The 144,179-nt window shown below is 40.1% G+C and overlaps 1 protein-coding gene across 3 annotated transcripts; it reads left to right on the top strand.

The window, feature by feature from the left end:
• The first annotated feature begins 25,048 nt into the window (after positions 1–25,048).
• Positions 25,049–116,213, top strand: LOC129717496 (uncharacterized). Of its 3 annotated transcripts, none has more exons than XM_055667439.1 (9): positions 25,049–25,523; positions 56,373–57,274; positions 86,477–86,683; positions 96,091–96,344; positions 96,894–97,057; positions 98,965–99,165; positions 99,958–100,120; positions 107,157–107,437; positions 114,658–116,213. In XM_055667439.1, the coding sequence occupies exons 2-9, from the start codon at positions 56,671–56,673 to the stop codon at positions 114,806–114,808; spliced, it is 2,025 nt and encodes a 674-aa protein (XP_055523414.1). In that variant the 5' UTR covers positions 25,049–25,523; positions 56,373–56,670; the 3' UTR covers positions 114,809–116,213. The 3 variants fall into 3 exon arrangements, with proteins under 3 accessions (XP_055523414.1, XP_055523413.1, XP_055523415.1); XM_055667438.1 differs by having other exon boundaries at positions 86,477–86,719; XM_055667440.1 differs by lacking the exon at positions 98,965–99,165 and having other exon boundaries at positions 86,477–86,719.
• The last annotated feature ends 27,966 nt before the right edge of the window (positions 116,214–144,179 follow it).

The following is a 144,179-nucleotide window of genomic DNA, read 5'->3' as shown; positions in this document are numbered from 1 at the left end:
GAGTGGAAGACATAAATGGGCTGTGGAGCAGTATCCACGGCGCCATCGAAACGACTGCGAGAGAGATGGTAGGTACGACGCGTGGAAGACAGCCTAATGGCTGGTTCGATGCAGAGTGCCAGAGAGCGACAGATGAGAAGAACCGTGCCAGGAGCCGCATGTTCACTGCGGCTATGCGTCAGAACAGAGATAGGTACAGGGTGGCAAGAGCTGCCGAAAATAGAACCCACCGTCGGAAGAAGCGCGAGTACGAGGAGCAGGTGCTCGCCAGCGCAGAGGACAGCTATACTCAAAACGACGTGCGGAGACTCTATAGAATTGTCAACAGAGTCAGAAGCAGGAATTTCCCTGTGCCGGTCATGTGTAATGGCAAAGACGGCAACCTGCTTATTGATAAACCGACGGTTGCAGCCAGGTGGAAGGAGCATTTTCAGGCTCTATTGAACGGTGAGGAGCCGGATTAGTAGAACAGGAACAGGATGACGATTATGAGTGACGAACAAGCTGTAAAGCCACCAACACAGGAGGAGGTGAAAAGGGCGATTAGTGAGCAGAAAAATGGCAAGGCCGCTGGGAAGGACGGTATCCCGGTACTATGCAATCCGCCAGATAATACTAAGGATCTGGGTGGATGAACAAATGTCGGACGACTGGTTGGAAGGCCTCATATGCCCTTTCTATAAGAAGGGCCATCGATTGGATTGTGGCAACTATCGAGGCATAACGTTGCTCAACTCCGCATATGAAGTGCTCTCCCGTATCCTGTTCTTCAGATTGAGACCGTTAACGGAATCCTTTGTTGACGAATACCAGGCTGGTTTTCGACAGGGGCGTTCCACGACGGATCAAATTTTCACCCTGCGACAGATCCTCGATAAGTTCCGGGAGTACAACTTACCGACCCACCATCTGTTTGTGGACTTCAGGGCGGCATACGACTCAGAGAAAAGAAACGAGCTGTGGCAGATCATGCTGGAACACGGTTTTCCTACGAAACTAATTAAGCTGAGTCGTACGACACTGGAGGGATCTAAATCGTGCGTGCGGATAGCTGGCGAGACATCTGCCGCGTTCGTAACGTTGGATGGACTGAAGCAGGAGGATGCGCTCTCCAACTTACTGTTTAACATCGCGCATCGGTATCAACCGTAAGGCCGTGGAGGAGGCCTTCGTACCTTTTAAGAGAGAAGCAGTGAGATTGGGACTAGTCATTAACTCTGCCAAAACGAAGTACATGGTAGCTGGCAGAGAGTGTGGGAGTTCCCGTGGTGTTGGTGCTGAGGTGGAGATAGATGGGGAACAATATGAAGTGGTTGACGAATTCGTTTATCTTGGTACGCTTGTGACATGTGACAACGATATGAGCCGTGAAGTGAAACGACGAGTTGCAGCTGCGAACAGGGTTTCTTTACGGACTGAGTAACCAGCTAAGGTCCCGTAGTTTGCAAACTCGCACAAAACTAGCGCTGTATAGGACGCTGATACTCCCGGTGGCCCTTTACGGACATGAAGCATGGACGCTGAAGGAAGCTAATCGACGAGTGCTCGGAGTTTTTGAGCGTAAAGTTCTGCGTTCGATACTTGGCGGTAAACTGGAAGATGGAGTGTGGCGCAGACGCATGAATCACGAGTTGTACCAGTTATACAAACATGCTGATATAGTGAAGGTAATACAGCGGCGCAGGCTTCAGTGTGCTGGACATGTTGCCAGGATGCCTGACGAGAGAGCCGCCAAAACTATCTTCAGTAGAAAACCAGGAAGAGGCCGTCGACTCCGTGGTAGGCCTCGCACGCGGTGGATGTGCGCGGTGGAAGAAGATGCACGATCTGCTGGTGTACGAGGAGACTGGAGAGCGGCTGCCCAATACAGAAGAAGCTGTACCGTTAGCCAACAAAGTAAAATTAAGTAGGATTTATGTTTGCTCAGGAAAAACTTCTAGAGTTAGATTTGTGCTGAAATATGAACCGGATTGAATGACCCGAGTGCCTGTTACTGATACAAATATTTTAAAATCCAAAACGGTTTGTTCGATCGGTATAGTGTCGGCAAAATTTTAGATAGTAATTTTATCATTCCAACAAATATAAACTTCAAAATATATTTGTAAATTTAATGTAAATTAAATTTAAAATTAAATTAAATGTAAATTATTTTAACACTTATTTTCAATAAATTTTTGGTTCACGTTAATGTAGGGGTCATTCCATTTCAAGTGTCCGAGAAAATGCATCGACCATTTCCGATTTCGACCAACATTTGTAAGTCGATGTATTTTGGGTCGGAACTTATCAGTACAAAGTTTTGTCCCGATTGGTGGACCCTTCGGCCAATGGGACTGCCTCTATTTTGCGAATTTAGCAAAACACCTTTTTTGATTGGCGGATATATCGGGACCCTGCAGAGCTACAGGTGATATTGACATATCATTTTAGAAGGTAGATTTAGAATCGAACTACGTGGTAAATTTTTCTCTGCAGTGTTGCAAACATTGCATTTTTTTCGATTTAAAACTTAATTTGCAATTTCCTCGAAAAACTCCCGCTTCGATTTTCATTTTGATCACGGCAATGTGTTTAGCACACGATTTTACATAGGAATCACTTATCAGCAAAAAAAAAAACAAAATGTAGCGTTCCAGAGATGCAGCATTTTCAAAATTTTGAAATTTACCTACGCACGAGAGCGCTTCTACATAAATTGCTACTATCTTATTGGTATCCTAGCAGGCGTTTGTGTAATAAAAGAAATGTTCCTTAGAGGAGTATCAGTGATATAACGCAAAAAATCCCGTTCTAGAATCATTTTCACGAAAGGTTACAGGAGAGTTTTGCCTACACTTTTCGTATTAAAATTCAAACTGTTTTTTTTGTTAAATGTACACTCTTGTTCGTCATTCAAGTTTCGAAACTAACTTGTGGCATTGTTAATGATGTGAAAAAATGCTGATTTCAGATTACATTCCATAATTTTGCATATTTACATTCAAGACCACATGTTCAAACAAATCGCATAAAAAATATTTTATCATAACCGAATATCATTCCGAGTCGAACAACCAAGCGCATCGGTTGTGTTTATCGGTCGTCTCGATATATTCGCAAAAAGTAATCGAACAAAAGGCATCCCTTGCCCGGTCCCGGTCTAACGAGTGCTGTGCAGTGCCAAATAATTCCGCTTTGAAGGTCATCCGCTATTGTTTGCTTTGTTGCTGCGTAGCTGAACCGCCGCTGCTGAACCGATCGTTTCGGTGTTTAGCTGTGTTGAAGACAACCAGAGCTACAAACAAAGAAGAAAGTGTAAATCCGCACAGCTGCCGGCTGCCGGCTGCTGCACCCAACGATTACGTGACCACATTGTCGAAGACAACTTGAGCATCGCTCGAAATCAAGAAAAGGTACGTGTTTCTTGTCGGTGTTAGGGCGCTAGCCTTAGCACAATGGAAGTCGATCCTCCGACACCGAACCCTCCTGACCCTGTCCCTCCTGCTCCTTCCCCCGCTGTTCACTCTTCAGTTCCCCCTCGTGCCAGGCTCTACCTTGACGAAACAGCAGGTTCACGTTTCGTTGTATATTTCCGGCCAAAAGCAGGACCTAAGTCGAAATCCCTGAACATATTACAAATTTCGAAAGACCTGACGTCACGCTTCAAGGCCGTGACTGAAATAATCAAGGTCAGACCAAACAAGCTCCGTGTTGTGGTCAATGACCTGAAACAGGCCAACGATATAGCTTGTTTCGAGCACTTTACTCGGGAGTATCGCGTATACATACCGGCCCGAGACGTGGAGATCGACGGCGTCGTGACCGATCCGAGTTTGTCCGTCGAGTGCCTCTTGAAGGATGCTGTAGGCTGTTTTAAAAACAGCAGCCTTCCTGAGGTTAAGGTATTAGAGGTTAAACAACTGCGATCTGTGTCGCTCGTCGGCGACAAAAAAGTATACACTCCGTCAGACTCGTTTCGTGTCACGTCCGCCGGGTCTGCATTGCCGAGCCACGTCTTGATCCACCGGGTTCGTCTTCCTGTGCGCTTATTTGTGCCCCGTTTAATGAACTGCACCAATTGCAAGCAGTTAGGTCACACAGCCGCCTACTGTTGCAATAAGGCACGGTGCGGTAAGTGTGGAGAGAACCATGCCGACGATTCCTGTACTGCGAATGCTGAAAAATGTATCCACTGCGGGGAGAATCAGCATGAGCTCTCCACATGCGCGGTGTACATGCAGCGCAAGGATAAATTGAAACGGTCTCTCAAAGAGCGTTCAAAGCGTTCTTACGCTGATATGCTCATAAAGACCACGACCACTTCTACCATAACAGCGAACCCCTTTGATCTGTTGTCTTCAGATGAAACCGACTCTGACGAACCACTAGAGGGAACTTCTTTTGCCAATCTTGGGGAGTCTAGAAAGAGGAAAAATCTTTCCTCCCCTAAGCTTCCCAGAAAAGTTCCTAAGATTTCCCAAAGTGGAAAGAACAGTACAACCAAAACTAAAGGTGCTACGGAAAAACCGAAGCAAACCCCTCCTGGGCTTGGCAATTTAAAGTCTCAGAAGAAGTTCCCAGCACTTCCTGGAACATCTAAAACCCCAGTTGCTCCTTTTGCACATCCAGTTGACAAAACAAATGCTAGATTGGTGAATTTTTCTAATATTGTGGACTGGATTTTCGAAAATTTCAATATACCTGATCCAATTAAAAACTTTCTTACAGCGCTCCTTCCAACAGTTAGATCATTTTTGAAGCAGTTGACTGCCCAATGGCCCCTCCTTGCAGCGATTGTATCCTTCGATGCCTAATTCAACTGCGTATATGAAGGATTCTATCTCTGTCTTACAGTGGAATTGTAGAAGTATTCTACAAAAAATTGATTCGTTTAAAGTTTTGATAAATAAAAACAAATGCGATGCATTTTCCCTTTGTGAAACTTGGCTTACTTCAAATATTGATCTCAACTTCCATGATTTTAATATTATTCGCCTTGATCGAGACACCCCATATGGAGGAGTACTTTTAGGGATTAAAAAGTGCTATTCTTTCTATCGTATTAACCTCCCCTCGATTCCAGGCATCGAAGTTGTCGCATGTCAAATGACAATACAAGGTAAAGAGCTTTGTATTGCCTCAATATATATTCCTCCCAGAGCACAGGTTGGGCAACGGCTGCTCTTTGATTTAATAGAACTTCTTCCCTCGCCACGTTTGATTTTGGGAGACTTCAACTCTAATGGCGTGGCTTGGGGTTCCCCTTACAATGATAACCGCTCCTCTTCAATCTATAACCTTTGCGATGACTTCGACATGACTATTTTAAACAACGGTGAAATGACACGTATCCCGAAACCTCCAGCGCGCCCAAGCGCTTTGGATCTATCCTTATGTTCGACGTCGCTACGGTTGGATTGCACATGGAAGGTAATCCTCGATCCTCACGGTAGCGACCATCTGCCTATTCTTATTTCAATTACAAACGGGTCAACTCGCATGCGACCAATTGACATTCCGTATGACCTCACACGGAATGTCGATTGGAAGTTATACGAGGAAATGATTTCAAAAGCGGTCGAGTCGATTCAACATCATCCACCACTTGAAGAATACAACCTCCTCGCGGGCTTGATTCTCGACGCCGCGTTGCAAGCCCAAACGAAGAAATATCCCGGCGTAACGATCAAAGAACGGCCTCCCACTCCGTGGTGGGACCAAGAGTGCTCCGATGTCTACACGCAAAGATCCGACGCGTTTTTGGCCTTCCAGAAGGGAGGTATACCCGACGACTATATACGGTATTCGGAGCTTAATACCAAGCTTAAAAGCCTGGCTAAAGCAAAGAAACGCGGATATTGGCGTCGGTTCGTGAACGAGACGTCGAGGGAGACATCGATGAGCACTCTTTGGAACACAGCCCGAAGAATGCGGAATCGCGTAACGGTCAACGAAAGCGAGGAGTCTTCAAGTCGGTGGATATTTGATTTTGCCAGGAAAGTATGTCCGGACTCTGTTCCTGAGCAAAACATTGTTCGCGATGCGTCTCCGGGCCACGACGCGATAGAATCACCTTTTACGATGGCAGAATTTTCAGTTGCCCTCCTGTCCTGTAACAATAACGCGCCTGGGTTAGATAGAATCAAATTCAACTTGTTGAAGAATCTACCCGGCAATGCCAAGAGGCGCTTGTTGAACTTGTTCAATAAGTTCCTGGAGCAAAACATTGTACCGCAGGATTGGAGGCAAGTGAAGGTGATCGCCATCCAAAAACCAGGAAAACCAGCTTCTGATCACAACTCTTATAGGCCGATTGCAATGCTATCCTGTATCCGGAAATTGATGGAGAAAATGATACTCCGTCGTTTAGACCATTGGGTCGAATCAAATGGTCTACTATCAGATACTCAATTTGGCTTCCGCCGTGCCAAAGGGACGAATGATTGTCTTGCGTTGCTTTCAACAGATATTCAGTTGGTGTATGCTCGCAAAGAACAAATGGCGTCTGCGTTCTTGGACATTAAGGGGGCTTTTGATTCCGTTTCTATTGACATTCTTTCGGGTAAACTTCACCGACAAGGATTTTCTCCAATTTTGAACAATTTTTTGCACAATTTGTTGTCCGAAAAGCACATGCATTTTACGCATGGCGATTTGGCAACTTTTCGCATTAGCTACATGGGTCTTCCCCAGGGCTCATGTTTAAGCCCCCTTCTTTACAACTTTTATGTAAATGACATCGACGAATGTCTGGCAAATTCATGCACGATAAGACAACTTGCAGACGACAGAGTAATCTCTGTTACAGGAGCCAAAGCTGCCGATTTGCAAGGACCATTGCAAGATACCTTGGACAATTTGTCTGCTTGGGCTTTACAGCTAGGTATCGAATTCTCTCCGGAGAAGACTGAGATAGTAGTTTTTTCTAGGAAGCATGAACCTGCTCAGCTTCAAACACAGTTAATGGGTAAAACGATTTCTCAGGTTTTAGTACACAAATATCTTGGTGTCTGGTTCGACTCTAAAGGCACCTGGGGTTGTCACGTGAGGTATCTGATGAAAAAATGTCAACAAAGAGTGAATTTTCTTCGTACAATAACCGGACAATAGTGGGGAGCCCACCCAGGAGACCTTATAAGGCTTTACCAAACAACGATATTGTCTGTAATTGAATACGGGTGTTTCTGCTTCCGCTTCGCAGCAAACACACATTTGATCAAACTGGAGCGAATACAATATCGTTGTTTGCGTATCGCTTTAGGATGCATGCAGTCGACCCATACGATGAGTCTGGAGGTCTTAGCTGGAGTTCTACCATTGAAAAACCGCTTTTGGAGCCTCTCTTCTCGTATTCTTATTAAATGTGAGGTCTTGAACCGTCCTGTGATTGATAATTTTGAAAGGTTAATCGAACTCAATTCTCAAACCCGTTTTATGACATTGTATTTCAATCACATGTCCCAAAATATTAACCCTTCTTCGAATATTCCAAATCGTGTCGACTTATCAAATACTTCTGATTCCACTGTGTTTTTCGATACATCCATGATAGAAGAAACTCGTGGAATCCCGGATCATTTACGCGTGCAGCAGATCCCCAAAAATTTTTCCAATAAATATCGAAACATCAACTGCGACAATATGTTCTACACTGACGGATCACTTCTGGATGGGTCCACTGGCTTCAGTATCTTCAATAATCATTTAGCCGTCTCCTATAAGCTCGATAATCCTGCTTCTGTTTACGTCGCAGAATTAGCTGCAATTCAGTACACCCTAGGGATTATCGAAAAAATGCCCACGGACCATTATTTCATCTTTACGGACAGTCTCAGTTCTATCGAGGCTCTCCGATCGATGAAAGATGTTAAGCACTCTCCGTATTTCCTGGGGAAAATACGGGAACATTTGAGTGCTTTATCCGAAAAATCGTTTCAGATTACCTTAGCGTGGGTCCCTTCTCACTGCTCGATACCGGGTAATGAGAAAGCGGACTCTTTGGCTAAGGTGGGTGCAATAAACGGCGATATTTATGAAAGACCAATTGCTTACAATGAATTTTTCGCATTTGTACGTCAGAATACGATCATCAGTTGGCAAAATTCATGGACTAAAGGGGAACTGGGAAGGTGGTTACATTCCATAATTCCCAAGGTATCGACGAACCCGTGGTTCAAGGGGTTGGATGTAGGTCGAGATTTCATTTGCGTGATGTCTCGGCTTATGTCCAACCACTATAGATTTGACGCGCATCTCCGTCGTATTGGGCTCGAAGAAAGCGGTATCTGTGCCTGTGGTGAAGGTTATCACGACATAGAGCACGTTGCTTGGTCATGCCCTGTTCACCGTGACGCCAGGTCTAAACTTGTAGCTTCCCTGCAGGCCGGAGGTAGACGGCCAGCTGTTCCTGTTCGTGATGTCTTGGCGAGCCGTGACCTACCCTACATGACCCTTATATACGTTTTCCTTAAATCCATCCATGCATCCCGTTCCCCTCCGTCTACACCCAACAAAACGACAAGAACACATTTGAACCTTAAGCACAAAACCAGCAACCAGACCCCGCACAATAGAACCAGGACCCAAGGACTACGAGCCTCTGTCCCAACTCACGACATCGTGGCTCAGCAGTACGAATCCATACATGCCATTCGACGATTATCAGACGACCATTGAACAACAAAACATAGATTGGAAATTCCATGCTAGTTTTAAGTTAGACTTAATTTCAGCTCGTAGTCGACAGCGAGGATAAAAAATTTGCTTTAGTTTTTAAGTCATCAGATATAATTGGCGCCGTTAAACATTAAATTGTATTTGTGCCGTGTCAAATAAATGTTATGTGAAGAAAAAAAAATAACCGAATATCTTAATTTGCTCATATTATGCACAACATAAAGCAAGTAAGCCTATCACAACACTCGTCTGCCTATGGTCTTCTTCTTCTTACCAAGATTAGAGCGGAGGTGGCTTTTTCTGTTCTGTTCATTTCATACAGGCTTCACAGCCAACTGTTTAGTGTACAGGACAATTGTGAGGCTAGTGCTATGATCCTACTGATGAAACAGTCTTCTCCCGAGCCGGGACTCGAACATGCAACGACTAGCAGTTTCGTGACGAAATTTGACGATGTGTAGGGTAGGGGGTCAAGCCAAGCTACTTAGCAAATATGAAAATTAACAATTTGGATTTATTCACGGTCAATTTTTAATTCCTTGTCTTGTCTTATTCATTTATGATACAATGTATGTTTTTGGTAATGAAATTTGCAAAAAAAGTCAATGGTGAAGGGGGGAAGGGGTGTTTGTGGTGGTCTGACTTTATGACGAAATGCTACGGTGGTGGGGGAAGGGAGGTAAAAAAACCTAAAAAGAAGCTACTTCATTTATGCATGCTCCCTCAGTAGCTAGTAAATCTCATCGCGCAAGCCATTCGCGAGATGAGAATTGCTGTAATAACCAAAACCGTTTTCCAGCGATACAAATTTGTTTTAAATAGAGGAACTGTTCCATTATTCATCTCAGCCCATATATTCATCTCATAAAACATAAAAACACAATTGAAAACAAAAAAACGCATATTTTCTTCTTTAAACAAATTTGCTAATCCATGGAATGAATTCTTCTTAGTTCACTTTAGATTCTTCATAAAGTATAATCCTCAAAAACTCACTTAAAAGCAATAAATTTAATATTATAGTCGGGTATCTGCACTTGAAAACTCATTTAATTCAATCACCTACCTCAGAAAACAAAATCCGCGCATTGTTCTATACGGTTACAACGGGACTCGTTCAGCAGCCAACCAAAGTTTTTTTCATCACTAGCGGACCACTTTTTATTTTAATCAATAAACAAAATCACTCACTACACTAAGAATACTTCAATCTTTGAAATGTCCACCTCAAATTTCCTAAAACAAGCTTGAATTAGCAGAAATATATGAGATGAATTTCTACAATACCTAAATTTCAACTGCATGTATTTTCATCTATTTTCACTGCGTTGAAGAAAATCAAAAGTTGCCAAATCAGTTTTTGTTAATACGAAAAAATCATACTGAAAATATTGAATTATTCCTACATAATTGACATAAATCTACAGCACTGTACAATTGACGGAGACGAGTTCGAGGTGATTGACGAATTTGTATACCTCGGATCTTTGGTAACGTCAGACAACAACTGCAGTAGAGAAATCCGCAGACGTATTGTAGCTGGAAGTCGTACCTACTACGGACTCGACAAGTCGTTGAGGTCTGAGCCAAAAACAATTCTTATTATGTCTAAGTTAGCAGGAAAAAGAGGAAGGCACTTTTTTTATTTCTCGCGGCCGACTACGAGCTAGTGGGGATTAAAGGTGAGAGGAGAGGAGTGCAATCTTGACTTAAAACTATTTTAACAACTGGTTTCAACTGGTAGAGCAGTAATGGTGATGTGGCGCAGTTTTGGTCTGAAGTGTTTGCGTAAACATAGATGTTGGTTCCGTTTTCGTGTCTCCAGCATAGTGGCATTCTGACAAGTAGACAAATAATTTTAAATTTGAACGTCGGCAATTTTCAAAAAACAGTATAACTGTGTCATGTACTGGAGATCACCGCTACCCAGCATGTCTCTAACGGGAACTTTCGGTTGTTTTCCTCGGGCCCGAAGGGAATCTATCAGCATGGACCTAGCACCAGAGAATTCGGTACACGACCAAACAACATGCTCAATGTCGTGGTAGCCATCGCCACAAATGCAGTGATTACTTTCCACAAGCCCTATACGAAAGAGATGCGTGTTTAACGTATAGTGATTGGACATAAGTCTGGACATCACGCGAATGAAGTCTCGACCTACATCCAACCCCTTGAACCATGCTTTCGTCGATACCTTAGGAGAAATGGGATGTAGCCACCGTCCCAGTTCATCCGTAACCCATGATAATTGCCAACTTTTGAGCGTCCTCTGACGCAAAATACTGAAAAATTCATCATAAGCAATTGGTCTATCATAAATAGCGCCATCAACCGCACCCACCTTAGCTAAAGCGTCAGCCTTTTCATTGCCCGGAATGGAACAATGAGAAGGGACCCACGCTAAGGTAACCCGGTAATTTTTGTCTGTTAAAGCACTTAAAAACCGCCGTATTTTCCTTAGGAAATACGGGGTGAGCTTTACAGTCTTCATCGATCGCAGAGCCTCAATGGCACTGATACTGTCTGTGAAGATGAAGTAGTGGTCAGCGGGTAGGGTTTCGATGATCCCAAGGGAGTACTGAATAGCAGCAAGTTCTGCGACGTACACGGAAGCAGGAGCATCGAGTTTGTAGGAGGCGGTAAAATTTTCGTGAAAAACACCGAAGCCAGTGGACTCATCTAGATTAGATCCGTCAGTGTAAAACATTTTATCACAACTAACATGTTTAAACTTATTGGAAAAAATCTTAGGGATCTCTTGCGGTCGCAATTGATCCGGGATACCATAAATGTCTTCTTTCATGGTGGTGTCGAAGAATATAGCATTATAAGAGGTATCTAAAAGTGCGACATTTAAAGGAACGTATGAAGAAGGATTAATATCTTGAGCCATATAGTCAAAATATAAAGTCATAAATCTGGATTGAGATTGAAGGTCGACCAACCTCTCGAAATTTTCAATTACTAATGGGTTCACAACTGTGCATCTAATTAGCAACCGGTAAGAGAGATTCCAAAAACGGTGTTTTAACGGAAGAATACCCGCTAGCACTTCAAGCCTCATCGTATGGGTCGACTGCAGCAGCATGCCGCCCAAGGCAATACGCAAACAACGATTTTGTATTCTTTCTAATTTTATAATGTGCGTGTTCGCGGCGGAGCGAAAGCAGAATCAACCGTATTCAAGAACTAACAATATCGTTGTTTGGTATAACCTTAGAAGGTCTCCTGGGTGAGAACCCTACCAAGTTCCGGTAATCGTACGAAGAAAATTAATCCTCTGTTGGCATTTTTGTGTCAGATACCTAATATGGCAAGCCCAGGTGCATTTAGAGTCGAACCAGACCCCGAGATATTTAGCGACTAAAACCTGAGTGATCGTTTTACCCGTTAATAGTAGCTGCAGCTGAGCTGGGTTATGCTTCCTAGAAAAAACGACCAACTCAGTTTTCTTCGGAGAAAATTCGATACCCAGCTTAAGAGCCCATGCAGACAAATTGTCTAAGGTATCTTGCAATGGTCCTTGCAAATCGTTAGTCTCGCTTCCAGTAATGGAAACTACACTATCGTCTGCAAGTTGCCTTAGCGTGCATGAATTTGCAAGACATTCATCGATGTCATTGACGTAAAAATCATATAAAAGGGGGCTTAAACATGAGCCCTGGGGAAGACCCATGTAACTAATTCGGGAAGTTGACGAATCGCCATGTGAGAAATACATATGCTTTTCTAACAACAAATTGAGCAAAAAGTTATTCAAATTTGGTGAAAGTCCCTGCGAATGAAGTTTCTCGCTTAAAACTTCTACAGAGACAGAGTCAAAAGCCCCTTAATATCCAAGAACGCAGAAGCCATTTGCTCTTTTCGAGCAAAGGCGAGTTGAATTTCAGTAGAAAGCAACGCTAGGCAATCGTTTGTTCCTTTGCCCCGGCGGAAGCCAAATTGAGTATCTGAAAGTAAACCATTTGTTTCGACCCATTTGTCTAACCGTAAGAGGATCATTTTCTCCATTAATTTCCGGAGGAAGAGAGCATAGCAATCGGCCTATTAGAATTGTGATCAGAGGCAGGTTTTCCGGGTTTTCGAATAGCAATGACTTTTACCTCCCTCCAGTCGTGCGGAACAATGTTTAGCTCAAATAATTTGTTGAACAAGTCCAACAAGCGTCTTTTTGCAGAGTCGGGTAGATTCTTCAACAGTTTGAATTTGATTCTATCCAACCCTGGAGCTTTATTGTTGCACGAAAGGAGGCCATTGAAAATTCCAACATCGAGAATGAAGGCTCTCCGTGGGTACTGAAAACGCGTCGCGAAAAGTTTTCTGTTCCGGTACAGAGTCCGGACAGACCTTTTTGGCAAAGTCGAATATCCAGCGGCCTGAATACTCCTCGCTTTCATTAGAAACGTTACGATTCCGCATGCGTCTGGCCGTGTCCCAAAGAGTGCTCATCGCTTTTTCCCTCGACAACGCGTTCACAAACCGACGCCAGTATCCGCGTTTTTTCGCTATTAAACTCGTCATCTGCCTATCCAGTACATTGTACTTTCGGAGCAGATCAAGAGTACCGTGTTTTCGGAAGGCCAAATACACCGAGGACCTTTGCGCGTACAGGTCAGAGCACTCTTTGTCCCACCACTTGTTTGGAGGACGCTGTCTAATCGTTACCCCGGGTATCGGTTTCGTCTGAGCTTGAGTCGCGGCGTCGATGATCAAGCCAGAAAGGAACGCGTATTCTTCCTCCGGAGGAAGTTCCTCGTAAGACTCGAAGGTATTCGCTATGATGGTCTCATAACGCTTTCAATCAATATTACGTGTGAGGTCGTATGAAATATTGATCGGATCTGAGGGGGTAGAACCATTAGCAATTGAAATTACGATTGGTAGATAATCACTACCGTGGGGATCATTGATTACTTTCCACCGGCAATCTAACGCTAGTGAGGTCGAGCAGAGGGATAGGTCAAGCACGCTTTCACGTGCTGGAGGATTAGGTACACGTGTCGCTTCCCTAGTATTTAAAAGCGTCATGTTGAAGTCGTCGATCAAGTTACAAATCACAGACGATCGGTTGTCGTCGTATAGCGACCCCCATTGCGAACAGTGAGAGTTGAAATCTCCCAAAATCAAAAAAGGTGCGGGAAGCAATTCTGCTATGTCAGAAAGTTGCCTCTGTTCAATCCGTACAGATGGAGGAATATATATCGAAGCAAGGCAAATGTTTTTTCCATTCATATTCGTTTGAATGGCAACGACTTCAATATTCGAGAGCAAGAGAGGTCGATTCTGAAAAAGGAATAGCACTTTTTGATCCCTAAAGGTATCCCTCCACCGTGTGAGTTTCGGTCTCGACGAATTATGTTATAATCGTAGAAATTGGGTTGGTCATTTGAATTAAGAAAAGTTTCACAGAGCGCAAACGCATCACAATTGCATGTGCTTATCAAATGTGAAAATAGATCGAATTTGGGGATGATACTTCTGCAATTCCACTGTAATACAGTGATAGAATTCCTAGCCGCTGTATGTATTAGTCATCTGATGTATTAGTCATCGAAAGATATGATAGCTGAAATGAGGGGCCAAGTTGCTGCTAGTTGCTTTATATAGGTTTTCACTGTAGGGAGAAGGGCAAGAAGAATGTTTTTAAGGGGATCTGTTATGTTGAATGTTTTGAATATCCAGTCCACAATATCAGAGAAATTTATGAACCCTGTTTCTTTTTTATCCTCTGATCGAAAAATGGGTGCACGAGGGGTTTTTGGTGCCCCGGGAAGCGGTGGATACTCCTGGTTTGATTTAAAATTTAAACCGGGAGGTACTTGCTTCGGCTTTTCTTCACCGCTTTCTTTGTATGTTGATTTATTGGTCATTCCGCTAGGAGTTATCTTACGACCTTTGCGTGAAAGATTAGGAGAGTTGAGCATTCTCCTCTTCCTAGATCCTTCTGGCAAAGCATAAGAACACCCTTCGCCGGGATCGTCGGATGTCCCCTCATCGGTTGGCAGAGAGGAAAATATGTTTCCTGATGAGGGTGGCTCAGCCCTCTCAAGCATTTCTGCAAAAGAGCGCTTTGATCGTTCCTTGAGGGAACGCTTAATTTTCTCCTCGCGCTGTTTATACCCGGGACATGCCGAAAGTTCATGCCGGGGGCCACCGCAATAAAGGCACTTTTCAGTGTCCTCACTGCAAGCGGTCTTGGCGTGATTCCCTCCGCATTTGCTGCAGCGTGCCTTGTTGCAGCAGTAGGTGACTGTATGACCCAACTGCTTGCAATTTTGGCAGTGCATAACCCGCGGCACAAACAGGCGTACAGGTAGACGAACCCTGTCCAAACGGATGCAGTTCGGCAGTGCGGATCCGGCAAATGTCACTCGATAGGAATCCGAAGGAAAGAATTTCTTCTTCCCTTCTTCGATGGATACTGAATGCAATTGCTTGCAATCCAGTACCTTTACACTTTGCATCAGGGGGTTCTTGAAACAGCCAACCCCGTAACGCAAAATGTCATCGACAGTGAGATTCCCTTCGGTAACCACACCGTCGATTTCTACATCCTTGGCAGGGATGTACACGCGATACTCTCTCGTGAAAAGCTCGTGGCAAGCAATTGCATTTGCTTGCTTCAAGCTATTCACGACAACTCGCAGTTTGTTCGGTCTCACTTTCGTAATTTCAGTGACGTCCGAAAAATCTTTTGCCAGGTCCTTGCCGATTCGCAAAATATTCAATGGCTTTTTATTAGGCCTGAAAAAAACAACGTAAGCGGCATCTGGGTAAGCTTCAACCCGTACCGGGACCTTCGGTACTGGACTAGGTACAGGGGAAGGTACAGGGGAAGGTAGAGGAGAACTGAGGGGGGAGATATCAATCTCTTTCCCATTTGGACCTACATCCAGGAATAATCCCACCTGCATGTTGTCCATATTTCGCGGGAGCGTTTTGCTCTACCGCGCGCAAGCGATAAATTACGTATATTGGGGGATCAAATAATGTATAACAAATTTTAAAACAATTTTCCAAAACAAAAGGGATCAAATAGAAAAAAAGACGATGGTATTTGAGATAAAAAAAATATACTAATAATAAAAGCGAATACTTCACCAGACTTCCTAAATTATTTATCTACGCGCCCTCCTGGTTGCGCGTTGGATCAATCCGATGATCCGATGATGAACGGCAGGCTGAACCGGCGCTAGAGGCTAACTAGCGCCCGGTGGCGCGGGGAACTTTTTTCGGCTGCTGGATGATATGGATGATGTGACACCGAAATCGAAATAAATCCCGTGGCCGTCTGTGCACAATACACAGTCTGCGACACTGCTGTAAACGGCAGGCGGTGGCGCGGGGAATTCACTCCGGCTGCTGGATGTACAAACTATCGCAACACCGGCACCGAAAATACAAGCAACACACGCGTCGTCGAACAATGCGTATTGTTCTAAATCGTACGATTCCTATTGCAACGAAAGCAGAGAAGCGAATGAAATATTAGATGTTTTTTTACTCTGTATGCCTGAAGGGCACTGGGTACTGAAATGCCACTGCGACATTCTTGCTGATTGTCTTTTGTGGCGGGCCCCGATTGCTGTGCACAGGTTACGGATTGTTCGTACTCATTGATGGAGTAGAACTGTTTTGTTGTAAACCTGTACCCCAATTAGGTACAACATAGTTGATGAAACTAATGACCTGCTTGGGATTGGAGCTCCATGCTTGGTATGGAGTTAAAAGGTAACTTCCTAAGAAGTTGTACCTAGAGGAAGCAAGAGCTTCGCAAGAGCAAAGCAAATGCTCTGAACTCTCTGGTTCAGATTTGCAGAATCGGCAGGTGTCGCTCAGCACTACGCCGATTTTCTTTAAATGATAAAAAGCGGGACAGTGTCCGGTGAGGAGTCCCGTGATTATCCGTAGGTCACTACGATTTAGACTAAGTAGCTTTCTGGCGGTTCCAGGGTTCGGATAGATAAACTGTTTGCCTTGTCTACAACCCTGTGCCTGTTGCCATTGGGATACTATTTCTAGCCTTTCCCAAGTTAATAGTTCGCTTTTGATAGCGGAAATGGACGTACCCAGAAACGGCTCGGGACCAATAAACCGCTGAGCTGATCCCTGTCTTGCTAGGTAGTCAGCGTGTTCATTACCCTCGACTCCGCAGTGTCCGGGCACCCAAAACAGAAAAACTGAATTCTGTCGGGAAAGTTCCCGTAGAGTTTCAATGCATTCCCAAACAAGTTTGGAAGCGCATTTGACGGACTTAAGTGCTAGTAGTGCTGCTTGACTGTCCGAGAATATACCGATTTTCGCATGTCTGTAGTTGCGTTGCAGACATATTTTTGCGCAGATATATATGGCATATACCTCTGCTTGAAAAACGGTGGGCCATTTTCCCAGGGAAAACGTTTCCCTGATACCGGGTCCGTATATACCAGATCCCGTTAGGGATCCCATTTTCGAGCCGTCCGTATAAAAATTGACGATGCCAGGTGGAAGATTAGGCCCTCCATTGTTCCACATAGAGCGGTTTGTTTCATTCACTCAATATGGAATATCCATGTTGGACCTAACGTCCATCCAGTCGGAGACTGTGGTTAATAGCGGAGTTAGTTTGAACTCCCTAAGTATGCGAAGGTGGCCGATTTGGTCCCCTTCAAGTATGGTTTTCCTCCTTTGCAACCTTAGAGCGCCAAGCTCTGCTTCCTTTTTCACATGAAGATGTAGAGGTAGTAGGCAAAGCATAGCTTCCATGGCTGCAGTTGGAGTTGTTCGCATAGCGCTGGTAACCGAAAGACATGCAAGTCTTTGAACTTTTTTGAGTTTGGCTTGCGCAGTCACTTCGTTCACCTTAGGCCACCACACTAGAGCAGCATAGGTGATTCTTGGTCGGGCAATGGTCTTGTAAGACCAGAGTGCCAAGTCTGGTTTCAGTCCCCAGGTCTTACCGAAGAGAGTTCTGCAGGCCCAGATCGCTGAGATCGCTTTCTTAGCGGCATGATCCAGTTGTGCAGACCAGTTCAGTTTCTTGTCCAGAATAATTCCGAGATATTTGACTTCATTGCTGAAGCCCAGTCTAACTCCACTCAGTATTGGAGGAGTGATGGAGATCGTCCTTCGTCTGCCGAATGGAATTAGGACTGTTTTTAAGGGGTTTATGTTTAGACCCTCCTGTAAACACCATGACATGGTGGTATTCAGAGCCGTTTGCATTCGGCTCGACAGAGTTGCGTCATCTTTACCTCTGACGATGAGGACGATGTCATCGGCGTATCCAATGACCTCGTAACCAAGCTGTGAAAGCTTGTTGAGAAGTGCGTCGACAACTAGTGACCATAACAAGGGCGAGAGAACTCCTCCTTGCGGACACCCCTTGATCACTGACATTGTTACAGACGAATCTCCCAAGGTTGCTGTGATCACTCTGCTAGAGAGCATTGCGTGTATCCAGTTCCTTGAAGTTTGGTCGATTCCCTTATAAGAAAGAGCCGTATCGATTGATGCAAAGGACGTGTTATCGAAGGCCCCTTCAATATCAAGAAAGGCACATAGCGCCGTCTCCTGATAACTTAGGGACTTTTCAATCAACGTCACTAAGCTGTGAAGAGCAGTTTCTGTTGACTTGCCGCTTTGATAGGCATGTTGGTTCCTGTTCAGCGGGGAGTCTTTAAGAAACTCATCACGGATATATTTATCCATTATTTTCTCCATCAACTTGAGAAGCGATGAAGTCAGACTTATGGGTCTGAAAGTTTTAGGTAGGGTTTTGTACTTTCTTCCAACTTTGGGGATAAACACTACCTTCACCTTCAGCCAGTTATCCGGAATATGGCCCAGGATAAAGCTGGCTCTGAAGAGGTTGATGAGTTCGGACATGATAACTGCGGCCGATTTTTGTAGAAAGATGGGTAGTATGCCGTCTGGGCCAGGAGACTTCATAGGGTCGAATGAGCTTAGAGCCCAACCTATTGAAGCTTCCGTGAACAGTCGACGGGCCAGCAGGATGGACTCCCGAGACGCCATATGTCTCGAATTGTCCTGCCGCGACCCATCACTATTCAGTTCTTCGGTCTCTGTCGATCCAGGAAAGTGGGTGTTTATAAGAACCTCCAGCGTTTCCTTGGTAGTGACAGTGAGGCATCCATCCTCTTTCCTCACCTGTCCTAAACCGTTAGTATGGTCTTTGGACATCGCCTTTTGGAGCCGCGTAGCTTCCGGCAGAGTTTGGATTCTTTCACAGAAACTAACTCTGGATTTCCGTTTAGCCTTGCGTAGCTCGGCGTTGTATTTAGTGAGGGACGCCCTGTAGTCGTCCCAGTTAGACGTGACTTTTGCCCTGTTGAACAACCGCCTAGTTTCCCGACGAAGGTCACTAAGTTGATCATTCCACCAGGGTACGTCACGGCATACTGACCGCTGTGTTAGTGGACAGTTAGCGTCGAAAGCATCCATGATTCTGTTTTGTAGATCATTTGCTGCCGAATTCAGGTCAACAGAATTTCGAATGTTGCTGTAACTGAAAGTTCGTGAATCGATCAGGCGTTCCTTAAAGGATTCCCAATCTGTATTCTTAGGATTTCTGAACAGCTCTCTTTTCAGAGGGTTAGCCTCTATATTAAAAACGATGTGTCTGTGGTCCGACAAACTAGTGTCATCGGAGACATGCCAATTTTTAATCCTTTCAGAAATAGAGGCGCTACACAGAGTGAGATCAAGGACCTCCTGTCTAATAGCGTTGATAAACGTGGGGTTATTCCCTACATTACATACATTGACATCGTTAGAAGTAAGGTATTCAAGTAGGTACTCACCCCTGGTGTTGGTGTCCGAGCTGCCCCAGATCGTGTGGTGAGCGTTGGCATTGCAGCCGATCAGAAACGGCTTGTTGATGGCCTTGCAGTACCGCACGAGCGCAGCAACTTCGGGTGGCGGTATATCACCTTGGTCGCCCGGGAAGTAGGCCGACGCGACAACCATTTCCTGCTTTCCTCTGGTTGTCGGTACTTCAACCGTGACGGCAACGACGTCGCGTTGGATAAATTCTGTAATAGGTAAAAATGTTAGTTCTCTATTTAGCAGAATTGCAGTCCTTGGTTTGGACTGCGTGTCACAGTAGATTAACCTACCGTTAGGAGCGTTAAGTCCGAGAACTTTGGATTCGTTGATCCACGGCTCCTGGATGAAAGCTGCCGCTAGCTGCTCTTTGGCGAATCTCCTGCAAAGAACACCCGAGGCGCCTTTTGCGTGATGGAGATTCGCTTGCACGCAGCGAAGGCTGCTCACTTTGCAGTGAAGTTGCCGTCTTTGTCCGGATCGGAAGATGATCCTGGTATTGGCTGACGGCTGCCAACAGCGGTTTGGCTGGTTGATGGAAGTTGCTCTTCCTCACTGTTCGGCTTCGGTTGCAGCAGTCGATTGGCAACAGAAGGTCGTCGCGCACACTGTGGCGGTTTTGACGTTGGACTAACGTCTATATCGAAGTTAGGCACCTGAATTTGAAGATCTAGTAATTCAACCGGGGAAAACCAGGGAAAAGTGGTCAGGTTTTGAGCGCTTATATATCAGTCATTTCTTTTCAGAATTTCGAGGTTTTGGCATCAACCGATCAGAAATTCTTTTACGGTTGAATTTATGTAACAAAAATAACCTATTGTTCGAGATACACTATTGAAAAATTGATAAATCACATCGATTGTCTAAATCATACCGAGCAACCAATCACCACCTCTCTTCACAAGCACAGTCGACACTAATGGATACAACCGATCTGACTTTGTAAACAGTCTCACAGCTTTCAACCAATAACGAGCTCGCTTTCGGTAGCTGCAACAGGTGTTTCAATACCGTTTTAAAATGCTTCTTTTATCTTTACCACTGAACAGATTCTAAACACCAATGGCTTGATTGATAGGGGAAATATTGCGCAAGATTGTCATATAATAATTTAAATATGTTTTCGATACTAAACTAGTTAAAAGTTGTGTTAAAAGTCGTGCACATTCAACCAATCACAAGCTCGCTTCTTGTTTGCTCGCGGATGGATTTTTGCTTTGGGCTATATAATAGCCTGTGTCGTCTCATAGCAGTCATCAGTTAACAAGTGAAAGGCCACCAGGCCGGTCTTATATAATCAGCAGCGGTGGCTGATTCCAGCGGCCAAACTGAGCTGCAGCAGAACCAGAGCGGTGGTATCAGGCAGCAGCGGCGGAGGTAGCGGGAAGCTGCATTTCTTCATTCAGTTCGGTGCTCCTTCGATCTGAGTTGGACCCCACCAGCGGTGATCCAATTCAGATATCGTTGGGTGAAAACGTTGGGTGTGTGTGCAGTGTGCACATATAGCGTGCATCTGTATAGCTATGACATTTGCGATGATGGGGATGGCGCTGTTGCGTGTGTATGGCTAGCTATAGCGTGTGTAAAACACTAACATGTGTAGCATATTATGGCTATTGCGTGTATATCTTCAGCGTGTGTACGGATAGTTATAGCTTGTGTGTGGATAGCTGCTGCGTGTGTAATGATTAATTATAGCGTATGTATGGATAGTAATAGCACATGGTTGAATAGCTTATGCGTGTGTATAGATAGTTGTATCGGATGTATGGAAAGGAATAGCGTGTGTATGGATAGCTATAGCTACAGCGTGTGTATGAATAGTTTTAACGCGTGTTTAGATAGTTATAGCATGTGTGTGAATAACTATAGCGGGTGTTTATCGAAGATTATTATTGTCATTGAAAATATTAAAATGTCTTAACGAACACAGTTGTGAATTTGATTTTACAGCAGCGATTTTAACTTCTTCAGCCAGTCTTTATTCATCGAGGAAAAATTACCACCTATGAATGATCAACACTTATTTACTAGAAATTTGATTTAGATCAAAACGGGTTCTTTTGAGTATCATAAGTTATTGGTAAAAAGAGTTGCAAGTTTTCTCAATGAGCATTCATTAAATTTTCGTTTTTGTTTCTCGGTGCGCGGTTTTGATTTTGTTTCTCGCACACAGAGAAAGAAACAAACTTGTCGCTATCGTGAAAAATAACAAAACAATTAGAAATGCTCTAAATCACAACTGAAGAAGTTAAGATATTTTCCTGTCACTCGCCCAAACCTTGATAACAACTACCGAAAAACGTGTGATTGAGCTCTTGCTATATTGAGTTATTGAACCAAACGTTTTTTTTTTTTCAAATACATGAAGTTATATGCTGGGCTGGAACTAACCTAGCATGAGTTTTATCGATTAAATGTCGAACAATTTTCAAATTTAAAATTTTCGGTTGAATCGTTCTGGGCTCCAATTTCAGATAGTTTCGTAAAGTTTGCTTTTTGCTTAGATAGGAAAATTTTACCAATTCGCTCAATTAAATGATTGTCTTGGTAGTGCAGCAAACAAAGGGTTGATTCGAATATGTATGAAATGACAGCGATTAAATAAAAGATATCCATTCTTTTAGTATATATTATTATTTATAACGTTTTAACGTCTCAGCATCCAGAAATGCACTGTTAGATAAAATTGCAGCAAATACTAGAGTTGCAATTCTCTCTATTATTTGTTTTAATGAAATATAAGAATACCGTAGTCCAACGTCATGCGGTCGAGTCTTGAATACCACCCTCCTACCTTTTTGACTCCGGGGGGTGCGACTTTTCGGTGGTTGATGCTTCACACTCTTGCGAGTCTTCGGCGGAACCGTCCGAGCAGCCGCGGGGTTGCGTTTTTTGGGTGGTGACAGGGCACTCACGGGGGAGCATCCTGCGCGTACCTTCTCAATCGCAGGGTTGCGTTTGGGTGGTTGTGGGGCACTCCCGGAGGAGTTTCCCACGCGAACCTTTAGCCCATTCGCAGGATCGTTTTGCCTGGGTGGTGGCAGAGTACTCCCGGAGGAGTTACCCGCACGTACCTTCCCTGACATTGCGACGGAGTCTTTCCCGCCTGTGACGTTCGGCCTTCCGCTTACCTTTCGGATGCGTGCTTTGCCGAAACCGTAGTGCAGTTCATGATTTCTACTCTCAACGAGTTTGGCCGATTCTTCGTCAATATCCAGAACTAGTTCGACCAAGGTCTTTACCAATTTGCGGTTACAGACTCGCCACATTTTGGTAGAGAGATGGTCGTTCTGATTTTGGAGTGAACGAAGAATCTTCTCGTCCGGAGAGTTCGCACTGTCCGCGAAGTAACCGACATACCGTCTGGCCTTCGGCAGATCCTTCATGTGGTATACACGAAGTTGTGCTCCCTCCCATGGTACGAGAGAAGGTACCTCCCTTTCCAACCACTGCACTGTGTCGTTGTCGGCACAGGCAAGTTGCAGGAAGCCATTTTTTAGATGGCAACCGTTAAACTTGGGCTTGGTGGTTGGATTTTCCTGGTCCGCAATGTGATCGAGGATGGAGGTCCGGACAGCCTGAAGCTGGTCCGTTGTGAGTAGGGAGCTGGGGTGGGTAGCAGAAGTAACCGCAAGGCTTATAGCTCCCACCATGTCCCTATATGTGGCCTTCGGGAGCGGCTTCGAACCCGATGACCCTAAACCAGTGCCGTTCCGCAGTTTTTTAGGCTGTGGACACTTAGTACTGGTGTTTGGTGACACCAAGTCGTCCGACCGCTGTCGCTTGACGGCAACTTGGTTCGATTGAGCAGGCTGCTCTGTTGGAAGGAGGGCCAGCTTCCTGGCTTCTTCGTACGAGAGACCGGAGCGAAGATTTTTGCTCAGTCGCCGCCTTTGCGCATTTGAAAGTCGCTTGACAAGGGGTGCCGATGATTCGGGTTTCCCTTCGTCATCGGGCCTTTTCTGTGGACCGGGAACTAAGTCCATTTGACTTTCGTCATTCCCTTGTGGAGAAAGTAGGATTAAGGATGAAGCCGAGGGTCCTCCGTCCAGCGATTCGCTGTCGAGGTTGAAATCATCCTCATGCTCCATCTCCTCCGTTCTGCCCGGTGCGTTTGTTTTTATTGGACTACGCTCCGATGAGTCCATGGGTTCCGGCAAAGAAAGGCTGCCGGTGGCCGAATTTTGTGAAGTTTTGTCGTTCATAAAATTCCCACGAGTCGCTGGGTAAAGAAGAGTCCGCTGCATCAGTGACCCGCGTGATGCAGTAAGGGCTAATTACTGTGAAGGGTGCCCTGGTACTCCACAGGCTCCGTTAGAGGCTGGATATTTCTTAAACCCCCCCCCCACCACGTCATCCATCGGCACGGGTCGCATAACACCTTAGCTTAGGGGTTTTAACCATTGGATATTAGATGTTAAAAAAGTGAATTTTTTGTGATAGAGTATCGAACGTCACTGGCAGTGGTTTTCTTCGGCAGCTTTTCTGCAGTAGTCTTATACAATAGCCTGTCGAAGACGTTCGATGCCGTGTTAATTTATAATATTCTTTTTGTGTTTTTTCTTAATTTGTTTTATCTAACTGTGTATATTTTTGTATAACTGTGTTAGTTTTGCCGAAGAAATTATGCCAATCAAATAAATGGCTTTACTTTTTTATGGTTTTAAAAGAATTTTCACTTTTTCTTGTATTTTTTCTTTAATCAGACAATTATCAATTTTTGGATACCTTTTGTAGTTTTTGCAATGAAAATGAAAATTTTAAAAAATTTGCTTTTTTCGCGGTGTATACTACTTTCGAAAAGATAAAATTATTACGAACCGTTCAGGCTCCTAAAATGTTCATAATCGAAAATGCTCTTTCTACATAAACCCTGTTCATAAATTAGTCGTGATTCATTTGTTTATTTGGTTTTTTCTTGTAATGAATATAATTTGCAGTTGGCGACCTATCTCTAACCATATAGCCAACAAGCCCCATTTACCTTACCTACTTCGTAGTTCTTCGCTGTGAAATGAAATTTGCGCACTTACTAAAAGAGCTGTTACTTTTGATTTAAACAGAAAATACATACCAAACAAAACGGACGTTTCACGATGTCTTCTTTAAATCTTATAATATCAAGTAATGTTCTCGATCTCACTATACAACACATTCCTTTTTATAACACTAATTTCACACAAAGAGTGTGTTGGTTAAGGTGGGTAATTGGTAGCCATCTAATCCCACTTAAGTTATTTAAAAAATACCCGTTGAATCATCAACAAACTGCAATTTTCTACATTCATCTGATAATATCTATTTGAACAAGCGACGAACCCGAATCTCCCGTATAATTTTACGCACATACGCTGTTATCATCATAATGCATCTTTCTCTTACCTTCTCATTCTGTAACTCACATGATCTTCGGGCAAACAGTATCTTTCTCCAAATAAAAATTACTCTCTTACTCGCTAAATTTTTTTACCGCTGACGAAGAATTACTCGAGCCGCGCGATAACTCCAAAATATGATAAAACACCCAATCCCTGTTGGAATCCGTTTCAGTCTTGCAGCAACAGTTCGCGACGTAGGACGTTTGCTATTTCTACGGTCTTTCAGCTACCGTGGGTCTTACGCTACTCTCACGAGACGTACCAAAATATCTCCCACACACGTGTGCCAGCCAGACAAGCTTCGCGCAGCTGGGCTCGCTCTCCAGTGAATATATATTTGTATCGGTTGTGAGAAGAAGGAACAAAACTTTCACTACTTTCTCAAAGACTACTCCGGTCGAAAGACGGAATCGGCGACCGGTTTAAATTTTCCTGCCAGTGAATCCACACGGAAAGGCGAGGAGTTCCAACGGTCGGCCAGACTCCCCCGGTCGCAGTGTTGAATGGTGTTAACAGTGTAGTGGTACTCATTAACGCGTCCAGCGGACGTGACTTTGAAAAGTGCAACTTAGTGAGCGGTACGGCACGCAACAGGGGCAGATTCGACCGGAACCGAACCACCACAAATCGGAAGGACGGCGAACCCAAATCAAAAAGGTGAACAAATCAACCTCGCTCGAAAGCGTGTTTTGTTTTTTTTTTTTGCCTGTTTAGTAGCATACCGCGTGGCATCCAAGTGAAACAAATTGTGACGCCATCTTCTCCCCACGTAGTCGCGTGCGTGAGTACATTCACCGCTATATAGCATGAAGCAGTTTTACGAAACGGCAACGTTATCAGCGAGCAAAACCGAAAATACGGAAAATGACAGACCGAGCGTGAACTTGATGCGTCTGACCGATATTTGCGGGGTTCACGCTGCTCGCTTGGTTCATTGGGTGAAACGGATGCTCGTTTTTGGGGGAATTATTTAATTGTATGGTAGAAAATTGGAAACAAATGAAAGCGTCATAACGGAGTTGGCGAAATTGTGAAGATTGGGCGACACACGATAATATTCTGCCATTGTTTTGATCAATTGATATTGCCTAGTGAAACCGGTACACAAAATGTTTTGCGTGTTGTGTTCTCAAATGGCACACGAATTTTACAGTACTTTTGAATGATCCATAGCTTTGGCTTGCAGAAAGATTTCTCTTTTCATGTTTCATAGTGAAGTGTTAATCAACAATGTGTATTTGATGTAATATCGCATATGTGGTGTCAACATAGAGTGAAATGAAGCCATTCAAATTTACTTTTATCACCAGATGATGCTAAATTTGATTGCAACGGAAAATGTTTGCAACTTTAAGAATATTTGGCTAGCAGTTAGGAAAAATTCGCATTCCTAAGAAAGATTTGGACTTGGTCAAATATTGCGAGAGTACTATTTTGTCAAGTCGAATAACTGGCTGACAATATTTTTCACTGTTCATTTTTTTATAAGCTTTTTATCAGGTGCTTATTGTGCATACTGCGTAAGGATGTATTTCAACGAGGATTGATCACTAACTTTGGCTCTCTCGTCGAGTTACAACTACTCATCAAGAGAAGGCGCGCAAAAAAAAGGGACGCAACAAATTGACTGGCAAATTGACCAAATGTTTATATATGTACCCGTGTGTGTCATACACACATATATACATACATACAAACAAGTCACTATCTGTATCTGCGTATACTCAGCCACAGTTGCGCTTCTAACCGCGCTTGAATCTCAATTTGCAGGGTTTCCACGTTTTCCTTATTCCTCGATTATATAGGGTATCGGCTCTATTGTCGTCAGGTTTATCGTCCGGGGGGTTAATGAAGTCAGATAACTAATCTTTTGCAGGAAAAAGTTCTGCATTATGAAGAACCATCATACAAGTTATTAACGCTCTAGGACATCATTTACCCCACTGACGATAATAGAGCCGATACCCTATATTCGAGTTAGTTTTAAGATACTTTTGATTACAATATGGATTTGAGCTTGAGCTTTAGCTTTTCAGTAGCTTCTGCTTTCTAAAAATCGATTACGGCCCCGGTCACGTCCTTACGGTCGTTAGGGAAGGAAAGAAAGAAGTGTTACAACCGTTGTTCCCAGAGACCGAATTTACCTCTGCATAAATAAAATAAATAAATAAATAAACTCGATCTCTGGCAACAATGATTGTATCACTTCTGTTTTTTCTGCCCTAACCGACAGCTAGGACGTAGCCGGCGTCGTTATCGATTACAAAGCGGGAGTTACTGAATTGTTGTATAAGTATTAATGATAGTGAATTTATTCTAAATTAGCGGACGTGGAGGAGACCTTATGGAGGTTTGTGCAACTTTACAAGCTCAGATCCATCACGGAGGAGCAACTACGAAATTCAAATAATATTTTTGATAGTTTCGCACAATCTAAATTTTAGTTGTAGAACAAAGTTGAACCGTGAAATAAATTAAGATATTCATAGTCAAAATTTATTCTAACCTCGAAATTTCAATGGACTATATCCATATTTTATTGGGGTAAAATAACTTTACAGCGCAGATTTCTCTCTCAACAAATCCAACAAGTCCAGCAGAATTAAAAGTGACTGACCCATATACGGCGCCTGCCATTGTGTTCCGCGACACCAAAAACAAATTTATGTAAGCAGATGACATTTGTAGTCTGCGGTATTTTCATAACGCAGCCCTCGTGACCGACTATTAAATGCGGCAAAGAAAAGCTAAAAATATGTGTTGCTACCGGGTATAGCGAGTCCATGGAACTGCCGCAACTGAGAGCACCCGGTAGATAATGTTTCTTCAAAAGAAACAGAGGGAAGAATTCATAAAACGTCGTCCATCTGTGTGAGTCTATATCCATCATGCAACCAACCGACCCAAGAAAGATCGAACAGAGCGTTACTGAGGAAACTTGACTGCTTCTGATATATTTTAACTAGCCCGACAAACCGGCAAACGCGTTTCCAATCGAAAAATGCAAAGAACCTGAATCCTTCCCGTTATAAATAATAGTTTACTGATATGTCGGCTTCCACGTCATATCATTCTTTACATTCCTCTTTATTTTTACCGAGTTACTCTCATCAGCTCAACTACCAATCAGAATATACAATTAAAATTTGTAAACAACAGCTAGATTAATGTCAGACATATCCTCAGACATAAATTCAAATAAATTACCATTCGTAGATAAAATATTTCGATTAACACAACAAGATTGCGCGCGTGAGTGACTGCATTGCGTTACCTTCCAGATTTAACAAACATTACGCCAAGCACCGGTAACGGGTGAAGAACTCCACTTTCCGCTCTTCTTTTTTCGGGTATCCCGGGATATCGATTGCGTTACGTGTCTGGGGAGGTAAATCCCGTTGATGCTATCGTTGTCAGTGGCAGGAATCGGCACGGTGGATCTTTAAGCCATTAGATTGGCGGATGAGGCGAAAGCGTTCTGCTGCAATCCAACCGTTGCACCCGACGGATAATCGATTACAGTTTTGGGAGCGAAATTACGTTGCGGGTGATACGCCGTAATGAAATTTGCATTTGCGTTTAGCGCGGAGGGTGTGCGGATATTACATAATTATTGTAGCACACTAATAATTATGAATTTTTCTAGGTCAATTGCACATTGCTGTACTCTATTTTGTTCGAACGTCAAACATTTTATCCACCTCATTCTGATCAATTTTTCAATTTGTCGAATTGCTAACCGCTGATCACCTCTTTGTGTTTTGTTTCTCAAGTGCCGAGTTTTCTCTAATTTGTTTGTTATTGTCAATTTTATGGTAAGATAATAACAATGCTAAACTTCTACTGGGTTGCCCTATCGTTTACGTTTTAAACTGGATTATCCGGGTCATTGTGTGTTACAAAGACGCACTTAACGAACGAAAAATGCTATGTAAAAAGAAAATTAGTCCAATTGCATTCTACGTATCCTTGTTTTTAGCCTCAATATAATTTTCATCATCCACGTCATAACGACTATGTTTTGTGAATGATCGTTTAACATTCTGAAGGAATTGAACTTTGATTCTGTGAGCTTCTGTCCTGATGTTTTGGATGAAACCCAGTGAAGCATAAAACTCCCCTCTTCTGAATCATGCTCTACACCGTATTCAATAAATTCGGATACAATTTCAAAGTCCTATAATGATATGTTAATATCACACATTTAATTTCGGAGCATTTTTTTGGAGAATACTTTTCATAGTGAACACCAAAGCAGATGTTCTGGAATAACCCCTTCTTTTGTTAGCTTCACCAACTTGAAACGCTTTTTGAACCTGTCGCATGCGGCACACACGGATTCCATCGGCATTTCATCCCAGATTTTCTGAATAACCGTCTTAAACTATTCTCAATTGGAGATCTTGTAATCAGTAAGTAGGATCAGACGAATAGTCCATTGGGTTCACATCTGACGAACTTGACGGCTCTTCATTTTTATCCAGGAACACCGTCTTACTGGAAAACATAGTGATCAACTCCGAAGAGTTTTCGAAGACTCGAGGCAACATTTTTTTCCCAAAACTTTCGCTTCATAATAAACAGCACTGAATTAGACGCCTTTGTCGAAGGAAACCAGTGGAAGCTTATCTCGCTTGCAAACTGCCCTCCAAACCATCCCTGAGGCTACATTCTGGAATCTATGAATACTCCTTCGATAGGCCTTACATCCAATGCCAGTTGCCAGAATATTTTGAACAAATCCAAAACGTTGTAAATTTTAAATATAAAAAAAATTGCCATTTTTTTATGTCTTCGGTTTAATTGCAATTAACAAGAAGACATAAAATTTTAAGCTAACCAAAAATTTTATTTCTCAAAACATATAAATGACTAGGAGAAGATAAGGAGGCTAACGCCCTCACAACCAACCCAACTGGTCTAGGTTCAACCCTAGCCGACACCGGAAGGGGGTGACATAAAATGAAAATAAAATTTGTAACGGACTAATTGCTTTCACTTCCAATAACAAAACTAAACGGTAAATCAAAAAAAATCTATCATCTTCTCCTGAACTTCCAAAAGTAGGTTATTTTTTGTGTGCAATGAGCTTCAGGGTGTTTGCATGTCGCAGCCCCCAGAGCATTTGATCTTTAGTTTTTTTTTCTCAATGTTAAGGTTCTGCGTTCCTTTGCAGTAGGGTTGAAATGCTTCGTCTCCTCGAAAAAAGATCCCATGCAAAATTTCGGCTCAATGGAACTTCGGGATGTGTAGCCTCAAAGCGGTCAAAGTTTCACTTATATGATCGACAAAATAATGTCGACATGAAATCATCGAAACCGAACTTTTTTTTTTATGAAACCAAAATCTTAGCAATGCATGAAACTTCGAGATCTGGTGTAGATTCAAAAAAAAAATTAAAAAAAATGACCTGTCTTCCAGTTCGAAAACCTACTAACTCGACGATCCATCTATTTCTAAGATATTTAGCAATGGGAGCTCCGTAGCCGCAAGGTTACAGAGTCCGCTTTGGTAAGCGGGTGGTCGTGGGTTCGAATCTTAGTAGAATCAGGCCATTCGGTTGTCAAAGGACTTAAGCATGGGTTTATTCTCAGGCTCTCCACCCCGTACTCTTCCTTCAATCTGAATTCTACAGTACCCCTGTTGACTCTCGCTCAGCCCTAATTGAAAGATAATGTTATTTATAGCATTTTTGTAGAACATTTCGACTTTGGGAACATACCTAAATGACGTAGCAATTTTTTATGACTTTCAAACCCTCCGTCCCCTCTCGTAGCATTTGGTCACAAAACTTCAACCCCCTCCTGAAGAAACGTAGCATTTGATTAACCACCCCTCCCCCCTTCCGTCCGGTTCTAAGAAAAACGCACAAAAATACAAGGGGTAACTGAACACAAAAAAAAATACTTGCAAAAAAACCTCCATGTCCAATTCAATTTATTTATCACTCATACAGTTGTGACAGCGTTTAGTATGATGTTAACTTCGCTCTGGATTAATGTCTTCAGCTTCGAAGAGTTTGTGTTTTGGTACAAGAAGGAAAGATGTTCATACAACTTCGCGTGAATGTCCACGGTCCATACAAAATTTTTAGAATTTATATGGGCAGTTGTCAACGGGTGAGGGGGGGGGGTGTTCAAATCGTTGAAAATCTGTCACGTGGTATGTGGATGGCATCTTAGTGTATTTTTAGTATACATTTTTCCTGTAAAAAATCGATCTTTTTAAACAAATGCTACGTCCATTTCAATCCAATCCCCCTTCCCCTTGTCTCAGCTTGTTACAAAACGATGATATCCCCCTCCCCCATAAATGCTACGTCATTTCTAAAAAATTGCCCTTTCTAAAAAACTGTTTTCAGGTTGCCCAAACGTGATTTATTAAAAAATGACTTTTTTAAGCTGCAAACCCATTCTATTGCCCTTTTATCAATTCTGTTCGATTCCTTAATTTTTCCATCATTTTTTTTTTATTTTTGTGGGGTTGTTTTTGAATATATTGCATGGTTCAGTTCAGCATTGCATTTAGTTTTTTGACTCCCAGAACCCAATAAACATCACAGAAAAATTAATTTTTCTGATAATTTTTTTATTAAACCCTTCAAAACACAAATTTAAAAAAAAATTTGATCAATAACTGAAATTTTCATTGAAAAGCGGGATTTATGACAAAAAAATACATGAAAAAAGTTACTTGATATCTTATCGGGGAGCTGAGATATTGGCATATGTGATGGAAAACTATGCATTTTAACAAATATGTTTAATAACTGTTTTATTTTGGGAGATAAAACATAAGAATGTTCAGGAAACAAATGCGTTTTTGGATGGCTGATAATTTAGTAGAAGGTTTGAAAATTCGGTAAAATTTGCGAAAAAAGTTAGAACGAAAATCGTGATTTTTAGTGCCTTCTAATAGAAAACTCAATGTTGCACGTAATATGTAAGAGATAGAAACATGATGTCTTCGGTAAGGTTTCTTATTTTAAGATAACCTAAAACTTTGTCAAAAATACCTTGCGTCTATCTTATTCTGATTGAAAAGTTAATTTTTTATCTTACTCATTGGTGGATTGATCACCCATCTTTCTACATTGAAAGATGCATTTTTGAATTTCCTGAAACTTCTCCGAACATATCTTATGGCTATAATCAACATATGAATCACTATTTAGTAAATTATACGCACAAACGGCAAAATAAAACACTGTGCAATGGAGATATTGAGCTTCAATGGCATTTTTGACAAAATGCATAGTTTTCCATCACATGTAAAAACGTCAATATCTCAGCCATCGAATAAGATATCAAGGATCTTTTTCATGTAAATTTTCGTCTTGAAACCCGCTTAGCAGTGAAAATTTCAGTTCTTGATGAAAATTTTTTTATATGTATTTTGAAGGCTTTAAACTAAAAATTATGAGAAAAATTCACTTTTTTGTGATGTTTAATGGTGTCTGTGAGTCAAATAACTGAATGCGGTGCTGAACCAAACCATGCAAAGTATTAAAAAACAACCCCACAAAAATAAAAAAATATATGGAAAAATGTAGGAATCGAACTGATTTAAAAAAAAAAGCAAAAGGGTGGTTCTGTACCTTGAAAAAGTCATTGTTTCATAAATCACGTTTTGGCAACCTGAAAACAAATTTTAGAAAGTCGAAATGTTTTACAAAAATGCTATAAATAACATTATTTTTCCATTCAAGGCTGAGCACCTTGACTTTTTCAACATCGATTTTTTTGGGACACCCTACTACAGAGTTAATCATTCTTTTCAGTTTTTGGTTATGTTTGCCGTCAACGAGGTCTTGCACAATAAGTGTGAAGTTAGCTCAATTTTGCTAGTTCCGTTGTAAAGTCGAGAAATCTTCGTAATCAATAACATCTTTAAAACGTCAAATTCAAGAGAAAAAGAAGCACTTCGAAAAGGAACAATTCTCTCTTAAATCTATACCTATAAAAATGCAGTCCGGTCTGTCTGTCTGTCTGTCTGTCTGTCTGTCTGATCCATATAGGCTCGGAAACTACCAAACCGATCGACGTGAAAATTTGTATGTAGGGGTTTTAGGGGCAGAGAAAGGTCCTATAATGGTTTTAAACCCCTCCCTCTTCAGAAAGGGAGGGGTCCAATACAAACGAAATACAAATTTCTGCAAATCTCAAAAACTAACCAAGCAAATGAAACCAAATCCGGCATGTTGATGTTTTTAGGAGTAACAAATATGTCCATATTGGTTCGACACCCCTCCCTCTTCTGGAAGGGAGAGGTTCCATACAAATGAAACACAAATTCCTCCACATCTCGAGAACTAACCAAGCAAATAAAACCAAATTTGGTAGGTGGATATTTTTAGAGGTAACAAATATATCCATAATGGTTTGACACCCCTCCCTCTTCTACAAGGGAGGGGTCCCATACAAATGAAACACGAATTTCGCACAGCTCGAGAACCAATCAACCAAATACAACCAAATTTGGTATGTGAATGTTTTTAGAGGTAACAAATATTCATAATGGTTTGACTCCCCTCCCTCTTCTGTGAGGGAGGGGTTCCATACAAATGAAACACAAATTTCTGCTTATCTCGAGAACTAACCAACTAAATGGAACAAAATTTGGCAGGTAAATGTTTTCAGGGGTAACAAATATATCCGTAATGGTTTGACACCCCTCCCTGTTCTATAAGGGAGGGGTCCCATACAAATGAAACTCAAATTTCGCACAGCTCGAGAGCCAATCAAGCAAATATAACCAAATTTGGCAAGTGAATGTTTTTAGGTGTAACAAACATGTCCATAATGTTTCGACACCCTTCCTTCTTCTGGCATATCTCCAAATACCATTTCGAAATCTAAGATGGCGACTTCCGGTTTCTGAAAAACAGCGGCAAATGACCAAATACCACCCAATATGTGTATTTACGGAATTGTTATGATGCACTGAAGCCACAAATCGACCTATCGACCTCAGACAGCATTTTTAATTGTAAGATGGCGACTTCCGGTGTCTGGAAAACAGCCGAAAATGACCAAATACCACCCAATATGAGCGTTTTTTTAACCAGATTGACGTACGGAGGCCAGAAATTGTTCCCAAATGTCATTTAGAAATCCAAGATGGCGACTTAAGGTTTCCGAAAAACAACGGCAAATGACCAAATACCACCCAATATGTGTATCACCGGAACCAGAATGATGCAAGGAGCTGAAAATTGACCTCAGACACCAGTTTGAATTGTAAAATGGCAACTTCTGGGAAACAGCCGCAAATAACCGAATACTACTACATATGGATATTTCCGTAATCGAAATGATGTATAGAAGCCAAGCATTGACCCTGGACACCATTTTGAATTCGAAGATGACCACTTTCAGTTTCTAAAAAACAACGAAAATAACTGAAATGCATTCAATATATTTCCGGAATAGAGGTGATGTACAAAAGCCAAAATTCGAGGACGTTGTCATCCCGATAAATCCAATCATTTCAAATGATATAAACAAATCGCAAGGAATCAATGAATTTGAAATGTTTAAAGTTAATAATTTAAACACTAAAATAGGCGAGACGAAGTTTGCCGGGTCAGCTAGTGTGTGATAAACATGGGTTTTGTTGTTGACCATATTAAGCATTGAAGTCTACTCTACAAGTTGTTCTTTGACACCATGCATCGAACTTTTTAGTTTAGCTGTTGTTTTACTTTAAAAGCAATAAGCTGTGCCTTCATTTAGTGTTGTAAGATCAATTTTCTGCAATCTGTATGTTGTTCAACATAAAAGCATACCTTTCAAAACAATAACAATGTGCGTTGAACGGTTTGTTTTTCACTTATTGGAAAGGTGTGATCCGCATCCTCATAAAAACCAGAAAATCTTTTTGAATCAGAATTTTCTTTTTAAATCAGTATAATCAGTAGATATCCGCGTGAAAATGTCGAAAAAAATTCTGTATAACTGCAGATAAATCTGAATATGTGGCATCACAGGCTGTTTGCGTTGCGTTGCGAGTAGAAAAATAGCAGAGAAAAGGAACCAAGTAAGGACCATATATATTTTTGAGAATTCATTTAAACACCGATCTCAATGGCGTGGACGTGTTTCTTAAGACATATTACGCACGTTCAGACATGTCCCGGTATTCATATACAAGCGCTACATGCATTCAACACTGATACCGTTCATTAGGGTGGTAATGACTTGTATGGAAAAAAATTGTTCTTCGTCGCATTTAGAAGTTCGTTCAGTCGAAAAGTGGAACTTTAACCGATCGATTTTTTGATTTTTTTTTTTTGAAACACCAATTCTCGATGTTTTATGAATTTTCAAGACATTTGGCATCAGAATTTTTTGATATTCACAAATTTATGAACTACCTGTGCATTTTTTCATTGGTTACAAAATAATGCTTTCGTGTTCCCGAAGTCAGATTAAGCTGAAGTTTAGTATGGCAACTTTTTTCGAAGACGAAACTATTGAGCCCTACTTCTAAACAAAACTCGAAAAGTCGATTTCTATTGCCACCCTACTGTTCATGTGCGAGACATATTGCGGCTATCTCCGCATTTTTAGTTTTGAAACAAAACCCATTGAGCGGCACTGAAAATTAGCTCCTAAATTATTTCAGAAGGAGTCAGATGAAGTGCAAAAACCAAAAAAAAAATAATACTATAGTTGTTCGTTTGTCAAATCCGATAATAATTGCCCCAAACAGCACACAGAGAAAGGCACAATGTGTGGTGTCACACATATTGGCAAATGCACAAAGCGTACTCAGTCGCATTTTTTCGGTGCGAAAGAAATGCAAAAGAGCGAATGGGGAGAAGAGAACACAAACGAAATATCGGGAGTGGCACGCACGGTTTGATGGAAAATGTGTTGTGTACAAATTTGTGTGGTGCTGTCTGCATTGAGGTGAATTCCAGCCCTGCCATTGAGTAAACACGGCATTGATATTGAATGATCATTGTTGGAAATAACATTTTTTGAGCTTTTATCAAACTTTACTCACTCTTCCAAATTTAACGTATTTAACCCTCAACTAAGATTACTTTAAGTAAATTCAATACATTTTCTTGTTATTTGGAAACATGTTTGATCAAATTTGACTGAGTTTTGACTGAGTTAAAAGAATTTTTCGAAAATGTGAAAAATTGCACCGAGCATGCAAGGGTTAACTTTCACAGGTATGTGAATCATGCAAAAGTTGCGTTTATGGACACGTTAAAATTACCTAGTGTTGTGAGAGCAATATCTTTTGATTGGAATTTTTTATCACGAGTTTTTAGGTGATCAATTCAAATTTTATACTTCAATTACAACATCAATATTTTAGAACCCAAAGAGTGAATATTCCTTTATTGGATTGGAGCGTTCATGTAAATCAATTTTTACAAATAATAAGTTTTAATGAGAAAGACTGGGTCTGACCGTTAGGTGGATTAATTTAGGTTTTTTATAGGAGGAGGTGTTTTATGATGAATTAATTAGTTACTAATATTTATTCAGAATTTATATTGTGTGTTCTGCCACAAACGGTGACATATCAACACTATTACATAGATTCCAGTGTTAACTTTCGCATTCGAAAAGTATGCGGTGCTAATTTCGTATGACGCAATGGAGGGTAGAGAAAACTTATACTTTGTGTCAGTCATTTCGTCAATTGAAACAATCATCAGGTTCATTTGAAATGAACCGATGAACACTAGACGGCAAGGAAACCCGTATCACATTCGTTGTTTTGCTTTCGTCTCGATTAGACGCAAATTGTTTATCTCCGTGTGATTCGCAAAATAACAATACACGAGTTATCGTACGGGTGTTTTTTTTTCGATCATTTCTTGTGCTGTGCGATAACAATAGTCTGCAATATATCGGCTGAAACATCTTCTGCACACTGGTAGGGGCAGGCTACCCCGCCAGTGATCTGATACGCAGCTGATATATCAGCAAGAACAATTCTCCCGCACCGCTGTTACCCCGCTAGCAGCACGGACCACCATACGATCGAGCGAGTGGAAGTCAACTACAAGTGGCATCTACAAGGTCGCGTGTAAGATACGGCCACTGTGTCACAACACGAAGCTGGATCGTCATTGTTTGTTCTGCGGAGACACTCGATTGATCCTACTATCAGCCGTGAGGTCGTGACTTAGACGTTCGGTGAAGTATTCACTCTAGATTTTTTATCATTATTATTAATATATTACTATCAATATTATTATTATTAATATTGTTATTATTGTTATTATTATTATAATTATTATTATTATTATTATTATTAATATTATTACTATTGTTATTAGTATTAGTATTACTGTCTTTTTTTTTTATTTTGATACATTGTAGTATGAAAAATTGTTTTTAAAATTTAATATCAACTACTTGATCCCCCCCCCCCTACATTCGAATATTTTTCGTTTGTGTGCGGTAGAGCGTAACGCTCCCGCAAAATGGACGACATGGTGCAACTTTTCCTGGATGTGGAAACAAATGGGGAAGAAATTGAAATTTCCCCCAGCAGTTCTCCCTTACCTTTCCCTGTACCACCCCGCTACCTAGCCCCGTACCAAGGGTACCGGAAATACGGGTAAAAGCTTACCCAGATGCCGCTAGCGGTCCCTACGTTGTTTACTTCCGGCCCATAAAAAAACCTTTGAATATAATTCAAATAGGCAAAGACCTGGCAAAACAGTTTTCGGCCGTAACCGAGATTACGAAGGTGAGGCCGAACAGACTGCGAGTTGTCGTGAGTAGCTTGAAGCAAGCAAACGAAATTGCTAGCTACGAGCTCTTGACAAGGGAGTACCACGTGTACATCCCTGCCAAGGACGTGGAGATCGACGGTGTGGTTACCGAAGGAAGCCTCACGGTCGATGACATTTTGCGTCACGGGGTTGGCTGCCTCAAGAACCCCCTGATTCAAGATGTAAAGATACTGGATGTCAAGCAATTGCATTCAGTATCCATCGAAGAAGGGAAGAAGAAATTCCTCCCTTCGGACTCCTTCCGTGTAACATTCACCGGATCCGCACTGCCGAACTACACCTCTTTGGACAGGGTTCGTCTGCCTGTACGCCTGTTCGTACCGCGGGTCATGCATTGCCAAAACTGCAAGCAGTTAGGTCATACAGCCACCTACTGCTGCAACAAGGCACGCTGCAGCAAGTGCAGAGGCAATCTTGCCGAGACCGCTTGCAGTGAGGATACTGAAAAGTGTCTTTACTGCGAGGGAACTCGGCATGACCTTTCGCCGTGTCCCGCGTACAAACAGGGCGAGGAGAAAATTAAGCGTTCCCTTAAGGAACGATCAAAGCGCTCTTTTGCAGAAATGCTTAAGAGGGCTGAGCCACCCTCGACAGGAAACATCTTTTCCTTTTTGCCAACCGATGAGGGTACATCTGACGATCCCGTCGAAGGGTGTTCTTATGCCTTGCCAGAGGGATCTAGGAAGAGAAGAATGCTCAACTCTCCTAATCTTTCTCGCAAAGGTCGTAAGATAACCCCTAGCGGAATGACCAATAAGACAACACAAAAAGGAAGCGGTGAAGAAAAACGGAAGCAAGTACCACCCGGTTTTAATTTCAAATCAAACCAGGAGTACCCACCGCTTCCTGGGGCACCAAAAACCCCTCGTGCACCCATTTCTCGATCAGAAGACATAAAAGAAACAGGGTTCATAAAATTCTCTGATATTATGGACTGGATATTTAAAACTTTCAACATGCCAGATCCCCTTCAAAACATTCTTCTTGCCCTTCTCCCTACAGTGAAAACCTTTTTGAAGCAACTCACAGCCACATTTCAGCTCATTTCAGCTATCGTATCTTTCGATGACTAATACGGCGAAAGAGGTTAGGAATTTTTTCACTGTATTACAGTGGAATTGCAGATATATAATTTTTTTTTCGATTTATTTTCTCATTTGATGAATACATACAATTGTGACGCATTCGCGCTCTGTGAAACCTTTCTCAATTCGAACGATCAACTCAATTTCCACGATTTTAACATTATTCGTCGAGATCGAGACTCACACGGTGGAGGGGTACTTTTAGGGATCAAAAAGTGCTATTCTTTTTTCAGAATCGACCTCCCCTCGATCTCGAATATTGAAGTTGTTGCCATTCAAACGAATATGAATGGAAAAGACCTTTGCCTTGTTTCGTTATATATTCCCCCATCCGCGCGGATTGAACAGAAGCAACTCCTTGATATAGCAGAATTGCTTCCCGCACCTTTTTTGATTTTGGGAGATTTCAACTCTCACTGTTCGCTATGGGGGTCGCTGTACGACGACAACCGATCTTCTTTAATCTGTAACTTGATCGACGACTTCAGTATGACAGTTTTGAATACTGGGGAAGCGACACGTGTACCTAATCCTCCAGCACGTGAAAGCGTGCTTGACCTATCCCTCTGCTAGCGTTAGATTGCCAGTGGAAAGTAATCAACGATCCCCACGGTAGTGATCATCTTCCAATCGTTATATCAATTGCTAATGGTTCAACTCCCCCGAACCCAGTCAATATTTCCTACGACCTTACAGGTAATATTGATTGGAAGCATTATGAGTCTATTATAGCGGAATCTATCGAGACTCACGAGGAACTTCCTCCGGAGGAAGAATACGCGTTCTTAGCTGGCTTGATAGTCGACGCCGCGACTCAAGCTCAGACGAAACCGATACCCGGGGTAACGATTAGACAGCGCCCTCCCAACAAATGGTGGGACAAAGAGTGCTCTGAGCTGTACGCGCGAAGGTCCGCGGCGTATAAGGACTACCGCGAGTACGGCACTGTCAACCTACTTCGAAAGTACGAGGCACTGGGCAGGCAGATGAAGAGCTTAGTAAAGGCGAAAAAACGGGGATACTGGCGCCGGTTCGTAAACGCGTTGTCGAGGGAAACAGCGATGAGCACTCTTTGGGATACCGCCAGGCGCATGCGGAACCGCGACGTTTCGAATGAGAGTGAGGAGTATTCAGATCGCTGGATACTCGATTTTGCCAAAAAGGTCTGTCCGGACTCTGTACCGGAACAGAAAACCTTTCGCGACGCGTTTTTAGTAACTACGGAAGAGCCTCCATTTTCGATGTTGGAATTTTCAATGGCTCTCCTGTCGTGCAACAATAAGGCTCCAGGGTTAGATAGAATCAAATTCAACCTGTTGAAGAATCTACCCGACTCTGCAAAAAGACGCTTGTTGAATTTGTTCAACAAGTTTCTTGAGTTAAATATCGTTCCGCATGACTGGAGGGCGGTAAAAGTCATTGCTATTCGAAAACCCAGGAAACCTGCCTCTGATCACAATTCATATAGGCCGATTGCGATGCTCTCTTGCCTCCGGAAATTAATGTAGAAAATGATCCTCTTACGGTTAGACAAAGGGTTGAAACAAACGGTTTACTTTCAGATACTCAATTTGGCTTTCGCCGGGGCAAAGAGACGAACGATTGCCTAGCGTTGCTTTCTACTGAAATTCAACTCGCATTTGCTCGAAAAGAGCAAATGGCTTCTGCGTTCTTGGATATTAAGGGCGCTTTTGACTCTGTCTCTGTAGAAGTTTTAAGCGCGAAACTTCATTCGCAGGGACTTTCACCAAATTTGAATAACTCTTTGCTCAATTTGTTGTCAGAAAAGCATATGTATTTCTCACATGGCGATTCGACAACTTCCCGAATTAGTTACATGGGCCTTCCCCAGGGCTCATGTTTAAGCCCTCTCTTATATAATTTTTACGTCAATGACATCGATAAATGTCTTGCAAATTCATGCACGCTACGGCAACTTGCAGACGATAGCGTTGTATCCATTACTGGAAGCGTGGCTAACGATCTGCAAGGACCATTGCAAGATACCTTAGACAACTTGTCTGAATGGGCTCTTAAGCTGGGTATCGAATTCTCTCCGGAAAAAACTGAGCTGGTCGTTTTTTCTAGGAAGCATAACCCAGCTCAGCTGCAGCTCCTACTAACGGGTAAAACAATCACTCAGGTTTTAGTCGCTAAATATCTCGGGGTCTGGTTCGACTCTAAATGCACCTGGGCTTGCCATATTAGGTATCTGACACGAAAATGCCAACAGAGGATTAATTTTCTTCGTACGATTACCGGAACCTGGTGGGGAGCCCACCCAGGAGACCTTGTAAGGCTTTTTTTTTCTGTTCATCTATAATTTATTTGACACGGCACAAATACAATTTAATGTTTAACGGCGCCAATTATATCTGGTAGCTTACTTTCTAAAGTATCTTAATAACTAAAAGCAAATTTTTTATCCTCGCTGCCGACTACGAGCTGAAACTAAATGTAACTTAAAGCTATAATATTTTGCATTAAAAGCACAGGTTTGCTGTTTGATGGTTTTCATTGCCATAGGTAAGCAGCATATTAAATTTGTTCCGCTGCTGGGCCAAGATATTACGGACTGGCATATTGGGTTGTTTCCATCGGGCCTTGAGAGTATCGTGCGGGTCTGATTGCTGTTTCCGGATCCGGGGTCTTAACGTGTTCTTGTCGTTAGGCTGGATGCAGGCGGAAGGGGGTAGGACTAAACTGGGGCGTGGATGGATTTCAGGAAAACGTATATAAGGGACATGTAGGATAGGTCACGGCTCGCCAAGACATCACGAACAGGAACAGCCGGCTGCCTACCTTCGGCCTGCAGGGAAGCTATTAACCTAGACCTGGCGTCACGGTGTACAGGGCATGACCAAACAACGTGCTCTATGTCTTGATAACCTTCACCACAGGCACAGATACCACTCTCCCCGAGCCCAACACGACGGAGATGCGCGTCAAATCTATAGTGATTGGACATAAGCCGGGACATCACGCAAATGAAATCCCGACCTACATCCAACCCCTTGAACCACGGGTTCGTCGACACCTTGGGGATTATGGAATGTAACCACCTTCCCAGTTCCCCTCTGGTCCAAGCATTTTGCCAACTGATGATCGTATTCTGACGTACAAATGAGAAAAATTCATTAAAGGCAATTGGTCTTTCATAAATTCCACCGTTTGTTGCGCCCACCTTAGCCAAAGAGTCCGCTTTCTCATTGCCCGGTATCGAGCAGTGAGAAGGGACCCACGCTAAGGTAATCTGATACGATTTTTCGGATAAAGCACTCAGATGTTCCCGTATTTTCCCCAGGAAATACGGAGAGTGCTTAACATCTTTCATCGATCGGAGAGCCTCAATGGAACTGAGACTGTCCGTAAAGATGAAATAATGGTCCGTGGGCATTTTTTCGATAATCCCTAGGGTGTACTTAATTGCAGCCAATTCTGCGACGTAAACAGAAGCAGGATTATCAAGCTTATGGGAGACGGTTAAATTGTTATTGAAAATACCGAAGCCAGTGGACCCATCAAGAAGTGATCCGTCAGTGTAGAACATATTGTCGCAGTTGATGTTTCGATATTTATTGGAAAAAATTTTGGGGATCTGCTGCACGCGTAAATGATCCGGGATTCCACGAGTTTCTTCTATCATGGATGTATCGAAAAACACAGTAGAATCAGAAGTATTTGATAAGTCGACACGATTTGGAATATTCGAAGAAGGGCTAATATTATGGGACATGTGATTGAAATACAATGTCATAAAACGGGTTTAAGAATTCAGTTCGATTAACCTTTCAAAATTTTCAATCACAGGACGGTTCAAGACCTCACATTTGATAAGAATGCGAGAAGACAGGCTCCAGAAGCGGTTTTTCAATGGTAGTACTCCAGCTAAGACCTCCAAACTCATCGTATGGGTCGACTGCATGCAACCCAAGGCGATACGCAAACAACGATATTGTATTCGCTCCAGTTTGATCAAATGTGTGTTTGCTGCGGAGCGGAAGCAGAAACACCCGTACTCAATAACAGACAGTATCGTTGTTTGGTAAAGCCTTATAAGGTCTCCTGGGTGGGCTCCCCACCATTGTCCGGTTATTGTACGAAGAAAATTCACTCTTTGTTGACATTTTTTCATCAGATACCTCACGTGACAACCCCATGTGCCTTTAGAGTCGAACCAGACACCAAGATATTTGTGTACCAAAACCTGAGAAATCGTTTTACCCATTAATTGTGTTTGAAGCTGAGCAGGTTCATGCTTCCTAGAAAAAAGTACTATCTCAGTCTTCTCCGGAGAGAATTCGATACCTAGCTGTAAAGCCCAAGCAGACAAATTGTCCAAGGTATCTTGCAATGGTCCTTGCAAATCGGCAGCTTTGGCTCCTGTAACAGAGATTACACTGTCGTCTGCAAGTTGTCTTATCGTGCATGAATTTGCCAGACATTCGTCGATGTCATTTACATAAAAGTTGTAAAGAAGGGGGCTTAAACATGAGCCCTGGGGAAGACCCATGCAGCTAATGCGAAAAGTTGCCAAATCGCCATGCGTAAAATGCATGTGCTTTTCGGACAGCAAGTTGTGCAAAAAATTGGCGCGGCGGAAGCCAAATTGAGTATCTGATAGTAGACCATTTGGTTCGACCCAATGGTCTAAACGACGGAGTATCATTTTTTCCATCAATTTCCGGATACAGGATAGCATTGCAATTGGCCTATAAGAGTTGTGATCAGAAGCTGGTTTTCCTGGTTTTTGGATGGCGATCACCTTCACTTGCCTCCAATCCTGCGGTACAATGTTTTGCTCCAGGAACTTATTGAACAAGTTCAACAAGCGCCTCTTGGCATTGCCGGGTAGATTCTTCAACAAGTTGAATTTGATTCTATCTAACCCAGGTGCGTTATTGTTACAGAACAGGAGGGCAACTGAAAATTCTGCCATCGTAAAAGGTGATTCTATCGCGTCGTGACACGGAGACGTATCGCGAACAAAGTTTTGCGCAGGAACAGAGTCCGGACATACTTTCCTGGCTAAATCAAATATCCACCGATTTGAAGACTCCTCGCTTTCGTTGACCGTTACGCGATTCCGCATTCTTCGGGCTGTGTTCCAAAGAGTGCTCATCGATGTCTCCCTCGACGTCTCGTTCACGAACCGACGCGTTTCTTTGCTTTAGCCAGGCTTTTAAGCTTGGTATTAAGCTCCGAATACCGTATATAGTCGTCGGGTATACCTCCCTTCTGGAAGGCCAAAAACGCGTCGGATCTTTGCGTGTAGACATCGGAGCACTCTTTGTCCCACCACGGAGTTGGAGGCCGCTCTTTGATCGTTACGCCGAGATATTTCTTCGTTTGGGCTTGCAACGCGGCGTCGAGAATCAAGCCCGCGAGGAGGTTGTATTCTTCAAGTGGTGGGTGATGTTGAATCGACACGACCGCTTTTGAAATCATTTCCTCGTATAACTTCCAATCGACATTCCGTGTGAGGTCATACGGAATGTCAATTGGTCGCATGCGAGTTGAACCGTTAGTAATTGAAATAAGAATAGGCAGATGGTCGCTACCGTGAGGATCGAGGATTACCTTCCATGTGCAATCCAACCGTAGCGACGTCGAACATAAGGATAGATCCAAAGCGCTTGGGCGCGCTGGAGGTTTCGGGATACGTGTCATTTCACCGTTGTTCAAAATAGTCATGTCGAAGTCATCGCAAAGGTTATAGATTAAAGAGGAGCGGTTATCATTGTAGGGGGAACCCCAAGCCACACCATGAGAGTTGAAGTCTCCCAAAATCAAACGTGGCGAGGGAAGAAGTTCTATTAAATCAAAGAGCAACCGTTGCCCAACCTGTGCTCTGGGAGGAATATATATTGAGGCAATACAAAGCTCTTTACCTTGTATTGTCATTTGACATGCGACAACTTCTATGCCTGGAATCGAGGGGAGGTTAATACGATAGAAAGAATAGCACTTTTTAATCCCTAAAAGTACTCCTCCATATGGGGTGTCTCGATCAAGGCGAATAATATTAAAATCATGGTAGTTGAGATCAATATTTGAAGTAAGCCAAGTTTCACAAAGGGAAAATGCATCGCATTTGTTTTTATTTATCAAAACTTTAAACGAATCAATTTTTGGTAAAATACTTCTACAATTCCACTGTAAGACAGAGATAGAATCCTTCGTATACGCAGATGAATTAGGCATCGAAGGATACAATCGCTGCAAGGAGGGGCCATTGGGCAGTCAACTGCTTCAGAAATGATCTAACTGTTGGGAGGAATGCTGTAAGAAAAATTTTAATTGGATCGGGTACATTGAAAGTTTCAAAAATCCAGTCCACAATGTCAGAAAATTTCACTAATCCAGAGTTTGTTTCATCAACTGGGAGTGCAAAAGGAACAACTGGGGTTTTAGATGTTCCTGGCAGTGCTGGGAACTCCTTCTGGGACTTTAAATTTGCAAGCCCAGGAGGAGTTTGCTTCGGTTTTTCCGTAGCACTGTTTGGTTTGTTTGTAACTTTCATTTCACTTTGGGAAATCTTAGGACCTTTTCGGGGAAGTTTAGGAGAGGAAATATTTTTCCTCTTTCTAGACGCCCCAGGATTGGCATAAGTTGTTCCCGCTGGTGAATCGTCAGAATCGGTTTCATCAGAGGACAACAGATCAAAGGGGTTCGATGTTATGGTAGAAGTGGTCACGGTCTTCTTCAGCATCTCAGCGTAAGATCGCTTTGAACGCTCCTTAAGTGACCGCTTGATTTTATCTCTGCGCTGCATGTACACCGGGCATGTGGAGAGCTCATGCTGATTTTCCCCGCAGTGAATACATTTTTCAGCATTTACACTGCAAGAATCGTCCGCATGAGTTTCTCCACACTTGCTACATCGTGCCTTATTGCAGCAGTAGGCGGCTGTGTGGCCTAGCTGCTTGCAATTGGTGCAATTCATAACACGGGGTACATACAATCGCACAGGCAGACGAACCCGATCGATCGAGACGTGGCTAGGGAGAGCAGATCCGGCAAACGTAACACGAAACGAGTCTGGAGTGTACACTTTTGTGCCGTTGACAAGAGACACAGACCGCAATTGCTTGCAATCTATGATCTTTACTTTTACGTCGTGACACAAAGCATTTTTGAAGCAGCCAAAACCGCTTGCCAAGATACACTCGACCGACAGACTCAAATCGGTTATGACACCGTCGATCTCCACATCTCGTGCGGGTATATAAACGCGATACTCGCGTGTGAAAACGACACGGAGCTTGTTGGGTCTGACCTTGGAGATTTCGGTCACGGCCTTGCCGTCAGGTCTTTCGAAATCTGCAGGATGTTTAACGGTTTCGATTTCGGTCCTGCTTTTGGCCGAAAGAAAACAGTAAAGCTGCCCTGAGATCCGTCCGGGTAAAGCCTGTGGCGAGGGGGGACTGGAGAATTAACAGAGGAAGGGTTGGCAGGAGGGACAGGGTCGGAGGGGTTCGGGGATGGTGGCACGGGAGGTGAGGGATCTACATCCATCGCGCTAAATCTAGCGCACTAGCGCCGACAGAACACGTACCTCTTTACTTCTCCTTTCAGCAGGGTTGGTCGTCCGAACGGTCGAAGCTGCAGCCGTTACAGCCAGCAGCACCAATACAGCAGCTCCAAACAGCCACCAGCAGCGAGCCGGGTGTGTGATCACTCAGCACAGCGACACAACTCGCTGTCAACTGTTGGCTTCTTCTTTTCCTCCTTTGTGTTGAGATTCTCGTCCACTGCTGTAGCACAAATCACTTAGCAGCCAAATCGGCTTACGCACCAGCAAACAGCCACGATGCGAAACAGTTGCACAAAGGCGGGCGACCTTGAACCTTCACTCGACCAGGCAAACAATGCCAAAACTTGCTCGCGCGTCTTTTGTTTTATATTCTATCGGAGCGATCACCAAACACATCCGATACTGATGCGTGTTCTGCACAGAATGTTTCTAAGGCTTTACCAAACAACGATTTTTTTTTTTTTTTACTCTCGCTTATTTACCGTCGGTCTAGTTCCGCCACTGTTGTGGCCAATCACCGACGCCCAGGGAGACGACTCCACACCCAGGACCCTTACTCACGACCCGTTTATTAACGGACCGGCGCCAACGGCTTTACTTCCTCATGCGATGGAAGGCGTGATCCCAGAGATTTTTCGCCTCAGAAAATCTCCCGGTGTCGGCTAGGATTGAATCTAGACCAGTTGGGTTGGTTGTGAGTGGATCACGCCACCTCACAACCATCGACACCTATGTCGGCGGTGGGATTCGAACTCAGGCGTCGAGCGTGGTTGGCGGAGACGTTACCAACCACACTAGGCCCCCGCTCGACCAAACAACGATATTGTCTGTAATTGAGTACGGGTGTTTCTGCTTCCGCTCCGCAGCAAACACACATTTGATCAAACTGGAACGAATACAATATCGTTGTTTGCGTATTGCCTTAGGTGGCATGCAGTCGACCCATACGATGAGTCTTGAAGTGCTAGCGGGTATTCTTCCGTTGAAACATCGTTTTTGGAATCTCTCTTACCGGTTGCTAATTCGATGCACAGTTATGAACCCATTAGTAATTGAAAATTTCGAGAGGTTGGTCGACCTTCAATCTCAATCCAGATTTATGACTTTATATTTTGACTATATGGCTCAAGATATTAATCCTTCTTCATACGATTCCTCCAATGTCGCACTTTTAGATACTTCTAATAATGCTATATTCTTCGACACCACCATGAAACAAGACATTTCTGGTATTCCGGATCAATTGCGACCCCAAGAGATCCCTAAAAAATTTTCCAATAAGTTTAAACATGTAAGTTACGATAAAAGGTTTTACACTGACGGGTCTAATCTAGATGAGTCCACTGGCTTCGGTGTTTTCCACGAAAATTTTACCGCCTCCTACAAACTCGATACTCCTGCTTCCGTGTATGTCGCAGCACCTGCTGCCATTCAGTACTCTCTTGGGATCATCGAAACCCTGCCCATAGACCACTACTTCTTCATCTACATCTTCACAGACAGTCTCAGTGTCATTGAGGCTCTGCGATCGATGAAGACTGTGAAGCACACCCCGTATTTCCTGGGGAAAATACGGCGGTTTTTAAGTGCTTTAACAGATAAAAATTACCGGGTTACCTTAGCGTGGGTCCCTTCTCATTGTTCCATTCCGGGCAATGAAAAGGCTGACGCTTTAGCTAAGGTGGGTGCTATTGATGGCGATATTTATGTAAGACCAATTGCTTATGATGAATTTTATAGCATTTTGCGTCAGAGAACACTCAACAGTTGGCAATTATCATGGAACTCGGATGAACTGGGACGGTGGCTACATTCCATTTTTCCTAAGGTATCGACGGAAGCATGGTTCAAGAAGTTGGATGTAGGTCGGGACTTCATTCGCGTGATGTCCAGACTTATGTCCAATCACTGTACGTTAAACACGCATCTCTTTCGTATAGGGCTTGTAGACAGTAATCACTGCGTTTGTGGCGATGGCTACCATGACATCGAGCATGTTGTTTGGTCGTGTACCGAATACTGTGGTGTTAGGTCTGAGCTTATAGATTCCCTTCGGGCCCGAGGAAAACAACCAAACGTACCCGTTAGAGACATTCTGGGAAGCGGTGATCTCCAGTACATGACACAGCTATACGGGTTTATAAAAAATGCTGGCATCGAAATTTGATTTTTTTTATCTATTTGCTAGAATACAATTTCTGTCACAAACTGAAAGAGAATGATACACCCGGCTGGAGACACTAAAACGAAGACTCGGTATCTCAATGTTTACGCAGACACCTCAGACCAAAACTGCTCAAACAGAACATCACTGGTTAGCCACGTACAAATGAATACATTCTGTAATATAAAATAGTTAAAAACAAAATTGTAACACCCCTCCTCTCACCTTAAATCCCCACTAGCTCGTAGTCGGCCGCGAGGATAAAATAAGGCCTCCCTCTTTTCCCTGCTAATTTAGAATTAAAAAAAATGTACTTGGCTCAGTTAAACATAAATTGTATCGTGCCGTGTCAAATAAACTATTTAAAAACAAAGGAAACCCGTAACAAAACTCGTTTGACAGCAAAAATTTTCATTGAGAGTCGACGACAGTAACTAGAACAAATAAAATGAAAATTAAACAGTTCAAATCGAAAAATGCGCGAAATATTTAGCTTAATTTTTATGCTTTGGTAATGTCACAATAGCGTCAAACTTAGAAAATTTTGGTACTCGAAAATCATCTTAATGGGTAATTTAAAGATGAAAGAGATGGAATTTGATAACGGATCAGGCATATTTCATTGCAAAACATACAGTCCTGTAATATTTTTTTCGGGATATCACGACGTATAAACGTTTCATGCATCTTCAAGCCATTTGACCTTATTTTTTGTGCTCGAAAAATAATTGATTACATATTAATTTGTTGTAATCCACTTCCATTTCTTGAATAATCTTCAAGTTTAAAAAAAATTAAGCTTTGACGGCAGATTAAAAGTTATAGTATAGCCATTTCTATTGGCACCTAAATATTCATACAGCAACTAAACCAAATCGAAATAGATTTTTTTTTTGTATGTAAAGTACATACATAATAAATGCTCATTTTTATCAAATTTTAGTAGTTCAGCCCGAATAACGAATAACGATTAACGGTGTTCCAATTTAAAATTTGATTTTTCTAGTTCATCATGACCATAATCACCTCTCGTAAGCTAACCCAAAATGAATTGGCGCAGATCAGATGTAATGATCGATCAAAACATCAAGCGCATAGCAATATCACAATTATCAGTTAGCGATATACAGGGCTACCAACATTGTTTCGATTTGAGGTTGGTCAAATCTGCCGGAAACTAATACTTACAGATTCCACATGAACGAATTCATTGTAAACACATTTCTACATAGTTGTGAAAGCAACTGGTAAAACAAATAGGGGAGAACCGTACAAGACGCACCAGTTGGGTAAGATGGCCCATGCTATTAATTCCCCAAAATACTTACACATGTGGCTTTTTATGACGAAATTCTTCGCTTTTCTCATAAAAACCCAGCTTCTCTACAGTTCTCATATAAAAAAGTGTGCCATAATGACTAAAATACTCAAAAAACTGTGCAATTGGCTGTGGCCCTGTCCAACATGTTATCATTCATATATTTTATTTAAGCTTTTATGATTAACTGACTAGTAAATAATACAAAAAACTATGGTTCCCCTAACCTATACACTTTTTGAGTTTATAATACTATGAGTATTTCAAATTATTTCACTAACTTTCGTCAACTTTTACCTAAAAACAATCAAAATTAAAACTGGGGCAGAATGCGCTATGAAGAGCTTGCAGGAGATTGCTTGACAACTTAAAGCATGTTCCATTATTTTTTATTTTACTTGCGCGACTTCAAGCGCTTCTCACTTTGCGTGCTGATTTCTGCTAGTGGCATATTAGCCTTCTGCTTTGGAGCATACTGACCTTTGTTGTGGTGCGTATTGGTCACGGGCTTGTTTGGTGGCAGGGGTAATTTTTACCAAAAAAGACATTGAAATCGAGTATTTTATGATAAACTTCATCATAAACATACAATAAATAGATCCTACAATCATCCTACATGTTCAATGTTGCTTTGAAATGATTTGAAGCGCTGTAAATCGCGAAAATGCTTAACTGGTGCGTTTTGTACAATCCTCCCCTACATTTAATTCCCCGACCGATGCAAACCCGAAAAAGAAAGCACATAAAGGAGGAGTACTATGAAAAGTCCTAGCTTGTCTAACCCAAATAAAGAGTGCTCAAAAGTTTATTGCACGCACCGAGCATGATTAATTACCGGCATCTATTGCCCAGACAGATAAAACATGGACGCATTACACTGGTGATGGTTGCTCGCAAATTGCATATCAAACAACAGCAGCGGTCTTGATCATTGGACCGAGATCTCGATTTGTAGACTAATCAGATTCTGTTTATTGCACTAGCCTAGTGATAGCCGCAACCAACACGAGATGAAAGATTGCAACCGATTTCCTGAAAGTGTGATGTTGCAATCACGCTGGGTGATTTCAGTAATCACATTGAACAACGTTTGCCGGGAAAGACTTTCTTCTTTGGCAGTTTTGATGCGCTGATGCCCGCGTAGTTCAATTACGGAAGTGCATTACGAGTAATGTGAAAACCTGTGTATTTAAAGGTCTGCTGCGTTTGTGATTTGTGAAATGCATTCGCAACATGGGCAGTAGCCTGATTTCGCATAAAGACCGATAGTGAAAAATCTACATCACACGTTAGTTAGTAACTCGCCACCCAGGGCCGACAGTAGATTAAATCTCACACATTTCCTGACGATGTCAAACTCTAATGATTCGCACCCGTGATGGAATTCATCAGTTGCGGTAAAAAACAAACGAAATATTTCTCTTCCAATTCGGCGATTCGTCAACTTTCTTCGTTTGCTTTGAATGGCAGGCGTTTGCAGTTAATGTGATGGTGTCTACGGTGGAAATAGTATGCGGCACATTCACAGTTTCCGCTCAAAACGTTGTGTGCGTTTACTTTTTTTTTTTTTTGAAAACAAGTTTGGGTGACGTACAGGTGAAATCGACAGTTTACGTTATTTAGTTTATTGATCGCGCGACATGGAAATCGTACGATATTGTCGGTGTAAGTGGAATCATCTCTTTTGAAAGTTTACTCATAATAACAACAGAAGTTAGTTCGATTTGACATAAGTAACGAGCGTTATCACATAACCTGTTTGTCACTTTCAGTATCGTATTTATTATTTACATTCTTCTTCAACAAAAGCCGTTGACTATCGAGTAGTTATCCGGAGAGATTTTCAGGCAGTAACTCAAAGTATTAATAGTCTTAAGTGCACTGACCACTGAATGATGTAACGGGAAGCTACAAAGAGAAATATAGAATGGGTTCGATTTCGGAAACCAAAACACATAGGCTTGTACAACAAGAATGATTATTGGAAAGAAGCGTGATCATAACACAATTTCGGAACCGAATCCGAAGTAATTGTGCAACGCAAATCGAAATAATGTGCCGGAGAATTGATGCTCTTTCGATGATTGGCACGCTCGCTGCTGTATAACTCGGTCACCATCAATCTTGTACGATGATCAGGCAATGCCCGGTGCGGTATCTGCCCAGTCATGGGCGCACTTTATTTGTAGATTGTTATCCTATTGACACATTTCTCCAGACTCCCGTCTTGAAGAAATGCTACAGCCTACAGTTATACAATTTCCTCGTGTTCTTGTTGAGCTTGTAGGTTTGTTATTATTGCTACTCAGGGTTATTGACTAAATCATTCAGCATTTCAGTTCAACCTATTCCCATCGCATGTGCATATATTTATTCAAGCTCTGTCTGGTTAGGGTAAAATATATGGCTCATCTTCTCCTACCGATTTTGTCTCGTTGTTTACATTTTACATCGCGACTAGTTGTTCGTCTTATTATGGCGAAAAGGTTCATGGCATCATTTGCCTATTGTTTGTTTTAAAAACGATAGAATAATATGTTTCAAGTGATTCAAGTCCCATGCCATAATTGCTCCAAACCAATAAAAAATATCTGCCAGAATAAGGAATACCGTAAAACGGGGTATCAGTGATCAGCGGGGTAACATTGATCAGTTTTACTTTTACCCTTCTCATGAACAGTTGAAATAAAACTGCTCCGTGATAACTTTTGCTAAATTTAAGTATAACATCTTAGTCTTGTGTTATTCGAGGTCTGAACAATATTGTATTGGTTGAATTTTTTTATTGTTTTGATGACCAAATTTTAAAATCAATATGACCGTTATATTTCTTACTCTCAGTAAGTGCCAAAAAAGCACGTTGACTCGAATCATCTGTCGACTAGCGGTAACCTTTCACCAACTTTTAATTTATCAGCAAACAAAATAACCAGCAGCGTCTTCTTCCACGGCGCACTACTAATGCGTTTATCAACTTAAAATGTTTATTCATGTATTCAATCTTTTACAGTTACCGATCGCGGCGGTGCTTTCGGTAGCACTCCATTCCTACCTTCGTCAAGGCAGAAAGCAGTTTGACCATGAATATTTACAATCGGTGAGCTTCTCTGTCTAACGTGAGTTGCTTCCCCACTGATGCGCCCCAAAGATTGGGCAATTTTTTGGCCAAGAGTGTACTATCAAGAGAAAACATACAGTGCCATTCGGTGAACAAAAATTTAAATTCCGGATCTAAGACAAACGGTTCCAAAGTTAAAGCCACTGATCAATTCGGTAAGGTGATATATTGACGATTGCATTTAAATGAAAGTAAAACTTTCTACGGCATTAAGCATTTGTCGGTGGGTAATAAAACTTAGAGGGGCTTGGCATGACAGCATGGACGCGAGTCAACAACCCAAAAATTGAACGCACAAATCCCCCAAGTATGAAAAACGGTCAAGCTTAAATTGGTTCGATCATGGACAAACCATTGATTTGGATGAAAGTGAAACTGCGGTCCGTCCGCTCATGTAAATAATTAAACTTAACGGCATTTGAGTTGTCCATCTAACTACTAACACTAGTTATCGAAGAATAGGGGAAAGATATGATATATTATACAAGCGATTGAAATTATGATCCTAACGTCCAAGACGGTTTTTAAAAATGGCGTACACTGGATTCTCTTTTTATGCGATTGTTGCGTGCGCGCAAAAAAAAAAGAATCGCGTAAAAAAATCGCGTAATTTTGGACAAATCGCGTAAAAAAATCGCGAAATTTGGAGCAAATCGCGTAAAAAAAGATCGCGTCGTTACAAAATCTTTCGCTATGGGGTAAGTATGTGTGTGTATGTGAGTATGTATGTGTATGTATGTGTATATGTGTGTACGTTTGTGTGTGTGTTACATCTTGGCTCATAAACAATATTTCCCATGTCACATATCGCGTAATGTCGAGGAAATCGCGTAAAAACAAATCGCGTAATTTCGAGAAAATCGCGTAAAAAAACGTGTAAAATAAAATCACGTAAAAAAAAGTCGCGTAAAAACAGAACTCAGTGTATTTTGAAAATAGAAATGCTTGTGACATTTCACCAACAAAAGATAATCACGACACTTTAACGTGAAAAGTTGCGTCTTTTAAAAGTCTAAACCTTTCTTGGTCAGCATTGCTGAAAAATTTGAACTAACAAAAATAGAGCGGAAAAACTGTTTTTGGGCACCACCCTAAAAATTGGTAAAATGTCTCTAAATCGCTCAAATTCAGAGATACAAAAAAACTTTTTTAGCAAAGTTGCTTAAAATTTCTCCTGCTACAACTTTGTCAAATAATGCGTATGATTATTTCTTTAAATGAAAAAGTTAGTTTCCATTTGAGTTTCGTTAATTTTAGGACCACCTATTTTACGTTGATACCAAAATATGGTCCTTACTATGATAATACTCTAAAACCTCAAAGTTGCATCGTAAAGCTCATGTCCGCCTAAATTGTCTTTCTGGACGCAAAGCACGAAAATTTTCGAAGTCTAAGAAAAATCGAATTTTTCAAAAAAAATTCTTCGGGATACCACCAGATCTAGACGTTTATGCATTTCTAAAACATTTGGTTTAAAAAAAAAATCCATATCGACAATTTGAAGAAAAAAAAATTGCCACGTGTTTCCAAAAAAAAGACGGAACTTTTGAACACTACTTCCAAGCAATATTCGGAAGTTAATTTTTTCATTGAACTCATTGTCACCCTAGTCTAAAGTGCCGAACAAAACTTGACATTAAAAAATCACTAAACAGCCAAGAAAATCCCAGGCTCTATATTTGTTAACATGGTGACCCTGTACATTTTCCGGTCTCTGGAACTTGCATCACACCACAGAATAGATATGCAACTAAAGAACCAGAAATGAGACCATATCTCTTTATTTTTAGTAACGACATTTAACGGGTCTAACGGAAGGGACGCATTTTACACTCAAAATTTAATTACACCTATACAATCGGGTTTTTTAACGCGGGTTGCTTTTTGCAACAACTTAAAAACTGTTCAAGATATCGACCTAATTCCTATCACGTTTCCGTTTTAAAACAAAGTGTTCATGAATCAGCCTTTTTTAAATCACAATATTTGGTGGCTACGGACCCGAATAGCGACCAGTTAAAATATAAAATGAAAAATAAAAAATAGTAATAATCGTAAGAATAATAACAGCAACAAATTTGGTGTAAATACTGAAAATTTATAATATTACATTTTGACCTTTAGGCTGACCACTATCATTTTCAGTCAAAATTCTAACGTTTTGGGTCAACTCAATTTTGTCTTTTTTTACGCGGATTCAAACAATTTTGGAACGTATCACCCGCGTAAAAAAATCTGACTGTACTATTCATACTGCTTGTGTTGAAAATTTATTTCGGTCTTTTTGTCCTCATACAAAACTAAAAAGCAAATAGACTGTGCGGGCTCTCGTCGCTCTTTCGTTGAGAGAATTCTTCGTTCTCTCCGGTACTGGCAAAGCGAGAGTGCCTTTTCATAATAATCGCACAATACCACCCGCATACGTGCAACGTTTATTTATGTACATTCTTTCTTTTTTTTTTTTTTTTTTTGATGAATTTAATTGTTGCTTGAGTTGACAACCGAATATCTTGGTATGTATGTTTGTTACAGCATAACTCTGAATGTCTGAGCCGAATCCCACCGAACTAGTCATATGTGTTTTTTTTTTTTTTTTGTGAAAAGAAGATAGTCATAGGAACATTGGACATGGAAAGGGACGATCCCTAAAAACAAGGAGGAACTGTTAACTACTTTTAAAACAAGTTGGCAACTTCCAGGTTCTGGAAAGCTGTACAAAACCTTGGAAAATATTCACAAAACGATATTTGGTTTCAAAGTTACGAAAATTCCAGAAAATGTATCTGTGAAACTACTAAACTAGTTCGTCTAGTTCTTATATTTTGATCAATCTAGAGTTGGTTTCAGAAACAGTTTATAGAGTAATGCTTTGGTTGATAAATTTACCTTCTGGCTTGCACGTGCAAAACGAAGCTTTTACCGCTCAATTTCATCCGTTCATTGGTTATAATACAATAGCAAAGATGGTTACTTCATCTGCTAAGCGATGCTCAAAGAAAAGCCGCACAGGATAGTGAAGTAAAAAGCTTTTTGCGAACCCGCTAAACCTTATCGACTTTTACCGAAAACGGTTTACTCTAATCGCAGCAGCTGTTATGTTCGCATACAGTTATCTTTAGTAAACGCTCATCGATATTCTTTTTTTTTATTCTAAACCGAGTGTGCCTCCCGAATAGCTATGTTGGGCAAGCCAGAATTGATACTCTTCAAAACTACCATTTGGTATGAACACTTTTAATTATTATTGAACTACTGCAATTTTGTTTAGCAACCCACAATCGGTTCGCCAGTCACTTGAACTTGAAATTATCAATATTATGACGCGGTGAACCGCCATCGCATCATAACTCTCTCCGGCAAAATTCGATTTTTATCCCTGCCGAGCTAAGACACTCATCATCGGAACGGTTACAAATGATTGCGCCATTTTCGGACAACTTTTGTCCACCATTCGACACGAACGAGGTAAAGAAATGTTATTAACCATTGTTTTTGCATTATCTTTTTCATTGCAGAGCCACACAGCAAGTACGATGATGGCTGCAACCGACCGGGCGGTAGTGGCGAAACCGTTGTGAAAAACGGAACGGCAACAAGCAGCAAAAAGTCCAAACTTTGCCGAACGCGGATTAATGATTCAATTAGCCTAGACGCGCCAGATGGTTTTAGTGAGGTGACGCGAAAGTGACTGGTCAGCTTTGGTGAGAGTGAAATTAATCGAGGAAAGTGCGTTCTACTGAAATTACCATCGGGAAAAACAGCGGTTGAAAAAATAGATTAACCAGGCAGGAAAAACTGCAATCAGGTGCTGATATGGTAAGGTGGAACCTGATCGTTGATCATCTCCATCAGCAGTTACTAGTTGGCGACAAAAACGGTGACGGTCCGCGAAGAAAAATGATGGTCAGTAGGGCAGGCGTATCGTGTTGGCTGCGGCCATTGACTGTGAGTCTGTGTCTTGGCTTGGTGATAAATTTTGCGGTAGCCACGAGCACAACAGTCAGCGTGACAACCGCCTCCACCGAGGAAAGTGCAACTGATAGTGGATCAACTACTGCAGACTACCATAATCAGACCATTAGCAGTGATAGTGGCAAGTTAGATGTTGACGTTGTCAACGTGACAACAACGACGCACCTGCCGGTGACTGCGCGAGCGGTGCACCGAAAGCCACTGTTTTCTACCGGAAATCGGCTCTGGGATGCCCTGATAGCGGAATGTATCAGAAAGCCCACCTTTGCATGTATTCAGAAAAATGTGTACAGTTTCTTGGGCGAGTCGCTGGACGTCGGTGACTTTAACGTCAGCAATCGACTAGTGTTCGTTAAAAATCGGGTCGATTACACTAAGTACACCCGTGAGGCGAACGAAGATGGGCATCACGAAGCCGACAACGAGATACCGGATGCGAGAGCAGGTAATTATGAAGATTGAGCCCCATCTTTGCTTAATTAGATGCAAAAGTGAAAACTGTCTGCATGCGTGTTCTTAGATGTGCAACGGTTGTTACAAAAATATGGATGAAGTTGCAAAGACAGTTCTATCTTTTGTCGAACCATAGAAGGTAAACTTTGCCTTGTTCAATTTTCAACAACTGTCTCAAGTTGAGTCTGATTACTCTAAAGTTTTGATCAGAATTTCAAACAAATATCGAACACAATGGTCAACGTCGGAACGGAAATCTGAATTTATTCAAACAAGTATATCGTTTTTTTTCTGATCATAGATTATTTATCATGATCGCAACAAAATATGTATCATAATCGTACCAACCATTTTATTTCAGATCCATTTGAATTATTTTTTTTTCAGATAGACAATTTAATTAAGTACCTGAGCCGCTTCCTAACATTTCGAAATGGACACTCCCAAGGAAAAAAAGCTTTTCTAACAAAAATTGTTTCATATATTTACCTACGCGAAATCCATCATCATAACTAGCTGTCCCGGCAATCTTTGTTCCGCCTATTTTTTTTTTTTCTTTATTTGAATGATTCAAAAATTCTAAATTGATTACACCTGCATCCAAAGATTTACCTTCCGTTTTGTTTATCGTCAACTTGGATTGCAAAATGGCGTGTGGAGTCAATTTCTGGCCTTTGATCGTCAGTCTGATACCGGAAATACCCATGTTGGCTGGTATTCAGTCATTTTTGGCTGTATTCCATAAACCGGAGTTCACCATCCTAGAATTTAAAATGGTGTCTGACGTGGATTTTTGTATCTGTGTATCATCATGATTACGGATAAATTTTTGTTGTTTTTTAGACACCGGAAGTCATCATTTTGAATTTCGAAATGATATGTGATGTTAATTTCTGGACTCTGGGCGTTATTCTTGTTCCGGATATACCCATATTGGGTGATGTTCGACCATTTTCAGCTGCTTTCTAGAAACCGGAAGTCGCTATCTTGGATTTCAAAAGAGCAAGTGGAGTTCATTTCTGGCTTCTGAGCGCCATTCTGGTTCCGAAAATAATCATTTTAGGTTGTAATTGGTTTTTTGAGCTGTTTTCTAGAAATTGAATTCATTTGTGTGAGATTGATTTTCGGCTTCTGTGCATCATCACGATTACGAGAACACCGATTTTGGATGGTATTGAGCCACTTTCGGCTTTTTCCAGACACCGGAAGTCGCCATCTCAGAATTCAAAATGCTATATAAGGTTGATTTTTGGTGTCTATGCATCGCCACGATTACAGTAATTGTCTTATTGGGTGGTATTTGGTAACTTCCGGCTCTTTCCAAGATAGTGAAAGTCGCCATCTTAGAATTCAGAATGATGTCGAGCGTTTGCCTCTGTGCATCATTCTGGTTCCGAAAATATCCGTATTGTGTGGAAATGGTAATTTATGGTTGTCTTCCAGAAAACTGAGGTCACCGTCTTAGAATTCTAAGTGTCTAAGGTCGGTTTTTGGCCTTTATGCATCGTTACAATAGCTACAGAAAGAGCCATATTGTGTGGTATTAAGTCGCTTTTCGCGGAAAATATCTATTTTCCAGACACCGGAAGTCGCCATTTTGGAATTCAAAATTGTGTCTGTGATCGATTTTTGGCTTCAGTGCATTATCATGATTATGGAAGTACCCATATTTTGTGGTATTCGGTCACTTTCGGCTGTTTCTCAGAAACAGAAAGTCGTCATCTTGGATTTCAAAATGGCATGTGAAGTCAATTTCTGCCCTATGAGTGTTATTCTGGTTCCGGAAACACCCATATTGGGTTATGTTCGGTCATTTTGAGCTGTTTCCCAAAAACCGGAAGTCTTAGAATTCAAAATTGTATCTGAAGTTGATTTTGGCTTCTGTGCATCAATCTCCCAGACGGTCTCGAGATACGACGCTGGGCTTACAAGCCAGTCGTCGTGAGGTCGCCTCTCGGCTCGGAAAAGACTGTTAGTGTCAGTAGGATCGTAGCGCTAGCCCCACAATTGTCCTGTACAATAAACAGCTGGCTGCGAAGTCTGTGTATAAATGAAAACAGAAGGTCTAGTTCCGAATCGAAATGTAGCACCAGGGCTTTGCTTTGCTTTTTCATCATCACGATAACGTAAATACCCATATTTTGTGGTATTCGGTATCCTTCACATGCCAAATTTGGTTCCATCTGTTTGATTAATTCTGAAGTAATGCAAAATTTGTATGGAAGCCCATCTTTCCAGAGGAGGGAGGGGTGTCCCAAACCATAGAAACATTTCTTACCCTCAAACACCTCCACTTGCCAAATTTGGTTCCATTCACTTGATTAGTTTATGAGTTATGCAGAAATTTGTTTTTCATTTGTAAGGGAGCCACCCCTTCTAGAAAGTGAGGGGTGTCGATCTACCACAGAACTATTTTTTGCTTTCGTGAACCACCACACGCTAAATTTGGTTTCATTTGCTTAATTAAATCGCGAGTTATACGGATATTTGTGATTCGTTTGTAAGGGAGCTCTTATTTACAGAGCAGGAAGGAATGTATAACCACCACAGAAATATTTCATGCTTTTAATACATTAACGTGATTAGTTTTCGAGTTATGCAAAAAATTTCGTTTCATTTGTATAAGGCCCTCCCTTCCAGAGGAGGGAGGGATCTCAAACTATCATGAGATTATGAGAACTTTTCTCGGACTTGGAAACCCCTACATACAAATTTCCATGTCGATCGGTTCAACAGTTTCCAAGTCTATAAGGATCAGACAGACAGACAGACAGAATTCCTTTTTGCCTTTCTCCTAGGAAGGTATAGCAATCACTGGAAAAACCAAAGGTATAAAAGTGGTCCCAATGGCCGAATGTCATATACCCCTCGACCCCTTTCGACGAACTGAGCATTTTCTGTATGTATGTATGTATGTGTGTATATATATATATATATATATATATATATATATATATATATATATATATATATGTATATATATATATATATATATATATATATATATATATATATATATATATATATATATATATATATATATATATATATATATGTGTGTGTGTGTGTGTGTATGTGCCACTTTTTTTCTCACTCACTCTTCTCAGAGATGGCTCAGTTGGCCGATTTTCATAAAATTAATTGCAAATGAAAGGTCTAGTTGCGCCATAGGATTTTTAGTTTAGAGGTTATGTATCAAAATGTAAAAATCACGAAACATCAATATCTCAGAAACCACATACCCGATTTCAATAAAACTGATTTCAAATGATCGGGCTGTCTTCAAAACCCTTAACTTTTAAATTTCGCAATGATTGAACATGTGGTTCGAAAGTTATGTAAAGAAGAGTTATCCTGAGGTTGTTTAAACTCACTCATTTTTCTCAGAGATGGCTGAGCCAATTTTCACAAAATTAGTGTCAAATGAAAGCTCTAGTTGCCCCATAGGTTGCTATTGAAATTCATTGTAATCGGACTGTAACTTTAACATAAAAATGTGAATTCACATAATGAAAGTAAACATGTTGACATTCTCCCAACGATCACTGGCTAATTAAAAGGTAGAAAAGTGATCCAAATGGCCAAATGTCATATACTACTCGACTCAGTTCGACGAATTGAGCATTTTCTGCATGTATGCATGTATAGGTGTATCTGTGTATGTGAGTGTGTACGTGTGTATGTGCACCTTTTTTTCGCACTCACTTTTCTCAGAGATGGTCTGACCGATTCTTTCTATCTTAGTGTCAAATGAAGAGTCTGTTTGCTGCTTGAGATGCTATTGAATTTCATTGTAATCAAACTTTTAGTTTTGGCGCTGTGCAAAATGTGAAAATCGCTCTTATATCTCAGAAGCTATGAACATAATTGAGTTCAAACTAATGGGCTTTTAAACAGTTAAACAATGAATTTCATAATGTTTAAACATGTGGTTTGAAAATTATAGAAAGAAACGTAACCCGGAGACTGTTTAAAACTATAGCTACGATCAAAATATGTTGCCTCAACATCATTCAAATTTGATATTGTACTATTTCAATGTTTGCGGCCTTGCTCGGGATTGAAGTTGAAATTAAAAGTCATATCTATCATTTCACTTTTCTTTAGCACAAATATTACGTCAAATATCACAAATTAGTAATTTATATATAACATCAATATTCTAGTACCCAAAGAGTGGACATACCTTCATTGTATTGTATTTGACAATTTAAGGATGTTTTCCAGAAACCGGAAGCTGCAAAATCGGGTTTCAGAGTGAAATACAGTCAGATTTTTTTTACGCGGTTTTTTTATACGCGGTTTTTTTACGAGGTTTTTTACGCGGATTTTTGAATTAACGCGGTTTTTTTACGCGGATTTTTGAATTAACGCGGTTTTTTTACGCGATACCGCGCTAATTCAAAAAAAATTTTCACGAATTTCCGAATTAACGTGGGTTTGGAACCAGAAATGTTTAAGTGTTTATCTAGTAAAAGACATAGTCCAAAAAATACTCTCCGCCCACCGAAAGATCCGGAATGACCGTCAAAGAGGACAATTAAATACTGTATTAAATACTGGTTCTAAAGTGTCTCGGGTTTTTTTCTAAAGCCCTTCTTGCTGGACTACTTTACGCGGATTTTTTAAAAAACGTGTTTTTTTACGCGGTTTTTGAATTAACGCGGTTTTTTTTACGCGGATTTTTGAATTAGCGCGGTTTTTTTACGCGGATTTTCGAATTAACGCGGTTTTTTTTTACGCGGTTTTTTTTACGAGGTACGTATCCCCCGCGTAAAAAAAACCTGACTGTATGAAATTTACTTCCGGCTTGCGAGCCCTGGATAATCTTTCTGAAAAACATCGGGTAATGTTTGTCCCTTTAAGGTTGTTTTCCAGAAATCGGAAGCTACTATGTACCTAGAAATTTCAAAATGGCGTCTTAAGTTGATTTCTGGCCTTTGGGTGTAATGCTTCCGCAATACTCATAACAGATGATATTTGGTCATCTTAAGTGGTTTTCCAGAAACTGAAAGTCGGCATCTTCGCCATCGAAATACCCGGATTAGGCAAAATTTGGCCATTTTAGGATGTATTCCGACAACCAGAAGTAGTAATCTGGATTTTTCGCGTGATGTTTTTGAAACATATTTATTTCATGGTATTTGCATATGTATGTTTTAATGTATGCTCATATATGTGTTGTTAGGTTTTGAATGTTCGGTATAGTTGTGCTGTTGGCTATCAGAAATTCCGAAGTTTCAGAAGTAAACTGTTCCGATCATGACACGCATTTCACCGATAATTCCAACTTTAAAGCAAACATTTCGCATGAGAAGTGTTTCTACATGAATTTTTATTGTTACGAAAGCATTTTACTAAAAAATAGACTTGGAATTTTCGATGCCATTATCACTGCTTAAAAATAAGGTATGAAAGCAAATTGTACCCGAAAATAAAACATTTTTTCAAACTTTTTGATAATAATATTATTCAAAAATCTTAATGGAATTCTTTGAACGTTAGGAGAAGTTGTATGATGAAACTGTTAAATATATTAATAATTATAATTTAATAATTTTTTGTTGAATAATGAAGCAATCTCGCATACGAAAAATTGTTCCGGTCGATTCTCAGCTAAATAATGTCTTCACACTTTTAAGGTTTTGACTTCTTTTCCGTTCGATCAGTCACTTTATCACTGTCAACCCAACCTTTCACTTTGATTTTGTTTAGTTATTAATGAACCGTAAAATACTCAGTTGTAGTCTGCGGACATTTTATCATCCTTGAAATTTGGCGTTTTTTTGTTTATGCCTCAATGAATGATCAGAAAAACTATTTATTGTATATTAATATGGTGAATCTTTATAAAACCAAAATCAACCCAACCCAACAGATCATAGATGATATTCTCATTAGTTCCATGTTACGTTAGCTCATGAGATTTCAATATTGTTTTTTTTTTGCCAATAGTTTTGCCGCTGAGGCTGTTACCATACTGCTACTGGTACCCAAAACTATTAACTCTTCAAATTAAGTGTTTTATTTATACTCAAAAGAACAATTGTTCAATTCCATATCGGATATAATGCAATCGCATCTCTGTAATATTACCGACAGCAATATTCTTCTGAACAAAATGATCCAACTTTTCCATAGGAGGAAGTGCCGGCTGATGTGCGGCAAAAATCTCGCCCGATCGCTCGCGTTGGCGTTCAGCCTGGCAGAGGCCTGAGACGTGGTGACCAACCACAGGGCAAGTGATTTGTTTAATTTGAAGGCAGCCACAGGCGCAACCCGCTGCTATATTCTGTTACTGCAGAGTGCTGATATCTGCTGCTACTGCTGTCAACGTTGTGATGAATGTAGCTAGTTTTCCCAGAAAAACTCTTTTATAGCCGAAGGGTGCTACGTAATAGGCCACGCCTTTCTGTTCAGTTTTACCATCTTCTAAGGTTCTTCAGACGAACTATTCCACAATTCGCATGATTTTTGTACCCAGCGAATAAACACCGATGGTGCTCTCACACACGCAACGATTTTAGCCCTAACCGTATTGCGGCTTGCAACATCAAACGATTTCGTTTGCTCGCTGTTGCGTGTTGCATCATGTTGCAACTTGGCAGCTGGGCCTGGGAGACGACGAAATTCTGTTAATGCTGATTGATTCAATCGACTTCATATTAGCTCTGCATAGTCGAACTAACTGTCTTTGTGAATGCGTTCTAACAGGGCAGTTTGTTATTCAAAGTCGGTTATGCTGATCGCAGCCTTTGGGCTGCCCCTACAGTGGGAAGTTTACTAAATAAAGTAAAAATTAGACAACTTCAACAGAATTTGATTGCATTCCGCACAGAATGTCCGCTTGTGTTGATGCCAGAAAATTATTAACCTTCAATTATTTGTTTATTTGCCTTTAAAAAGGCACTTTGCGGTTCAAAATCGGTTGCTGATCACAACCTTTGAGCTGCCCTAACAGTGGGGGAATTGAGATACACGGACAACATGCACTGTGGAAGCTATTTCACATTCAGTAAATTAGACGAGTGCGACAGATTTAAATTGCTAGGATCCAACACAGCTTGCGTTGTCAAAAATTACTAACTTTCAATGACTTGTTTATTTGCCTTGAAAAAGGCATTTTGATTTTCAAAATTGGATTTCCTGATGGCAATCTTCATGCTGCCCCAAATGGCAGTCTGGCGACACACGCTGAGAAGAACCGCGCTGCTCCTGAGACGTGGTGACCAACCACAGGGCTAGTGCTGCTGCTAAGGAAGAACGACTGCTGTAGTCGCTGTCTAGAACTATTATGAGCGGCTTCGGCTGAAACAGGCTCTTATACAGGCCAAATAGCATGTTTTCAATTGCAAGGTATATGATTCTGTCGACCGTACTTGGGAGCAATCATATAACGACCAATCAGAAGTCGAATTTTTCGTTTTGACAAGGCTTGACTATTTTTAATAGTACAATAGTATGTATAATAAAATTACAATTATCTTCTTTTGGGAAGAATCTTAAAAGATTTTCCAATCCATTGCTACAAGAACGAAGGAAATCCATCGAATACTAACCGATTTATTAGCATTTGAGATTGGACATATTTTTCACTTTTTTCGGTTTTAGATTTTCATTTCACATCCCTATGTAGCCGAACTTCCTGAGAGAAGTATTCTACTTCAAAATGATATTTGTTTGTAAATTTTTCTACAATCAATCTACACAATATTCGCTGGGGAAAGTCGTGTTCTTTATGCACTATATTTTTGAATTTCTAAGAGTTCTAAAAGTTCTTTCAAAGTGTCACACAATTATAAATAAAAGACCAGAGACTAAAAATGGTGATGTGGATATTCACATCGATTATACGTCCAAAACTGACCTACGCTTCGTTAGTATGCTGGCCGAAAACCAAAGAATCCACCGCCAGAACAAAGCTAGATAAAGTTCAACGGCTTGCGTGCATTGCTATAACAGGAGCAATGAGCAGCACCCCATCAAAAGCTTTTGATGCAATTCTTCATCTGTTGCCATTGTACGAATACGTGCAATTTGAAGCAGAAAAGAGTGCATTGAGGCTCAAACGAACAAAAACTATCTTGTCAGGTGATCTTGTGGGTCATCTGACTATACTGGACTTTTTCAAAAGAGGGCCAGTGATGAGTATGAATGGAAACTGGATGGCACCTCAGGATAACCATGATATTCCCTACAAGGTATGCGAAACGTCGCGTGCCGACTGGGAAGTCGGAGTTCCTGATGTCTGTCCCGGTTCAACGATATTTTTCACAGATGGCTCAAAAATAGGTACAAAAACTGGTGCAGGAATCTTTGGCCCTGGAATTAATATTTCAGTGGCAATGGGACACTGGCCAACAGTGTTTCAAGCAGAGATTTTTGCAATCCTTGAATGTGCGTATGTTTGTCTGACTAGAAAATACAAACATGCAAATATTTGTATTTTTTCTGACATTCAAGCAGCGCTGAAAGCACTTGATGCTTATAAATGCACATCGAAGATTGTCTGGGAATGTATTCTCACATTGCGACAGCTGTGTCAAACAAACTCAGTAAATTTGTATTGGGTTCCAGGACATTGTGGCATTGGTGGGAATGAAAGGGCAGACGAACTTGCAAAACAAGGATCTAACTCACAGTTTATCGGCCCAGAACCTTTCTGTGGTATTTTAAACTGTGCAGTGAAAATGGAGCTTAAACGCTGGGAGAAACAAAAAGTGACAACCAATTGGTTGGATGTCAAAAAGTGTTCCCAATCTAAAAGATTTATAACACCAAACGAAAACCATTCAAAAAAGCTCCTAGAGCTCAACAAAAGAGCTCTTTGTACATATGTCGGCCTAGTAACGGGGCACTGTCCGAGTAGATATCATTTAAAGAACATTGGCCGGGTTCAGGATGATATCTGTCGCTTTTGTAATACGGAACGCGTGACATCGGAACATTTGCTTTGCAGTTGTGGTGCATTATTTAAACGCAGATCAAGGCTTCTTGGCAGTGGCTTCTTACAGCCCAAAGAGTCTGGTCTTTGAATCCTGGAAAGGTGATTGGCTTCATAAACCATATTTTACCTGACTGGGAGCGTGTCGGTGCAGGTACCTGATCACTCACAACAATAGTGGTCATTGTATTTTGCAAAGAGACACGTATAGCAATTGACTGGGATATATTACAAAAGTACACATCAATGGACAACGTAAACCTAATTCCCTAACAAAAAAAAAAGAAAAAGAAAAAGAAAAAACATGTGTCATGCCTTGACAAATTAAAAGGCTCCATTAAAAAAAAAACGAAAATTTCTAAACCTCCTACCGACTTTTATCCTTAAGTCTGAACAAAGATTTGTCACACGTAGTGATGGAAATGAGACGAATATAACGCAATCTTCTCGTTATCTTCAGCTGTACAACTCACACAACTCGTTCACATCACGAAAAAAGTTGAATCTTTGCTATCCGTGATCAAATGCTGGTTTTGTGCATTGGTTTCTCGAAGAGAACAGATACACTACCCGTCATAAGTTTGGAATCGCTTTACTGAGTATTGCAACACCCAGTTTAAATATTGCAACACCCCGAAAAGTGTAGCATCACTTGATATGGGCAGATTGATGTAACTCTATCTCTTTATTCTGAAAATCTAGAGAGTTGTGGTCTTCAGCAAAGTTGCTCAGGAGGTCAAGAGCTTGTGATTGGAGGAGAGTATAGTTCGGAATTCAGCCACAACGCACCGCTAGTGTGCATGTAGTTTTGAGTGTTTTGAAAGTTATTTAGCTCAATAATCCCACCATTTAGTGAGTTGCGATTTTCAGCAAAGTTTCTCAGAAGAGTTTCTGGTTGGCTAATAGTTTAGTTCGGAATTTTAATTCAACGTGCTGCTTGTGCATAAAGTTTTTAGTCCTTTCAACTTACTCTCTCTTAAACTCTGTTTAGAAAGTTGCAATATTCAATATTCATTGAATGATTTGAACACCACAGGGGGCACTTCGCATTACTTTCCGCTGCAAGCTGAAGACCGAACAAGCAACGCCGTCGGCTTACATGCAAGCCGAGTGGTTCTGATTTCAGTACATGGTGCGTTCGAGAAAGCACGTGTAAGCAGCGTTGCCAGGTCATTTTTTTTAAAATCTGGAAAAGGCGAAAAAAAAATCTAGAAAAAATCTGGAAGTCATTTCGTGGGGTGAAAGGTAAATTCTTCGGATAAAAGTCTTGGGGTACGTAAAATTTTAGGTGACAAAATTGCAAAATTTCGCGCCAAATTTGAAGTGATGACCTTTTTGCGGAACAGAGAAAATAAAATCTGGATAAAATCTGGATCATTAATGAAAAATCTGGATAATTGGACATCAAATCTATCTACCTGGATACATGTTCAAAAATCTGGATAATCCAGCTAAATCTGGATACCTGGCAACGCTGCGTGTAAGTCCCATCCAACGAGCAGACACACGAAGTGTATACACGAAGTCAAAAACGCTCGCCCTGGTGGTTGCCGAAGTTGTCGAAGTCGTCAAAGTCGTGTTTCAATGAGGACACTAGATGTTTTTGATTTGTGTTGAAACTGAATTGTAATGAAAATAGCCTCGGTGGAATAGTTTGGAACACACATGCGGGGTTATACTGTGTTCCGATATGCTCGACCTCAACTGATGGCACTAGCCGAAGACCGTAATATAGTTTTATTCTTCCTTTTTCACTCTCACTGCTCTACTATACAGAGTTTTGTTCCTCCAAATATCGCCACTTAAAATTTCCTGGAGAAGTTTCGTGGGGCGTCTTTCTGGCCAGTTTTATTATAAGAGGGACTTATTTTTTTTAATGGTCATAAAATCAATATTAATTTGCTCTGTTAGTTAAATTGTTGTTTTTCATCCAATTTCTGTGTTTTATAGAAAAGTTCGACTGTTTGTTTCGATTTTTCGCGACGTTTTACCAGAGCGGTTGACTGTAACTCTCAGGTTAAAATAAACAATGCGCACTGCCTCTAGCGGTGAATTGGTGAAACTGTTAGGACGAACCACGATCATTTGCAGTGCGAACCAGGATCAAAAAACTAATATTGTATTATTTAAAAAAAATCGCCATCGACGTTTTGAAATTAATTTGAAGTTTTACATCACGAGCTAAAATACTGTAGAGAAGTTTCAACAGACTGCTTCGGTGAAGACATTGGCAAACGAATTTACATCTTTCATTAGCTTAGCTATCAGGGCTAGTTGAAGTAGTTTTCTTCAAAAAAATCAATGTTTTGTATTGTTGAAAAATAGAAGCAGCTTTAAAAAATAATTTAATTTAAAAACTTTGACTATTAAATGGCCTATCGATGATTTAGTTGAAAGCACGAACCAGGATCAGTTTTTGCATAGTGCGAATCACGATCAATCACCCGATACTTATTTACTCGCATACTGCCGACGATGTCTACGCATCGTACGCTTAGTTTATATGTATTCAAAATCGTTAAAGGTGATTTTTTGTCGCTGGGCACACATAATTTATTATCGATTAATAACCATAATCCTTTTCTGTTCTGAACCTTTCGTAGCCATTACCAACGAGAATTTGAAGTGATTTTTTGAATTGGTTCAAATAACCGCCAATGAATGATAAATTTCAGGTGTTTCTCAAGGATCTCACTTAGGGCCACTCCTCAAAAATAAAAAAAATCGAATCTACGACAATGACATGAAGCTCTACATGAAAACTTGAAATAAAAAAGTCCTCGATAAACGTAAAATGAAATTTTGTAAAACTCTTTGCAAATGTAGAAAATTTTTACTCAACCGCTAAACAAAACTCAATATTAATCATCAGAAATCAATAAGCTATAGTAAAATAGTAACGTTTTAATAGATTCAGTTACCAATATAATCCAAAATGAAGAGCACTGTTTGACAGAAAGGTGTTTAAATGTTTTTTTTTACAATTCATTTTTTTAAGACAAAATAATATTCAAAAATGATTAACCAGACTATGAGACCATTTAGATGTGAACGGAAGTGCTTTAATCGGCTCAGTCATCTCCTAGAAGGGGCGATTATTCATTCGTCACACGTAAATACACTCACTCACAAACATATGCACAAACACTGCTTAATTCGTCGAGCTAAGTCAAATGGTATATGAAGTTCCTCTATTATAGACAGTTGCACCCACATGTTTTGCAGGACGAAAAAAAACGCTATATGAATAATCAATTGAATTGATAGACGAAAAAACCTAAAACATGAAAATAAATTCATTCGATTGTGTAGTAGTTATTCCTCACTGGAACTTTTCTCCAATTTGCTTATTTTAGTTGCATAAATAAAGTCTTAACATGAAACGAATCATGGCATCATGGAAAAAATAGTAATAAATTTTTCCAGTTCCATGGCTCTTGGCAGCATAGGTTCGCACTAATCTTTCGAGTTCGGTAAACGCATGCATGTAGGTACAATCCACTCTGATTTATGTACCATGTCATGGGCATATCGTTTGCTTACCGTACTAGTACCTAGTTGTTTTGGAACTTCTTCACGGCTGGGCCACTTGCCGGTATGACTGCTACCAAAGCGTGTTCCGTTCGATGTCCATCAAAGTGAGAGAAAAATGCGCTTGCCGCCGGCCGACCAGACTAACTGTGGTTCGGCACGTGATTTGGCCCGAGCTCTACAAAGTCTTCAATCTCCGACCAGGTCAGACATACGGAGCCTCTGCCGCGCCGGTCGACGGGTAAATAAAACACCACTTATATCTGTTTCGACAGCGGATGTGGTTCGCGCATAAGCATAGCGAAACACATTTTACCGCGAGCGGGAACGCGTTATCCATTTTTTATGATTTGCAGTGTGAAAACAAAGTTTAGCTTGTTACGGGGAAGCACTGATGAGCACCCATTGTCTTGAGTGTAGGCAAGATGCTCGATACTTTCGCTATCAGTTCTAATTGAATTGGGTCAACAGGTGCGCGTGTTTTACGCTCAGAAACGGGATGGGCTATTAGCTCCAATTCAATTGTCAGTCATTGGAGCAGGAATGGTTGAGTTGTTGGCAATGAATTGATGGAGAATCAGCATGGCTGTGAAGCTATCGGTTTGGTAATCACTGTTTTGGTCCATTACGTTTTTGTGAAGTTGTAGAAACTTCAACTGCTCCGCGAAATTTATGCCGAACCGAATTTATTCGCAATAGTATTTTATTTCGCCGTTAGATCAGTAACTTCCTGTGGCTTCAATCTATTATTTGATGAACATAAGAGAAAATGTTGGATAAAAAAAAATATAGGGTAACCGCTCCTATATTCATCTCAGTACCTATATTCATCTCATCACGCCTTTTTGATCAATTTATCGTCAAATTTTACCATATTTTTGCCTTTCTCCTAGAAAGGTATAGCAATCACTGGAAAAACCAAAGGTATAAAAGTGGTCCCAATGGCCGAATGTCATATACCACTCGACCCCTTTCGACGAACTGAGCATTTTCTGTATGTATGTATGTATGTGTGTATGTGTGTGTGTGTGTGTGTATGTGCAACTTTTTTTTCTCGCTCACTTTTCTCAGAGATGGCTGGACCGATTTTCATAAAATTAATTGCAAATGAAAGGTCTAGTTACGCCATAGGTTGCTATTGAATTTCATTGTAATCGGATTTTTAGTTTAGAGGTTATGTATCAAAATGTAAAAATCACGAAACATCAATATCTCAGAAACCACACAACCGATTTCAATAAAACTGGTTTCAAATGATCGGGCTGTCTTCAGAACCCTAAACTTTTGAATTTCGTAATGATTGAACATATGGTTCAAAAGTTATGTAAAGAAAAGTTATCCTGAGGTTGTTTAAACTCACTCATTTTTCTCAGAGATGGCTGAACCGATTTTCACAAAATTAGTGTCAAATGAAAGGTCTAGTTGCCCCATAAGTTTCTATTGAAATTCGTTGCAATCGGATTGTAACTTTGTCCGTTGTTCATGAAAATGTGAAATCACATAATGAAAGTAAACATATTGACTTCCTCCTAACGATCACTGGCTAATTAAAAGGTAGAAAAGTGATCCAAATGGCCGAATGTCATATAATACTCGACTCAATTAGACGAATCGAGCATTTTCTGCATATAAGCATGTATAGGTGTATTATTTGTGTGTGGGTGTGTACGTGTGTATGTGCACCTTTTTTCGCACTCACTATTCTCAGAGATGGTCTGACCGAACAGATTTCAATGAAATTAATTGCAAATGAAAGGTCTGGTTGCCCTATAAGACACTATTGAATTTTATTGTAATCTGATTTCTAGTTTAGAGGTTATGTATCAAAGTGTTAAAATCACGAAACATCAATATCTCAGAAACCACACATCTGATTTGATTAAAATTAGTTTTAAATGAACGGGCTACCTTAAAAACCCTTAACTTTTGAATTTTATGAAGATTGAACATGTGGTTCAGAAGTTATGGAAAGAAACGTGTTCTGGAGACTATTTAATCTCACTCATGTTTCTCAGAGATGGCTGGCCCGATTTTTATAAAATTAGTGTCATATGAAAGGTCGTGTTGCCCCATAAGACCCTCATGATTTTTTTTACAAACGGATTATTACTTTGCCTGTTATGTTTAAAAATGTGAAATCCAGCTATGAAAAGAAACATATTCCAAGACAACTTACTTGGACTCACTCATATTTCCCAGAGATGGTTGACCCGATTTCAACAGAATTAGTATCAAATAAAAGGTCTACCTACCTCATAACACCCTATTTAATTTTGCTGTAATCGGACTGTAACTTCGTCTGTAATGTATCGAAATGTGAAAATCACGAAACTTCATTATCTTAGAAACTACACAACCGATTTGAACAATATTGATATCAGATGAACGGGCTAGTTAAGGGTTAACTGATGAATTATGATTGAACACGTGGTTTCAAAGTTTGGCTGCCCCATACGTTACCTTTTCATTTGATTGTAATCAAACTTAAGCGTTATGTTTTAATTTGTAAAACAACGAAAGTCTATTATCTCAAGTATTACACGACTTATTTGAACATAACTAGTGTCATACAAATGAGTCATCTCTCAAACTTACAAATAACAAACTCATAACAATTTGATATGCTGTTTAAAAGTTTTAGAATGAAAAGAAATTCAAAGACTATTCAACACTTTACCTGCTTCGATCAATATATATGGCCTCAACATGATTTAAATGTGGTATCGTATTATCTGAACGTTCCCGGCATCGCTCGTGATTAAATTGTTCGAAATTAAGAGTCATTGCTTTTATTTCGCTATTTCTTAAGTACTAACATTACGTCAAATTTCATATTTTATACTTTAATTACAACATCAATATTTTAGAACCCAAAGAGTGGATAAACATTTATTGGATTTAAGCATTCATGTAAATCTATTTTTACAAATAATAAGTTTGAATGAGAAAGGCTGAGTCTGACCGCTAGGTGGATTAATTTAGGTTTTAAGTATAACTTTCAGTCACTTGAGAAAATCGAGAAGCAAATAGATTTACTTTCAAAAATTTGTGGAAATTTGACGGTAAATTTGACAAATGAGAGAAATAAGATGAATATAGGTGCACCAAGCTGTTGAGATGAATAATGGAGCGATTACCCTATATATTATGACAATACGTTATATCAGAGTAAAAGTAACAAATTAGTTGTGTCTCGAATTTCTAAAACGCCTGATTGATTCTCTCTGATTATATCCCGAATAAATCGACATCTATGCAACTAGCTTGTATATATTAGCAAAATTCAACCCAATACAAAACTGTCTGACTGCAAAACAGCTCGAACTGATAGTGAAAGTTATCGAGCGGCCACTAGAAACCGGTCCGATCACAGTTGCAGCTGCTAGTGGTAACTCCAGTATGACGATTTTCTGTAGGTCATGAAACCGGTAGAGCGAGCATCTTCATCTAGCGGTTGGATAATTCGTCGCCTCCGGTAGCCACCAATAGCACAGCGGCTTCATGATCATTGGACAGTGCCGGTTGTAGGCAACTAAGCATTTCTCAAACGAGAGCGAAAATATCCCGCGTGGCTGAGAAGAGCTCACTTGCCAGCGATCGGGCGAAGAAAAGGGAAAGGTTTTATGATCACCGTCTCAGGTGACGACAACGATACCACTTATGTTGTTTCTTGCTTCGCGTACTTGTTGTTTGGAGTCGCAAGGTATCTGTACACTCGATTGGTGGCGACAGAAGTACCGGCTAAAGCGGTATTCAATGAGTATAGGAGGCCATCCAGTTGACTCACGGATGGATGGAAATTGTGCTTACATATGAAAATGGAATGCCTCGAGTAGCATAGTTCCTGGAAAACCAGTTGCTGGACATTTGTGTACCTTTTCATCCGGTCTTTTCTTGGCAGTGCACTGCTATTATAGGAAGGTCGTCTGGTACTAGAGGTTGTGAATTGAAGCGCGCCACAAGAGCCATATCGGGTTTTCAAAAAGGAATTCGAGTCAACGCTTTACAAATAAAGGCTTTGATTTAACAAGCAGTAGGTCAACAAGCTTCCGGCTTCGACAATTAAGTTAACAAACCGTGCATAAACGCTGTCAAACAAGAAATAACTTTTAAGAAAATTCGAAACTTGCTTGTAATCACAGACAAATTATTTTCAAACGAAAAATTGGTTTAGCTTAGCAAATCATCGTACAAGATGCTCGGAAAATCAACTTTACCAGTAGACTTTGAACTCGAATCGACGATGTTGACTTCCAAAATAATATTGATCCGGTGAGTTGAATGAGCCTCAACAAAATTTAAGGAAACGATAATATCAGCTTACAACAATAGTTGTTCAACGCAAATCGTTATTACACCTGAAACTGTGCTCTGGTAGAACGAAAAATTTTGGCCAACAATTGACCTAAGATAACCTCGGATGGATTCATAACAAGAGAATCGCAAAAGAATAGAGTAGCGAGGGGCAGAGGTACGCACCCTTGTTGCAAAAACGCATTACTAGAGGTTTTTGAATTTTGTTTGTAGCATGGAAAATTCACTTTTAAGAAAAAAAAAGCTCAAATGCGAACATTTACCCCGCATGCGGGACCAAAGTGCGCAGTGTACGAGGCGAAAAGATCAGGGTATTTATTTTTGGGTTTTGCTACCGCGACCTTTTATTACATCTATTGTTGCATTCCCCAGTTTTCATTACCTGATCAGAGTGAAGAATCGCTGTATGAAGTAACCCTCAGCCTTTGATTTAGGTATGGTCCCATATAGGTATTGTGTGGCGTATAAACTACACAACCTTATTAGGACAAGATATCAGGGTATTTATTAAAACCCTTGAAAAATGTTTTTTTCGCACCAATCATCTTCAGCTGCTAAACGTCATAATTTATTTGAAATCCTCTCTACCTGCTTTCTTTTTCTTATATTCTTAGAGGAGTCACACGAATTTCAAATGCAAGTTACAAATTTATTCCTGTATATATCAAAGGATTTTTGGTAAGACATCAACATCCTACAAGCACGATAAGCGTCCGCTGTGAGCCTCAAACACACAGTATTGTCTTTTGAAAGACTTTCCTAATTAAGTATGCTCTTCTGTGAAGAAACAATTTTCCAGCAAACAATCAGGTCCATATTAATCGCACTCAACCTTAAATTAACATCCATACAGAACTTCAGGTTTGCCTACCTTTTTTTTTTGTATTACTAGATTTCTCTGATCATCCTTGTTCAAAAACATCGATATTTGAAATGGTTAGACACGAAACCTAGTGCGAGTTTTGGCCCCACGGTTCTCACGTAATTATCTCTACAAGAGTTTTCCAACTGGTCTGTTTTCCATGACAATCGCCAAAAGATTTTCAGCCAAACAAATTCATCCTACAAACCACAATTACGCAAGAGGTCATTTACGTTTTATTATTTTCATAACAACATTTTATGTTATTATAATTAACTCATCTCATAACTTCGCACCATTTTACGGAATCTTTTGTGTTTACATGAGTGATCAGCTGATAAAGAAAGATGATGATGGTCCCGCCACATACCCCTACAAAGGTTTGAGCTGGACGATTTATCTATAGATAATTAATGTGATCACATTTTAATCAGTTATACAAAACAAAAAAAAAACGAACTGATTTTACCTCCAGATATAAACTTCTTCAAAAACTGTATACTTGATTCATAGAGCACACAAAACTAGTACAGGGTTTTCATGACCTTCAGCCAGACCAACCACAACTATTTCATGATTTTCTCTAAGCATTCAAATAACAATTTTAATTCGCTAAAAGAAATCATTTATATCTGAAAACCGCGCGCGAGGCTCAAGCTTTTGTAGTCTCTTTCTATTATTTTTAAAGCTACAACAACAATAATGAAAAGAAAAAAAAATCCATCATCATCACCGTGACGAACACAGTAGTTTTGTTGTTATAAATTTAGAAAAGTCCAATTTAAAATAAACATATAAATAAAATTTTACAACACAATCAGATCCGTTCGTATAAAACTTCGTCATTTACAAGCTTCAATAAAACAATCAATATATGAATAGAAACCAAAACAAATAGTACATCCAAAATAAATCCGTTTGTTAAAACTTCGTCATTTAAGATCCGTTTGTTCAAACTTCGTCAGGTAAACTCTACATCATTTTGTAAAACTTAGTATCGTTCTATACAATAGAAACTTTCACGTGTGAAATACATTGTCTCTTGAACTCCGCAAGTGTTGGTGCACGTTTAACATGTCTTGGCATCGAATTGAAAAAATTTATACCTTTATAAAACAATGAATTTTGTGAAGCTCTCGTTAGAAAGAAAGGTGTTCTTATTTCATCCGCGGTTCTAGTGTTATATCTATGAAAATCTCTTCCTCATTCAATTCGATCACTCAAATATTGAGGTAGCAAACCATTAATTATTTTAAAAATGAACACCATAGACAAATAAACAACTCGCTGCTTCACAGATAGCCATTGCAAAGCGTCCAACATGAAAACAGAGGAAGTTAATCTATCACAATTTAAAATCAAACGCATTATTCTATTCTGCAAACGCTGTAACCTCAATATTTGTGTATTATTGGCTAAGTATAAAAAGTAGGGCAAAAATCCAAATGTGGAGAGATGATTGACTTGTATAGCTGTATTTTACTGCTAATCGTTAATTCGTTTTTCAGACGGCATAGAATTCCATACTTTTTGGCAATTTTCTTGATGACATTGTCAATGTGAGCGTTGAACTTTAGATTGTCATCAATAATCACGCCAAGTTATTTAATCTCCCGAACGCGACCAATTGCCTCATCATCAATCAAAACAGAGACATCATCATTTACAACGGTGCGCGAGAAAATCATAAATTTAGTTTTATCTATATTTAATTTCAATTGCTTATACTTCAACCATCTGTTTAGAGAACGTTAATCTTCGTTCAAGTGTGAAACGGCTTCTTCAACGTTCTTAGCTGCAATGAATAATACGGTGTCGTCGGCAAAAAGATTGATATCACAAAAACGTAAAACTCGTCGCATGTCATTTATATACATAATGAATAAAAGGGGCCCTAATACACTTCCCTGTGGAACTCCAAGATCATTCTCCACGGGACTAGATACCGGAACATTAAAAACAGTCCGTTGAGTTCTGTCAGACAAAAAGCTCTCAAACCATCTGAATGCAGTACTCGAAATTCCAAAGCGCTTGATTGTGTTCAACAATAAGGGCCTAGAAATTGTCTCAAAAGCGCGTTTTAGATCCAAAAAAACAGCAAATATTGTGTCTCTATTCTCTAAGTTGTCTTTCCATTTTGCTAGTACTAAGTTCAACGCGGTTTCACACAAATGGCCTTCCCGGTAGCCAGATTGTTCCGGAATTAATAACGAGTTGCTATTTAAATATTCTAACAGCTGACCTTCAACAACAAGTTCTAATATCTTTTCTAACGTGTGTAACATGTTGATGGGACGAAACTCTTCGGCTTTAATCGTTCCAGCAACCTTTTGAATCGGAACAACCAACGATTCTTTCCACACTTTAGGCACGTGCCCAGTTAGCAATAATTCATTAATAAGGTTCAGCAGAGTGTGACCAATAACATTGAAGCAATCTTGAATGACCCTAGCATTTACATTGTCTACTCCAGCCGTTTTACCTAATGAAAAACAAATATGTTTAAGGTCATCCATTGTAATTGGGTGAAAACCATCAAATCTACTATTAACGTTAGTCGGCTGTTTTATTTCATCCGGTTCATCGACCAGTTCAATTGGTTGATTGATCAATGAAACACTATTGATGAATAATCATTGAACTTACTAGCAATTACTTGTTCTGTTTGTTCTAATGTGCCATCAAAAGTTATGGACCGCGGTTTATTATTACTAGGTTTTAATAAAGATTTCAAAATTTTCCATAACTCTTTGCTGTTGTATTGATGCTGAATAATCTTCCTCTGTATATATTCACAACGCGTCTTTTTAATCGCTTGTGAATATTTATTACGCGCGAACGTGTACTCAATCCAATGATTCTGATTGTTTGATCTACAAAACTTTTTGTACAGTTTATCTCTCTTGTGCTTTAGGCGCAAAAGATCCAAACTATACCGGCTGTTCGAGTTTTTCAGCGAAACAAATTTATGTTCAACTAATTGATTCGTACACGTCTTCAAAATGTTAGTAAGAACAGCTGCAGATTCATCTAAACTACCAGTCGCGATTGGAAAACCCAAGCTTCTCTCAACAAGGTTCGAAACAGCCTGTTTCGAATATTTTCTCCAGCATTTCAATTTTATTGAATCATTATTATTATTCAAGTTTTCTAGAACATTAATTACTAATGTCTCATGATCGGTTATTTTCATATCAGAATTCGTAACTGAACGAATCGAATCTAAATTGCAATAAACATGGTCAATCAAAGTTCTACTCCGCTGGGAAATACGCGTATATTCATCTACACTTTTTTTTAAATTGAAAGACTCAACTAAACGCTTCAAATGATTCGAATTTGCATCATCTCGCCAGTTAATATTAAAATCGCCCGTCACTATATTTATTTTACTCAAATCAAGAAATTCATCAAGCCAGTTTTCCAATATTTCAAGAAAACGGCGGTCACTAGCATTAGGAGAATGATACAAAACACCATAATTGCCCACGTTCATGCCACCAACTACTGTAATGCCCAAGAACCAGTTACCATCCTTAGCTTCGTTGTGACAAAGCTGGAATTGAACTGATTCTCTGACATAAATAGCAACACCGCCAGTTTGCCTAGAATGTGATAAACAAGCAGCAACATTGTATCCCGGAATACTATATTGTTCAAATGCTTCATCATCGATAATAATGCTGATAATATACATAATTTACAGCTGATAATGTCAGCTGTAAATGAATACACTGTTGCCAGTTTGTTTGTATCATGTGTTTCGAAAAGGCCGATGCGTACTTTTGCCACTGACTACTTGTTAATTAAAACTAAAGTCACACGATTGCAACCAAAACTTGATGATCTGTTTTCATAACATTAGTGTTCGGCTAGGATTAACTTGTCTGAGTTCAATCCCAGGCGGTACGAATATATTTCTTAGAGAGAGAGAGGGATGTCTTACGTCGCATGAGAAAGTAAAGCTGGATAAACTGGTCTGTTCGTCAACAAGGTTCTAGATAGAATCGCAGAGGGATTGGGAACCACTAACCCTGAATTAAACCAGAAAGTTGTCAGCTCTGATTCTATTCGCGATTTAGCTAAGATAATTTTAAGATGAGCATCGCAGATATGATTTGAAAACACACCAAAAGAAGAAAATACCGAATCAAACTCCATAGTAATACCATCGCACCAAGACCAGAGCATAAAAATTACTCCAGTTTATTTTGAATAACTCAAACCAATGCATCTTTCCAAACGATGAGTCGCTTTACTGAGTATTAAAACACTCAGTTTGAATATTGCAGCACCCCACAAAAGTTCAGCATCAACTGGAATAGGCAAGTATCTCGTGTTTCCGACGACCTAGAAGGATACGGTCTTCAGCAAACTTGTTCAGAAGGACCAAGGCTTCTGGTTGGTGGACAGTTCAGTGCAGAATACCACCGCAACGTGGCACTAGGAAGCACGACATTGATTGTACTTTGACATCACAATACCAACTTCCTAGACAGCTACCATCTCCAGTAAACTTGTACAGAAGATCAAGAACTTCTGGATGGAGGAAAGTGTAGTACAAAATTCCACCGCTATGTAGCGCAATCTTGCACGCAATTCTTCGTATTTTGAGTTATACATATGATCCCTACCCCTTTAGAAAGCTGCGGTCTTCAGCAAAGTTATTCAGAAGTTCAAGAGCTTCTATATGGTGGCAATTTTTGTTCTGAGTTCCACCTCTATGTGACGCTAACGTGCACGCAATTCTCCGTATTTTAATATTAACTTATTCACGATTCTGACTCTCTAGAAAGTTGCGATCCTTAGCAAAGTTATTCTGAAGCTCCAGGGCTTTTGAGTGGTGTACAGTTTAGTACAACATTCATCCGCTATTCGGCGCTGTTGTGCACGCAATTCTTCGTGTTTTGACCTAAACTTACTCATGATTCCGAGTTTCTAGAAAACTGCGGCCTTCAGCAAAGTTGTTCAGAAGCTTAAGGGATTCTGGATGGTGGGTAGTCTAGTATGGAATTTCAGCGTTATGTGGCGCTAATGTGCACGCGATTCTTTCATTTTGATCTGAACTTACTGTCGATTCCAACTTTCTAAAAAATTTTACGGTCTTCAGCTAAGTTGTTCAGAAACTGAAGGGCTTCTATATGGTTGTCAATTTAGTATTGAATTCCATCACCATGTGGCGCTAGTATGCACACAATTCTTCGTATTTTACCCTAAACTTAAGATTCCAATGAGCTAAAATTTTGCAATCTTCAGAAAACTTGTTCAGAAGCTTAAGAACTTCTGGATAGTGGACAGTCCACAGCTATGTGGCGCTTATAAGGACGCAAATCTTCGTGTTTTGACCTAAATTTAAGTTTGAAACTTGCCTAAGGGCTTCTGGATGATGGATAGTTTAGTACAGAATTTTGCTATGTGGTTCTCACGTGCACGCAATTCTTCGTACTTAAATCTAAAGTTATTCACGATTCTGACTGCCTAGAAAGTTGCGATCTTTAGCAAAGTCTTTCGGAACCTCAAAGGCTCCTGGATGGTAGATAGTTTCACCGCTAAGTGGTGCTAATATGCACGCAATTCTTCGTATTTTGACCTAAACCTTCTCATGATTCCGACTCGCTATAAAGTTACAATCTTCAGCAAAGTAGTTCAGAAGGTCAGGTTGCACACAATTCTTCGTATTTTAACCCTCTAGTGCCCAGTGCCGCCTTTAGACGGTCTCCAGTTACACCTCTAAAAAGCTTCAATAAAAACCTAAAAAATGTTTATAAAGCTCCAGAATGATTTTTGCGAAGTTCGTCTAAAAATTAATTTGAGCACTAGAGGGTTAAACTTCACTCGTCCCTTGGTCAACAGTGATGGTAATATCAATAAAGAAAGATTTTAACTCCGTGGGTATTGCTGAACGATGGGTGACACCGCTAAACACTTGGCCACAACACTTTTAAGTCACTTCGTTTTTTTTTTCATTTATGTTTATGTTTTATTTATATTTATATCTGATATCAAGTCCGAATAAAATTCCAGTAAACCATTAAAAGGAAGCAGACTTAGCTAATCTATGTTTTAAATCATAACTAGGCTCGCAAAACTAAAAAGGATGCTCGATACTCCTGGAGGCTCCCACAAAAACGCAGACGGTTCATAATAACTAAAGTTCGGTCGGTGGAATAGGTTCATAAGCACCGAAGAGGGCCTCAGCATGCATTTAGTTGCACGAAAATTCGTCAAGAACAGCTAGTTCTTGCTCTTCCCCGGCTGTGATATCGGTTCCGATTTCCGGTCAAGTCGAGAATCTTTTCGAGTTGGAAATGTTCTCAACTCAGCATTGGCGCTCGGTGTATCGTTGTACTTATCCTACAACATGCAAAATATGCCAGAAACAATATCGATAACAAATTCTCTCAATCAACCTAGTTGATCTAGACCGCTGCTAGTCCCCCAGGCTAGCGTGCGATATTGATGTTGCGTAGAACTGAGCGGCACAGTGCTTCTAGACAATGGGGGTCCTTGAAGTTACGTCCAATTTTTCGCGATAAATCCCAATCTTGAAATACGATGCTGGTCTAACAAGCCAATCGTCGCCGAGTCTCGGCGCAAAAGAGACTATGAGTGTAAATAGGATCGTAGTGCTAGCCCCGAAATTGTCATTTACACTTAAAGACAAACGGTATTGAATGCACAAATGGCCAACTTCGAGCCATCACTTCGATTTTTCACAAACACAAGACTCGGTAACATTTAATGCGTCACACGTCACGGTAACATTTAATTGCGTCGGCCGTTTGTGGCTTCAAAATCTCGTTCAGCAGTATTTGATGATCAATTCAGTCGAAGGTCAGTGTAAATGACGTAAACCTGTACGTTTCGTTCGAGTTCTAAAATGCAATTTGACTTGAAATCCATCGGATTTGTTGCCACAGATCGTCTAGGAATAAACCATGCTGGTTCAAACAAAATATAGTTACGTATGCAATTCAATACAACAAACCTTACAATGATCTCAAATAGTTTAGACGCGGCAGAAAAATTAGTTATTCCACGATAGTTTTGAAGTAGAATACTTCTCTCAGGAAGTTCGGCTACATAGGGATGTGAAATGAAAATCTAAAACCGAAAAAAGTGAAAAATATGTCCAATTTCAAATGCTAATAAATCGATTAGTAATCGATGGATTTCCTCCGTTCTTGCAGCAATAGATTGGAAAATCTTCTAAGATTCTTCCCAAAATAAGATAATTGTAATTTTATTATTCACACTATTGTACTATTGAAAATAGTCAAGCCTTGTCAAAACGAAAAATTCGACCTCTGATTGGTCGTTATATGATTGCTTTACAAGTACGGTCGACAGAATCATATACCTTGCAATTGGAAAGATGCTATTTGGCCTATATAAGAGCCTGTTTCAGCCGAAGCCGCTCATAATAGTTCTAGACAGCGACAACAGCAGTCGTCCTTCCTTAGCAGCAGCACTAGCTCTGTGGTTGGTCAACACGTCTCAGGAGCAGCTCGGTTTTTCTCAGCGTGTGTCGCCAGACCGCCATTATTCCCCCCGTGTTTGGGCAGCATGAAGATTGCCATCAGGAAATCCAATTTTAGAAATCAAAATGCCTTTTTCAAGGCAAATAAACAAGTCATTGAAAGTTAATAATTTTTGACAACGCAAGCAAGATTCTGTGTTGGATCCTAGCAATTTGAATTTGTCGCACCCGTCTAATTTACTGAATGTGAAATAGATTCCACAGTGCATGTTGTCTGTGTATCTTAATTCCCCCACTGTTAGGGCAGCTCAAAGGTTGTGATCAGCAACCGATTTTGAACCGCAAAATGCCTTTTTCAAGGCAAATAAACAAATAATTGAAGGTTAATAATTTTCTGGCATCAACACAAGCAGACATTCTGTGCGGGATGCAATCGAATTCTGTTGTAGTTGTCTAATTTTTACTATATTTAGTAAATCCCCCACTGTAAGGGCAGCGCAAAGGCTGCAATCAGCATAACCGACTTTGAATAACAAACTGCCCTGTTAGAACGCATTCACAAAAGCAGTTAGTTCGACTATGCAGAGCTAATATGAAGTCGATTGAATCAATCAGCATTAACAGAATTTCGTCGTCTCCCAGCTGCCAAGTTGCAACATGATGCAACACGCAACAGCGAGCAAACGAAATCGCTTGATGTTACAAACCGCAATAAGATACGGGTTAAAACCGTTGCGTGTATGAGAGCACCATCGGTGTTTATTCGCTGGGTACAAAAATCAAACGCGAATTGTGGAATAATTCGTCTAAAGAACATTAGGAAATGGTAAAACTGAACTGAAAGGCGTGGCCTATTACGTAGCACCCTTCGGCTATAGAAGAGTGTTTCTGGGAAAACTAGCTACATTCATTAGTCGGAAGGTGAGCTGGATAGACCTCCACAACGTTGACAGCAGTAGCAGCAGATATCAGCGCTCAGCAGTAACTTCTGAGCAAAGCTTCTTCTCAGCAGTGCCTTCAAATTAAACAAATCACTTGCCCTGTGGTTGGTCACCACGTCTCAGGCCTCTGCCAGGCTGAACGCCAACGCGAGCGATCGGGCGAGATTTTTGCCGTACAGCAGCCGGCACTTCCTCTAATGGAAAAGTTGGATCATTTTGTTCAGAAGAATATTACTGTCGGTAATATTACAGAGATGCGATTGCATTATATCCGATATGGAATTGAACAATTGTTCTTTTGAGGACAAATAAAATACTTAATTTGAAGAGTTAATAGCTTTGGGTACCAGTAGCAGTATGGTAACAGCCTCAGCGGTAGGTGCAGCCGGTACTTCGGCCTTCCTCCGGTGAAGCTCTGCCTTATTTTGGCAACACAAGCATTCTGGATTTTGGCAATCAAAACTTCTGCTGGCTGTCTGATTTTCAGTGTGAAAACAGCCTTTAACTTTGTTATCAGAGTGCCTGACTACGATTTGGTAATATTGTTTGAATTAAATGCTTACAAAATTTTACAATACTCCTCTTTCTCCCATTCAATAAAACAGGTAATACGATGCCTTCGTCATACGCAAGTTCACTATAACTCCCGCTATCGGCGTAACACAAAGATGCAATCAGCGTCATATCCGATTTTTTTTTCAACAACAAACTGTCCTTTTTAGGTCAACCATGCAAATGAATTGAAGATTTAAAATTTTCTCGTTCTGAGCTTTAACCAAAAGTTAGTTCTCTTAATTTGAATTCACATGTACATATATTCTGACTGTTGAAACTAGTTGGCGCCGCAAAGAGTTTGTACTTTTCCTGTTCAGTGAGGTCGTATTTATATGTGCAAACTGAAAAAATTACTGACACGCAAGCAGCCGGGTAAACTCTCTTGTAAAAGTATTCTACTTCAACCTTGCGGTCGTGGCTTTGCACACAACCTTCCTGTGATTTTTAATATTTCGGCGGTCACCACTTTTATAAACTAGGAACATATTGAAGTACCTTCATAGCTCATAGAACTTTCCTTGAGCTAAAGATAGGTTGAATATGGTGCAAATTGGAGCAGCCAAAATTCAAAACCATATGCACACTAGCGTTGTGGTTGAATTCCGAATCATACTGTTCACCGACCACAAGCCCTTGACCTCCTTAATTACGTTGCTAGAAACCACAGCTCTATAAATTGTCAGAATCTCGAGTTAAAGTTAGATAAATCTGCCTTTCCGGATTGCTGCAATATTCAAACGAGGTGTTGCAATACTCAGTAAAGCGATTCCAAACTTATGGCGGATAGTGTATCTGAAGCAAGACTCAAGTACACTGCCGAGGCCTCAGTTCTACACATGTTATAAAAATGACAACAATTTTTCAACTAATTCTCATTGTATTGCACAGCTCTCCCTGCTCCCCGTGCATTCGGTATATAACCCAACAGTCACTGTCGAAAGCACACACATGCAATGCACAACGGGCTGTTATTTTCCATTTCCTTGTGTCTGTTGGTTCTTCCAAGCTGTCGCTGATGACAGCCTATAATCCCCGACATCCTTCGGCACGAATCCCAGCGGGATGTCAGGTGATTATGATTCACGAACGTAAGACCGATGCTATAATGAAAGTGAGATGGTGCGAACACGTTTTTTCTTGCGTTCTTACACATATGAAACGGTTTGCTTCGTATTCATTATGGCACCGGCCTAAGAAACCGGAGAAACAAAAAAAGTGCGAGTCAATGACAGCCGCAGTCGATCAGTAAGCTGCCAACAGCGCAAGCCAAGCCAACAAAATTCATCCGCAAGAATGAGCTGTCGTGTGCGTTGCCTTGTGTAAGCTTCAGCTGTATGTGAGCTAGCATGAATAGCTTATTAATGAAGCTGTTATAGTAAAAAGACAGAACTGTTGTCAGTATAGTGTCACACCCCTAACTAACACGCAGAGAATCCATCCCCAGGATACCTACAACTCGGTGACGGAATCGTGGAAGGAATCGCAAACACGATCCGGAGGATTTCCACTCACGATTCTTATTTCCAGAATCCTAGAGCCATATACAGGGCATTCCTGAGGATTCTTGTTCAGGAATCCTTCTCAAGGACGCTCAGGAATCCAATGTGAGGAATCCTAGAGAATCTATGCGAATCGTATGTTTTCATCCGGGTATACAGTCTTTTTACAAACCCTGGTTCTACACTGAAACAGCTGGAAAGAGTATACCCATAGAGAAGACGACGGTTGCGATTTGCTTTGCTTTTGCTATACACTTCTTCTCTCAATAATTCAAAATTTGAACATAGTTATAACAATTATGCACCAAAACACTAATTTATTTTAGAAACTTGACAATGCAGAGAGCATTAAAGCCTAATCAAAATACTTTAAACATTATTTGATAAGACCTTCTTTTGTTTACTTCCAACTCAGTTGCAAATTTATACCTTGTGCATTTTCTTTTTCAACAACAACCTGCGTGCCGTGCAAGCCAGTCTGCATCAATCGCATCAATCTGCTTTCTACTTGTGAATTCAATCTGCGAAGGATAATTGCAGCGAAATCGAGAGGAAGACCTGCTGGCTGTGTTGCGGCCCAATTGGGGTTTCCTAGCTAGTCGCCGGCGCATATGCGTGCAAAATATTGATTATTAATTAGGCACGGCGATGGCAACCGAAACCGGTTGCTACTTGGTTTCATTGAGAAGAGCTCATCATAAACTACATGCATAAGGACGACAACTTCACATAAACACAAGTGATTTTTTAGAATGTAAAACAATTCGAATAATGGAATGTTTGAGACTAGAAGGTCAGAAATAAGCAGAAATAAGCAAGCGAACCGAACCCATTTTGGCATGCGAAATAAAAATTGCAATCACGCTCTACTGCTCTGGGCTTGGTGATTTCGTATTCAAATCACCGGTTTCACAAAACTTTCTCCGAATACCTGATTATAAAAATGACACTCAGAGCCATAAATATTGCATAAATAACACTCCTGCCTTCGAATGTGCGGACCTTACACCCTGTTCGCTTGTCAGTTGACTAATTTTCACCTCTCCGTATTTTTTTTTTCTTTTGCAGATGACGAACCTACGTCTCCCATCGAGGAAGTCACCTCGGCGCTACGCGGCAAGACGCTCAAGTTTATGCTGACACACGACCTAAACGTGCGTATGCCAGAAATCATGTTCGACGGAGCCATCTTTCGCATCGAACCGCGTGCCATTGAGGGCAACGGAATGCTCGCCAAGCTGGAGTTTGTCCCACGCACAGCTATCCAGTCCAGGGGTATAACAGAGCCGAGGATTCTGTTCAAGAAAATTAGTGAGCATCTATCTGTCTTCTTTTATATTTCCAATACCCTATCGCAAAACTGGTAGATGTTTTCATGCGAAAAACATAAATGTTTCGCGCTAAGGTATTGGAATCAACTGGTTTCTACCGAACAACACGTTTCCAGCTTTTAAAGCTTATAGCTTTTTTACGGGCACACGCAGTCTATTCTTAACCATCCGCACCATTTCAAGTTGAAAAGAAATCTGTCAAGTGGCTAAGAATGATTTTTCATATTTTGAACAGGTAAATATCGATTGCACACATTTCGTAACGTTCAAGTAATACTCAGCACTCGATTCACGTGCCAATATCCATTTATAAAATGTTTGCTCGTGTCTTCCTCTCTTCGGAAGTTTTATTAAACGTATATATAGAGATAACTGTACTTTTGCGTAACTTCTTTGTATTACGCGGTTTCCCATGAATTTGGTGTGCTTTACGAAACTATCGAACGATTTAAGTTTTATCGGTAGAGTCCACAACGCTAATGAAGTAGATTTTCGCTTTCAATTATATATGCACGCACTTCAAGGCGATTGCACGATCTTTTACGGTGATTCCTATTCGCTCACCAACCGCTTAACAATTGCTGAACGTTCTTGGGTTATTTACAACCACACTACAATTCCGCTTCTTACGTTCATATTTTTTCGTAGTCCTTTAACTTATATTAAGCCTACTCCTATCAATACATATATTTAGTTTAACGATCGCTGCCAACTTATGAAGCCTCAAATTGTGCGTGAATCCACTGGAATGCCATTTTTAGATTAATGATAAGACTTCCAGCCGAGTCAGGATTCCTATACATCTGGTAAGTGGACAAAGCCTTTCAATGATTACAGATGTTCCGGAAATCTTAATTAAGGTACCTAAAGGAAAACTTATTACCAATTGGAGAAACTATGTTGCGACATGCTATCCTTCGAGAGCTTTGGAAATTCGAACTGATTTGATCCTGGGAGCCAAACAAACTTGTGCCATACTTTTCTATCCCCGCAGAACAGGCAGTGACTCAAATCTAAAATTAATTAAGTAATCAAACTTCCTTACGCTCCTAACGCAACTACTAAAGTCCGTAAAAACACTCAATTGAAATTCTTGAAGGCCACGTCAACGAAGCCAACATATTCCTTTCTTTATTCTAGAAGACAAGTGAATAAGAAAATGTACCAATGAGTCAAAACAAAGATAGCCATCAGCTTTAAAGTAGCTTGAAAATAAAACTAAAGTACCTCTGCTGACGAAATAAAACGCAAAAAATTGGTATATCTTATTTACCTGTAATTCTTGAAAGATTCTCAACATGTGCAAAATCATTCCAAAAAACTAAGTGGTCAGATTTGTCAGACGATGTTTTGATTGATTTGCCATACTTCTTCAGTTTACGCTTGACTATATTGATCAATATCTTTCAATGAGTTTCGGCAGTTTGGTGGATAATCCTTTTTTCGATAACATCAATTTTATTCTGCTTGTGCCATTCTAATACATCCCGGGCGTAGTGGCAGCTAGCTAGATCGGACCGAAACATCTTAAGTAAACTTGTTTATTCATGGTTTTCCAGTGATGATTTTGTTGTCTTCTTTCCACAGCTACAGATGGCTTGCCAAATCATCAACTTGCGGGCGAATTTATCCGCGAAAACAAATTTGAATTTAATTGGAGCATGCCTCTTACGGTTAGCAAGATTAAATTTTCGACCTGGGATTTGCCCAAAGTCGATTTTGACGTAAGATTCATCGTCCATTAAAATACAGTCGTTGTACACTGTCAGGACTTGCTCGTAGAGTTTTCTTGCTCGGGTTTCGGCAACCAGGTTCTGTTTCGACGTCCTGTTGGGTTTTTTGCTGGCATGATACGGCCTTGATCCTTCAAGCATATACATTCGCCGTACTGTATGATGTGTTGCATTGAACCTTTTCGCCAAATCACGGAGGGAAACCCCAGGATTATTCCAGACTGCCCTAATGACCTTCGCTCGTAGTTTCCGGTCCAATGCTTGACTTCTACGTTTGGTTTATTCAGCGCGATCTCCCGTCAAAGTGTCCCGGTAACATTTGAGCACGGTATTCACAGTTGATTTCGGTAGATTGATAGCTTTGGCGATCATTCCTCCTGACCATGTTGGATATTCAACGTACTGCCGGTACCCGCATAACTGTCCCATACTGGTTTTGGTCACTTTTGAGTTATCATCGGGAATCGACTTAATTGTTATCATATTTTCTGGAAAAAAATTAAAATTGATACTTTTGTGTGGAAAACATGGAAAAAATACCAAGTTGTTTTTGTCCCATATTGAAAGTACCCGCATTACAGTCCCACTGCATAGTGGTACAAACTACAAACATATAATTTTGCTCCAGATTAGTGTATATCGGATTATTTTAGGCATATAGAAGTATGTCATTTAATTACCTAGACTAATGTTGTTTTTCTGTAGTATAATCTACGTTGCCAATGATAATGCCGGTTGCTGGTTGAATTTATATGTGATATGACAAAATATACGAGTACTTTTGAAATATACCCGCATATTTTGTCCCATTTTGTCTTTTTTAAAGCTATATAACGTAAAACCAATTCCATCCATGGTTTTTTGTTCTCAACGATAAACTTGTGGTGCCATGAAACTGTTATGGTCATTGGTTCTGGATGTAATTGCTGGTAATCCGAAAATTCACGGATAATATTAAATCGCCGTTTTCTCAACATGTTGTTTTTCATTATGGAACAGTTATCCGGGTACCGGCAGCGTAGGTGTGCACAATTTTTTTTCGTCTCTCGCGTTCCACCTTGGATAGCTTTTTAACGGGTGTACCAATCCTGACAAAATGTTCACCACTAAGTAAACAAACCTTCCAGATCAAAACGCTGTCATTAGTTTCTCGGTACGACAACTAGAGAAGCTGCAGCAGATTGAAGAAAACGGTCAAATACTAAGTGGAACAGGGGATGACAGCGCTATCTAAACTCTACACGTTTGACAGTAAGCAGGGCTTTATTTAAGATAAAAATCCCGAGGCAGGCGCCCAGCAAAAGTTCCATATACTTATCACTTTAGTTGGGATAACTCTTTACTCATTCAACATAGAAAGAGATAGCATGTTGTCATCACCCTGACCACGACCTACCTATCCATACACAAACATAAAATAAACGTACCGCGTATTCATAAAAGATTTTTAGCCGTATTTGTGAAAAGTGCTAATGCAGTTTTCAGATAGATTCACGCTTGTTTTGGAACAAGAAGTGGAACTTAGTTTCTGAGTTCCTTGCTTAATACTATCTTCGGAACAACTGTTTTTACAGCCTACAGTCACTCAACAATTATCGGTCAGGCACAGATAAGGGTAACTTTTACGAAAGTATGTCTATTTTTAAGAAAACAAAACATTTTTTATTAGCTGTGGTATTTTTCTTAACTCTGTTGTAGTCTTATCATCACAATCTACCCAAGCTTCTATGATACAGCTTCTGATGTATTTCAACGCTTTCACTGGAAAGTGATGAATAGTTCTATGTACTACCGACTGACAGACCAAATGCTTTGAACAAATTTCCAATAAAATCATCGTTCGGATGATAACATTAATTTACGTAAATAACACTAGCATCATATGCCGCCGTGTTCGCACTGCGTCTTGCATTTCGACAACAGCGCTAGTGTACGTAACAACAACAACAATATCGCACGCTAGCCTGGGGGCTAATGCGGTCTCGATCAACTAGATTAGTTGAGAGAATTCGTTATCGATATTGTTTTCGGCACATTTTGCATGTTGTAGGATAAGTACAACGATACACCGTGCCCCAGTGCTGAGTCGAGAAAATTTCCAGCTCGAAAAGTTCCTCGACCTAATCGGGAATCGAACCCGATATCTCAACCGTGTGGGAGAGCTAGCCGACCGACATCGCTAACCACAGAACCACGGGGACCAGTGCTAGTGTACGTGCATGTATCAAATTGGAAACCACAAACGGTATGAGATTTCATGACAGCCCTCCAAACGGTGATGTCGCGCGACGACTGTTGCTTGATTGGTAATTTGGAATGATTGTTTCTTGTAGTGATGGAGATAGGTTTTAGCCTTACGTCTGTGGTACTACCATACATTGAACGTCGTAACCATAGACCTTTCTATCTGCGCTAATATACAGTACTGGACAAAAAAAAGTACGCACCCACTATCCTAATGTTGAACTCCCTGTATCTTTTTTAATATAAGGTATATGAACTCGATGAATTCGGATAAGTTGTAGTATTTCTAATATACTAACGATTGGTATAATAATTTTATCAAAGAATTGCATATTAAATTCACACTTCAGCATAATTGTAATTATGCTCTATTTTCGCTTGGTCAAAATAAAGTACCCATTCTTTATATCATCATCAGTTTACTATTTCTCAGCTTAGATAATTTATTTTTTATTGTGTCCTACTCCTCGTAAGTTCAATAAGATTCCTATTGCTGCAGAGAAACGACGAAACAATGTGTTTGATTATTTGTTTATCATTATTAGTGCGCGGTACAATCGGATAAGATGGGGAAAAAGCAAATTTCCGTAGATATTCGTAAACTTATAGTTAACAACCATCAGGAAGGTCTTTCTTATAGAGAAATTACTCGAAAATACGATTTAAGTGAAGCAGGAGCACGAAAAATATGCAAAAAGCATGGAGAAATGGGAAGCGTAGCCGATCGGACCGGTAGAGGAAGGAAGCGGAAAACTACAACTAGCGATGATCGCCGAATTTCTCGGGAAGTGGCAAAAAATCCTTTCGCTACCAGCCGAGTGATTCGTGAAAATGCTGATTTAAATATCTCCGAACGAACTGTGCGCAGAAGACTACAGGAAATGGGTTATAAGAGTGGATTTGGCCAACGCCGACCTTTGATTCGAAAGGTTAACAGGTTTGTTTACTTCGTATTCAGCATACATTTTTGGCTGAGGTTTATTTCTGCAGGATCAAACGCCTCAAATTCGCTCAAAAATACATCGACATGCCGATAGAGTTCTGGAAACAGGTTATCTGGAGCGATGAAAGTAAATTTGAACTCTTTGGCCACAAACAACGAGCACGAGTTTGGACGAAACCTGGTGAGAAACTTGCCGATAAAAATATTCAGAAGACGGTCAAGCACGGAGGTTGCAGTATCATGGTGTGGGAGTGCTTTGCTTGGTCGGGTGTTGGTAATATTGAGAAAGTTGATGGCATAATGACGGCAGACTATTACATCAGCATTTTAAAGAGAAATCTTACAGAGTCGGCGCGAAAGGTTGGCTTAGAGAAGAAGTTCACTTTTCAACAAGACAATAATCCTAAGCATACCGCCCACAATACCACTGCGTATTTCCGTGCTTCACGTATTAAGCTATTGGAATGGCCATCACAAAGCCCGGACTTAAATCCGATAGAAAATTTGTGGTCGATTTTGGATCAAAATGTCGACAGGGAAGATGTCACCAACCGCGACAAACTGTTTGAAGCTTTGGAAAAAGCTTGGACAAATATCGACTCCCAACATATTAAAAACCTCGTTGAAAGTATGTCTCGACGCCTGCAATCCGTGATTGAAGCTAAAGGTGGCCAAACTAAATACTAAAATAAAGAAAAATCAGTTTGAACGTTGAATAACTATAATGCGTACTTTATTTTGTCCACAAGAAAAATGACAATTTCCAAATATAAGCTCTTTTTATGTTTATATGTCGTTCTCATGTCGCCTTATCTAACATTTTTCGAAAGTACACCTCCAGTACTGTCTTTTGTTAGAACACTTTGATTATCCATCTGCCTTAGATTCTACCTAAATCAAGAAAGTTTGAACATATCACAGGTGCGCACTTTTTTTTGTCCAGTACTGTAACACGCTGATTTCTTGGTTGGAAACGAATCGATTCTATACGGTCACACAACCAAACTTAAATTGATGAGAACTGGCTTAGAAAGCTCTATGACAAAGGAAAATTTCACTATCACGCAATGTTCATTCTGTATTTCTTTGTTTTTTTTTTTGGAATTCGCATCCATAAAAACGCGTTCATTCAATTTCTTTCGTTTACAATAAAAATGCGTTCATTTAATTTTTCCTGAAAATTTATCACACTGAGTTTTGTTGTATGAACGATACAGTGATGGATGAGTAAAATACTACTTCGAAAAAAACTGGCTTCAGACAGTCCGCTATTGAATCAATGTTGGCGTTTCATTTACGTTTATAACGTTTGCTATTCGATATATCAAAAGAACGGTGAAAATCATCTGGTCAAATTTTATTGCATGGCCGTGAACGATGTGCGTGAAATATTTCGTGAGAATACGACACACTCGTTATTATGATGCAAAATGATTGGTAGCAAATTTCAAAGAATTTTAAAGTTTTTTTACGAGATTGACTTTTCTCCTTTACTCAAAAACGGTAAAAGCTATTGACTTCATTTCAATCACGTTTCCTGTTTTGGGCCGAAAGTTAACATATATCCGTTCTCAAAATAATTTAAATAATAAATATTCAATTTACTAAAATAATAAATAATTCATATTTTTTATTGTGAATATTTTCGCCTTTCTCCAAAAAAGGTATAGCAATCACTGGCAAAACCGAAGGTATAAAAGTGCTCCAAAAGGCCGAATGGCATATATCACTCGACTCAGCATTTTCTATATGCGCGTGAGTGTGTGTGTTTGTGTCTATATATGCAACTTTTCAATCTAACTCGATTTTCTCAGAGATCGCTGGACCGCTTTTTATAAAATTATTCTCGAATGAAAGGTCTAGTTACCCCAGAAAACCCCATTAAAATTTATTGTAATCGGATCTCTAACTTGTATGTTATTTATCAAAATGTGAAAATCATGAAAGGTAATTATCTCAAAAACTACACAACCGATTTTAACCGGACTACCGGATTACCCTTAACTTTCGAATTCTATGAAGATTGAAGACGTGGGGTAAAAGTTATGTAAAAAAACGTGTTCTGGAGACTATTTAATCTCACTCATGTTTCTCAGAAATGGCTGGACCGTATTTCATGAAATCAGTGTCATATAGAAGGTCTGGTTGTCTCATAAGAGCCTATTCGTACTTTTAGTTTGCCTGTTATGTTCAAAAATGTGAAATACAGCTATGAAAAGAAACATATTCCAAAGACTACTTAAACTCACTCACTTTTCTCATTTTAGCTGCCTCATAACAGCCTATTAAATTTCATTGTAATCGGACTATACATTAGACTGGGACACGGTCATATGAAAAAAAAGCGATGGTGTTATTTTTTTGCTCCCATGCACTTTTCGTGTTCCTTATGGGTCCTACAACAACGGTGTAAATTTTCAGATAGATCGATGAAACTATATATTTGCGCCCGATTTTTGAAGTTTTCATACGATTTTATATGGAAAATTCACTTTTTCAAAACCTACTCTCTAGAGATGTCTAGTTGGCCCCTAAAAATATATCGATACATGATATTTGTAGGAAATTTTCCTGGGGAAAACTCTTCTGAAGACCGTAAGGCGCTACGATGCTTGTAGAAAAAGTTATTCACCTCAAACTGATTGAATATCTGACGAACGGCTCACAGTGGAATTTTTCTAGCAATACTGCTGCAGCATGCTGCTGTTGCAAATTCAACCATGTGATAAGAAATGATATCGCGTAAAATTTATCTTGGAGGCTTCTCCGAAGATACTCCGAAGCAAAAATCACACTTTCAAGCTTAATTCCACGCGAAATTTTTTCTCATTCTTAAATAAGTTGGCAAAAGCAGCATGCTGTTGCAGTGTTGCTGGTAAAATTCAATGGTGAGCCGTTCGTCAGACATTCAATCAGCTTGGGGTGAATAACTTTTTCTACAAGCATCGCAGCGCCTTACAATTTTCGGAAGAGTTTTTCCTAGGAAAATTTCCTACAAATATCATGTATCGATATATTTTCAAGAGCCAACTAGACATCTCTAGAGAATAAGTTTTGAAAAAGTGGATTTTCCCATATAAATTGTATGGAATCTTTAAAAATCGGGCGCAAATATATAGTTTCACCGATCGATCTGCAAATTTACACAGTTGTTGTAAGACCCTACTGTACATGTGTCTACTATGTGTCAAAATGTGAAAATCATGAAGCTCCATTATCTCAGAAACTACACAACCGATTTGAGCAATGTTAATATCAAATGAACGGAATAGTCAGGGGTTCACTGATGAATTTTATAATGATTGCACATGTAGTTCAAAAGGTGTGAAAAGAAACGTGATCCGATGACTTTTCAAATTCACTCCTTTTCCCCGAAGATGGCCAGACTAATTTGAACAATCTTGTTTTCAAATGAAAGGTTTGTCTGCCCCATAACCCCCTACTGAATTTTACTGTAACCTCGTCTGTGATGTATCAAAATGTGAAAATCACGAAACTTCATTATCTCAGAAACTACACAACCGATTTGAACAATACTGATATCAGATTAACGGGCTAGTTAAGGGTTATCTGATGAATTATTATGATTTAACACGTGGTTCAAAAGTTGTGAGAAGAAAGTCATATTTGAAATTGAAAAAAAAATCCTGCTATTAATAATCGAATCTAAAGTGATATTTTATCGAATGATATATAATCGAGTTAAACCTAAATATAGGCACAGTGACGTTTCAATTATACCACGAACAAAAAAATGCGTCATATATTTGACAAATATTTATTTCATGTTATTTGCATGTGTTAATGTATGTTCATATGTGTTTGAATATTATTTTTCAAATGTTCGGTATAGTTTCACTGTTGGCTATCAAAAAAAATTTAAATAGTGCGATAAATGAATCCAGCAAATATTATCAAGGTGTAATTTTTTTCTGAAAATTGAAGTATTCGTGTAAATCAATTAGAAACGCATCCCGGCGTAAAAAAAGATTTAGGTGTGTTACTCTTAAAGTTTTGGGTTACGATTACACGATTTTGGGTCTGATTTTTTACAAACAATTTTTTTGCAAGGTCTAAAAAGCAGTTTGCATAAAAACAACTTGTTCCATTGGTTCACGCTACATCATGCTCCAAATTGCTCCATATGTATCTACTGTTTGTTTTTTAACTCGCGGGTTCGCTCTGCCATTCTAATACTTTATTGAAGCACTCATTTTTCGAACTTACCTATGTTTAGACTGTTTACTATCCCGCTCACTGAAAACATCCTTTGTCGAACAGCTTGAACGAAAAAATGGAAAAATAATGTCAGAATAAACGAAACCCCATAATCGTTTGAACGCATATACGAGATGAACTAGAAACAGCTCATCGCTCCTCAACTCGCTATTCTAATGCCCGGATCATTCGATGTTTTTTTCCTCATTTCAGAGAAAATATTCACTGGTAAACTGCTGCTCGCCTTTCTCGGGCTAATTTTAGTGTTAAAGATCATCAAGATCAAGGTCATGTGGCTGTTCCCGCTGCTGGTCGGCGTCGGCACCGCCAAGAAGCTGGTTCTCAAGTTCCTGCTCTTCCTCTTCCCGGCGCTATCTCATATATTCAAACTGTGTTCCTACTACCACCAATCGTATCACAAGCCGAACTTCCACCATCATCAGCATCACATCAGTCATCTGCACACGGTGAGAAACGAATTTCGGGTTTTTTGTTTGTTTCCTAGCCGGCAATTGTGCTAGCCAAATTAGTGCTACCACAGTGGTCTACTTATACTATGCGAAAACCAGATGCCGCGCAGAGAAAGCCAGCCGAAACCACTCAGACATCTTAGCGAAAGTATACCTTTTTCAACGATTGTGTCATTGTTTAATTGAAAAGATTGCCATCAGAATAAACTTACAATATATTGCATCTATTTTTTACACTAACATTAACTGTAAATCAAGAATTGAACTGTTGTTTAAACTGTTAGGCATCAAGTAACCTGGTATTGATTGGGTATCCTCCTAATACGGGATGATTATCACACATTACCATTTACTCACCGCATTCGTATGAAAGCTTTCAAGGCTTCGTGTATAATTTGCCACTGTAACAGTACATTAATCACCATGTTGTTTTGGTGAATCTATGTAACTAATCCAGGTAGCATATAATTTGACATTTGATGTTACTGCCAAATAGCTCACAATTTTAACTGCTCTAATTGCAATCTTCTAAATAACCATCAACAGTTCCACCCACATGAACACAGTTCCGCAAATCTGCCGGAACTGATCTACACCAAACCACCTCGTGGCCACCCGTCGGAGTACATTCATGGAGCGCCAGTTCCACCGCATGCCCACTTCCAGCCGGAATTCCACTACGAGTCATCCGGGGTTGGACTAGGATCCGAGTGAGTATGACGTCAAACAGAATTAACCGAATGACATTATTCAGGCCGACCGATTTGATAACCACAGGACTGTATAGAAAGCCAGACACGCGATAGGTTCACCTTTCGTCAGTTTCATGTGCTTACTCTTTCACAGCGCTACCAAATGTGATCTCACACCGCCGCAAGGCTTTTTTGGTGAATGTTATTCTTTTTTTTTTGTTCACTGTTACATGTTCGGACGTGGATAGTTTATGTTTACGTGTTTCGTCACGGTTATGTCGCCGATTACTACCGGCGACCTAGGCAAATGGATAGACAAGAAACAGGGGGAAACGCTTCAGTTGACGGTTTGATACAGATTGGCTTTTCGTAACCGTTTTGTATTGCTTCTTCTGGTGATGGTGGTAACGATGGTATCGATACTAGATGCCTCATACGATCCGATTAGCCAATAAGACTTTAATTTGACGTTAAATTTACATTACCTAACTGGAGGACGGACATGCGTACAACCAATTAGATAGTGTTTGCGTACTAATTCACTTAAATAACTAACACAGCTAAGGTATAACTTTTTTTGTGACGACTGTTGGCTATTTTGGATTTGAATTTTTCGCTTTGCAGTCTCTTTAAATGATCTAAAATAGCAATTTTTTTACATCCGATATTTCGGCCGTTGATTGCGGCCTATTTTGTTTAGCGCGTGAGCTTTGCGAGCTAATGTTATTATGCGCTAAATAAAAATCGCTATCTTTAATTCCTTTGAAAAGGGCGGCAACCTACGGCCGACACATCGGATGAGAAGAAAATTTTCGTTTCAGATTATTTACAGAAACTGCAAAACAGAAAATCCAAATCTACAGCTAAAGTATATTTTGATCTTATTTAAGAGTCACTGCTTTAGTTATGACCAACTAATAAAGAAAAATATATGAACTCTTTTTGAGAATGTTTCAATCCTTATCGGAAATCTGTATGGTGCCAGCTACAGCAAAACCTTCAATATGTACCAATTATGGCATGAACCAGTTAGGGCCTACGGAGTTTTGATGAGTAGTGCCCTGTGCCATAACTGATAGCCTTGCGCTTATGCGATATAACCATAACTTGGACGTATACCACAACGGACTCATACCACAACCCTATATGAGTTGTGTGTTGACAAAGTGCGGAGAAATTTTAATCTTCAGCATTTTAGAATCATCTCCTAGATGGAATTCAAATTAGCCATAGTGAGAACACCAAACTGTGCTGCTTTTTTCTACGAATTTAAACCTTCGTTTTCGCACGTTTAGTATACCGATTCACCCCTTATTACAATCTAAAAGCATGTATATATACAAACTATGCGTTAAACTTCCAAAACCTTGAAAGTCATTCAAAAGTATTAGTAGAATGCTTTATTAATTACTGAAGTCGATTTAATTATTCATCCCTGCCCACAATCATCCATTAAATCTAAACAACATATCATAGAAGTTGCTTTCTATTAAAAATTAAAAAATCATGACAATCAAATGTACAATACATCCTCAAAGAATATTATTTGTAGCTTCCTTTAGTATGTCCAAAACTGTTCGAAAAACAACTTCAACATTATTCATAATCTGATTTTCTTCTCTCTTCTTATAGTTCGATTTGGTTCGATAACTTTTTCGAACTGAAATGATGTGTATCAGAGAGTACAACGCCATATAACCCATCCAAGCCAATTTGTATCAAAATACCAGTATATGTTCCCTCTCTAAATGTGATCTATTCCGGACTGTAATTCAAAGAATAGTTTTTAAGACTTGCCGCAAATCTCGTACAGACCACTGATGCTACCTCGGCAATCCAAGCTAATTTTGCTACCAAAAACTTACAAGAATATACAACAACAAACTCTGTAATCAAAACAATCAATCGCCTCCTTTAAAACACAGGTTCATTAGCGATAGAAACTCTTACGTAGACACCTCATTCAAGCCAAAGTACGAGGATTTGAGTGATATCACTGCATGGGGTTTGGGCACTGGTTCAACAACAGCACCACCACTACAATCATCATCATTCTCTTCACCATCCTACGGTAGTAGTCACAGTAAGAGCAGCAATTTAAATCCACTAATGCATCATCAGCCAAGGTAGGTTTATACTTCTACGAACTCAACAAAGATGTTTAAAATGTCCCCGAGTGTGACCGGGCTGGTTCACCATCACCAACAACACCGGCAACATCACCAATCACCAATCCTAGAATCCGTGATATCCCGCTTAGTTTGAACAGCGTCCGCTTCACGACATACCATATCCACTGTACATCGCACTCATCGCAAAACATACAACCAAAAAAAAACTCTCACCAGTGCCACTAATCAATCATCCATGACTAACACCTATTGGAATACTTTAACACCGACTAACAAGCACTAGTCCTCTCGGGACTACACAAGAGCTTACCTTACTCGTTTACTAACATTTTTTTAACATCTTACGAATTTGGCTCAGCGATGTGCATCAAGATGTGGGCGTGATTAATTGAAAGTGCTGCTGTGTTTCCTACTAATAAAGCATCGGTGTAGGACTGTCCTGCGAATCAGAGTGCGAGTACATACTTATTTTCCAGCTTATGCTAATAACATCGCCTTTTCTACTTTGGTCCAATCAATTCACCTTTAATTATGACCTGCTTCTCAACCCATCAAGCGAAGAAAGCTACTCCCGTACGTTCCTACATGGTCAGTGTTAGTTATTAAAAGGATACGCAATGTACCTTGCAGTTGTTTTTTTTTTCCCTTCTAGGTAACAAATAGAAAACCAAATTAAGTCGCTTTCTTCGCTCCAATCTGCAGTATAGTGAAACAAGTTACGAATAGGTGCGTGCAAAGTAGTAATGTTTTTTTTTTTATTCTGTTAATCCTCTACGATGTGAACAGAATCATCGGTCCCAAGCCCGTGTACGGACCGCCTCCATCAGCTCACGGACCCAGCTTCCTATCGTTCGCCTCTAAGCGAACGCCGTCCGGGGCGGCTAGTTCTATTGCAGCATCGTACGCTTCCGCCCCGTCCGGTCCAACGATGACGGCTGAGGAGCAGATGGTAAGTGATTATGTCAGTCAAGTATGCTTGAAAATGTTATTTGTAGTGGAACAGTTCGAGTTGCATTGCACTACGTGTGTACTGAGCAACATCTTTCGCATTTCACCGTGTTGATGAAAAGCTTCCAGAAGTCCTCGGATATTGACGAAAATAAACAAACTCAACTTTCAAATGGACTACAGTTTTGTATCGCTTCAATTAACCAGCCGTGCTAAAACAGGCAGAAAATTTAAATGTCTAACACTTTTTTCCGCTCATAAAAACTGAAACTTAATTACGCATAATTAACCAAGATGATTCCTGTCCGTTACCCCATGAAAGATGACTTGTGATGATTGGCTTGCCATGCCGTACCAGTCGACCTTTTCCATAAAAAAGTGTCGAAATCTCGTGCTTCGCTTGTCTTTGATAGTCGGAATAAATCTTCCACAGAATGGACGTGAAAAGTTTGCGACATTACTATATTGTTGTTGTCGGATAGTGAAAGCAGATTCATAGTATACGAAATTTTTTAGGTCTCTGAAAATTTACCATTCTCTCTCTAAAAAAAAAAGGCGCTACGATCAAAGTATATACTCTTACGACCGGGTATACCTAGATTATTACACGATGACATCATCAACGGGATTTTGACAGTTAAGGGAGGTTGCTTTCCTTACTCAGATTTATTTTCGATGGAGCCGAAACTAAATTTTATTTTTTAATCGTTTCGCCTTTCTCCTAGAAAGGTATAGCAATGACTGGAAAAACCAAAGGTATAAAAGTGCTCCAAAGTGTCGAATCTCGTATATCAATCGACTTAGTTTGATGAGCTGAGCATTTTCTGTATGTGTGTGTGTGCGTATGTGTGTGTGTGTGTAACGCTCTCCCAATCTCACTCGATTTTCTCAGAGATGGCTGGACCGATCCTCATGAAACTATTGCAAATGAGAGGTCTAGTTGCCCCATAAGACCCTATTGAATTTCATTGCAATCGGATTTTTAGTTTAGAGGTTATGTTCAAAAATGTGAAAATCACGAAACATCAATATCTCAGAAACTACTCAACCGATTTTAACAAAATTGGTTTTAAATGAACGAGCTACTTAAAAAACCCTTAATTTTTGAGTTTCATGAGGATTGAAAGTGCGGTTCAGAAGTTATTTAAAGAAACGTGTTCTGGAGAGTGTTTAATCTCACTCATGTTTCTCAGAGATGGCTGAACCGATTTTCATAAAATCAGTGTCAAGTAGAAGGTCTAGTTGCCTCATAAGACTTTATTGATTTGTTTTGCAATCGGACTATTACTTTGCCTGTTATGTTTAAAAATGTGAAATCCAGCTATGAAGAGGAACATATTCCGAAGACTACTCAAACTCACTCACTTTTCTCAGAGATGACTGAACCGATTTCCACGAAATTAGTGTCAAATGGAAGGTCCAGCTGCCTCATAACACCCTATTGAATTTCAATGTAATCGGACTGTAACTTCGTCTGTAAAGTACCAGAATGTGAAAATCACGAATCTTTATTATCTCAGAAAGTACACAACCTATTTGAACAATATTGGTATCAAATGAACGGGCTAGTTAAAGGTTAATTGATGAATTTTATAGTGATTAAACACGTGGTTCAAAAATTGTGGAAAGAAACATGTTCCGGTGACTTTTCAAATTCACTCGTTTTCCCGAAAATGGCTGGACTAAATTCAACAATCTGAGTGTCAAATGAAAAGTTTGGCTTTCCTATAGGTTCACATTTTATTTGACTATAATCGTATTTTTATTCCAGCCGTTAACCGTAAACAACGAAAGTCTATTATCTCAAAGATCACACGACTTATTTGAACATATCTAGTGTCATTTGAACAGGTTGTCTCTCTAACTCACAAGTAAGAAATTTCATAGCAATTTGATATGTGGTTCAAAAGTTATGAAAAGAAACGAAATTCAGAGACTATTTAAAACTGTAACTGCTTTGATCAAATCATATGGCCTCGACAAAATTTAAATTTGGTATTGTGCTATTCGTACGTTCCCGGTACTGCTCGTGATTGAAGTGTACGAAATTCAAAGTCATTTCTTTCATTTCGCTATTTCTTCAGCACGAATATTTTACTCCTAATTAATAATTTTTTTTAACTTTTTGCCTTTCTCCTAGAAAGGTATAGCAATCACTGTAGGGGCGATAAAAAAACTATACTTTACGGGACAACTTTTATTTATTGCAGCTTCTCACAAAAACGTATTAGTTCTCTTATTTTTAAACTGCTGTAACTGCTAGAATATAGCTACTGCGACATAACAGGGTTGTAATTATATTTGATTACGTCTGTTCTATAACAGGGTTATTATTTTTTTTCCTCTACTGCATCACTTGCAAAGGTATGAAAGTACTCCAAAAGGCCGAATGGCATATATCACTCGACTCAGTTCGACGAGCTGAGCATTTTCTGTATGTGTGTGTGTGTGTGTGTTTGTATGTGCAGATTTTTATTTTCACTAACTTTTCTCAGAGATGGCTAGACCGATTTTAATGAAATTATATGCAAATGAAAGTTCTAGTTGCCCCATGAGACCCTATTGAATTTCATTGTATTCGGATTTTTATTTTAGAGGTTTTGTTAAAAAATGTAAAAATCACGAAACATCAATATCTCAGAAACCACACAACCGATTTCAATAAAATTGGGATCAAATGAACGGGCTATTTAAAAAACCCTTAACTCTTGAATTTTATATAGATTGAACACGTGCTTCAAAAGTTATGAAAAGAAACGTCTTCTGAAGACTGTTTAATTTCACTAATGTTTCTCAGAGATGGCTGAACCGATTTCCACAAAATCAGTGTCATATGAAAGGTCTAGTTACCCCATAAGACCCTATTGATTTTTTTTGCAATCGGACTATTACTTTGCCTGTTATGTTTGAAAATGTGAAATCTAGCTATGAAAAGAAACATATTCCGAAGAATACATAAACTCACTCATTTTTCTCAGAGATGACTGATTTATAGGTGACCAATAGGTGGATTAATTTAGGTTTTATGTTTATCAATAACTTCTGCGATAGAATAAATATGACTAAAATTCTCCAAGAAATATTCCCGAAACTGCTTACACGTCGTAGACTTATCAATTCGTAAAAACCACTCGGCTTTAGATCCATCATTCGCCGGATGCATTAGAGTGACGTCATAAAATTCGCTATCGGAAAACTTAGCAACGGAATGTTGGATATCCTGGTTCTCCGCTTGCTTGTTTGAAACAAAATCGCTTGTCGCCAGTTTCCGACGTAGGTCATCAATCAATTTCGGCATCCAATTGAGCCTCTTCATCCGGTGCTTTCGGTTCTTCTGCTTCCGCAGAACCTTCTGGTTCTGTTCTGGTTGACTCTCGAAAAGTGCACGCAAATGACGCACCGTTGCTGTCGTTGGGTACTCGACGTTATGCTTCGTCAGCCATTTCTTCAGTTCAGCTTTGCTCATTCGATAGGCCATCTTTCAAATTTCGAGTGAAATCCACTTCTGATGTTGTAGAGATAAAATACAAAACACGTGGTTTTCTGATGTAACAATTTTTCTGTTTTATTATCGATTATATCGACCGTTCGCGATACTGGCTAGTGCTTCGGTTCTAACGTTAACCATTCTCAATCCTGTACACGCATATCACTCACACACTCACATTTAGGGCCGATAGAGGGAAGGATCACAACAGATGTAACGCCTCGACGGCACTGTTTGTGTTTCACAGTGTAGACAGTTTGGAAAAAATCAAACAAACACGTTATAAACTATTATTTGTGTAAAAACTTCTGATTTACCAAGTAATCATCGTTCACGAGAAATGTTACTTTTCTCATTTCATTGTGAAAACGGCAGCTGGAGCGCATCGAGAACTTAAAAAAGTTTACGGAAATCCTTCTCTTATTGAAACAACGCAACGTACGGTGGCTTTAACCCATTCCCAGCATCACCTGACATTCAAACTCTGATTTACATTTAACAGTTATACTTGAAAATTTGCACTATAAAACTATTCAGTATGGTTAGAGAACAGATTGATATTTAATATGCAATATAGTTTGTGTCAATTTTGCATATAGTTGTTGAGTAATAAGAGTTTAAAGTTGATTTTTCAAGGCACAAACTGATTTCTCTCAGCCGTGAATGGGTTAAGGACAATAACTACGATGCTTAAGTCCACGTGAAAGAAGATAAAGACGCTAAATTGGAAAAAATATAAAGAATTTAAGAGGATCCATGCCAAACGCAGGAACAGCTTGCTTCGGTATTAGGAGTTAGCCACCAAGCCATTTGCAACGCTTGCATGTTTTGGAAATGATTCAAAAAACAAGGGACTTGGGTTCCTTATGATTTAAAGCCAAGGGATGCTGAGTGTCATGTTTTCGCCTGTGAACAACTTCTCTAGCGGTAAAAAAGGAAGGTCCTTCTTTATCGCATCGTAACGAGTGACGAAAAATGGATCATTACAGCAACCTAAAGAAAAGAAAGTCATGCTGACTGCCCGGTAATGCTTCTACGTCGTCGGCTCAGTCATATATTCACACTACGGCCAGGCCGGTGTTATTGATTATGAGGTGTTGAAACCGTGATATCAATTGAGTTTGAGCTTGAGCTTGAATGATCGCACATTTCATAGTTGCTCCTCCGTGATGGATCGGAGCTAGTGAAGTTGCATAAAGAACCACTGTTAGATGGCTGCTTTGGGATTAATTTACCATTTTCAATTTGCAACAATTCAGTAGCTTCCACTTTGCATAGACCAATAACGGCGCCTGTTGCGTGCTTACGTTCGGTTAGGAAAGAAAAGAAGGAATTGTTATAATAGTTATTGCAAGAGACCGAGTTTACCTCTGCATCTCTTACAGCTATAACGGAAGAGAATGTTACTTTGTCACCGTAGTCAATGATGGATTTTTATACTTTTACCGTTCCCTCTACACAGACTGATGAGCAGTTCTGTGAAAAAAAAAGACATCGATTCGTGGATAGATAGGTATATTGCTATAGCTATATCGAAAGATGAGACAAAGTTGTAGCTAGCAATGAGAATTTTTTTACGTCTAGCCCTATAACTTTGAAAAACATTGAATTTTATCATTTCTAACCTCCAAAATTCCACTATAAGCACCATGTGGTGACCATAATAGTGTCAAAAGTAAAACTCTGCGGGCTGTTAAAAGATTGTCAATAAGTCTACCATTTTATGTTTTTTTTTATCATTCAATTTGTTGTTGTTCATTAATTGCAGTATGTTCATCTAAACTTGCCTTAAACTCCACTGTGTCGCGTTTTTACCTCGTAAAAAAATTAGAAAACCCCCTTTTTTATGAGGAGATTCCCTCAATAGCTTGATGGTTTTGAAATTTCTTCACAAATTCGAACTACATTTTGATAACATTTAAAAGTTTTTAATGCTAGCAGTTTTCTGTTTGTTTTCTTAGCGCCCGTTATTTTTTCATAATTCTGTGTCTGTTAGCGCCTTAATGAATTCTGAAAATTCCCGTCTACGAACGCTCTATTACTCCAGATTCATGCTTTTTTCTGTTTCATTTCAACTATTCTGATGATTTCTATTGAAATGCTCAGTTTATGCGTTTGTGTTCAAATTCAAGCATGTTGCTACAATTTATGTACTTAACTTTCTGTTTTATATATCTGATTATCAACGGCCAATTTCAAGCTTTTTAAGAGCTAAATTTTTGCATTCATTTTTACGCTAGATTAGAGTGTTAAATGTTTTCAATTAACTGTTGTTCTGAGCATATTTCAATATTTTCTTAGTATTCCTACCGCCCTAGTATTATTTGGAACTAGATGAATTTCTGAACTTTTTGTCTACTTGGCTTCAGCTTTTTTTTCTATCACCCAGACAATTGATCAACGTGCATCAGGCTTACCAATAACGGAATTTTTTACAATTTCCAAATAACTTATAATTTATTTGAGATTTTTTTTTTCTGGCGAGCGTTTAGACAAAAATATTGTTCAAATTTTGTGCTTTGGGTGAGAAATGTTGAAATATTATATCTGCAAAACAAAATCCACTCAACAGCTATCTCACCCGGTCTTATTCCAGTACAAGTATTACGTCCGCTTGAAAAGGAAACCACTTATAGGGTTTTTGAAGCAACAATCACATCTTTCTACAATTTCGTGATGGTTATTGCCGCTGCCACCCTAAATGATTCAGCGTAATGAGTTTGACCTTGACCACTCAGATATATTATCACAATCTATAGAAGAAAGTGAAACCATCTTCATCGATCACTAGCTTTCATTCAGCCACATTTAGCTTTCTGCCGACCAAAAACTAAGGGATAGTAACCCTTTAATCGTTAGTGGAAACAGCTATTAGTTTCTTCCTCATTCCAAGTTATGTCGGTACCTCAACGGAAAGCTATTTGGTTTGTGGTCGTGATGATTGTGATCATTCACTTCATCACTCAAAACGAAAAAAAAGCTGTATTCCCCACAGCACTCCACTTGATCAGAGATGCATGAAGGGCGAGATTGGGCATGAATGAAGATGCAGCCGCAAACGGAATAGCATGTCGGAGCAGCACATTCTTTGACAGAGATCGGCTAGTTTCGCTCTCTTCATACTACATAGCGTCGGATGGTAATAATACCCATCCAGCGGATTGTACACAAGCGTGTATTCGCCAGCACTTAGAAAGAAAGTGTGTCAGAGACTTATTGGAATCTGATCATAAATGCGTGTTTTGTTTTGGTTATGAGCCTCCGCTGCGCACCATTCACACTGTACAAGCGCTTTCGGTAAGGTGCGCTGAAACGTTGAAAGTTTATTGACCCTTCGCCTTCTGTGTTTTTTGTGTTTGTATATGGATTACATGCATAGTTGACAGTTTAATTTTCATAGGACAATAGGAGATAATTTGTCTATGCGAATGAAGGTTAAGTTAATATGAGCTCATGCGCCTAGACAAACAATTGACATTTCTCTTTCTATTTTATTTCAAGTGACATAGAAATTAAAACTACAAAGTAAACTATCTTTCTCATTCAACAGATCCGAGAAGCGCAACGCCAAGAGGCTTACAGGATAGCCCAGGAGCAAAAGTTGATCGCCAAACAGCAACAGATCATCAATCATCAGGCATTCATACAGGAAGGCGTCACTCCACGGCCAGTCGACCCGTTCTATAGTCCCATCCTGCAACGGATGGACAAAGTGTTCAACGCGCTCGGAATCGTCGATGAACACTGCCGTGAAAGGCTTGTCTGTGCCATGTACAAAACCCCACTCAAGTACAGTCCGCACAGTAACTACATCTCAGCGGAATTGAGCAGGTAAGTCGTGGGTGCTTTGCTTTGAGTTTCACTTGAAAACAAGTTCATGCCGGTTCGCCTCAATGAACTTAATTGATTCTATGCGAATATGCAACGATTTTTATTTCATAATCACCGCTGACGCTAGTTGCAGAGAAATATTATGCAAACTGTGTAAGCAACAATCAAGTCATTATGATTAGCGCCCCCTACGTCACTGTTATGATGTTACATCCGTGGGCGTCGTGAAAATGTTTGAGTAATTGTTTTCTCAAAAATACGTCATATCGGATGAAAGTTGCTCTGAATGATTTTAGCTGAGCTAATCCGTAAGCCTACGGAGCAATTCCACGAAAACCGGGCAACCAATTGAATCGACCATGTTTGATTTGGCTGAAACTTTGGTTTAATTTTTTGGCACACGACTCATTTTTGGGAAGCTATTGAAAAATGCTATTTTGGGAAATTATTGATGATTGCAAATATTTTTAGAGCCTAAACGGTTTGTTTGATTGGTATGATGGCTTTGGCAAAGTTGTAGAAAACAATTTTGTCCTTCCAAAAAATATACACTACAAAAACAATGTTTTTATCTTGAACCAAAGTTAAAAGAAAAATTAAAAATAATTTTTCTGAAAAAGCTCATTTTTTGAAAATCTTATATTTTTTATGAAAACTACAACAAATTACCTAAACAATGAAACCGGTCCGATCATGGAGAAATCAAGGAATAAAAGAATAAAAGAATCATATTTTATTTATTCCTTTTTTCGAGGGGTATAATATTTTTAAAAGGACAAAATTGTTTTTTCGAACTATATTTCTATTTTTAACAACGGCTTTTACCCATTAACATTCAAGTTCATTAAGCAGACAATGTGTGCAGCAGGGAAATTGAAAAATAAGCGAACTGAAAATATGATACAGATTTGGAAAAATATATCGCATCCCGACGGGACTTGAACCCGCAATCTCCCTGTCTCCGGCATGGTGTTTTTGACCAATTAAACTACGGGGGACGGTGGTACTGTTCCACAATCTATATGCTTATCACATTTCACTGCCGACAGGAAGTGCGGTGCTCGCGTTGTGAACGGACTGGAAAATTTTAGCAAACAAATTTACCACCTCGATGGGAGAGTTTGCCGTTGTACCATCTAGAGCAGTGGTTCCCAACCTCTTTTGGCTCAGCGGCCCCTTATGCTGAACACAAAGAGCTCCGTGGCCTCCTTTGCGAAGCACAGAGAGCATCGCGGCTTCCCAAAAGAATTTCAGATACAAGTTTTGCAATACGAGGCTGCGTTTTTCAGTCTCATATCGTCCTACAAGTCTAATTCCTTCAACGTCTTGATTGTAATACGCAGGAGAGTTGGAAACCCGCTTTCACAGAGATACCTGGAAACAAAAATTTAATTGCCTAAAAAAATTCAAAAGAGTTCCGCGACCCCCATAGATGAGCCTTGCGGCCCCCTTGCCGGCCGTGGACCCCCGGTTGGGAACCACTGATCTAGAGAAACCGAATGAATTTCCAGAACATCGAAGGGTTTTGCTTGAGGCTGGACTGTGTTCTCTCAGCATAATATTTGAAGCTGGTTGCAAGTAGCGAGCTGTACTGACTTTCGATTGAACGAAGTGAGTTTCGACTGTCCTCGGATTTGGAGATGAAGTATTGCTTGCGGGCCTTGCGGAGTTTATTGCGTAGAGTACGAAGTTCAACGTTCCATCAAGGCTTCCACTCAGTGCCATTGAAGAGAGATCGACGGAGAGGGACATGGTCGCGAAAGATTTCATTGAGTTTTTCGTATTCGAATCTGTCAGTAATGACACTGAGTCACCGTTCATGAGCCGGTTCCAGTCTACTCTGCTGAGAAGGTCGTTCAAGAGATTAAATCATAGTTCTTAAAGTCCAAAACAGCAGGGGCATGCTGACAGTCGGGTATGCGAAACACGACGTCGAATTTTAGAATGAATTGCGTTCACATATGAATTGACCTGACTCAAGCCATTTGAAAGTATTTCTTCCACGAGAGTTTCCTCTTGCTCGGTTGATGCATTCGAAGGCAGATATCCGTTGATATCCTCGTCAAAGTTCCATTAGTGTTACATCCTTTCTTCTACTTTTTTCTTCATTCATACAGTTATCTCGTGTATTCCTCCAACCAGGGGGGTTCTATCAGTCAAATATCGTGAAACCGTAACCAGGGCCGGCGTTTCATGTGGGTAGTATGGGTAGTAGTACCCACTCGGAAAATATCCATGTGGGTACTTACCCACATGGAACTACCGCCACATGGAACTATCGGACAAAACCAAAAAAAAGTACTGTTGCGAGCGACAGATTTTTTGATGAATATCGTTGAGCGAGAGTTTATAAATCTACAGACTTATGTACAGTTGTAACGTTACTCAGAGAAAAGGATTATATTTTGATTGTTTCATTTACGATATAATTTTGAATTTCATTCAGTTTGTTTTCTCGTTAAAATTTCCCATGCCAAATTTGAGGTCTATCGGACTTTGTGAAGTAGAGCCTCAAAGCGGTCAAAGTTACAGTTTTTTGATCGATGAAAGAAATGTTCGAGCTGGGAGTGTCTCTTGTGTGTTCTGGTGTAGCTCAAGTCTCCCAACGCAAAAGTTTCTATGCCTCTGAAAGTTAATTTTTGTTTTTACAACAAATTTCCATGAAACAAAATCAGTTCTCGACATTTCATGCATTTCTAAGAGATTTGCTATAAAAAAAATCGATTTCTGAAACTTCAAGAACTACTCTTGTGCATTTTTAGGTTGGTCACGACTCTCAGAAGTTCGATTAAGCTCAAATTTTGGATGAAATTTTTTTCGAGAAGACGAAATTGTTGAGGCCCAACGTTAGCATTGAAAAAAATGCTCAAAAAGGCCGATTTTTCATGAGTTTACCTTTACACGCACTGACGAAACTACCAGCATCGATTATAGTAGCATGAATCAGCAGAAAAAAATTGACTCTACTCCGTTCAGAAGCGTGCGCGATCAAAGAACGTTACCTCGTCGCGTCGAAAACAGACATCGTACAGAAATGGGACGCCGGCTACGCTTGTTTTGGTGTCTACAACATCTTGGCACTGCTGGACTACAATCAGAGCATCGAAAGAAAGACCGGTTCCGGGCGGCCGACGACCCTGAGCGACAAGAAGCTCCATAGAATGCTGAAGAGGAAAACCGAGGGAGAAGTGGCTACATCGCTGAGTACGCTTGATCGGGAGGTCGGTTCAACCGGCCAAACAGTGGAAAAGTACCTGGCGAACATGGACATCAGAAAGCAAAAGTCCCGTCCATTGGTCTCGGAGTTGCTCGATGGTCGAGTCGATTTTTCCGACGAATCGCCACGTGATGATGGTGGTCCAAGCTGAGACCTATCTCACCCTGGATGACAACGACTGGCAGGGCACTCCATATTTTACTTTACCCACGAAGGAGGTGAAAATCATTCCACACACCAAGTTCCCAAAGAAGGTGCTGCTGTGGCTGACAATTAGCGAGAAGCTTCGTACTGGCCGTGAACGGGGAAATGTATAGTATGAAGTGACTCTCGGAAGTTGCGTCGTTTATCGAGAAATACCGTAGGGGTGAAGACGCGGTGCTCTGGCCGGATCTGGTGTCGGCCCACTACTCGAAGCAATCGTTGGAAGAGATGAAGCGGTTGAAAATCGATGCGGTACCCAGGTCGGCCAACCCACCCAACGTTTCCCAGCTGCATCCCATCCAGAGTTTCTGGACAAACCAGAAGCGTGAAACTCACCTCAACAATCTTGACGCGAAAATTGAGGAGGAATTTATGAATAGAACGAAGAACTCAAAAACATGCCTACTCGCATCTCCACCATGGCGAATGTTCCGGTAAACTCTCGGAAAGCCACTGCCTATATAATTGCCTTCCATAAAAAACATGACTACTGAACGAAATTCGAAAATCTATTTTCTTTTAAACATTCCATTGGCACTCTATTGTTGATGCACTGTCAACTTTTCGTAAGATCAGAAGGTCACATCCCCCAGCTACGCCTTTGGCACCCATGAACCTTCCCTATTCCTTACTACCCACTCGGGAAAAAAAAGGTGACGCCGGCCCTGATCGTAACCAACATATTTGGCAACATTGAGTTTCAAATAAATTGGGTACCTATCTTAGTAGAATGGAATTGAATTTTGAAAATAGATTATTTTTCCATTTAATTCTACTACCAATGGATCGAATACCCTCTTACCTTACGTACGTATCTGCCTACGGTATAAAAGGTTATTCGATCTTTTAGTAGTAGAATCAAATGGAAACATAACGTTTTCTCAGTATTCAACAGGGCGCCTGTTTGTTTTGGTTTTTGTCATTTTAGTCATGCAATTGATCGATGTAAAATTTAATAGAACTGCGTTGTGTAGTGAAACCTGTATTTTGCGAAAAGTGATGAAGTTTCATCGACATACAGGTAATCTATCAAACGTCATGGACCAACAAACTGCATGCACCAAAGTTGATCTGCGATAACGCACACGCATATGAAATTTGACAGCAGTAAAGCCCCCCTGCCTTCAAGCACAAGTCATTTGCTTCATATTTTCGTGCTGCACGATACAAACAAAACTCTCTTCAAACGTGAAGCTATTCAATACCGATGCACAGCCTTTATTCTTCATATATCTCCTCTTTATTGTTTTGGCCATCATGAACGTACAAATTCAAGAAACAGACAGAAACATGCGTGGTTGCTGGTTTTTAACGGTACACAGTAAAAAAAATTTACATTTCTTTAAATGCACATAAATGGAGCATTAGAAACCAGGTAATATTCCGTGTGGCATTATATTCACATGCAATGTAAATGAATATATTGTTAATTTGCATGCATATTTATATTCAAAGCTTTAAGTTTACATCACTTAACGTACAAATTTACATGGTTTAAAACGGTTATGTACTGTGCATTATTAACGGTGTGAAATTGTATATGTTTTTCACTTTATGTGCTAGAAACTGATATGTGCATTCATTTGTATTAGCTGTAAATTTCATTTTTTGGTACTGTGTAAAAAGACGGAAGGTAAAATCGAGAAACTTGCATTATAATGGTTCATTCGTAAAATCATAGTGTAATGAATCGCGATATTACTTACACTGGATACTACAGAAAAATGCTTTGGAAATTGAAAAGCAGTGAGCAAATGTTTCTCAGTCTACCAAATATATATTGAAAAAATGACATTTGTTGCAATTTCTGCATAGTTTCTAGTTGTTGTTGTTGTTAACTTGCCATTTTCTTTGGTCCAGTTTCGCCTATTATTTTTATCATACTTTTCTTCTGTAATTCTCATATTTTGAAGGGAGAAATTGACAAGTTGAATCAAATGTTTGAATTTAGATAAAAATTTTGCCCCTTGTAGTCCAGCAAAATTTGTATTGTAGTCCAGCAAAATTGAATTTTCGCCAATTTAAATTAAATTAAAAAAAAGCTTGTAAAACTAACAATCGCATTATTTAAGACAAGTAAGTACCTGCTGATGTAATTTTTCAAGAAGTTTAATTAGTATCACAAATTAGTGTCACGAATTATTGGATTAGCGGAACTGTTTCACCACTGTTGTGGTGGTTTTGTTTGTGGAAAGTAAATAACCATTGGAATATAAAACCAACAAATGAAATTAAAACACAAAGCAAAACCTTGGTGCTACATTCCGATTCGTAACTTGACATTCTGTGTATTATACACAGACTTCGCAGCCAACTGCTTAGTGTACAGGACAATTGCGTGTCTAGCGCTAGACCCTACTGACACTAACAGTCTCTCCCGAGCCGAGACTCGAGACCAACTGGAAGGCGAAACAAGAACACAATTCAGTGAAATTTACAGAAGCTTTGCACTGCCATTATAAGCCATACAGTATTTATTGACTAAATTAAAAACGAGCGATGCGGGAAGGTTCTTCAGCTAAAGTTTTCACCTCAAAAACGCAAATTATCATGAACGATAATCGGTAAAATGAACTGTTCGGAACCATGAGTAATTACCCGGTTCCATAACAATTGCCTGTTAGTCCATAACTTTGTGTCATCTATAGATAATTCATGCAATTATTTGCTACTCCGGTACCGTTTTATCAAGTTATAACAGTAATCATAAAATTGGCTGGGAACTGATTACGAGTCAACATATCATCATCACATCAACCAAGTGTCACTCTTTGTCAATCGCATAGTCTCATGCTCTCTTTGTAATAATCGGTTTACGTCACAACATAGCATCATGAGCACGCATAAACAGCGCCTGCAACTTAATAACACCCTCTACTATTGAAAACCCCCAAAGCTGGTGAAAGACTGAAAGCGAAAATCTGCACGCATCCAGTGCAATAATGAGCTTATCGCACCGGATCACCCCGCGAAGCAAATTGCATATGAAAGTAGTGCCCACATTCGCCACCCGCCCAGAGGTCTTTGCCAAGTTCATTGCCTGGTGGCACGCGGCTTTACGGTTTGCCGGCTAATGCCACGTTGCACGTGATATATGACGATTATTATATACCCTCTGATCTAACACAGTGGGAACGTCGACTGACACCAACCGCTAATCTCCCCTGCAATGGCCCCAGTAGTGATGATTATCATCGCCCCGGTATCATGCAATTGGGTCCATGCATGCATGCTTGGAGCGAGAAAATTGCGCCGAGATTTTTCCCTCCGGCGGACGATATAAAAGATTCACTTGTTGCTAGAAGAAAGCTTTTTTCGTGCACGCGTCTGTCTGTTAGCGGAAAAGCAGAAATTTTGTGGGCTCTGGTTGGTCAAACTAACCATTAACAGTTGCATTTCAAATGAATATTAATAACAGCATGTTCATCACCCATCCGTTAAAAGTATCTTATTTTAAGAAAAAATTCTAACTGCAAAAAAAAACTTAAAGGCATGCAATCCAGCGGATGCTTTCTGCTCATATAAATGTTGGAGTCGATTATTTCTACTCATGCTATGCATAAATTTAATTTTGTTAAACGCTTTTAGATGGACTTAATAATGGAATGTTATTCATTCAATCAATCACAAATTCCAAAATTGATTTCAATTTTGGCATTAATCTGTTCAATCTAAGGTCGAATTATTCACAAGTTTTCACGGTATCAACGTATGAACGGAGATGCGCCTATCTTGTATGCAACAACCTGTGCCAGTAAATGCTAACGCTTCATTCTCTCTCGATTTCGTATCATTCTAGGGACGCATCGGAGCTGCAAAAACCCACCTCGACGAACGCCGCGGTGATACGATTCTACCGATACGTTCAGGCTGCTCGTGACGGACAGGACCAACGTGACTGTCGGCAGATCTACTCGCTCTGCACAATCAACGTTGACAAGAAAAAATAGTGAAATAATTCACAATATTCCAGAAGGGGAGAAAGCAACGAACGTGAAAACAGTCAAACACCAACATTTGCTCAAATCACCCTGTAGTGGAACGAATCCTGTTGTCACATCAAAATCTCCCAGAGCAATCAAACTTTAAGTCCGAAAAATTAGGAACATAATATCGGCTTGCATCTCAAAGATCTTTTGCAAGACTGAAACGAACCCTCAGCAAATGCAGGTTGAGTATTTGAAAAACGGTTTCAGAAGAAAATTAAAAATACACCAAGTAGGTACTCAACAAGTTAATTCGAATTTCCAAGAAACCGAAATAAGTGAAAATTCTGTTCTAACCAAAAACACGTAATTTCTAGTATACGCACAAAAAGTAGAAAAAAAACTTTTCCGGTGTTATCACACACATTTAACAATGACAAAATCATCATTTAAAAAACAGCACCAGTTATGGCGATAATTTTTCTTTACAAACTGTAAATTACTATGCATATATGTTTGCTGTTAAAATCTAAAAGGCAAATTACTAGTGGTCAGAATGAAGCACCCGCGATATTTTAAGTTAATTTCAATAGAATGGGCGTTTTTTTGTGATTTTTTAGGAAACAGTCAACATTCCTTTTACGCTATTATTTCAAAATTGCTGATTTCGATGTTCAATATCCCCAGAATATATACTATACCTCTGAAATAATACGCAAGATTCCATGAATCTTAACAGATATAATTGTGCAATGAGCTACGTGACATTTGTCGTATCGTTTCGCCATAGCTGGTGCTGAATTATATTTTGGAGAAAAAGATCAAGTAGACAACTCTAGAATAGAACTACATCAAATGTTAACTTGAGAATAATGCCCATCTCAATTGACTATATAACACCACAAACGAAGTAGATTTAGAGTATGTATATAGTAAGTAGTCAATCGGAAGAAACGGTACGCTATGTAATAGTTTGAGTCAATTCTTGTAGTAATTAGATAAACCAGCTCTGTTAGCTGCGCCCAGATTGTATGCCCTTTAGCATTAGCTGTAGGATTGTGGCTGGTGAACCATAGGACAAGTAGCAAACAAATGGGTTATCAGGTGTCGGAATCCCGCTAGAGCTCTAAGTTAACTTGTATAGTGCAATTCGGAAACAAACAATGCACACCTAGGTCAGCTTTTGATTGGCCTTCAATTTCCAAACCGAAGTGCAAGTACTCGAAATTCAATTTCAATTATTTCAAACTCCATAAAGTTAATATTAAACAAAATGGTATTAGCGAGTAATTATTTATTTATTTATTTATTTATGTAGCGTCGACTAATAAATTATTTATTTATGTAATTGCTGAAAACATAACACTCATTTCACTGTACATTGGAAAATATTTAGGGGCAATAAACAAGTACTTGAACTAGAAACATAGCTGTACAAAAGGGACTTATTTTTATATTAGAGTAATATGATGACAAACTGAAATGTCACTTTCAGAAAATTCCGAATACTTGGAAAATTTCAAGGACACGAGACCTGGTCTCCTGTTCGTTGAGCACAAGCTTCGCAGCCAACTGTTAATCTGCAGGATAATTGCGGTGCTAGCAGATCAGTATCGTATTTCAAGATCCCTTGAGAGGATAGCCTAAAGCAGGCATTAGACGAAGCAAATATTTACTATTATTGGTACGAATTTTATTTGCACAAACTAAAATCCGTTGCTTCGTCTAGTGCCCGCTTAAGGATTTCTATATTTTATATATTTTAGATTTAAAAGCGTGTCAAGCAAGAGTTGTCAATAGATCTAATATCAGCATCTAAGCACGGAACAAATACGTAACTAAGGATCCAGAAACGAGATCAAATCTCTTTATTTTAAGTATTGACATCTAGCGGTGGAAGGAATGCATTTTACACTCAAAATTGTCGTTAGTCGAGAAATTCAATTTTCAACTCAAAAGAAAATATTGAGGTACCGTAACCTGGGGTGACTTTTATCACTTGTTTTTAATATATTTAAAATATTTTCAGAATTTACTGAATACAAAATTGTTTGATATTTTTAAAATGAGTCCTGGCATGCATTGAGCAAGATCCAGTCGTTATTTTGAAAGTTAACAATTGCGCTGTTTTTGAATATGCTTTAAAACTATTACATCAATCATCATTCCGGGGTGACTTTGATCACTCCATTTTCTTGCTGAATTTAGAGTGAAACTTTCCTGCTCTAACAAATTTGAACAATCTAAAACGACTTAAAGGATTTTTCTAAATACTAGAAACAACTTGGGGGCTATTCACACTTCACGTGAACAGTTTATGTTGGCGAATGTGCAAGATTCATACAAATTTTTTAGAATATGTATGAGCAATTGTCTATAAAGAGGAAAGAAGTTCCTGAACCGCCATCTCACACACATCTCAAGAACTAATTTGGGAACAAAATAAACAAACTTTACGTGTCGCAGCTTGTTGTTTTATACCTGCTTGAGCCGATTGTTTGTATACAATAAAAATCACTCAAAAACCACTTCATTTTCAATTCATATTTTGGCATGCGAAACACTCTTTAAATAGCAGGAAATGCCTGCATATTTAGTAGCAATGTTGACGTATCTAAACACAATCAGTAAAAATTACGGCAAATCTCAAGCTCTGCGAGCGTTTTTTATCACAAATTCAAAAAAGAGGTGGAGTGATCAAAGTCACCCCAGTTTACGGTAATTCAACTAACTGGTTAAAATGGTTTCAACAGTCGAAGGGTGTACGATCCAAGAAAAAATGTTAAGCAATGTTTTAATGGTTGAGAGATTTTTGGTTAAATTTTTTCTATTGATGTTTGATTGTAAATTGTGAGTCTCAACTTGATTTTGATAAATTGAAGATCACCATTTTGTCTGCTCATTAAAGCAAAAAAAAAATTGATTTTTGTTGCATGTTCAAACTATTGGAGCAAACTCTTCGAACGATCCACTGTGAAGTCAATGTAGGATAGAACAGCACAAAATGAATGCGAAAGCGTGGGTACCGATCTGCTGAAGTGTTTTGTTTGAAGTTGCATATCTGTTCTGTGTTTTCACGACAATTTCACGATTAGTGGCAAATGAAATGTAAATGGCAGAACACGCGAAGACGTGAGGATTCTGTTTCATAACTGAAGCGAGATTTTTATGTTATGACCGGTCCAGATCCGCAATTAGACCCTCTCCCCGTAAAAGGGGAAGGATCGTGTAACGACAAATTGTTATTGTATCTTTGAGTATCGCTTATAGACCGTTCCGATAATTATAAACACACTTACGATCAACCGTCATTTCAAATAACGTGCAGTATCCAACCAAACGTTGGCTGTGTCCTGTTGTTTACATCCAAAAGAAACAGATGCTGTCATTTTTTCTAACATTTAGTGCGAAATTTTGAAAATGCGTGGCCTTTCTCCCGAGCAAAGAAAGCGAATTGTGCACAAATGGGGCACCGTGAGTGGTCTTTCTATAAGAAAATTAGCCAGAGAAGAAGGTATAAGTGTCGGAGCAGTTCAAACCGCATTACGGAAGTATTGTGAAGAGTGCACATTTACTGATGCCCCAAGACGTGGTAGAAAACCCGGGCCTGTTAATCCCACAATGGACAAAAACGTTAAGGAATACTACAAGCGGCATCCTTCAGTATCAGTACGAGATGTGGCGAGAAAGCTTGGAACCTCGGCGAGTAACGTTATGCGTGCCAAGGGAAGAATGGGTCTGCAGACCCGTCGGAAGCAGAAGCAGCCAAAACGAAATCCAAAACAAGCTGAATCTGTGGAATCGAGAGCTCGGAAGCTTTATGGCAAACTTCTGACCAAAAAAATGGGGTGTGTTATCATGGATGACGAAACCTACATAAAACTGGACTATAAGACTCTGCCAGGACCGCAATTTTATACATCACCGAAGGGAAAGGATGTCCCTGGACCACTGAAAGCCATTTACACCGAAAAATTCGGCAAGGAGGTAATGGTTTGGCAGGCCATTTCTAAATGTGGGAAAATATCTCGTCCATTCATTACGAATGACACAATGAATAGTAAAATTTACGTGAAAGAGTGTTTGCAGAAAAGGTTGTTATCCATGGTTAAGCAGCATAACAATCCTCCAATCTTTTGGCCCGATCTTGCTTCCTGCCATTACTCTAAGGATGCACTAGGGTGGTATAAAACATGTGTCCCAAAGGAGATGAATCCTCCAAACTGCCCTGAAATTCGCCCTATTGAAACTTTTTGAGCTTTGACCAAGGCAAAGCTGAGGAAATATGTCAAACCAGCGGACAATGTTGAAAAATTTAAAAAAGATTGGCTTAAAGTGGTAAAAGTGGTCGGAGAACACACTGTGCAAAAGCTTATGAGTAGTGATAAGAGAAAAGTTGGAGAACTCGCGTATCCTACGAAAAATAATCTCAACTTGAATTGAAACTGAAAAGAAAACACTTATTGTCTATATTTCAGAATAAAATGACCCGAAAAATCTTGTATTTTTTGTTTTATCCAAAAAAGAAGATGTTTTTATAATTTCCGGAACAGTCTATACGTTCTTGAAAGCACATTAAACAGATTTCAAACAAGATAATCTTACACTGAAAAAAAAATCCACGGTATTTTGACGTATTTTGGCATTTGACGCGTTTTAGTATTGAAATCTGAGTGTAAAAAGATTGCTTGTGGTATGCATGACATGGCAAACCGAAGTGTAAGACACTTGATTTCGCGCTGTGAAGTGAAACGCAAGTGTATTCCACTTAGATATGAAAAGTTTAATCTATTACCACAGAAGTAAGTGGAATCCATTTGGCAGTAACGTGTCGGTTTTTTATAGTGATAAACCTATTCAGGTATTGTAGGGGAATTAGGGCCAAATTCACATGTTGACATTTTACGTGGATTAGACCTACCAATCGATTTCTAAGATTTCTTCTTCAATATAAGACGTAATTTCGTTACAACACTTAGATACTAGCGGATCCATTGGTGCTGTACATTCTTGACATTATTTTGCTTTGTGAAATATATTGAAACCATGCCAGAACTGTTTTCGTAGAATCATCGTTCTGCTCTCAGTTTTTGTCCGATTTAAGATTTGTTTTATTTTGAGATGGGTAAGAAAAAGCAATTATGTGGACGAGCTCTTAGAGTTTTTAAACTTGGTCTTAAAACAAAATGGCGACGAAAAACATCAAAAATTTTCAATTTCATAAAAATTTAAAATGGCGCCATTGTTGTCCCTTAAGGTAAAACTTGTCCAAACTCGGGGAAATTTGTTTTTGCGTTAAAATACATAAAAATATCATACATAAGAGCCAACACGCAAAAGTTTTAAACACAATCAGTCAATGTGTCCTCTTAATGGGCACATATTCTGCTCTAATTTCGCACAAAAAATATGTAGAATGCATAACGCAAAAGCTACACAAGAAATACATAGACATGATTGAAACCAAAATATGTGTCATATACTCACTTTACTTAACTTTTTCGGCGAGAGACCGATTTTCGATCCAATGCGGAATCCAGAATACGTCGCCATGTCACACGGTCTTGGGCTGCTATTCTCCAATATCCCCTAACACCTATTTCGCGGGCATCCTCGTCGACAGCACGCATCCAACGAGTGCGGGACCTACCTCGAAGTCGACGGCCTCTATCGGGATTTCTTCTAAATACAGTCTTCGCTGATCGTTTTTCCGGCATTCTAGCTGCATGCCCAGCCCACTGCAGCCCGCCGTGTTTTATCCGCTTGACTACATACGTCGATTTGTACACCACTTCATGGTTTATGCGTCTGCGCCAAACACCAATTTCTAGTTTGCGCCAAGGATTAAACGCAAAATACTACGCTCAAAAACACCAAGAGCTCGCCGTTCGGCCTCTTTCAACGTCCATGCTTTATTGTCGTAGTGGGTCACGGGAAGGATTAGTGTTTTGTAGAGTGCAAGTTAAGTACGGGTTTGCAGACTGGTTACATAATCCGTTGAAGGCTTTGTTTTCAGCTGCTATCCGTCTCTTTATCTCACTGCTAACCTCGTTGTCAAATGTCACTAATGTACCCAGGTTAATTAATTCGTCGACTACTTCATAAGTTTCCTCAACAACCAGCACCTTTGTACTTCGTTTTGGCAGAGTAAATGATGAGGCCTATTCTCGCAGCTTTCCTCCTGAGAGGTCCGAAGGCCTCTTCCACTGCTCTACGGATGATACAAATGATGTCGATATCGTCCGCAAAACCTAGAAGCATGTGAGACTTCATAATGATGCTGACGCATGCTGTAGAGTCTTTAAGGGTGGCACGTATCAGCCTAATTAGTTTTGTTGGGAAACCATGTTCGAACATAATTCGCCATAACTCTTTTCTCTTAACTGGATCGTACGCTGTCCTGAAGCCAATAAACAGATGATGAGTCTGCAAGTTGAATTCTCGAAATTTATCGAGTATCTGTCACAGGGTGGACATGTGGTTCGTAGTGAAGCGTCCCCCTCGAAAACCACATTGGTAATCGCCAAAAAACCCTATGGAACACAATACGGGAGAGAATTTTGTAAACGGTGTCAGAGAAAAGTTATGCCTCGATAAGTACTACAGTCCAGGCGGTGCACTGTGGGGCGACTCCATACAAAGGCTGGCCAAGCAAAAAAAGTGTCGATAAATGTGACAAAAACTTGGTATTTACATCATTTTGGAGCACTGCACACGAATTTGGCATCCATTTTTTGTTTGGGACCGTCCATAAAGAACGAAATCCATCTTTTAATATTTTTTGGCACTTTTTTCCTTTTTTATAGAATTATATGATCTTTGACCACAAGTAGTGCCACCGGGCGTCTTTCCCATTGAAAAAAATACGTAATTTATGGACGACCCCTCGAACTGAACAAATTTTGCCTAAATATATATATATATATATATATATATATATATATATATATATATATATATATATATATATAAATTTTTAAATAAACTAAAACAACATAAGTAATACAAACTAATTACAAATTGAAAGAGTCATCATCATCATCATCTTCCGCTGTGATCGCTTAGATCTTGTGTTGAATTGTTTCCAGAAAATTCGAAGTTCATTACACTTATCAGCAGGAAAAATGTCTTTCGCTGCAATTTTCATTTCTTCTAGTGATTTTCGATGTTTCATTGTTTCATATATATATGTTATCTTCCTAATCCGGTTTCTATGGTTGAAAGAGAGCATTTAAATACATGTATAACACCATGAATTGACAACTTACTAGACATTGAATTAGGTGGTGCCGCTGAAGTTGAAGGCTCCATAATAAAATTCAACGAATTTATGAATTTGAAAACCAATACACTGGAATGACACAACGTTCTAAATGAATACGAAAAGATGCGGAGGGCGACAACTGTTCTTTGTTTTTTTTTTTCTCATAGAGCAAAATGTGTGCTTTACTTTGTATGCAAACGAGTGCGAAGCAAAAGCCATCTGCAAGCGGGCTATTGTTAGCCGGAGATTGATGGTATATGAATTTGCTGCTAGTATTTGACACTTCAATCAGTTTAACGAATGTCATGATCATAAATTGAAAAGGGCTCAATGTTTTAAATAATGTTTTAAATTTGCAGAAAGTGATTAAGTTTGACATAATTAAAATTTCATAAAGATTTGTTTACTGTTTTCTTGTTTAACACTTATTTTATAACTTTTCATTGATAAATTTTGTGGTTTTTGCCCAAATGTATATTTTATCCTTACGGATTGAGTACGATATCAGAAATTTTCATTAATGGGGTATCATGGTTATGATTAAAATAAATCCTGGATGAAATTTAAACTTCAAAAATAAAAACTAAAAAAATCTGCTATCGCTTTTTTCACTAAAGTGACAATTTGCGCAGTTTTGCGCTACAGCGGACAGTATGCATTTGAAAGCTTACGTTTTTACCTAAATTTTGAATGTAGTCACAGCCGTGGCAAACTGCGGCAAGCTACTTTTCTACAAAAAATCACGTTTTTCAAATTTTTTTTAGTGTCAGGCCTACTATAACCAAATTTTACAATATCTAATGAAAAGAGTTTGTTTTGCACAATATTTACAACAACTTTTCCTATGAGGTCAAAAAAAATCCAACCTTTCATTGAAGCTACAGTGCGTTTCAAAGTAATGTACTTTTTTTTTTCAAAAAAAAGACAAAAAACGTCAGTTCACCAAGCTTTGAAAAGTCATAAAAAATTCAGATTTCATGATATTGCGCCAAAATTTTTGATTTAGATACTTGAATGTTGTAGCAATGGAGGAAAAATATTATGAAACAGCTAACGAAAAAAAAATTTGGCTGATGGCCAGCGATTCCCCACTGTGCGGTGGCTTTTCTTGAAAATCGGACATATGAGACCCTCCAACCAGTCTGAGGGTAATTCTTCGTCAACAAGATCCGATGTAAAGCACGATACAGCTAATCGCTCCCGATTATGAAGAGTTCGGCTGGAATGCCGTCCTTACCAGCTGCTTTGCAGTTCTTCACTGCTTTCTTCACCTCATCCATGGATGGTGGGTCCACAGCCTTACCATCATCCTCAACCACCAACCTGCTTCATTCGACTACGCGGCTTTCTTCACTATTCAACAGCACACTAAAGTGTTCCTTTCAACGCCTGGCCACCTTCATTCTATCGGTAATCAGATTCCCCTTCCTATCGTTGCACATGACAGGGGCTGACACATTTCGGTTCTTGAAGAAGCTTCCCGCATCGTGCCTGGAGAAGTAATCTCCCGCCTGCTCAAGAATACGCTCCCAATGCTGTCGTTTCTTCTGGCGTTGGAGCGTTTTTTCGCAGTTCTACCTTTCCGGTATCTACCTACGCTCCGACGAGTCAGAGCCGTTACTAACATGTGAACTCTAGAGCGGTTGTTTTCATCCGTCGCTAGCTGGCTCCCAGCGTCAAACCACTTATTGGACGTGGCTTTCGCAGATGTACCCAACACTTCTCCCGCTGTGGTACTGATTGTACTGTGGATATGCCTCCACTGTTCATTCAGGCTACCTCCAACTTGATCCTCGATCCGCTCATCAACGTTTTTCAGATACTCTGTAGCCACTTCTCCAGTTGATACCCGCTGGATGTTCAACTGTATCTTTCTGTAACGTCTGAAAAGTGTCGACCATCAATCAGAACATGGTCCGTCTGAGAGCAGATCTCTCCATTCGGGAGCCTCCAGGTGTGCTTACGTATATTCCGGCGTGCAAAATAAATGCTACAGATAACCATACCTCTGGCTGCAGCGAAATTGACAAGCCTCAGGCCGTTATCGTTCGTAGTAGAGTGGAGGCTTTCTCTACCCATCACTGGGCGGAAAAAGTTCTCCTGCCTGACCTGCGCATTTGCATCCCCGATCACGATCTAGATGTCGTGTCCTGGGCATTCATTATACGTCTTTTCCAGGAGCTCATAGAACTCCTGCTTCTCTTCATCGGGTTTATCGTTGGTCGTTGCGTACACATTGAACAGGCTGTAGTTGATTAATTTGCCCTTAATTCTCAACACGCTTATACGGTCACTGATCGGCCTCCATCTAATGAGACGCTTCATCTGTTTCCCTATGAGCACGAAACCGAATCCCCTTTCTGCTTTCACGCCGCCACTGTTAGTAGTAGTTGTGGTACTTAAATGAAGTGCCCGCAATAGGATCTACTGCCCATTCGCATTCACATTCTTCCGTTTCGGCCACCTCACCTCCTGTATGGTAGCAATCTCCACATTCACCTTCTGCAACTTTATATCCAGGATTCCTGCACGTGTCGGTTCGAGTAGGGTAAGCATGTAAAAAAACAGAGATTACCGCAGTGCTTTTACTGTGGGTGTTTTACGTAAATATAAAATGAGAGAAAAATCTAGATAGGAAAGTGTATTGCGTTGTTGGCTTTGAATCTCGACACTAAAAAAAATTCAGCCGCTCGTCACACATGTTTGCTCTACGAATTCTATCGAATTTATTTCAGCAGTGTACTCCACGGCATTCCTCTGTGTATTCTCTCTAGAGTGATTCACCACTCTTCTTTCACTCAGCTGTGATGTAAGCAGTAAAGGTTTTAGTTTCTCTACGAGCAACAGAGATACAGCACAAAACGAAAGAAAAATGTAGTGCAAAAAAATTGCCACGGTGGATATTCACAAAGATAACTAGAACAAGATACCTAACTTCCATATTTTTCATACATTTTGAACACGACCGACTTCCGACGGTTAGTGCTGCCATCTGATGACTTAAATTCTCATAAAACTGACACTATGAGCAAAACCGATTTATCGTGCATAGTCCGTTACCGATCGTTGAGCTGATCAATATTGTATATTTAAAAGGTATAGCAGTTTAGTCAGCTCGACGCTTGAAGATAACATTCAGATTAATTAAATTGTCATTTTTTGCACTTAATGCTATTGCCATACTTTTTGCACAAGAAAAGTGTGAAATTGACTGTCAGAGTGGGGATTTATATTGAGGGGTTTTATTTTCAGGTCCCATTCTACCAAAACTTAAAGTTCGATATGTCGCAAACAAGGTTTCAGAACCTTTGTGCGTATGGTCAGGTTCACCGGGGCACCTGATTTTTGCTTTGTTAACCTCGGCAAGAGTGGAAAACTTGGCTGTAAAGCGTGCTCATAGCGGTTATCAGGAAGTTCTGATGGTACGCTTTATTTTAAATGATGCGCCGAAAATTCTTAATTTTTTCGGAAAGTTTTATGTTTGAGAACTTAACATTCGTACACTTTATTAAATATCATTTTTCGGATGGCAGCACGGAACAGTTCTTTGAAGTCGACTGAAAAAATTTTTTCACCTTTCAGCAGTCATGTCTTGGCCTTGTCGTCAGTTGATTTTGACCTTAAGTATACATCAGCGACAATCATGTCCGAGGAATTCTGCAAGAGTCAGGTATCTTGTTCTAGTCATCTTTGATATTCACCTTCTCACATATTGAGCAGAATACTAAGCATGCCCATAGGCAGTGATGGCGCATTTTCATCTGTATTTCGAAGTTCAGAAAATCTTGTCACCATGGTGAAATTAAAAAAAATCTGTATTAAATCTGCATATGTACTGGGGATATCTCTCTATAGAAAAAAGCAATATAGTTTGTTTAACATACATCCGGTGACTCATTCACGCACACGCGTAACATATAAATATAATAAAACCTCCTACACGCTCAACAGCATTAAGGTTCATTTTCGTTTTTTAACTTATCAAGAAGTTTTATTCGACGACGTCCAATAAATCTGTATAATTCTGTAATATTTCCAGAACATGTGTAATCTGTATGTATTGCTTATTGCTTTGACTACTGGATTTTCAGCTCACTTCTTCGAGCACAGTTTGAATCTGTGCATTGTTGTTGCCAGAAAAGATTGAGTAACACTAATACACTTCCTTCGGAATCACATTTTCTCTAACTCCAACTTATTTTTTTTAAATGTTCAATCAAAAGTGGAATTTATTGAATGTATTGCGTAACACTTATTAGGTGTCCGTATATGAATAAATTATTTCAACCACAAACAAAATATTTTATATTTTCAATATTTTTACAATTGTTTTTTCTAATAATGGATATTGGCATCACTGCTGCACACGAATGAAAGCAAGCTGTCAAAAAGTATGGTGGGTGATGGTGAATTCGTTTTTGTGGTGTAGCTACACTCGTGTTACACTTTTTACCTCGTAACTCCGTGAACCGGCGCGAAAACGAATTCATAAGTGTTGTAGCACGCCAACATCGTCTAGCGACGATGGCGTACTTAAGTTCCAAACGTTATTCAGAGCTAACGCCAGGGATTTCCATTCCGCACTTGACCGTAAAAATGAGCGATTTAAGCGCCACCTCGAATGAGGATCGCTCACCAATGTTTAATTGCCCGGTATGAGACCTAACCTCAGGTAGGTGCTTGTTCAACGCGTCAAAGCGGTCCGGCTGTCCCCAACTTCCCCCCTCACTAGACTTACTAGATCTCACTAGACTCTCACGACCATCATTCACGGATTCACCCTTCTCATCCGAAAGCAAGCTTTCCCTAAAAGCTTCTCTTGAACATCATGGGAGTTTTCCCCCTCTTGTCGGCATACGCAAATACGGCAGTGGTCACGTGGTCGCCCTTCGAAGCGAAGTTCGCAAGCATAGGTTCAAATCGAAACGATACGCGCGAGCAGAAATCTTTTCAGGGGGGCTATTCACCAAAAAAACTACACAGCGTAATAGGGAGGCATTAGGTAATATTTGCAAGAAATAATTTACACATGGTTATTCTAGTTGAATCACAATCTTATTCTAGTAACTCTCGATTTTTATCATCTTTCCTTTCCCTATCCTATCTGTGCGTGTCTTTACTGATTTACCAGACCATTGTCTATCGCTTAACAAAGCGTTTGCCAAATCGCCTGCATGCAATCTCAGCAGCGGACAAATTTCATCATTTGAATATATGTACGTTCAATCTGGCGACGTTCTCTGACCGTCGGTCACATGTGCACACGGACAATCGAATAATAAATGAGCTCAAATGAGTACTTACAGGCCTGTAGCAATAGTTTGTTGGGGGAATACCTCTGGCTGTGCCTTACAGCGTGTGGTACGGCGAATGATGGGCAGCAACGATGCGATGAGATTCTCTGCTTCGGCACGCGTTGCTTGCTGCTGGTGCTATCCTGATCCACCTAGTAGGGTGGGGAGGATCCTGTGAATTCGCCTGTATCTCGATGATCGTCTGATGTGGGCGCGATGGTTACGGCGCGGCGCTTTCTGGCCCCGATGATGGTTAGGCGGAATTTGCGCACGGTAAACCCAACGGAAAAAATGTGGCGGTGGTCGATTGGCTATATTGAAAAAAGAAAGCCGTGGGACGGTTGTTCGGCGAGGATTAAGACACGCACTTTCCTACACGCACAGATTCTTATACCTTTCTTCTCTTGGCACAAACGAAACTAGCCTAGCTATGCGAAGGTTTCTAATTCGGTTGAATTTCACTGCAAAGAATCTTGATGATTAGCACTCTTGAAAATTTTAACAAGTTAAACTGTCCCTACTTCGACGATCGCGAACAAGCGAGGCAAGGCCACACTTCCGATACCTTTTTAGGTTTACTGGCAAATGGACGAGAAAATCTCGAGTCCTCAGCTAAATAGTTTTCCGAAGTCGGTCTACAGGAAGTGCGTCACCTCCGAACGAGTTGGACAAATTCGTTAGCTATAGATCGTTCCTGAGCAATGCATCTCGCTCTTACAGGTTTCATTGGATCTTGCCATCCCACTTTGCCCGCGTTTGGAGGACACGATGTCAATCTAATCTCTTTAATCTCTGAGTTTGATTCGGTCCTGGCAGTTTCTTTAATCCGTTTAAAGAGCATTTCTCTCGAGACCTCACGGATCACAGTGCGTAACGTCGTATCCCCTGGGTGGCATATCTTTAGGCGCTGCCTATTTCAAATACGTCTGGTTTATTATACCAGTTCAAGTACCCTCAGTCGACTAATGTATTTCAGTGGTCGAGCTAGACTGTTTGTGATTACCAGATCTGTTCGTTCCTATTAACTTTTAATATTGATTTTAATATTTTATATATACAACTAGAAAAAAGTTACTTCTTAAATTAGTTATGTACAAATTATACCTAAGGTACAATAAGTGTACCTGTTACATCACTCCGTGCTAAAATTACGAAAATTTAGTTGAATTGATTCAACTAAATTTTCGTAGGGAATGTTAAATTCAAATAATTTTAAATTACCACTACGATTGCTAGGTAAATATCTCCTACTCAAAAAGCATCAAACATTCGGGGTCATATGTTATCATCATTGGTCACAAGAACCAACTCCTCCTCTATTTCCAGCACACAATCTATCACAGATTGGCCTGTCACTGACTCTCAGCGTCTTGCGACTCCGGTCTCCAGCGAATGCCATTATTACTTCTCTCAAATTCAATATTTACCATATTTAATCAAAGCAAAATTGTTTTCGTTTGCGGATCTTTCCAAAAAAACTTGATGAATTGTGTTTAAATTAGTAACGTCTGACAGGCTTGTTTCAACGGTTTCGGGTGGTTTAGTTTACTCTTCCTTCAAATCTTAATCTGCACTACAGCATCTATCTTCAACTGAATTAATATTGAATTCAATGAAAATATACATATTTCTCAAATAAACCCCATCAGGCTCCTTCCGTTCCGAGCCCTACCCCAATCATTGCGTTGAGCACCGACCTCATCCCGGAATTTACCGCAAAATCTGCTTCATTGAGCATTGGCCCACCCCGAGGCTTTCCCTCAGGCAAAGTCCACTTCTCAATGAAACGTAATCATCTCAGTTCTTATTCAAACTTCTACACCAGATTCAAATCTGATACGGTAAAATTTGAAAAGACAATACCCAAAATACCCCTAGATTCACCACTTCACACTAAACTTCATACCGAAGCGCTAAACGCACCGCACGATACCGATACCGAACCGAGCTTTTTTTTTTTTTTTATTCTCGCTTATTTTCCGTCGGTCTAGTTCCGCCACTGTTGTGGCCAATCACCGACGCCCAGGGAGGCGACTCCACACCCAGGACCCTAACTCACGACCCGTTTATTAACGGACCGGCGCCAACGGCTTTACTTCCTCATGCGATGGAAGGCGTGATCCCAGAGATTTTTCGCCTCAGAAAATCTCCCGGTGTCGGCTAGGATTGAACCTAGACCAGTTGGGTTGGTTGTGAGTGGATCACGCCACCTCACAACCATCGACACCTATGTCGGCGGTGGGATTCGAACCCAGGCGTCGAGCGTGGTTGGCGGAGACGTTACCAACCACACTAGGCCCCCGCTCTAAATAAACCGAGCTGTCAAACGGGAAATCAGAGTGAATTTTAGTTTAGCGTGGCGTGTGTTAAGAACCAGAATTTTGTAGCTAATTACTACCAATCGGGATCCTGCAGCTGATAAATTGTCGAAATAAATTGCGGATTACGGGGGGAGTATTAATTTACTCCCACTTTTATGAAAAATACAGTGCTTTGTGTATTTTTTTTATAGGAGCTGCGACGTGGGATGAAACGAGGTTAAAACTACTGGATGATAGCAAGCTGATTGTTGGAACCGGGCTATTGGAAGCTTCGTTACGCTTAGACTATTAACGCCAAACTCTGCATGAAGAGGAAATTGTGGAACTACAAGCGGATCTAATAAATGAAGGCAACTAAAAGCACTCTACAAAGAGGGGAAAAAAACTTAATGGAATGCAACAACGAATACATTCAACTTTAACGTAACCTAAAACTATTAAGGAATGCTACAACAACCGTTGCAACACTCGGAGGACAGAAACGCAGGAATTCAACTGAACTTACACTAACGAAGGATGTAAATAATCAATGATATTTGATACGGTTTAGATAATTTAACTAATCCTAGTTTAAGTGCTAATATAGGATTACGATTAGAGTACTAGTTACTAATATTTACAAATTCAAGTCAGGTAGGGACAATCATTCCTTCTCTCGGTTCAATTTGACTCTTCCGGTTACTGTTTCCTCGTCAGGGTTTTGTCTACTCGTCACGCTTGATACATAGCTGTTTCGTCAGGAGTCACTACTTTTTTCCCATACATCTACTACTTCATTCATTGAAGTAGTTTGCCCTCAACCAAGCACATTCTTGAAGTTCGTTACCAGTAGATAAATTGTTGTTGTGGAACGGCTCGACTCAATGAATGAGGAGCACTCCAAGAATGGCTGGCGATATTTTGACGCAAGCTTATAGCTGCTTGGTCCACTCTAAGAGTATTCATAGCTTGATTAAGAAGTGAATCATTTGACTCATTCTGAAAAAAATGTTGCCAATAATGGATTTTAATACATTTGAAATGTGTAGTTGCCTCATAGAGGTTGCATAGCTTAAACAACATTGTCTACGAGGACGATGAATTAAATTTCTTAAGGTAACGGCAGTTAAAAACGCCAAGCCATTTGCCCTTCTCGTCCTCTAACTCATAGCAGTGCTCTCCGACTTTTCTCTTCACAGTTGCAGGGACGTATTTAGGAGCAAGTTTAGCGCAATATCCCTTCCCCTTATCAGACAACTCGGTATTTTTCTTAAGCAGTTTTTCCCCTAACTCAAACTTCGGACAGTTCGCGTTAGCTCTCAGGTTGTAATATTTCGAGTGTTTCTCAAAGGCCTTTCTGAGGTTTTCCTTAATTTCTTTGTATAATTTTTCTCGCTCTGGGTTTGTCAAAGTACTAATTTCGTCAGAAGTGTCTCGAAGGTGCCGGTACTCTCGTCCGTCTGAAACGATGTTTCTTCCGAACATTACGAAATAGGGTGAATATTTGGTAGCCTCGTGTACGGAGTTTCGAATGGCATTGGCAATTACCTGGACATTGTTTGCCCAATCCTTATGATCTTTTTTGATCGATGCTCTAATTGCCGTCGTCAGCACGCGATTCACCCTCTCGGCATCGTTTACCTGCGGGTGGTAATTTGGAGTTCGCCAATGAGTAACATTGTAGCGTTTTAAAAGCTCCTGAAAAGACTTGGCGACAAATTGGGTACCATTATCGGACAAAATAACTTCCGGTACGCCAAACAAGAGGAATACCATATTCTCTACGAATGGAATTAACGAGTCCGCTGTCGCTTTCCGGAACGGTTGTACTAGTACAAATTTACTAAAGATATCGGTGATCACAAGTAAACATGTACTTTTGCCTTTTCCCGACACGGGTAAGGGTCCAACGTAATCCATTGTTAGGAACTGCCACGGATATTCAGCGACTTTTTTCTGTTCATTTAGCGGGGCGGTCGTGTTAATGTTTGTGGCTTTGCTCGTTTGGCAGGTTATGCAATCTCGGCAGTACCGTTTAATTTCACTATTCATACAAGGCCAAAAGTACCTCTCTCTAACGGCAGCCAATGTTTTTACAAATCCTAAGTGCGCCTTACCATGAATAAGCTTTACCATCTCTTGTCTCTCGGTTTTCGGCAAATATTGTTTCCATCTAAAACGTGCGTCTTCGAGTTTTCCTTGATTTTTGATCAGTTTGTATATTCGATTGTCGATCACTCGGAAATCCGTGAAGCCTTGGGGATCATTCGTAATTTGTTTAGCTAGATTTTCATACTCAGGATCGATGGTGGCAATAGAAATTGCTTCTAAGGATCGAGACAAACAGTCTGCTGTTATGTTCAATTTGCCTTTCCGATACTCCAGCTCTATATCGTAAGACTGCAGTTTAAGAGCCCACCTTAACAGTTTTGAATTACCAGATTCGATCCCAATGGTGAAAAGCCAGAGTAAGCTTCTTGCATCTGTCACCACCTTGAACTTCGTCCCCTCCACAAAGTGGCGGAAGTGTTCAATTGCTAATAACACCCCCAAACACTCCTTTTCAACGCTCGCGTATTTGCGCTGAGTGCTGCTCAATTTTCTACTAAAATAAGCAATCACTCGCGTTTCTCCTTCTAGCTTCTGTACCAATGCTGCACCGACAGCATTGTCTGATGCATCGGATTCTATTATAAACGGTTGTGTAAAATCAGGGTTAACTAGTATTGGTGCTGATATTAGCGCTGACTTGAGGTTTTGAAAGGCTTCCCCTGCCGACTCAGTCCACACAAATTTCTTCGGATTTTTCTTCAAGAGATCCGATATTGGGGCAGCGATTTTACTGTAGTTTTTAATAAATTTTTGATAAAATCCTGCCAACCCCAAAAGACGGCGTATGTCTTTCACGCTCTTAGGTCTGGTGTAGTTTAGTATCGGTTCTATCCTGGCGCTATCAATAGCGACTCCTTTTTCCGTCAACAAGTAGCCCAAATAGCTAACTTGCTTCCGGCAAAATCGTGACTTGTCCAGTGAAATTGTCAAATTTGCTTTCCGTAACCTTCCCGCAACCAGTTTCAATAAATTGAAATGTTCTGCTAATGTCTTGGTTGCCACGACTATGTCGTCCAGATAGACGAAGACATAGGGCTCTAAATCGAACCCTATAACCTTATCCATCAGCCTACACATGCTGAACGGAGCATTCGTTAGTCCGAATGGACAAACCTTAAATCTGTAAAGTCCTTTTGAGGTCCTAAATGCAGTATAGTCACGAGATTCTTCTTTAAGAGGAATCTGGGAATATGCATCCTTTAAATCAATTACTGAAAAGAACTTTGCGCTTTCTAGGCGGTGGAAAATACCTCTCATATCCCGCATGGGATAAGAGTCTTTTTTTGTCATCGCATTGATTCTCCGTGAGTCCAAACATACTCTTAGTTTGCCATTCGATTTACGAACTGGCACCAGAGGGTTTGCCCACTCACTAGAGCACTCCTCGATAGCATCTAGTTTTTTGTACCGCTCGATTTCTCGGTTCATCTCCTCCTGTATGGCTGGTGAACATTTGTAAACTGGCTGTCGCCTCGGTTTCGCGTCTTCTCGTAAAACAATTTCGTGTTCAAGCAAGGTCGTTCGCCCTAGGTAGTCGTCGGTCGTGCACGGAAATAGTCTAACGATGTCTTCTAAGCTTCGACGTTCCTCTTGTGTTAAGTTGTGTTCTACTTCGACCGTCTCTGCCGTTCGTAATCGATGAGCCTGGTAGGTCTAGTTCCGGGATGTCCAACGAATTATCTGGTTTTTGACTACTAATAGCCGGCAATGTCTCGATAGGGTGAATAAAAAGGTGATACATCTCCGTTGGTGACTCTTCCGTCTTGTCTAGCTCTGCAATCTCCTCGAACCCAGTTGCCCTCTGAATCATTGGTCTGATTTCAAAGGCTTTCCAAAAGTTAATGCCCAGGATCAAGTTCCTTGTAATTTCCGGAACTATGACCACCGATATAACCTTAGTCATCCCACGGAATGTTATAGGAAGATTCACATACCCGACACACGAATACTGCGTTTTGTCAGCTGTACAAATACGAACGGGCGACGAAAGTATTTTTAGCCCATATTTCTCCATTGAACTTTTTGAATTCGTTACGCTAATGCTAGCCCCCGAATCCAGCAACGCTTCGATTTCATCATCAAATATTCTGACTTTAATATGTGGGCACTGATTGGTCTGAATTTTAATCTCTAGTAAACTTTCAAAAGGATCGGCATATAGCCTGGATTTTGATAAGGGAACGGTTGGACTTTTTGGAATGCTAGTGTCCCCTTTACCGCATCCCGAATTTAGTTTCCCTGTGGAGCATCTTTTCGCTGATTTTGTTGCGAACGTCTTGGATGTTTATCGCATGTAGAGGAAATTTTCCCCGGGTTACCACATACATAGCAAAAAGTGGACTTTTCTTCCCTGCAGTCTCTCCAGAAATGACCATTCTGCCGACAGTTCCAACAAAGCGGTGCTCTGGTCTCGTTATGTTGTTCGCGTCTGGTCCCTTGGGCGGGTCTCTCTTGATTCATTCCTTGGTTCTGATCTCTCGGTTGTTTCCTGCCTATCGCGTTAATCTCTTCGTCACTGGACTCACGTTCCGCTTCCACTTCCACATTGTGAATAGACTTTGTGCCAACCGGATGCAATGTAGGATCATTAGCATCGATCCGATAGTTGGCTTGGACCAATTGTTCTAGATTACCTATGGAGAAACATGCCAGTTTAGAGCGGTAATGCTGCCGCATGTTCTCCCACACTACCTCAAATTTCCTTTCATTTGAAAGGGGTTTCGTTAAGAGCTTATTTAAACGCTCTATCTCGGTAACAAATGCGATAAAGGTTTCTCCTTTTTGTTGCTTTCGATCGTATATACGTTGTCGGTTTCCCTGATCTTGATTAGGGTTGCCGAATCGGAACCTAATATTTGCCTCAAAAGTCTCCCAGTCCCATTGCGGGTGATAGTAGGTAAAAAACCAATTACAAGCTTCACCTCTCAACAGCAAATGAATGTTATTCAATAAATGATTGTTGGGTATTCCATTCATACTCGCTAACACCTTAACCCTAAACATGAAATCTTCTAATGAAATTGATCGCGCATCCCCAGCAAATACCAGATTCCATTTTTCCATCTTTCGATCATATTGAGTCCTATCCTCCCTGTGACGAACTCTCTCGAACCTATTAGTGTTTTCTTCCGGAACTGTGTTCTCGCTGCTACTGTCGTCATCGTCCTCTCTTTGATGTTGGCTGTTTGCGAGTCCTTGTTGGCTTGGCGGCCACCATTGATTTAGTGCCCCTCCTCCGTTTCCTCTTTGATTGTTGCCATTTTGTCCATTACCAAGTCGCTGGCGATTCTGCGGCCCCCATTGATTGGATGGGCCTGATTCACCTCTTAGGTGACTACTATCCCCTGGTCTACTACCCGAACCTTGATGGTCTTGTGACCACCACTGCTTTGGTGCGCCATCTTCTCGCGGGATGTTTGAGTTTCTTCGGCTATTTTGTCCCTGATTATTCTGAGGTGTCTGCATTTTGACTTTTAATAGGGCGGTTAGTGTTTCTATCTGAGCTTCTAAAAATGCTACTTTCTCCTTCATCATCGCGTTTTCTGACTTCTTATCCGGTCCTTCTGGCCTATCCCTGTTCTTTTTCTCCTTTGCTTCTAATTCCTTCTTCTTTTTCGTACCAAGCATCTTTCAATTCTCATTTAGACCCTCTTCGTCTTCTGCTGATTCATCTGATGCTTTCGTATCCTCTCCGTCGGTAACGTCAAATGGATCCGCCGTCTCACCAACTGGTGCAAAAGCCTTGTTTACCTCTATAAGATCTTTAATGTTCCCCAGTAACTCTGATTTCTTTCGCTAACCCTCTTCATCTGTAGCCTTCCATCGCTCTACTCTTAAGTAGTAGTGCTTCAACCGAGATATCAATTTTCCGTCATAACCTTTAGCCAATCCAGTCCTTATTTTGTTTACTTGATGAACGACTAAATCAAATTCTTGTTCGATCGTGTAAGGTGACCGGTATTCCCGATTCTCCTTTGCATCTACCAAAAATACCCTTCTAAGCAATCGATGTTTTGCTTGTATATCCTTCCTCAGCTCCTCAATGTAATTTCGTAATCTAAGTTCATAATCGACTTCCTCAATAAGAAGATGATTAGCCTTTGGAAATTTAGATCCCATTATTCTATCGAATTAATTCACCTTACTTAGAATATTGAAAGAAAATAGAAGTAACCTAAGTTAATGGTCAAATATTTACACGCTTTTAACCAAGCTATATTCACGAAAATAAGCAGAATAATTAAACAGTATCATTAAGAAAAAATCCGAAAAAAAAAACTAAACAGATTTCCCCATATAATTTAAGCATGAAGTGTAATACAAAAAAAATATTCAGCAAAATAAACTACTCAAAAATTTGACTTATTTTGTTATCTTAAATCACTGAAACATTCCTAGGTTCGTACTTGCAGTTGGGCGCCAAAATGTAGCACGCCAACATCGTCTAGCGACGATGGCGTACTTAAGTTCCAAACGTTATTCAGAGCTAACGCCAGGGATTTCCATTCCGCACTTGACCGTAAAAATGAGCGATTTAAGCGCCACCTCGAATGAGGATCGCTCACCAATGTTTAATTGCCCGGTATGAGACCTAACCTCAGGTAGGTGCTTGTTCAACGCGTCAAAGCGGTCCGGCTGTCCCCAACTTCCCCCCTCACTAGACTTACTAGATCTCACTAGACTCTCACGACCATCATTCACGGATTCACCCTTCTCATCCGAAAGCAAGCTTTCCCTAAAAGCTTCTCTTGAACATCATGGGAGTTTTCCCCCTCTTGTCGGCATACGCAAATACGGCAGTGGTCACGTGGTCGCCCTTCGAAGCGAAGTTCGCAAGCATAGGTTCAAATCGAAACGATACGCGCGAGCAGAAATCTTTTCAGGGGGGCTATTCACCAAAAAAACTACACAGCGTAATAGGGAGGCATTAGGTAATATTTGCAAGAAATAATTTACACATGGTTATTCTAGTTGAATCACAATCTTATTCTAGTAACTCTCGATTTTTATCATCTTTCCTTTCCCTATCCTATCTGTGCGTGTCTTTACTGATCTACCAGACCATTGTCTATCGCTTAACAAAGCGTTTGCCAAATCGCCTGCATGCAATCTCAGCAGCGGACAAATTTCATCATTTGAATATATGTACGTTCAATCTGGCGACGTTCTCTGACCGTCGGTCACATGTGCACACGGACAATCGAATAATAAATGAGCTCAAATGAGTACTTACAGGCCTGTAGCAATAGTTTGATGGGGGAATACCTCTGGCTGTGCCTTACAGCGTGTGGTACGGCGAATGATGGGCAGCAACGATGCGATGAGATTCTCTGCTTCGGCACGCGTTGCTTGCTGCTGGTGCTATCCTGATCCACCTAGTAGGGTGGGGAGGATCCTGTGAATTCGCCTGTATCTCGATGATCGTCTGATGTGGGCGCGATGGTTACGGCGCGGCGCTTTCTGGCCCCGATGATGGTTAGGCGGAATTTGCGCACGGTAAACCCAACGGAAAAAATGTGGCGGTGGTCGATTGGCTATATTGAAAAAAGAAAGCCGTGGGACGGTTGTTCGGCGAGGATTAAGACACGCACTTTCCTACACGCACAGATTCTTATACCTTTCTTCTCTTGGCACAAACGAAACTAGCCTAGCTATGCGAAGGTTTCTAATTCGGTTGAATTTCACTGCAAAGAATCTTGATGATTAGCACTCTTGAAAATTTTAACAAGTTAATACAGGAAGTGCGTCACCTCCGAACGAGTTGGACAAATTCGTTAGCTATAGATCGTTCCTGAGCAATGCATCTCGCTCTTACGGGTTTCATTGGATCTTGCCATCCCACTTTGCCCGCGTTTGGAGGACACGATGTCAATCTAATCTCTCTAATCTCTGAGTTTGATTCGGTCCTGGCAGTTTCTTTAATCCGTTTAAAGAGCATTTCTCTCGAGACCTCACGGATCACAGTGCGTAAAGTCGTATCCCCTGGGTGGCATATCTTTAGGCGCTGCCTAATTCAAATACGCCTGGTTTATTATACCAGTTCAAGTACCCTCAGTCGACTAATGTATTTCAGTGGTCGAGCTAGACTGTTTGTGATTACCAGATCTGTTCGTTCCTATTAACTTTTAATATTGATTTTAATATTTTATTTATACAACTAGAAAAAAGTTACTTCTTAAATTAGTTATGTACAAATTATACCTAAGGTACAATAAGTGTACCTGTTACAGTGTCAATGAGCACTTCGATTCACATTTATTTGTTGTTGCACTTTCAAACTGTGCAGTCCATTTGGGTGGGAAGTGCGCAATACAAATCCGTTTATAATATTCTGTATAAATATAGATCAATCTGTATGTATGGCACCCCTGCCCATAGGGCTGTTGCTACACATACATGCATAGCATTATATTTATTTCGAATGAGTTCGAGAATCGAGCAAGTGATAAAATTGTTATTGAAAAATCCGCTATAGACCATCTCACCGAATCTTTTCAACCTCATTTTTCTGACAGTTGTGGTTTCTGACAAAGTGGTAACTTTGTTTACATTTTAGACTTTGTGCTTTCTTTTGGTGGAGTAATCGTGTGCGTAGTGGAAATGCTGCCCAATACAGAATTGTTCTTAGTGTACTGGCACCTCACGCCCAACATTAAAATAGCATTTTGACCAGAATTGAAATGATCTGGTATAATTGAAAACAAAAGTGCATCGCCCGAAGGTATACAAAGTTACCATTAGCTGTCAAATTCATATGCGTGACGTCACCGTACGATGGTCTATGGAAATATCCATAAATGCCGGAGCACTCGAGGTTAAAAGAGATGGGGGGGGAGGGGGAAGCATTTTCGTGACGAAATGTGAGGAGGGGAGGAAGGGGGTCAAGCCAAGCTACGTAGCAAATATGAAACTAAGAAAAAGATTTGATTTTTTCTTATTGTTCTTTTTGGTCATTGTTTTGTCTGTTTAGGGTCATTTTTATTACTTTCTTGTGTTTTCTTGTTCGTTTCATAGGTATGTTAGGTATGTTTTTTATAATAATATTTGCAAAATAAATGTTCAAGGCGGGGAGGTTGTTATAGAGCTACGTAATTATCTATAGGGCGGTCTGATTTTGTGACGAAATACTACGATGGAGGAGGGATGGGTAAAAAAAACCTTAAAAAATGTCACGTAATTTATGGAAGTTCCCTATGTTGAGTCAAGTGCAAATATCTTGTTGTGGTCAACGCACAGTGGTACGAGAGCTCAAAAACGTGAACTTAATTCATTTGCTCTCCAAATAATGGTTTTATTGACATACTATCTTTCGAAGATATTTAGTATATAAAAAGGCTCAAATCATGACAAAAAGTTTAAGTTCGAAACTCAACCGCTAGTGGCGCTGCAAAATCTAACTGTTTAGTCTTACACTTTAGAGAAATGGTGTCTTGAGAAAAGTTATAGATAAAGTTCTCACAAAAAACTTCGTCGAAGACACTTTTCTTCTAACTCTTTTTGTTTTGGATGTATAACATTTCTTATTAGACTTGTCTTTTAATTCACACAACTTTGTAGAAGACACAAAATAGATAGCTTCCACACAAACCGAATTAGTGCCAAAAAATGTTAAAAGAGCATCATTTTTTGTACACACCTAGAGCACAAAACAGCAAAAACTAGCAGACGAAACCTGCATAGAATTAAATATTATCATAATCACTCTACGAAATCACTTTGAACATTTGTCCCTTCCAGTATCTTCATTGCCTAAGTTTTGTTTAAAAAACAGCCTTACTCAACTTTTTCGATGACAATACACGTCAAAACGTTGGCCAGATTACTGGTCACTGCATACCTTTTCCAAATTAAAAATGTTGTATCATCTATTGCATTGTGTTCGTTCTTCTTCGATAAAAGTCACTGGTCACAATTCTTTTAGCAAGAAAAAGTCTTAGTTTTATGAAATACAATTTTCCAACTTAACTAAATTTATTGAAACACTAAATATATAAAACGAATGAACGTCGCGATCGCCATGAACTATTTATTGGTGCTGAACAAGCAAGAAGAGACAGAGTGCCAGATTCATGCGTATTTATAGGTAATCTGTTATCGAGAGAATTGATCTACTCTGCTATCACTGATAGTGCTCTGATATTAGTGTATTGAGAATAATATTTGACACTCTCTTGATCGATGAAGCTAACGTCAATTACAGAGTGGGTCTGCTGGACAAAAACTAAATAATTATAAACACATTGTTCAAATAATTAAATTATATTTTTATGTATTAATTTAGCGAAAATAAATGTATAAAAAATATAAAGTTGAAAAATCATTCCCCATCAGAATTAGCATTATCCTTAGCATTATAATCAATATCTAGCCTGTATTTTCCATCACCGCAGATCTCATTAGGTGGCTTGTCTCACAAACTGCTAATAACTAGATCTATTGCATCCAGAAAACGGTATAGTAAATCAACATTTTTCAAATTTTGCAGAGACAATAATAGGGCATTCATCATAGGCTGTGATGCCAACGCTCACCATACAGTTTGGGGGAGTAAGGGCGTTAATGGTCGTGGTGAGTGCCCATTGGAGTTTCTCTCGTCAAATAATATAGATATATGCAACGAAGGTAACAAACCAACATTTACAAACGCTATCAGAGGTGAAGTTTTGGATCTGACGCTATGCAGTCCAGCAATTTCTGAAAAAATTGCTAACTGGCATGTATCGGATGAAACCTCACTATCTGATCACAAGCACATTTTGTTTGAATGGATTGGTGGGAAACCATCATCTGTTACTTACAGAGATCCTAAAAAAACAGACTGGGATCAATATGCACAATATTTGCGAAAAGATTCACCTTTAAATTGTAGCAGAATTGAAACAGTTTCAGAATTGGAATCTATGATAATTCAGCTAAATGAAATGGTGATAAATGCATACAATAAAAGTTGTCCCGCCAAACAATCGTCCTCAAGTAGGGACGTGCCATGGTGGAACAAGAAGCTTGAAAGTCTTCGAAAAAATAGTCGGAAACTTTTTAATAAAGCAAAACGTACTTCAGACTGGGCTCAATATAGAAGAGCCTTAACTGAATATAGCAATGAAATCCGAAAATCTAAAAGAAGGTCTTGGGTTCAAATGTGTGAATCTATAGAAAAAACTCCAGTTGTTTCTAGATTACAAAAGACTCTTGCCAAAGATCATACCGTTGAGTTTGGCAATCTAAAGCGTCACGACGGAATCTATACTAGTGGTCCTCGTGATACCTTAAATCTAATGATGGAAACGCATTTTCCCGGTTCTATTGAAAAGACGGATTCAGCCATCTCTGATTTAGTTGAAATTTGTTCTACGCAGACTAGCTCTTGGTCTGCTAGAACGGAAAATACTGTATCAGATGTGGCGGATGAAATTTTTACGAGAACCAGGGTGGAAAGTGCTATGAGATCCTTTGAGCCTTTTAAGTCTGCAAGTGTAGATTGAATATTTCCAGCATTTCTTCAAAAAGGTGAAGCAATACTAATTCCTTCTCTCATTGAGATTTTCAAGGCCAGTTTAAGGTTGAATCATATTCCATCAAAATGGAGGGTAGTAAGAGTAATCTTTATACCTAAAACTGGGAAGCGTGATAAGACGCATCCTAAATCATTCAGACCCATTAGTCTCTCTTCGGTTTTGTTGAAGACAATGGAAAAAGTGCTGAATGATTTCATTCATACATCTTACATGCAAACAAAACCGCTTTCAAAGTTCCAGTTTGCCTATCAAACTGGAAAATCCACTATAACAGCGCTTCATACGCTGGTCATGAAAATTGAAAAGTCACTTTTAGCTAAAGAAATTGCTCTGTGCTCTTTCTTGGATATTGAAGGTGCTTTTGATAATGCGTCCTATTCTTCAATGTCTAGTGCAATGAAGAACAAAGGATTTCACACAAGCATTGTTAACTGGATTCATACCATGCTTGCAAAAAGAGAAATCACTTCTGAGTTGGGAGGCTCGTCTATCACGATAAGGGCAACGAAAGGATGTCCGCAAGGAGGTGTTCTTTCGCCACTTATGTGGTCTTTGGTGGTGGACGATCTTCTCAAAAGCTTAGAAGCAAAAGGTTTCGAAGTTGTGGGTTTTGCAGATGACATAGTCATCTTGGTAAGAGGAAAGTTCGACAACATAGTTTCGGAAAGAATGCAGGAGGCTCTGGAGTATACCCAGTCTTGGAGTATAAAGGAGGGTCTCAGCATTAATCCGACAAAAGCTGTAATCGTACCTTTCACTAGAAAGAGGAAATTCAATCTAAAAACTCTCAAGCTTGGAGGAGTAGAAATTCCATTCAGTGAACAGGTTAAATACTTAGAAGTTATCCTTGATGCCAAGCTAAACTGGAATGCACATCTTGACTATGCAATCAACAGGGCGGTCAGTGCATTATGGTTGTGCTCCAAAACCGTTGGGAGAAAGTGGGGCTTGAGACCGAAAATGGTGATGTGGATATTCACATCTATTATACGTCCAAAACTGACCTACGCTGCGTTAGTGTGGTGGCCAAAAACCAAAGAGTCCACCGCTAGAACAAAGCTAGATAAAGTTCAACGACTTGCGTGCATTGCTATAACAGGAGCAATGAAAAGCACCCCGTCTAAAGCTCTTGATGCAATTCTTCATCTGCTGCCGTTGTACGAACACGTGCAACTAGAAGCAGAAAAGAGTGCCTTGAAGCTAAAAAGAACAAAAACTATATTGTCAGGTGATCTTGTGGGTCACCTGACAATACTGGACTTTTTCAAAAAAGGCCAGTGATGAGTATGAATGGAGACTGGATGGCACCTCAGGATAACCATGATATTCCCTACAAGGTATGCGAAACGTCGCGTGCAGACTGGGAAGTCGGAGTTCCTGATGTCCGTCCCGGTTCAACGATATTTTTCACAGATGGCTCAAAAATAGGTACCAAAACTGGTGCAGGAATCTTTGGCCCTGGAATTAATATTTCAGTGGCAATGGGACACTGGCCAACAGTGTTTCAAGCAGAGATTTTTGCAATCCTTGAATGTGCGAATGTATGTCTGACTAGGATATACATACATGCAAATATTTGTATTTTCTCTGACAGTCAAGCAGCACTGAAAGCACTTGATGCTTATAAATGCACATCCAAGATTGTCTGGGAATGTATTCTCACATTGCGACAGCTATGTCAAACAAACTCAGTAAATTTGTATTGGGTTCCAGGACATTGTGGCATTGGTGGGAATGAAAAAGCAGACGAACTTGCAAAACAAGGATCTAACTCACAGTTTATCGGCCCAGAACCTTTCTGCGGTATATCAAACTGTGCAGTGAAAATGGAGCTTAAACGCTGGGAGGAACAAAAGGTGATAACCAATTGGTTTGATGTCAAAAAGTGTTCCCAATCTAAAAGATTTATCACACCAAACGAGAATCATTCGAAAAAGCTCCTAGAGCTCAACAAAAGAGCTCTTTGTACATACGTCGGCCTAGTAACGAGGCGCTGTCCGAGTAGATATCATTTAAAGAACATTGGCCGGGTTCAGGATGATATCTGTCGCTTTTGTAATATGGAAAGCGAGACATCGGAACATCTGCTGTGCAGTTGTGGTGCATTATTTAAACGCAGATCAAGGTTTCGTGGCAGTGGCTGTTTACAGCCCAAAGAGATTTGGTCTTTGAATCCTGGGAAGGTGATTGGCTTCATAAACCATATTTCACCTGACTGGGAGCGTGTCGGTGCAGGTACCTGATCACTCAACAATAGTGGTCATTGTATTTTGCAAGGGGACACGTATAGCAATTGACTGGGATATATATTACAAAAGTTCACATCAACGGACAACGTAATTCTAATTCCCTAACAAAAAAAAAAAATCAACATTTACGGCTGTTCTAGAAAACTTTTTGATGTGGTCTGATCTGTATCTACACCCAACGCAAACGGGGAACATTTTATTACTTTAGGGCAATTTTTTATTACTTATTGTGTCTTATGACTGCGCATTATACACAAATAGTAACAAACAAAAAGTAATAAAAATTATGACGGCCACACGCTTGTATGTGTTTCTGGAGGAGAACATACAGCCAAGCACCCACCGCAATGCATGTGTTAGCAAGACTTCACTCGCTGCATTTGTATTGATGCAACGATCAGATTCATTTTTGCTTCCCTTCATCCACACATAATGGGAATCTCACCCGTCAACCTCAAATGTCTAATTAGAAACACTTTCGTTTCGTCCCCCAGTGTTTACATGAAATGGAAATATGTAATACTGTCTGACCAGAGTTGCCGAAGTTGCGAATATTGTCTGGATAGGCTCGAGTATTGTATTTTCAAACAGGTGCAAATGAGTTTCCATGAACCAATGAGTATGTGTTTTAAAGATATCTAAAAGCAGGAAAGCAAATGTT

The sequence above is a fragment of the Wyeomyia smithii genome, chromosome 1 (assembly GCF_029784165.1).
Source record: "Wyeomyia smithii strain HCP4-BCI-WySm-NY-G18 chromosome 1, ASM2978416v1, whole genome shotgun sequence".
NCBI lineage: Eukaryota > Metazoa > Arthropoda > Insecta > Diptera > Culicidae > Wyeomyia > Wyeomyia smithii.
The sequence above is the reverse complement of the archived record's forward strand: the minus strand, read 5'-3'. Positions and strand labels throughout refer to the sequence as shown.

Excerpts from the sequence above, each read along its gene's own strand:
- LOC129717496 (XM_055667438.1), top strand. The coding sequence starts at position 56,671 with ATGGTAAGGTGGAACCTGATCGTTGATCATCTCCATCAGCAGTTACTA. Across the intron at positions 97,058-98,964 it reads GGGGTTGGACTAGGATCCGA|GTTCATTAGCGATAGAAACT; the intron begins GTGAGTATGACG and ends TTTAAAACACAG. Across the intron at positions 107,438-114,657 it reads ATCTCAGCGGAATTGAGCAG|GGACGCATCGGAGCTGCAAA; the intron begins GTAAGTCGTGGG and ends GTATCATTCTAG.